Genomic DNA, 144179 nt, shown 5'->3' with positions numbered 1-144179 from the left:
AATCGAGGGTCGGCTCGGTCGCGTTCAACGTCGGATCGGAGCGCAGAGATGGTGCAAAGGAGAAGAAGAGATCGGTAAGAAGGGAAGACATTTCCAGAGGGACATCGACGCGCGTGCAGGTGGTGGTCAATGCGTGTCTAAGGTACGTAGCATGCATCGGGGCCGGCGAAGACGAATCCATTAGCCGTGAGCGCGGATTGAGCAATAAACCAACTGGGAGGTAAGTCGACTCCAACCTCATCCCCGCGTGGCCAGATAGAGAAAGGGAGAGAGGATCGTTCCTCTTCGTTCCTCTAGCGCGGGTTTCGGTTCGCCTGTTATTCCTGTTGGGCCCGCATTCCCATACAAGATGTCGCGCCGATAAAAGTCCCCGAAGACTCGTGGTAGGGCCCACCCCGAGCAATTCATTTAAACATTCCCGGAGGTGGTCGCACGACAAATTACTCTCACGAAACCTTCGCGCGACAGCCAAAAGCTCCGTCGATCCTCGTGGCTCCTATCTCCATTCAGAGATCTCCCACTTTCCGTCTCCATCGTCTGTCTTCTTCCGTCGTCCCTTTTCCACCATTCGCTATTCGCTTCCTCGTTCGTTCTACGTGACTGTCGCGCCCTTCCCTCTTCTCCCTTTCCTTCTTTTCGCCTCTTTTTTCCACCCATTCGACGTTTTTCCTCCTCTCCGCCGCGCCGCAACCGCGACATAAAACCTGGTGACACTTCTCACCCTTCTTAAGGAGCAGCTTCGAGGCACGAGCTGGCAACAACACCGCCAGGAACCAGCCTGCCTTTCCGGATCTTATCGCCTGCCGCTGAACGTCGAATCGCGCTTGCGGAATGGAAGCTTCGATCATTGGAAGGTCTCACTAGCGAGTGGCAACTTTCACTGCTTGACGGATACGTACGATGTCGTTAAAGATTGGAAATGGTAACGAAGCAAATGCGTGACAAGGGACGAGCTTTCTAGCGAGAGATTTTACAAGTGCTAGAATAATTTATGTTAGCTTTTAAGGCTATTGCGAGTCCGTCGAATTTCTTTCGATCGGAACATCGTTTGCGTTCGCTCGACCGTTATCGACTGAATTAACCTTAAACATCTCCAAACGGACGAGTCGCATGGTTCGTCGAAAGGATCGAACCCATCGGCCGACCTCCAACAAAGTCTCGTTCGATCATTCGTCCCTCGATATATTATCCTCGAGGCTACCATCGCGTACACGACTGAAAACATTTAGTTCTCTGGGAAATTAGCTGGATGCTTGGCCAGGCAGACGTTAAACTGGAGCATGTCGCCTGGTAGATCGATATCTGACGACAATTTGGCACAAAGTCTCGTTCTGGTAGGGATCCTATCACCTTGAGAACACGGATCCTCTCTCAGGCGACTCGCAGGACCGTCCAAGGGTACGCGGTGTCGGTACCCATGGGATACGGACAGCTTCCGGAAGCGTGGAGATCCGCCAGGCGAGATTGCAGGGGTGTCGAGCGTCTTCCTCTCCGTTAGACGGAGGGCATCCCCTCGTAAATAAAGTGTCGAGATGCACGAAAGGCGAACGGGGACCGCAGGGTGGCTAATATATCTCACGACTCGGTTAATTGACCCGGCGAAGGCTCTCGCATGCTTCCACTCGTGTATCCAATTCGTCTTGACACCTCCGATTCTTTTTTGGGATTCTTTCCTATAGTCTAAGGCGGCCAGGAATGCGATCTTCCTTCGCGTTATGTGCGATTTCGAGCGGACGACTGATCGCACGGCGAGTACCGTGAGAAATTGCGCACGGAGATACGTGTAAACGAAATCGAGCTCTTTTAGTGGGTCGGAAATTCGACGCGGTTTCTCAATGAAATAAAATTACTCGATCTTTTAGCTGATGCGTCGATGTCGGCACAGCGAGAGTCGAGTGCCGTGATATTCCATTTGCAAAAATTCGCGAGTGAAAGTAACGCGATCGAAACGAGAAGAAGCAAAAATCTTGGGACGCGATTCGGCAGGTTTTCCACGGCGCGCCGACAATGTCGGTAATTTCAGGTGGCGATACGTATTGGCCTCGTGTAGATACCTGAAAGGATACGATTGTATGCGATGTGTTACACAGGCGAATTCACGTAGGTACGTGGGTGCGGCAAGACGTTAATTACGGGGGGACGGCGCGTCCTGTCCCACCTCGAGGAGCACGAAGACGATACCACGAAGACGCCTCCGGCGATGCGAGTTTGTCGCCGGTGTCGCCAACCAACCGGTGCTGCAACTCCTTCGAGACACCCGTTATTATCTCGCGTATATATCGCCGCGTGTGAGCCGGGAATGGGCAAAATAGTGTTTCTAGATATCAGCTTGTAACGAACCAGTCGGTTGACCCGTTTTCTTACGAATTAGAAATCGCACGCTTCGCCGGATAACGTAACACGCGGATCGCTGTTGTGCCAGAGAACGTGAGATAGAGAACATCTTTTCGAATAATCGTCAAGTGCAAATTTTCAACGGGAATTTTAGATTCTGAGGTTGCGTGAGGTGTGTGCGACGACTTGGGCGTTTCACGCCCGGGCGCTTTGACATCATGCAAAGTTTTTTTTGCGCTGGACGATGTTCGCGAAAAAGAATTCAATGAAATTTAAACTAGTGTGGCGAATCCTGATTTTAACGTGATAAATATCGTTTGCAAACGTACGTGTGCGTGGGTATGATATCATTATTTATAGTATTTTTAGCGTATAAGTAAACGAACAGTTCTAGCGTTAAAACAACGATAAAATTTCCGTGCAGCCCACACGGTATCACCCACTTACCCTAGCGTAGCCAGACAAATAAAGCAGCCAACTTAATCATTCAAATTTCCATTTCACGACGCTCGTTACCTCATCCCAAACGTCAGTCTTGCACATACCGCGAACGAGCTAGCCAACCTACATCAAGCATCCCCGTTCGAGCGATGCTGTTGCGGAACAGATTACAGCAGCGTGTTCGCGAGCCACGTATCCTGGCGCGGAACAATTCGCCATTAAGATAAAATCCCGGCAAAATGGCTGGTGGCGCGCGGTCGCTCGAAAGCCTATTCCCGCTATTCGAGCCTAGGCGCCTCGGTCGATCGGTCGGTCGGCCAAAAATCCGCGCCAACTACCGGGGGGAGGAAAGATTCACACACTCGCCCCTGCAACGTTGAAAGCGGGAGGTCGAGGGTCACAGCGTCGAACGGAGAAAAATCTGATTATGCAACGAGTGCTCGTCCGTGCACCGGAACGTTTTCAAGCGGTCAGGCACGAGGAGGATAGCGGAAAATAGAGTGCGAGACGAGGACGAGGATCAAAAGAGAGGCCTAGAAGGTAGACGAAGGGGGCAAAAGGTGATGAAGCTGGCGGGACAGGAGGGGTGGAGGTGGAAAGGGGTCGCCCACGCACGCGTAGGATAATTGCACGCGTGATTCTCCCTCGGTGCGGTGCCTGTCTTCCTCTCTTTTCCTCCTCTTATCCTTTTCTCGTTTCCTCTGTCTCGCTGGCCCGCACTGGATTCCCTGGCCGTGTGTACGCGAGTTAACATCTGCATGCGAGAGAAGCCTCGCATAGGAGAGCCCGAACCAAGCTGTAAGGAGTGGAGGTGCTCGAGCAGGAGGTCAGAGGTCAGCCGCACTCTCGACGAGGCAGACGCGACGCCCACCGAGCGACACCCACGCGAAAATCCTTCTGCTCGAATCTCTCGTCTTTTGCCTACTTCCTCTTCTTCTTCTTCTTCTTCTTCTTCTTCTTCTGCTTCTTCTTCGTCGTCGTCGTCGTCGTCGTTGTCGTCTTTAGTGTCTTCTTCTTGCGCATCGTCTTCTTATTCTTGTTTCCAGCTGGCCCTCGTGTTCGCAGTTCTTGCGCTTTATTTCTGCCGAGGTTTTTCTCTTAATTTTCGGTTTTTTAATCTTTTTCGTACGTCGGCTTGTAGTCTTCAAAGTTAATTTACGCACGATGGGAATTACGAAATTATTTTTGCGTCTTTGGCTTACGCTGGAGGTATTTTCTAATATTAAACGATCCTACTTTCTACGATTTTGATGCATTTATGAGCCGTGCGCAGAGCTTCCGCGATATTAATAAAAGTACCTTTCGAAGGACTCTCGCTTACGAAGGAATAACGGTATAATCGAGATAATGTTTCCGAAGAGGACACTGGGGGCGCGTAACCCGCGATTCAGCCAGCTAGAAACGACGACGGTAAATCAACGAACAGAAATTTATCGCTAATATTTTTCCAGCTGAGCATTTAACTGTCGCCCGGTCGTTAGCGCCGACAAAAGATTTAGAATTTATCGAGTTCCCGGCTTAACCAGCCGGGTCTCGAGCATCTTCCGCCAAACTTTCCATTTACGATCATCATTCACGGATCGTGGAGGCCATTCTTTTGTGCGTGGCGCTCGTGTACACTTCCCGAATTCGATTATCCGCTCGTTTGATCGTGTCCGGCCGCAGCGTTTACAATGCCGTAAGAAAGGCGATTATTAACGATCGAGTGCCACCAGATCGAGAACCCTGCTTCAAAAAAAAAAAAAAGAAAAAAAAGAGGAAAAGCGCCACGCGTTGTCCCGTTAAAACTCGATAAATCCATTGATCGCCTTCTCCTTGTTCGATGACAAAAACTTTTCGCTTTTCATCGGTGAATTTTCCTATTATCGACATTGTACTCCACCTTCGATAATGCTCGACGTGTAATTTTTTATTTCGACGTTTGAAATCGGCTGAAGGGAGCCTATCGTAGAGACGAATCATTGGTTTTAATACTGAGCGTAGTATTACTCTTTAGTGCAAAGAACGTAGCCATTATTCTACATAGGGAGAGAATAAAAGCCGAAATAATGTACACGGTGAACTAATTTACACGGTGTACGATTAATTCCTCCACTTCGTAGAGAGGGTGTCTCGATCTAACAGCTGCCTGTTCGTTGACGCGATCTATCACTCGCGACTTCAACAGCCACCACCCCCAACCGCGCGCATAGAAACATTCGTATCCACGGACACGTAACGTCGGCCATTCGAAGGAGGGATGAGAAGAGAGGTTTCCGGCGAGCATTACGACGGATTACACCGTTAAGCCTCGGCTAACTGGCAGCCTGACGTCATAATCTTAGGAAATATTCGGCCGGTCGTTCGACCGACCCCCTTTCACGCTCCTTCCGTTTAATTTTTCCTTTCATCGTCTATCATCTTCCCAATTGAATCTGTACTATATCACCAGGTAGCTTTGTCGTTGGCTCGAAATCAAATCTACCGATATCAACAGCGACATCCGCTAGTTCGATTCAATTTTTTACCAAAACGTGTTCTAAGACGGTAGAATCGATTTTTTAGCAAAATTCCATGCTTCCAATGGGACGTGCAGAGACTTCAAAGTGTCGTAACGCGATTTGCGAACATTTCTAAATATAATTAGAAATATACGTGTGAAATCGAGAGACGGAACTTTCGGATTAGCCTAATATTATACTCCTGAGAATTCGGGCGAGGGGTAAAGATCGGCAGGACGAAGATCCGGACACGATCTATGGTAAATGCTCGAGCAGATCCTCCAAGTGATCACCAAGATTTTCGAATCGATCAATTAAGCGGCGTGTGGGAACCGTCCGGTCTGTTCTCGTCCATCCGTCCATCCGATCAGCACCAAAAACTCAGATCTTGATCTCTCCGCAAACCTGTAATCCTCGTGGAAGGAGCGCACCAACGACGATCGTGGCCCTCCCTTTTTTTTCCTGTCCGCTCTTTTTTTTCCCCTCTCTGCCATCGGGTGATCCCAACGCACGGGGAAAGACCGGAGACCATGCACCGTCGAGAGAATCGAAAAGAAAGAGGGCGAGAGGGATAGAACGATGGAAGAAGAGAGAAAGGTCGATACGAGACGCGTATTATGTATACTCGATCGAGCCCGATATTCTCTGGTGTCACCCTCGTCAAACGGTGCTTTTTGCAACCGGTCAAGAAGGGAACTCGCTGACGTTTTGTCAGCTCGATCGAGATAACGGTAAGCAAGTCGAGGAATGTATCCGAAGATCGAGAGTGACGCTCGAGGAAAAACTTTTGCTGTTCGACATGTCGGTGATATTCGGATTGCATGCTTTTCGATAAATGGCTGCATTTGTGAGAGAATGTCTAGTTGGATCTGTTTGGATATTTATGACGATTCGTCTTTTTATACACGCTATTGAAGGGACATGATCTGAAAAGAGATTTGTTTTATCCATTAAATGAGCCGTTTAATGCAAAAGTGGTGTAAACTTCTCGTTTATTTGGTTTAACATCGCATCTCGAAAACGCAATCTTCATCCTGTTTTGTGCAAAATTCGTGTAAGTATGTATATCTTCGTTAATTTGTCGGTGAATGGCAGAACACGCGAGAATCGCCCACTCGACCTCTTACGGAATTTCTAATTTATCCCTCGTTGTCCAGTAAACGATCAACTTTTTCGACTTTTTTACCATTTCGACCATTTTAGCAACAAACGGGTCAAATATTATGCCCACCGGTGTAAGGTTCGATCAATTAAATAAAAATAAATATAAAAGACGAGAGAAAGCGATAAAAGGAGAAACCGTTCGATAAACATACACGAAGAAGCAGACGCCAAGAATCAAAAAGCAAAAAGTACATTTTGTTCAAGGAGCTTGTAATCTCGAGTAGCCGTATTAGGAAACAAATTACCATACGCGCCATGTTAATAGGCAAAGATACAAAGACAAAAAGAAGAAAAGAAGGACAACTATCGAAGAACCTTCTCCAACACCTAATAACTTGCTTATCTGCATGGTGACTGGAAACAAGCGAACGATCGAAAGGTTGGCCAGCTTCCTCCCTGAGGATGGTGCGAAAGACGGATTCATGGGAGGCGGAGGATCCAGGCGTGGACGTCTACCATGCCGGTGGAGCGCGAGAGGACGAGATCCGAGAGCCGCTTAATCTCGCGACAACGTGGCGGAGAGGCTAAGCGCAAGAACCTGGATACGACGATCTTAAATTCTCGCGAGGGGCCTACTCGATTACCTGCCCACGCGATTTCTCGAAGCTAACCCGAGCGTCAGGACGAAACACGGGGTAGGAACATCGGAAGAATACGAGATAACACGGTCGGAACAGAGACAGCCGACGACGTACCAGGACGGTGGAACGAAGAGGAACGCGTATCCGTGACAAGAGACTAGATCTACGCCGGTGGGACCACACGTGCGACGACCGGCAGACGAGAGCGGACACGAGACTGTGCTTTCTGGATCTCGCCTGGATTTTCGGCGCTCTCATGGATATCTCGCATCGAGCAACCTCGAGCAACGATTATACGCGGGTACTCGAGATATCAATGGTTGTTTCGGGTTTATTGAGCGTGGAGAGGCTCGTTTTTGTTTTTATTCTTATTTTTATATCGCTTGTTTGCCTTCTTGGATGCTGTAATGGCTGGCGAGAGAAAAGAGGGAAGATAAATTTGGTAGGTGTGTTGGAAGATCGGTTTTGGGTTCTACGCAGAAGGTTTTCGTAGCGAAACGTAGAATAACCAAATAGAATTTCGTTCGATACTACGCGGATTGTCCCTTTTAAAATCGCGAAATTTTCATCGCACGAAACGTTTCTACTTTCGCGTGTTTCTCGTTCGCGGAAAGAAATTACGCGTGGTTGGTGAAGCGTCTGAAAAGAGAACGCGATCCTATGGACGAGAGGGAGAGACGAGAAGGGAGCAGCCAGAACGGTGGTCCCATGCGTCGTCTTTGACGTTTTATTGTTGTGCACCCGATCGGCACGAAAATTTGACGAACTGGTTCCTCGCTCTCTCTTTTTCTCGCTTCGCTAACGGCGAATGCATCTCGCGAGGAATAAATCCGGATAGATGGCTCGGATGTGATGCTCGTATTACGACGACGAATCGAGATCAGCCGCTTTCGAGAGAATCGTGAGAGAATTTGCCACGAACATGCATTTATTAATCTTTTATAATATTTATCAATTATTTATTACTACGAACATGATAGTTTCGTTCGTCTTCGTATATTATTCCATAAATGCGTAGGTAACGCAACGCAATTCCAAGTTTCGGCGACTTAAAAACAACTTTTGAAAAATTCACGCTTGGAAGAAATTCCATAGCCCATGAAATGCATTACGTGGGAAGAACCGTCGTTGCGAAATAGTCGAAGGATTAAGAAATATACGGCTACAATTAATCCATAAAAACTAATCATTAACGTAACAAGTAGAACATTGTGGTGGTAAGAATTCGTCGAATGCGTCTGGAAGGTAGTAAACTAGCTGGAACAACGCGGACGAGAAGCCATTCGAGCCCCGTAAAGCCACGCATAGTACACGATAAATTCGAAAAATGTGCGAATGCCTCTGGTACAACGATAAACGCGAAACACGTTCTCAAGCTATCTTCGACCAAAGAATTTCGCGAAAACAAGAAAGAAAGCAGGGTGTACGAAGCGAAGCGAACGAGAGGAGGATTCACATGGTGTAGTACAAGTTTACGAGTCCTCAGGCGCGGCAATTAAGCCTCGCGATAAGGAATTTAAATTGGCCACGCGAAGGGGTTGAAACCACATTTTAAAGATGCACCCCTCCCACGCGGCGTGAAAGGCTACCTCGGTGACCGGTCGCGGAGTCCACCACGGGAAACGGGATAAAAGGCCGCGGTATAAAACAGCTTTATGGCTCTTAACGGCAACTAAGATCGTAATAAAAAATTTAAACACCGAGACGATGATAAATTCTCGACTTTTATCACGATGATAAATTTCCTGCTTTACGATTCGACCAGAGATCACGCTGCCACGATCTAGTTCCCTCCACGGTGAACGTGCACGCCCATTTATAAGTAACGACACCTGCTGATCTTGTGTGAATCGCGATAATCGATCTAGTTCATAAGGAGGCTGATAATTATCGACGAGATCATTTTCGAATATAAATATAAACGGACTAAACGTCCAGGCGAGATAATAATTCTCGAGAGGCTTATTCGTTTTCCAGTGACTATCCAGGTTTGTTCGACGTTGAAATTAATAAATTGGGAAATTTTGAAATTTTTAGAAAAGTAGATCACTTTCGCCTTTGAACGGTTCATATGCGTCTGCATAAAATAGATCGCGTAAATGCTGGTGGTACTGTCGCTATTGCCCGGTAGTTTTCTCGAAGGAAAATGTGGTGGAACTACCGCGAACCAGCGTGTAGGACGAGAGTAGACGCATAAAAGAGCCGTTTGCTCGGAAACGAGACCTACCGAAGACGCGAACGGACGTCGTTAAGCCGGTCGATGGTTCGGACGCATTTCTGCTGGACAATGAGGCGCGACAGGGACGAAATCGCGAGGGCGAGGAAAGAACGAGAGGAGAAAGAAGCTTGTCGCCGTTCGAGGACCACGCAAGACTCATTCTGGCCCGGGTGGTCGCCCGTCAATCTGCTGCTCATGCCGCTTTCGGCGCAAATATCCTCCAACGATGTACTGGGTCCTCCCTTCCCGCTTCCCTTTTCTTCCTTTCTTTTTCTTTTTTGTTCCTTTTCTTACGTCTTTTTCTCTTCTTTTTCCTTCTCTTTACTTTCTTCTGCGGAGCACCACGCACGTAACGGACGGTCTCTCTTCTGTTCGTCTCTATACACGCGGGATACCAACGCAACGGAGAGAAGAAAAGGCGATGCACACATCGCGGTGAAGGTGAACGAGAAGAAAGGTGGACGCGTTCGACCCGACGTTTCCCAATCTTTACGCCAGGACCACCTCGAAAATTGCTGCCTTTCTTCTTCGACCGAAATAGTTGCCCCTTTCGGTTCTTGTTCCACGCCGTACCGGCGGTCGTCAGCTTCTCAATCGCAACAAGCGACAGCTTCTCGGTGAAGCTGATCTTCGAGCTCATTTTGGTGGTTACAGGTAGCAAAGACTTACTTAAGACTCGACCTTTTGATTTAACTCGTTTCGAACCCACGCTATTACACTGTACCTATATTCTCGGCCACGTTTAGTTCGTACCCTCAGCTCTCTTTTAACGAACAAGTTGTAATTTCATTTTACAATGGATATGTACGTATTTACGTACGTTGAAACTTGTTCGTTAAAAGATAGCTGAGGGTACGAACGAAAGAATAATTCATCGGTCGTAGAGAATGAATTATAGAGATCCGTGAGAATGATATGTAGCAACGACGGCGATAAAACGTTTCGCGCGTTCAATTAGAAATCGTAACTGGTGCAGTAACTCGTGTAACACCATCCGTCCGCTTTCATCTTCTTCTCACTTGTCCTGTTTCTAATTCGCGTAAATTATAAGACAATGGAATCGTGATCAACGACGGGGAGAACGAACAATGAACGCGTTACAAGTTACAACTGCGAAACATCCATAAATCAATTTATCTCTGGCTCTGTCAATTAATTGATACTTAACCGCGTCACTCGCATCTATCAGTGCCTCGCCTACCACCTGTCACCGACTTTAATTACAGCAGAGTAGCGGCGCGACACATTGTACGCGAAACTTGTGAACAAACCTTTTCTCGTACTATCTGATCTCTCGTTTAATTTACTGTGATCTTTATTACATGAAAGTGTAATGCGCTTATGGAACTTTCCATGTATGCACCTACATCTTGTTTTAATACAAAGGAAATAAAAATGACCAGAAAATAAAAAATTATTCGCAACGCGTCATCGCTGTGGAATAAAATTTCTCAAGAGCAGAATGAAATTTTTTTTAGATATTCCAGTGAATTAAAGACGGCATTGAAATTTTAATGCGTTTCTAAGATGGTCATTTTCTCTAACTGCGAGATGAATATTTCTCAGGAATAGTCGGAGAAATTAATTGCAATGTGCAAAAGTTAAACGAGGCGATAGGGGTTGTTCGCGACGAGAATGGAAAAGGAAAGTGAGAGGGTCGCGAGGGATGCATACGTGGTAAGGTCGGCAGAGCGAAGGAAGGAAGGACAAGACCCCGTAAACCAGAAGATTAGGATCTGAGGCGACGGCCACCCACTCTGAAGTTCCTCCACTTTTCTCTCCTTCCCTCGTTCACGTGCATTCTCGTGTCTGTCTGGTCGGTCAGTCACGTGAAACTGTTGGCTCTGCGTGGCGATAATTAACCGTAAAATGTCTACGAACTTATTTATTTCCCCTTTCAAGGTGTACGTGCTCTGTCCGGCCGATCGACCACACGCGGAAGTCGCTGCCGCCAGCGGACTTCCTCTTCAGAGGGTGTTATATTCACCAGTTGTTGATCTACTCAGGTGTTGCGTTTCGATTAGAGTTATGGATAAGCCGATGTTCATATTCGAGTTTCATTAAATTTAGCGACACATTATACGAATGGAGGTGATTACAGTTACGCGTCAAGAAATAGAGAACGTCGCATAAATTAGTGTTCCCTCGGCAAATACTGTCATCTATTATCTATAATTGTATCCTAAAATTGTTAAATATACGTCGAATATTCTATATTTTTACCATACTTTTACAACAAAGTTGCGTTTCTTTCTGTTCGTTACCACGTAATTTTGTCTCATTTTATATTCTGCCCATCTTTTGAATTCTTTTAAACTTTAACGTTATTTCAAGGTTACAAAGTTCGGTAAAAAATACCGGTAAGCTTCTAGCCGGAAATAGAGGCTGATGCGGGAAAGTACCGATATCGTTGGACACAATACACTTTCGACACGTGGAAGTCGTGCCGGCGAGGAAGTTTAAGCTTACAGAGGAGATGTTACGAGCGTGGCTGAGTGTCGGTTTTCATGCCCGTACATTCGTTTATAAACGACAGAACCAGCGGAATTTAGTGGCTTTCCTTTTTCGATGAACTGTGCATACCAAATAGAAATACGACGAAACGCCGTAGTAACGTATCCACTTTGTGCCACGTCGGTTTCCTGTTATTTCGCCGTGAAAACAGAGATGATGACCAGGAAAAAATATTGTGAAACACGGATGAGACGTTTGCGTAATTAACGTGCCCGACGATTTCACGCAGAGTTTTACCGCTCTTTAAATATCGTTTTGTATTAGGATACTTAATGTCCCGGACTTATATATATTCGTAGAAACTCAACCGTTAAAAGACGATGCCATTGGACGCAATATTAATATTACAAAATAATAATACTGGTAAAATAATCAAACTAGTCGTATACCATAAGTCACCGTTAGTCTTTAACGCAATAACGAAAGTATAAGGTATTATCGTGTATCGTAGATCCACTAAGAATCACATTAATGACACGGTTTCAAATACTTTGCTACTATATATAGTGATAATAAAATAGTCATAGTCGAATTTGGGGAAGCAAATTACTTAGATTGACCTGGTTCAAATAACACCACGTATAAATCTATGGCACTTTACCCTATTTGGCGTAGTCTCTAAAACGCAACGAAATAGTTCACAGAACGATGTCGATCCATCAACCATTTTCAATTCCAATCAGTCGACCTTTCAATTTCCATGGTTGACTCTCACCTTTCACCTAATCTATTCGCCTCGAACACAAATCGGATCTGCTACGGTATCGGGAACGAAGAGTCGTTCGTTATTGGCGATACACCGACGGAAGTCCCGGCGAGTATAAACATTTTAAAAGCCTATTACCGTTATCAGCGGCGATCTACAGCCAACAGACGGCCGGTCCGCAGGTAATACAATATTTTCCAAGCTTTCTCGTGCCCGCGGACTCTCTTTCTCTCTCTCTCTTGAAAGAGCAGAAAGGTGTCAGTGGTTGGATCGGTCGCGAGATAACATTTCCCCAAGATCGATCGATCACCGAGAGAAGCTACGTTCGTTGTCTCAATCGGCTCGAGTCCTTAACAGAAATCGTGGTGGAACTGCACCCAGGGGAATCGACCTGGGATGCACAAGATGGCGAGGTGTACCATGGTAAATCGGGCACGTGTGCCGTGACGGGGATCGGGTTGGGGCGAAGAGAAGGGAAGAGGAAAGGGCTGGATGAAAGGACAATGCCTGGCACGGGTCAACATACGTCGCTCTTAGGGAGGGATAAGGGCTTGAGAAACACGGAGAGACAAAGGGGTGCTAGGTCGTACTGTAAAGAAATATCATTGGAGAACACGTAATGCTCGAAGATGTCTGACAGCTATAGAAATGCGCGTTTATCGCTTATGTTTAACTCAGATGTGTCTTAATTTCTTCCGAGGCCAGTGATTTTCAGAACAATGTTAATAAAGAAAAGCTAATGTCAATGCTAATAAAACAGGATAGACGAAGTGATAAAATACCAAAGAAAAAAGAGAGAAATCGAGACACGGTGTGAGCCGACAGGATGATTTTCGAGCGAAGGACAGAGCGGCGATGTCGGCGGGCGAAAGGAGGAAAGCAAGAGGAATACCGAGCCCTTGTAGTTGTAAATAATGCATTATAAATATAGGCACGCAGGTCGCGCGCGCGGGCGCACGCTCACGCAACACAAGGGACGCGTGCTTGGCATAGCTGCGCGCATTGTGGGCTCAGCACGAGATCCTTGTGGGTCCCTATGCGCCCCCATCTCTGTTGGCTACACCGGTATACGGGACGACAGGGCCCCGCTTAGACAACAATCACATTCATCGAGAGACTCACAATGCTAATCGTAAAGACGCCGCCTATTATGGCGGCGTGTCCACGAGGGGGGTTCACCCGCAGTCTCCCTGGAGGCGGGCTTCCCTTTCCTTTTTCTGCCAACAGGACCGCGAGAGCTGAGTTTTTATTTCTTCGGCCGCCTTTGAAGCGCCGTCGAATCGAGACACTCCATCCACCACCGCCTCGCTCTTCTTCTCCCTCTTTCCAATCTCTTTCTCTCTCTCTTTCTCATCCTCGATTTTCTCGTCCTTTATCTCCTCGCCACTCGTCTCCTCTCTTTATTTCTTCATCCACCGTCCCTTCATTTGTTCCTTTCGACCGGCGCGATCCTTCTACCTCGCTTCCTCCCCGTCCTCCTTCAGCGGTGACTTTAGCCACGCCACCAAGAATACGAGTCGGTTTGACGGGGTGGCGACGCGACGTCGATGCCGCTTTGGAAATTCACGAGGAAGCCCCTATGTCGTCGTTCCAGCGTACGTCCGGGGATTACGTAGCTTAATTTCACATTGTGCGAGAGTAGGGTCCTTGTCACAGCTGAATTCGCGACGCCACACTATTCGTGAGACTTTTTTTCGACAGGGTAATGAGATGCTTGTTAAATAACGATTGGTGTCCAACTGGCCGTGTCTGTGCCTGATCGAGCTTGCAGATGTGCGATGTATCTACTTTAACCGTAGTTGCTTCGACGTAAGAATTCTTCGTCGTTTCGCCGACTGTAAACCGTTTCGCGTAAGATGTTAAACTTTCGCGAATAAATTGGAATTTTTATCGATGTGAAAATTCTTTGTTTCGTTGACTGTACTATCGTATGGAGATCTCTTTCTAATCTCCGCTCTGCGTAGTGCACTTTTGTAAATCAAAGTCACGCCATTACTTGGCATGACAAATCTTACGACGACTTAAAGACAAGTCCCAACCTATTTGAAAACCCCAGAAACCTTAACCTACACGACCCGCGTAAACCCCGAATCGGCGGCACATTAAATTTCTATTACCATCGGCCTGTTAGAACGTCTATGGTGCGCTCCTTGACCCTATTCACAGACCGAATGCGATTTTAGAAATTTGTCACGGACGCTGGTAGTCAGACACGGCGTATAGCCTTCGAACGTGGTTAATATTAACGACCTTTTGTGCTGGAATTCTTCCGAAAAACTGGCGATCAAAGGTGGCTACGAAACGGGAGGGCGAGACGATGGACCCCCTGTGGATAAACCGCACGGTAGCTGGGCAAAGTGTCGCCTCCTCGAAGACCACCATTCGCGTTGTCCTTTTTACGAGATTTACCTTTGACGCGGCAGAAGCCTCCAGGCAAATAATGGCCGGAGCAAGTGAAGAATAGGAAAATTTTGTCAATCCAAGGGTGATTCACCCCCTTAAATAAATTATTTATTTTCAACTGCTAGACTAGTAAGAAAAAAATGGTAATACAAACAGCCACAGGTATACGTTAAAGACTCGTAGCTATCTTATCTCGTAGCAATTTTCGTGGAGAACTACAGGTCATTTTGACGTCTGTCGCGCGACACTCGAGATAAGCTGTAGATCATTATTCATCTCAGAAAATGGAAGACGAAAGGCAGGAGCTGTGATGTTTCCATGTTCTTCGGTGACAAACAGTGTCTGACTTTTATCGATTTGTAGTAGCTTCCTGTTTTACGAGAAGCTTTTCACGGGAAACATCAGAGTGATTTGACCGTGCGACGAATCACTTTATACACAGTATTTTCTACTTATAACAGATAGAATAAGAAGGAGAATAAGTCGATTTTTAAACAAATAAGGGTAAATTCAGAAACAATCGTTCCTTGCTTTGGAAGTATTTCACAAATTACGAATGGATGAAAGATTTTCGAACTATGAACATGGTAACACGTAGCGTTACGCAACAATTTCGGATGACCTAATTGCTGCAAAGTTCCGGTGACGAGCTGTTAATTAATTACATTAATTCTACTCATTAAATCCAACTGACACGCATACCAAAATTTGCACAGCTTCGATCGGGAGGGCTTGGCCAACAGAACGAATCGATTGGCCGACTTACGAAGCCGCCTGACATTTCAAGCCTCTGTTAAGACAAGCGTGACAGAATCTAATTAATGAATCATGCAAATCAAGGGAATTGTGAACCAGGTACATCGAGGCGATTCTTCCCATAGCTGTTTCGTTAGTTCGTCGCTACGAATGGTCCAATAAGTCAACACCGCGGTCAAGTATCCGTGTCCTACCTGAATTATGCTCGCCTATTTACCGCTCTCGAGTCTTCGAATCCTTGAAACGAGGACTGCAGAGATCCTCGAGAGGCTATTGTTGCACCAAGTATCAGCTACCTAGCTATCTACCTGTCTACGAGACTCTCGTGCCGATCTGCGCCTATCCAGCGTGAAAAAGAGACCCTTTTCTTCTTCTTCTTCCCTTTGCTTTTTTTTATTCACTAGCCTCTCCTCTTCCTTTCTATTTTGGGAAACGATAATCCTCGACTACCTCGCCTTTTGTCGCTATTGTGCGTTCAAGAGGCTACTAGTCACTTTGTGTCGCTGTTACGGGACAATTTGCGGCTTTCTGTGCCTTCTCTGTATCTACGGTGGTCTTTTCTGTCGCGATCAAAAAGCGGAAAAACACAGGAAGCTTACCACAACTGCGAAAAACTGTCGCTCGACTACGATTCGTTCGCGTCGTTCCAGCGTACCCTCGATGGGTGGTGTCCTTTAGCGTTGTCGTTTCCCATTGAGGGAGTCGAAAAGGAAAGAAGAAGTTTCATCTCGTTTTAATGGAATGTGTCAAACAGGGAAATTCTAACGGAAAATGATATTTTAAAGCACTGGAGACATAAAGGATCAAAGAGGAAGATTCCACGCAACGTCCATGCGAACATCTGCTAATTTTCGCATCGGTTGTATAATCGTACGAGAAAGACTCGTGATTCGAGATAGAAGCCGGTTCGATTTCAATGAATACCGGCTGGGTCGTGTGAGTGAACTGGATTGTCGACTCGGGGTGAGTTCGAGGCGCGTAGAACTTGTGGGAGAGGTCAGAGCTGTCACTCAAACGACCCGATGTGTCTAGCTACCCTCCCATTAGCCCTCCTCCCCCTCGTTAATTGCTAAATTGAAGGCAATTTCGACGGACAGCTAATCGGAATTCGACGCAATATATCGCGCGAATCGAGGCCCTGAAATCAAGAGAGGATTACGTGGGATTTATGGAGGCATCATGCCGCTCGTTCGTTCTACTGCCTTCTTCTCGAGAAATCCTTCGCGGAGTTTTTTCGTTGAACCAATCGAACGATCAACGTATCGTGAATGATAGGCCTGTCGATCTTTCTGTTCACGATATTTCGCCCGCTACCACGAAAGTGTCGCGGATCCAGTTTCGTATCTAGCAATTTTTCGATTGTCGAGGCAAGATTCGCAAATCTGTTGCTTCGCTTCGGATTAACATCTTTTTTATTTTAATACTTTGCAATATTTTTGTTACTCGCTCCCTCTCGTAATGTTCTGCTACGGATCCTACGTTACAGTATGTAGGAAATATTCAAGTAAGAACAGAAGGATAGAAAATGGAGCAGCGAAAGGGTAAGCTGTCTTCCCATCAAGAATCTTCGGACAGCTTCCGCGGAGCGAGGCGTATCGTTCTCGAAAAATGGGCCGGGGCCCGCTCGTAATCCGGCGCCCTGTGTTTACGACCCGACGGGAGCAACGTCTCTAAAAACCAGGTACTCCCAAACGATTCCACCGGTCTGCAGTAACCACATTTCCACCGTACAGAACTCTCCTCGCCTCGGGCCCTCCACCAACGAAACATTCATTCCGTCGCATAAGTTCGCGAGGTACTTTCACACGTTCCACAGCGTTGCTTGAAACGCTATTCTCCACCACCGAGAGGAACAAGGTACGCATCCTTGTTCGATCAGTTTCAGATTAATACAATTCTTGTATTTGGAACTGTTTTTGAAATTTGAAGAATACCCGATGAAACAGCCCTATTATCTATTATCTTCTCAAGCAACTCTACAACGATAATAAAAATTCAAATCTGCTACTACATCGGTACGTATGTAAGTGATGCGGCTCTAAAAAATTCACATTATTTGCAGAATAACCCAAGAATTTAAGACAATTCCCAAAATGATACTTTGAATTCCTAAAAAGAATCTAGGAAAATCTAAGTCATCGTCTAGCAAATCGATTCAACACGTTCCAACATGACAACCGCCTTAATTCGTCAACGTCGAAGACAGACGATCTTTTCGAAGATACGTCAATTTTCCATCCTCGTCATCCTCCCCGAAGATACCCAACAGAAGTTGTTGGAAAAGAGAACAGGCTACGAAATAATAGAAGAAGACAAGCAAAACACAGCTTCGCGGTTTTCGGGGGTAGTCGTAACCGGTCGCAATCGTCGGGTAATTGGCCGTTTCGATTTTTAATTGGCTAGCCCGCGGTCCGAGTACGGTCGTTAGGTGTTATATTGTGTTGCGTTGTAAATTGTTCCGCTGGAATAGTTGGATCGAATATTTTTCGGGAACCACGGCAAGAGAGGTCCCGAAATGGGTCTGTGCCGGCACGGTTCTCGAGCTCTCGAAAACGGAGGCTCTCGCGTTTACGACCGGGGGACTGGGCGGGACCGATCAATGGCCAATTATATACGCGTTCGCAGAGACCCGACGATAATTTCGAAAATTGATCCCTGCGTGTTCAGCCCTTCCTCTTTCTGCCCCCTTGAGTTTCCTCGATACAGCGGGTAGCCGAACGACGACAGCGACGAGATAGGTCGCGGAGGTAGCGTGGAAGGATGATGAAGGGTGACAAATGACTTCCTGATGGTTCCAAGCGTATACTTTCGAGGAATTGTCTCGATTGAATTTAAAACGGCTTTTGGATCCTGCTCTTCTGATTAGCGGTTTTGTTGCTGGAAGCATTTCTGGAGGTGTGCGTAGGGGGGGGGGGCGGTGGAGGGGTTAGGAGAGAGGCGAAGATGAGAACGAGGAGTTCTGCTGGAATTTTTGTTCGATGATGGATTGATACGCTTGGTTTGGTACTTTTCGTGATTGGAGACTTGAATTGGAGAAGTCAGGGGGAATAGAAATGGGCTATTTAATGATACCCATGCGGCCAGTTACTAAATTTATCCTTGTGAGAGACGAAGACTGCATTTCGAAGGTTTTACCTTTAGAATAACGTGGTTTGATACGAAGCTAACGCCAGAACTACCAGAATGCTATGAAATTTGTCATTTTTCATGGCCAGTGGTTTACAACGATGCATTCTTCGGAAGTCTTACAAGCTTGTTTCTCCGTTACGTTGTATAAGCACCTATCCCTACATTTTTTTATCTTGATCCCCTTGATACAAGTTTTATGCTTTAGTCATCTAAGAGGTGCACAACAAAAAACCAACAACTTAAACGAAAACTGCTTGTCTAGAACCGTCTGAAGTCGAGTAGGAATGGGTTAATCACACTTGGGAGAATCGCCGGAATCGTATAATTACATCCTTCGAAAAGACATAAAATCAAAAACGACACGAGCAGATAAAAGGCGGAAAGCCGCGTGGGACCAACTGTGCACAATGTATCTCTTTGTGCTAGATGGAAGCTCGAACGGGATACTTTTTGGGAGATCCTTGGAACATCATCCTCGTTATACGCCGCCTTCTACGGCCTACGTGTTTATGGCCTTTGATCTAGGATAGAACGATCGACGAGCAATTATATACGTGTCCAAAGATTCCTAAAATTCGATCTTGCGACCCACTTTCTTCTTCTATGTAATGGAACATTTCGTGGCAAGAAACGAGTCTTGTGTAAATGGTGCAACAAAACTCCAACATACGAAGACGACCATACGTCAAATTTGACAGAATGATAGATAAAATGTCTTTTAAATTATACAGTTATTTTTTAAAAGAATATTATAATATTCCACAAAAAAATTGATTATTGAAACAAACAAACAATCATTGTTGTGTTTCTAAACTACTCAACAGCCGCTCGTTCATATGCGACTAAACACACCTCTCTAGAGCTTCGATTTTTCCTCGAATGACTGTGTAGACAGGCGAATAGGTTCCAGGGACGGACGAAGAGAGGCGGAGAAGAAAGTAGAAGGGTGAAGATAGGACCGGCGAGGCCTCGACTGGGCCACGCAGTTTCGAAAGTCTAGTGCCTACCATATAATTGTTACGTTATTAAATACCGCTTAAGTTGGACTGTTTCGGAGGAAATTCCAGTATAACACGGGGTCCTCTTAATTAAGGGGCACCGGTGGCTATGCCGCCCTCGTACCATGTCCAGGAAAACGAACTTTTAATAGGCGCCAGGGCACCCGCGAGAAAGGGAATCGCCGCAGATAATTATCCACGGGGATATATAGAGACTTTTTCGGTATTTATGGCGATCAAAGTCCCTGCCTCCGTTGTGACGTAACGAGCTCGTTCCCGTTGATCGACCTTCTCACAAAATGGAGGGATCACGGATGACCGATGAAGAGGTAATCGAAGGTGCGCAGTCTTCTAGTGTATCTGATTAAAATTTTGCAGAGCACATTCTTTCAGAGACACTTCATCATACATATAACATCTCTACGTACAATAATTTTACGTATAATGATACAAATAGTATTATTGAATACAATTCTATATCGAAATTGCTAAGTATTGCTATTTTAAAGGAGATAATATCCGCAAAAAGTTATATTTTCATTATACGAAACAGTTTTTTGCAAATTTCAATAGATAAAGAAGTTCAATAGAATAAAAAAAATTAATGCATAACCTATAAGCTCGGATGTGTAAAATCTACTAGCTTTTATAATAACAATTCACAAAGTGAATGTACGAAGATGATTATCAATTACTTTGAGAAGAGAATGTAATAGCGAGAAATGCAGGGATTGTTTACAAAATAGAAGATTTGTACCGAAATTTGACGATGCAATTAAAATCCTTCAACAAATTTTGGTGTGTGTGCGCGTGCTGATTTAATCGATGCCAGTATGTATTGCTAGCGCAATTTTATTCGATCAAAATTGCCATCAGCAAATACCGGGCGTGGACGTGTATTGTTTTGGTGTTTCGAACGATATTTGCATGCGATGTACGTCAATGGATATGCACCAGGTGTTCAAGGGACGACCGATCAGCGGTCTGCCTTGCTATGCAAATACACGTGCAATAATTTATTCAAATTCAAGGTTGCTGCAGATTTATTGATGTATGCACGTAATAGCTTTAACCTTCCATGTATTAATAATCGATGAAATATGTTTTGCAAATTATAATTGATAGGTGATTTCTTTTTCCACGCGATTATAACTGATTCGCAATTTCTTTCTTTCCTTTTTAAAACGAATCCGATTTCTAAGACACTTACGCTTCAAAGTATCGTAACACTGATAATTCTTCATTGAGTTAGGTAAACATAACCAAACATATTTGATATATTTACGTTACACAATCTTCGTAACTTCATTCACAAAATATCTCTCATTATAAGCAATTGGTTCATTATTATAAGATATATTAGAAGGTACAAATATGTAAGATTTTTGTTGTATAAAGTATATACACGTATAAAGTATCAAACGACGCTTCATAATAGTTGCCAGTGATAACCTAATTCTCCCAAAAATTAGAGCAAATATCGAAATTATCCTAAGACTTGTAAGGGAACGTTTACGTTTTAAATTATACTCGAACGATAAATATTAACTCACCAGAGTCGTTTTCCAATTTCCCCAAATGTTCTCCGCTTACTCCAAACGTGCCACCTTCCACATTTTTCACTTGATAAATATGCACTTCACTTGATAAATTCGCACTAATTAACCTGACAAATTGTGGCACTGCATACACGCGGGATTGCGCATGCGCATTGAATGTATCTGTTCGAGCAAAATGCACGTTCGACGCGTTTACGCGGATGGGAGTGTTCGCGATTGAAATAACATTGTGAGCTATGTAAATGGCCCGGAACACGATTATCGCGTTGGTAGGGAGATAGGAGGCGAGCGGAATCCGTCGAAAATTGAATCCTTGTAGGAGCCGCGAGGGGCGCGTCTTTAAAAACACATAAATTAGAGGCAAACGACCACGCGAGAGGGCAGCATCGACGGTAAATTATGAATCGCTGACGCTGCCGTGTGTACGCTGCCTCTATGCCTCGAATGTCCTCGTCTTTCAACTCAAACACGACGATTCCCGGACCGATCGGAGAAAGTGGCTGAAGAAACCGAATAAAATATACATTTGGCTTCCCGCGATCGACCGGCGGAAACCATCGAAAAAAACGTAAACGAATCGTTATTCTCGCGTTGAATACGATGGCGATCGATCTATCGAATGCGAGTGTGTGAATGTGTAGATGCTGCGTTCAACCGGTCTGCTTCGTTCGTTCTTTTCGATCTCTTTGACAAGAAATGGAATTTCAAAACGGAGAGTGCTAATGGAGGTAAATTTTATACATCTATTATATGTATATACACTACTGTTCAAATGTATCCAGACACTGGTTTACTTTTAACAAGACTTAATTTCATTGAGAGGTTATGAATGAAAAAATATTTGTGGTGCATTTGTTCTTTGTTATTATTACTCCTGTATATAGTAAAACGTACGAAAGAATTCGCCTGTGGAATCAGTTTATTGCTCGAGAAGTTCTCTATCGTCAGGTTGTTTAATTTCCAACCTATATAAGATTTTCTTAAATTGATTAGAAAACTTCCTTCTGATTATTTTTTATAATTTTATTAACTTGTCAATAGTTCTGGATACCGATGATAGTAGAAAATGTTGAAAAAACCTGATATACAAAGTATTTGTTGATGTGCATATTTTTATTTATATTTTAGTTTAACCAAAATATGTAGATACTTATTTCGTACTTTAAATATTAATATGTGCTCATACATGTTGGCGATGTTTTTAATATCGAAATTAATCTTAATTCATAGTGGAATTCATTTTCATCAGCCATCAATTCCATCGTTCATTTACTCGTTTCATTAATTTTTTTGACATTATTTGGATTTTATTTTAAATCAATGAGAAATTTTTCAAAAAATTTACTTAGCAATGTAACTAAAGAAGAATTATGTGTTTAATGAGAATGTACATATGTAACAAGAATGACAAGAAGTCACGTTAGGATCATCGCGAAAACCAGCGGTTCTCAGTATTCAAATGTGACATCGATAAAAATTGAATAGCTATTGTATTTATCTTGTCAGCTCTTTTCTGAAAACATAGGAGACAATAAATAAGTAAACAGCATAGGTTTACAGGGATTCGCTGTGATCCGTAGAAGGAGACGAGTGGCAAAAGTGGGGCCTGATTTATTCGAAATTACGTTAGCCAGCGGCCATCGCGCGTTACCTAATTGAGAAACGCGATGGTCGGTGAGTTATTATCGCGGTGTAGAGCCGCAAATAGTTTTACGACTGTGAGAGAAACCATAAAACTGGGAAACAGGTCGGCAGATTCGAGGAAAACGTGGTAGACGAAACCGTGGTAGTTAGGAAAGGGTTAAGGCCCTGTTCAATTAGCGACAGGATAGCGTCAAGAAAGTTTCGATGCGGAGGGTAATTAATAAGAAACTTGTTTCCTTGCATCTGGACAGACGAAGACAGGGTAATCAGTCGTGATTTATGAAGGTAGAGCATTCTTATGGTATGGAAGGAAGATTTAATACGACGTGAAACAGAGAGTATCATTTTGTAGAGTGATGTAAAGGAGCGCGAGTTCAGTGATTGAATTTTTCGAACATCATGTACATGGAATATAGAGCAAATCGTGCTTTAGGAAATAGTAAGAAATATTTAAAGAAAAGGATTAGCGTTTAATTGGTCCAGGGTCTTCCATAACTGGTGCGTATAATCACGGGAACGAGGAATAACAATTTTTCATAAAAAGTTTCATATTCTAAAAGATTGGCATTAAATATTTTCTTAGCAAATACCTAACTTACGTTGCCTACTTATGTTTACTTATGTCTATTGCATTGGATAATGGAGAACACGCAGTGAAACAGGATATTGCACGATGCGATGAATTTGATTACTTCACATAGAAATTTAATACGAATGCCAGAATCGTGTATTTCACAGAGTAAGAAGCATTTTCAGCAATTTTTAATGCAATAAAATATACCGTATACGAATATCCTGTTTCATTGTTTGTTCTCTAATACGACTAGACAACTAAACTCGAAGGTGAGGAATCCATCCAATAAAGAGAAAAGGGAACAACGGAAGAACATTAGTGAACACTGGTCTCCCTCTTTTTCCTCCTTCTTTCACCGTGGCTTGAAACTTGCTTTTCTCGGTGTCTCCGCAAGTTAAGCGAAGAAAATAAGAAGGGAAGAGAAGACAGGGCTGGAAAGAAGGACGCAGAGAGAGGCGGAGGTCCGTTCCGTCTCTTTCCCTTGTTCCAGCTCTTGTTGGCTCTCCTTGTCGACCGCGACATAACGTGCCGTCGGCCACACGCGTCGACAAGTAGATAAACCGATTGATATACGACCTACATCCTACCTACCTTCTCTCTACCTTCGGCCGTGCGCTTACTCGCGCTCACGTGCACGTCGATTCGACGATCCCTCTTCATTGACCATTGCTTCTTACGATTAGAGTCGTCGTGGACATCGTGTAGAATTAACCCTATTATCGTGGTCGAATTTATACAACACAATCGCGCGACGTTAGGTTAACGTAATCGTTGAAGGAATTAGAGCTACATCATTTATTCTATCTACTTTTATACAAATTTTAGAAAGCGCGAAGATATACAATTCCTTCGTGTACGTTTATTCGCTGTGGAATTTCAGAGAAGTCTATTTTTTGATTAATCGAGTAATTTTGCCCAGAATTTTATTTTCGGGCGAGATCGGCTCTTGTTCGATAATATTTTATAATTATAGCAATGTCTCGTAACCGAGGTGTTGAAAAAACTGCAAGACTGTTCGCTTTAACGGAAAGGGACGTAAATACGATGAGAAAAGTTACAAGTTGGCTTCTCTAATTCCTAATTCAGTCCACAAAATACACATGCTCTTCCATTCTCGTCAAAATCGCGTCTCAATCAAGCGGAGAGGAGAGGAGTTCCAAGCGAATCAACCGGTCTATTAATTTCCTTCAGCGGCATTTATTACCGACTCACATGCTAATGAGCAGAGTGAGTCAGAAGAGACAGCCAGCCTCTAAACTCTCGAGACGAAGCCAGTAAAACCGATCGTGCTTGCTTAGAAGATCCGCGAGGAGGAATTTCCCCGGATGCGGTTGCTCGGACAGGCCAACCGGCATTTATAGTCGTTCGAAAGCGGTTTCTCGGCAAGGATCTCGCGATACGCGGCACGAAGGCGACGATTTGTCCGAGAAATGGTAATCGGAGTCCCGCTGAGCTCGGTAACGAGATTCGAGCGGGCCCGAGGCCCTCGTTTCCCAGGGGGAGGATCGATTTAAACGTTCGCCAAGAAGGTCGAGATTCCTCGGCCCTGAGGAGTCCCGAGAGCGTTCCCGAATTTAGCGAAAGATTGCGACAGCCAGTCGTATATATCCTAGCATGCGCCAAAACGAACACAAGAGGATGCTTTAAGCTCGATGACAGTGCTGTCAACGCCTCTGAAGGAAGTACGTGGCGACAAAAGGAGTGGTTTTGGGAGTGAGGTATTACAATGGATCGTTTCGATCATTCTTTTGTGAAGGCAATCGCTTCCCGGATAAAACTGAGAGGGCAGGATTATTGGACAACGGAATGGAAATTAATTTGGAGAATTAGAATAATTAAAATTCCTGCTACTTAATCGTCGTACCATCTACTAAATTGTCGCTTTCGTAATTTCTCTCACAAGTATCTTCTTCCTCGTTCATTCATATCTCTAACGAGAAGCGCGCATATCCGAAACGAGTCGCGTTACATCATCCCCGATGAATCAACGCGGCGACCGCGGCAAGGTCCAAAGAAGCTGCGAAGCGCGTTCCTAGTGTCAATTTTACTCTGCAATTTCAGTCCATAATTCCAGACGCTTCAAGGCCGCGTGTCGGTGACAGCAGAGTTAAGAACAACGTTCGAAAAGAATACTGGAGAGGACGCGTTAAAAGACGTAGGCTTGCAACACGTTCGGAATCACGCGGCAAACGGACCGCGATGAAAAGAAAGAATAAAAAGAGTCAAGTGTACGGGGAGGAAAGAAAAGGAAGAAAAAGGAAAGAGAAAAAGAGAAACGTTGCGGGCCCGATGCCGGAGGTCGCGTCCATGTCGCGTTGCAAAAGTGTCGGTTCGCGTGCTACATCCGGCATGCAGTTCCATGCACGGTCCAACGCGTGGTCGTAAAGAAAAAAATATGGATGTGTCTCATCCCGGATTCAAATACACACCCTCGGCTCCCGGTGCCACATAAATTTAGTTCAAGCCGGTGTAAAGACAGCGATGCGCCGCATACCAAAACGTTCCTGTTCCGTGTTCTTCATGGTTAACAAAGTAGATCCCCGGGACGGACTGGCGTTTCTCCATCCTTCGTAATCTAGAAGCGTGCATCAAGGATTCGCATTTGAATCTGGAGAACATTCATGACTGACGGGAATTATATTCGGGACCTATCTTTTCGAACATGTTTCTGTTCTGGTCGGTTCTCGATCGTGTCCGTGTAGTGCAGGTTATTTTTCGGCTTTTTTTCAAATCGTTTTGGATATCTTTAGCGGTGATGTCGAAATTTTTCTTCTTGAGCGAGATGCAGGTATTATTTATTTTGTGGTTGCTGGATTGGTTGGATTTGGATTGATTGTCAAGATACCTCTCGTCACAGCTCTCATCGTGCGTTTGATTTCGGTGTACACGAACTTCTACCGTAGCATTCGATCGATACATTTTCATCATCCGCTTCAAGAATCCAATTCCAGACCACGCAGTCACCAGGTGGTACCCACAGGTACCCAACGTTCGAAAGATCCGGAAGGTTTAATTGGTCATTTCCGTTGGTCGATTATCGCCATTCTCCTGCCAGAGATAATAGTAGCGGCGTGGCCACAGTTACCACGATTTTTCGAGTGTTTCATAAAAGCAGCAACAGCCTCTAAACGGCAATAACAGCGAATGAATACGGTTGTTCGGGGACAGAGAGCCGAAGAGAGGAGAGCGAGAATATAAGGCAGTTATTTACGAGACAGCGCCGCGGCGTAACGAGCGTCCACGAGGCCAACGAACGACTAAGCGGCGCGACACCGATCTGTTCTGGCCACATCGTGAAATTTCACGCAACAAACGCGTTTGCGCTTACCCCTTAACCGCCTTAAACCTTTCCCGGATCGCACTCGATGGTTGATCAAATTTTACGTCTATATTCGAGGCTTACTGCTGTTTTATGATCATTCTCAGCTGGCGATTTCGTAAATGACTCGAGATCACTTCGTTAACGAAACACGTATCTTTGTATCCGATACTCTCGTGGAGAACGTAGGTCAGTAATTGTTGACGTTATTAACCAAGTATAGTCGATCTCTTTGTCGATTAGTGAAATAAACCTGCTACGTTTGAGTCTCGAATTCGTGCAAGTTTCGTATCACTCGTTCAACGAGTAGAGACCCGATCGAAATTGATCTGTCTTTACCAACTACTAATTCGGTGATCGTAGAAGGTTTCTAAAAACCCAATAGACAAATCGACACACTGCCGAATATCTCGAAATATCATTCTGCTTCGACCGATTTCTCCGCATAAGCCAAGGTCAGCGGAGAGGGTACCGACTAAAACCCTCGTCGAGAACTATTAACAACACCGGGAGTAAGCTCGAGGTGGGATCCAGACCCGAAAGGACTTTCGAATGTTACACCACTCTCGCTCTCGGATATTTATTATCAGGCGTCGATCGCATGAATCGCCAATCGATATGCCATTCGTGGCCGTCCAAGGAGCGGGACACCCCGCGGACGTTCTTGCGATGCTTGACACGACCTAACAAATGGCTGTTTTACATCGGCCAGAAAATGAAGCGAGCATGACGAGTTGATTTTCGGTCTCGGCGGGAGTGTACACTCCGCGAGGATGATGCCCACGGGAGGACTCTCTCCTGGCAGAGACAGAGGAACAGGACGAGGAACGGGACAAAGACGGAACTCTGGGAGGAAGAGAGAAGGGAAGATGAGTCGTGAGACAGACGTAGAAACGAGCCGGTCGATCAGATCGGCTAGGAGAAATAGAGACGAAGGGAACGAGTTAAAAAGAGAGGATTCCAGGTGAGGACCAATGACTGGAGGGAAAAAGGTCGAGCTGGAGGGGCAAGCAAGAGAGGAGACACTCCTACGGTCGAGAGGAACACGAGCCAAGAGGTGTTACTTGTCAGTCCTCGCCTCGAGGCAATGACAGCCGTAGCCAGGGAATTAGCATGGGATAATGGGACGCGGTTGGCCCGGTACCCCCACGGGGGCCAATGAGCAGCCACAAAACCGTAGCTGGAGCCGGGACGACGCTCGAAACGAGAACGATCGCGCCGAAACACTCGACTGGAAACTCAAATACCTCTGAGTCATACCTACCAAGTGTTTTTCTTCTACTATTTCTTCCCTTTTGTTTCGTGTTCCTGTCGATGACGTTGATGCGCCACGGACTTGATCCGCTAGGACGCAGCGAACCATTTCGGAGGCGTTCGTTTCCCAATTCGAAGGGGTAGCGTGGCGGATTTTACGTTCGGGCAATGTATCTTCTTGGTTGTTTCTGGCCAAACCGAGGCGGTTTGGTAATAAATCGGCTTCCTCGATGAAAAAGGTTGCGAAAATATAGTTTGTTGGAAAAACGACACAAGTACCGAAGAATGAGAATTCCAAAACGAGGAAAATCACACTTTAGAAACTCTTCGGTCTCTGTTTTTCCACGTCGAACAATCGAGAAAATCTTCGACTTTCAGGAACAATTTCTACAACTCAAACTCTTAACGTTTCCACGAAATTTCTAAAATTCGGTCCCCCGATAAATTCCACCTCTTATCGGCATCGTGTCACCGAAGTGCTCGAGCACGATGAACGACGCGTGTCCACCTCTTTCGAGCTAATCTCTCGATATGATAATTGAATTACCTCCCGTGCAGCATCGAATAACGAGAAAAGAGGGGAAGATCGAGTGGAAGCAGAACCAGGGATCGAGCGACAGGCAGCGTGTGACGAACCTCCACGCCCCTTCGTGACACCTCCACGTCGACCGGCTGTCACCGATCTTTTTCTCCGCTCAGAGACGCGGATGATCCCTTTGCGACACTCCCACATTCCCCGATGACGAGGCTAGATCACGTCCCTCGATAACGCTGCATCTGGGCCGCCTCGCCGCTGAATCGTTTGCGTTCTTCGAACCACAAGATGCCTCGTTGAAGACACCTCGTGCCAGGGGTGGAGATCGATTAATCCCTAGAAACTGTGACTCGTAAATCGATTTGGTATTTTTGGTGATCTTTCGCATTTTTGACAGACGCTTTCTATGATCGAAGACCATAGCTTGCACGACGTAAACCAAAATTTTCGTTCTTTACAGGAGTAGTCTTAAATTCCAATAGTTCCATTTTTAACTACGTTTCAAATCTTCGAAAACTTAGTTGCTATTTTATCAATTGGAAAGTTTTATTTTATATAGTTTTAGGCTATTAGTTAGTTATTCGTTTGGGCTATTACGAAGGTTTGCGCACGCTATTTAAAAATAAAGTCTATCAAACCAGAATTCTGAAATGTACGTAGTAAACGATTTCGCGCAGACGTCTGTGTGAAGGAATTTTGAAAAAATATCAATGCATGCAAAAGCTTTTAGAATGTGAATAAATTAGCCAATATCGCGGATACGTTCGCTCCGACATTCGAGAGCGCAACGATCACTCTTGAAGAGACCAGGTTCGATTCGCTTCAAACATTCCCAAGTTATCAGCGTGGGCGGGTTGACAGAGAGAAAGGACGAGAAGGTGAAAGATAGAGAATAGGCTGCGAAAGGACTCGTGTAATATGTTTACGGAGAAACGTGAGTCGAGAAATCTGCTGGCCCGGTTTGGCTCGCGTTTCCGCGGCTATAATTTGCATAAAACATCACGGTCATTCACTGCTTGGTAGCAACAACCATATCTAGACGGAGATTACAACTGCGTCCCGATTGATTTCGTAAATGTAATTAACGGCTATGGCCGACAGGCTGAAGCTACTTCACCTTCTGGCGATTAAATTCTTAAGAAGCAGCGGATGTCGAGGCGATTGCTGCGTTTTCTAACTAATAGGTATCAGGAAAGGTTTACAAGGTACAATAAAATTGCACTGAAAGATAACGTATGAAAGGTCCCATTCGAATATCTTGCATTTTTCAGCTAGATTATATCGATAAATTATTTAAATTGTCTGCAATATGGTTAATATTTTATCCTTCTTTATTTTGCATATCTCTGATTCGAAATAATGTCGCGAGATCTCCGATTATTATTTTCCTCGGTGCGTGAGAGAATAAGGTGTTGTGTCTTTAAATTAATATTCCTCGAAATATTGCAATAAATATTGTTACACGCGGCACATACCTATAATTATCGAACATTCAATGACAAGAATTAAATGATCGCCACTCCTCGATCTGCCGATATAAAATACCTGCGATTGCGCAATCGGCATATCCTCGTATATCGGTATATCGTTGCATATATTTGTAAGTAGTAATTACCAGCGAAAATAAAATTCACAAAAATCTCGTTAATAGTATAAAATCTCATACTGGTCACTGTTCATCCAGTTTGCGGTATGACATAAAAAACGGTCCGCTCTAAAAGGGTTAACACTCTCGCTGAGGCGCGATACAGTCGATAGCAAAGTTCCACTCCGAACGAAACAGTCCGTAAAGCAACTACAACGTGAAACCAACGCAACGAGCTGCGTCAACGGCAAACGCGAAGCCCAATCGTTCCATAATTGTAGCTGTTCAAACCGTAGGCATCGTTCGAGCATCTCGCGTGTCTCGTCACCGGATTCCGGTGCAATTTTCCGCGGGACGACGCGTAAATCACCCTCGGCCGGCTCTCGCGCATTAAATGGACGCTGCACCTCCCAGAATTTCAATTACGAGCTCGCAACTATAAAGTCATTGCTGAATTATTGCCAACGAAGCGGAGTCGTAAGAAGGTTCCGATCCAGCACGTAGAATTAATTTCTCTAAAAGCGGCAATAATTCCTCGGTGAACCGTAGGTCGTACCGATCGGACAAGCGTTGCTTTCACGGTAGGAGAGGGACGTTAAACGTCAACGTCAATGTTCCGCGGGCGTAAATAATCGTTATTGTTAAAGCTCGGACCGGCAGCCAGCGTCTTTGCTCCTCTTTCTTCCTCCCTTTCTAGCCTCTTCTCCTCATTCTGCGTCTTTCAACTCTCGATGTCTCTTCCCTCTCTTCGTTCGTCCCTTCGTTCCTCGTCTCGCATTCTCTACGTTCGTCCTTTGGCTTTGTCTCCTTCTTTTCTTCCCTGGCCTCCGTCCGCGGACACAATGTCCGTTCCTCTTCGTAGCTCTTTCACTCTCTCGTCGTCCCGTGCGAGTTGTGACTGGTGAGTCACAACGAGGGCCCGCTCGCGTCGGCGGAGGTGGCTCTTGTCTCGTAATTTATAGATCGTGGCGAATCGTCGAAGGAAGACGGCGGAAGAGCCGCTGGACTCCTCGCGAGACAGTCTTCTCGATGCTCACCTCGCATATGTGTTTCCCGTCCGCTTCGTTCCATTCCGAGGTGACGATGCTTAACGGCGGCGCGTGAGGTTTATGAATTGAGAAGTTGAAACGAGAAACGATGCGAGTGGCAGAATGCAGGCGATTGGACGTGGTTATCGACGAGCTTGTAATTTTTACGAAAGATCTTCTTCCTTAGGGAAAAAGAAGTAAGTGGAACGCAATTACGTATGCGTGCTGCAATACTATACTATGTAATTTTAACTGCATCATAGAGTAACGTTTACAACGCAGCATAGGCACGGATACAGTGATTATAGCGTGTGTTTGAAACAGTATCACGAAACGATGTACCAACAACGCGAAGGTGGAGAAAACCTGGAACGTAGAATCGTACAAATCTCAAATACTGTTCGTTCTTGGCAGCTGGATAAATTGATAGCTCACAATTATTAATTATAGTCAATTTTTTAATCCGTTTAATTCCTTTTTACTCTCTATACCGATTCGGTTTAATTTATTACCGAGTTATGCTGTTTGAATAATATAGATTTTTCACGCGTGCACTTTACTATGTAGTTAAAAGATTTTGCAAATTCTCTGTGCCGTTTGCTTCGTTCTGTTCACCGCGTTTGATTGATAGCAGGAAATTACATATCGAGATAATAATTAAATTAACATTAGAGTGCATTCATACTTGAATTCTATCAAGATCTGTACCCTCTGTATCATTAAACGATTTTTAACTCCAACTCTTTTTCTTTGCTTCGTGATTTCATTATTTCGAACGAGAGAGAACGAATTTTTCATAGAAATTTTATAACGCGGTTCAAACTTTTTTCATTTCGATCCCTTTGGCACAAACTTTACGCTTTAGTCGGCGGTATACGTTTCATCCACTCGTTTGTATCAAGAACGCTTCTACGTATCACCGTAAGAGCTGACGAGTCTCGCGCTTTCCAGTCGGATCGTCTATCTTCCCAACAGCTCCCTACGCCTGTCTCCCTTAATTAGCACGATGCTCGTATCAGCCTGAAAAAAATCTTGCAATATCGCCGGTTTTCTATGATCGACCTCTGCGGTATACCTAACCCAGGCGCCACGAGCCGGGGAATCATCTCCAGAAGTCGATGGGAACCGTGGTGGCTCGGTCTTCACATATTGTGCCAACAATTAGGTGAAAGGCGCTCCCACAGATCCTAGAAGCGGCGACTCGCGGTGCACCGAGGGAGAAAGAGAGGCCAGAGATCGAGAAAGAGACTTGCAGAAGGGGGGCAGGCGGGGGGGACTGGATCGTTTAATATACTTACCGAGCGACCAACCGACCTACCTACCTACCAACCTACCGGCTGGCGATGTAGTCAGTTACTACGTCGTGTACCGAGAGCAAGCCTGACAGAGACGGAGACGCGGTCGAGCAAAACATACCTCGTGTTCGCCCAAGGGGGACTAATCTAGCTGGTAGTTTGACGTGGCGATGATGCGGTAGTAACCTTTAGGTTACTTCTCCTTCTGCTACTCTTCGACCTGATATCCGCACCCACGGCTCTTCCATTCCTTCCTTTCTCATTCATCGACCTGAATCTTCTTCGTTTATGGATTTCTAGGTTTATTGGGTAGTTGGGTGGATGCGACAAGAGGAAGGATACTCGGTTCGAGAGAAATTTGCCCGTGGTTGCAATAAGAAAGGAAATAATAAGATTTGATTACGCTTAGGAGGATTTGTTAAATTTGATCTTGGAAAGATAACGCAACTGGCTCATAGGACATTTTTTAATAATAAATATAAAAAAGAATTTGATATTTCCATAATGCTGACGTACACGTACCTATATTATAATTCTTGTCAACAGCAAGACGTCATAATCGTAAATTAATGAACAAGATTTAATTAAATATCGCATATTTGCCATTTTTACGCGTATGTTTATTCGTGACTTACAGGTTAATTCAACCATTAATTTTGTCTGGTAAAATAGGACTACCGTGTTTCTTCTTAATGGCCTGTTCTCACGCAGATTAGGATTATGGGTACATGCAGTGGATGTTGTTAGTAGGAGGGAATTTTTCGCATTCTTTCAGCACAAGCCATCAAAACTTCGCTTTCACTTTCGCCCACTGGTGTTTACTTTCCAAAATAATAGTTCGTGTCGACTAGTCACATAAATCTGGATTTATTCCTATCTCTTAAATTGCTTTAAAAAGTTATCTGCGTGCAATGTACGTACACAGAATCGTTACATAGGAAAACTTGTACGCAAGCAGAAACAAAATATTTTACTACAAGTCGTTTTCATTTCGAGCGAATGCCGTGCAGTATAATATCGAGGAACGCGATATCTTCATTGAAAGTTCGTGACGAGGCTATTATCTGAGTGACAATTGCCATTGCAACAGTGGACGAAACGTTGCCTAAATTAATTAACTATGCAACCGTAACCTTTACACGTTTCTTCCTGCATGTTGGCGTCCAAAGCGATTCCTACAGCATCCATATCCAGCTAGTTCTGTTTTCAGTTACCTTTCGACCGTTCGGATCGTTTCTTGATTTGCAGGTTGATTTAGCTATTAACTCCACTTAACGAGGCGCAGCTACCAGACTCATTATTAATAGTACGTTCTCACGCGAATTAACTCCGTAGACTTCTAACGAGAAATACTGATATTATGGTCTGTCTAATTGACAAGGAACGCTTTCCGCGATTGCTTAACAGATGCAGAACACCTGCACGAGGAAAAAGAGATATTTTACTGTTGCGTTCACGCTGTCAGGCTCGATTTCTATTGTAATCGGTTCATGCAAATGAAGAATTTAATTAAATAACTTTCACAGCCGCAAACGGATACTGTGGTACACAGCTTGTCCGTGATAATGTTGATTGGTTCTCGGATGCAATAGGTTAAGAAATGTAATATCTAGTTAATTAAGCGTTTGCTTTTTCTGATATTATAGTCGAGGATATAAAGATTTCACTTTTATTTGAAACAGTTGGCGTAAGTAAATCCTATTATTTAGGTTATCCTGATTAATTAGATTCAATTTTCTATCGCCGTAACTAGCCATTTGTTGAGAACAAGAATCAGCGCGTAGAATACATGCGACCGGTAAATAAATAATATTTCATTAATTTCCCCTTAACTCGTTACCTTTCCCATGCTCCTTTAATCACGGATCAGTTTTTTACACTTGGTAGTTGTGGCGATTAATTTCATAGATCGAATAATTAATTCGTTCGTCAAGGTAGAGCTACCAGTTTCTGTATTTGTGTATACAATCACCTGTTTCGTTATTAATAGGTGGCTCAGGCGGGAATTAATCACAAACGCAAACGTTGCTGCAAGAGTTGCGGTCATTTTTACAATTCCACGCGGCGTGGATGGAAAATATTGCCGCTGCTTTCGTAAAAGGGGCTCTGTAATTAGTCACGAAAGCAATTTCGCGAAACGTACGTTTACTTAGATAATTAACAATTATAAATAATACCGTTCTGATGTCAGTAGCGAATTATTACACTTGTAATTTTCTTCTCGTTATTTATCGTAAGGTATCGAGGTAAAAGAAAACGTAAAAACTTGTAAAGTGTTTTACGATCGAACGGATCGAGTTCTAGGATTGAACGAGAAACGGAGAAAAGTCAAAACGTTATGTTTAAAACAATTATATCTAATATGAAAGAAAATCAGTTGATCGCTCGATTTTAATATACAACACAACATTAATATACAATATACGACATAACGTATCGTACTTTTACCCATACGTGTATGAATCCTTCGCTAAGTGACTCTGTCATAAATGGCTTTTATTCAAGAATATTAATTACCCTTCATCGTAATCGATATTATAGAAATCAACCATCGATCAAACAGCTGTATCGAGACGACAACTATTACTTTCCATAATTATATTTCATTCCATTCGTATATACACAAGCGGTCACGTTCGTGTACAACGTTCCGCGATTATATTACATATCGTTTCACGTATAAGGCTAATTTAATCGCGATTAATAAAATTTCAAAGGAAAGTATTCCTGTTGTTGATCACAATAAGGCAGTTTGAATCCGTATAACCATAATTGTAATTGATAATTGATCGCGTGTCATACGTTGCACTATTATCATTGCGATCATTAATAATACGGTTCACATCAATTGTGATTATTAATAACACAGCCGTGGTGTAACGGGCAATGTAACTGGCGTTCAACTATGGGGTATTAATCTCCCTGTTAGTTTGACGTGACGATGATGCGGTAGTAACCTTTAAGTACTCTGCCTTCTGGCACTATTTAAGACGGTATCCACACCCACGGTTGCCTCTCTCTTTCTTCTCCCTTTCTATAATCCTATTTGGATTTTTTTTCCTTGGCCCTCGGTTCGTTCGTTCGTTCGTTCTCCCCTGAATACCATCACGTTTCAAAAGTTATGTCTTTCTAGAAGTTGAAAATCCGAGTTCGTTGCACCCTCGACTGTGGCATCCGAGCTATCGTTCAATTTGATGGCACATGAAATGCGCACCGGACCAACGATTCTACGCAGAAAATGGTTGTTGGCGTTGTCGTTTATTTCGATTTTCGTTGATTAATATACGCGCTACGTGCTAGCGAGAGCTTACGCGTTGTTACAGATACTCGGAGAAAGGTTCGGTGTAGGTGTTACTAATCGCCGTTTTCGATTAGCCCATTTGGTGAACGTTTAATTTCATTAAAAATATATGCCGTCCATATCGAAATATTCGCTAACGGATCCACAAGGAAACGTGTTAATTAATACATTTATAACGCGTAATACAAATCTCCGACAGAATAAGTCACGATATCCATTCTCTTACCTCTAAGTAATCTATGCAATTCCCACAATCCTGTTTTATCCGCGATAATCTATACTCCTGGCTTAATAAAGTAATTAACGAAGTACATCGCGTAATCGTTGGATACGAGGCAATTATATCGAGCGGCATTGATCGTGTCGGACGATTTTCAAATCGATAGGATCTTGGACACGTAATATGATTAGCTGTAACCCTCGCGTGCGGTCAAGACAAACAGAAACTACAGTGCTGCTTTTCTTTCCGTCCTTCTTCCCTCTCACCGTTTCTTTGACGCGACGATGGTACTGTAGTAATAACCTTTAGAGCAGTTAAGCGTTCACCTTTTGCTACTACAAAACGACGCTCGCTTTCTCACGTAACTCGTCTCTCTTTCTTTTCCTTTCTCTCTCTTTTCCTCTCTTAGCTGATTCCCCTGCAATATTGATGCCCTGCTGTCTTGACGTTTATATTTAATAACCAAGCGTTACACGGGTAGCCCCGATTGCGTGAAACTACGACCTACCGTATTCCATTAATACCTGCTGTTCCGAGTCGGCGTAGACCTGTTCGTTTTTGCTGTTAACGACCTACGATTACCGAGTAAACGCGGTGGTTATGTTCGATGAAGGGATTGACGAGCTATTTCTCGGATTACTCGGATTTCTGGCATCGTAGTCTCGTTCGGTTTCGTTTCTGACAAATCGTGATCGCGGAAGAGATCATTCAGAAACAAATGGGAGATATCGTAGTCCTCGCGTTCTCGATACCGATAAAACTTTGATTATTCGAGCTAGATTCGTGGCACACGCTGTTCCAATGGTCGAATAACTTTGCTTCTGTATGAGAGAAAATCGTTCACTTTCGACTATCTCGCGATAGGGATAAAGACGTAATCATTTCTTTCCATTTCCCCTCAAATTTTCCATTAGAAAGTTCCGCCGTACTAATGCGTTCGTATCTCACTTACCAAAGGTTTCAAATGCAAAACTAGGAATATGTTCGTGTTGGTACAGGTGCATTTCAAAGAGAGTCACGATATTTGCAACTCAAAGAAAGAAGTAACGATCGTTCTCCAAAGTGGACACAGTGAGTCGATAATCAATTTACGAGGCCTGAACGACGAACCTTGCGAACTTCGAGCACGCAAGGTCAGCCGCGTCGCACTAACGTTTCCGCGTTCGAAGAAACTGCGTCTCTGGCGGAGTGAAAGCGGCTCGTGGCATTGGTGCTATTATAGTAGCGATCGTCGAGTCGTTTTTCACCGACCTTTCCCCCCAAAACGGATCGCGGTCACGTCGGCTGCAACGCGAAGTTCACTTTCCGCCCGCGGAGGTGAGAGCTGCATGGGAAGCTTCTGCCCGCTACCTTACCACTTCGCACATGCTCATAACTTGTTCTTAAGTATGTGGAAACGCTCTCGTGCCATGGCAACGGACTTACGCGAGTCGAATTAACGCTGGCCATCGTGTGCCAATCGTTCGAGGTTAAGGGGATGCCGATAAATCTGCCTAATCCGCCGTTCCACGTGTCTAACGCGTTGTGCGCTTCATTTAGTTTTTGGAATGGAAAATTAGTATTCTCGTTGGTTCTGGTGTCAACGATTTTTGAACGGTTCCTGTATTTTCTAACATTCGGTATCTAGATAACCAACGCCATTTAAACGTTGCTTCCTAACCGGAAACCTAAACGCCTTTAGGGAATCGTTCGACGTTTAATTCAATTTCGTTGGAAGAAACGGTTCGCGTATTTACCTCGGGCAGAGCGTGGATCACCGATCGCGAGGCAAAAGTACAAAGTGGCCGTAAAGTGGTCGTAAAACACGGACTCGGTGCCTCGAAGATGGAAGAGGAGGAGGAAGAGGATACTTAGCAGTAATGTTTCGGCTGATAAATTATTCAGAGGCGCATGTTACGTGGAGGTAAAAGAGGAAACCTGGACAAAAATGGGGCTGTAGACATTGTAAAAATATTCCTAAATCCAGGTAAGACGGGAGACACGGAGATGGACGCGGAGGTGGAGAGGCGTGTAACGCTCGTCTCGGAAAGCGCGCATCAACGGGTCGTATTCAATCACCGTGACATTCAGCTCACGACTTTTGCCCCAGGAGGTGAGAGCAGCTTCCAGCAGAAGCATAAAGCGAACAGGATGCACCGTCTGCAATCTTGTACGCCCGCGCCGTGCGCCTCTCCGATCAGGCTTAAAGCCTGTTGCACAATCGCAAAATTCTGCACGAACCACGGACGTTCTATAGAAAAATCAAAGTCTCGCTGACCAAGTGAAAGCGATACGTTTTACACGTATTTCATACTTTACGACCATCTGATTCGAATTTTATCACGTTGCCTGTTCAATGGATCTCCGATGTGTTTCGTACAAGGTCGCAGGCATTGTGAAAAAATCGAATATTAAATGATACCGTGTACATATCCCGTTGAATGCACCTACCTCTCCTTCTTCCTCGATCGATCGATAACTGCAGGATATACGAGTACATTGTCGTCCTTCCGATAGATCTCCCAGGTGTTGTACGTTTTAATGCGCAAAATTCCATATCGCCGGTATAAAGTATCACGTTGTTCGAGGTAAATTTAACGACTATACGCGTTTAAAACGAGGTAAAACCGAGGTAAAACCGAGGTAAAACCGAGGTAAAAACGAGGTAAAAACGAGGTAAAAACGAGGTAAAAACGAGGTAAAAACGAAGCTGTAAAAATGTGCTTAAGAAACTCATCGTGAAACGTGTACCAGGAAGAAATACGTTTAAAAAGGCAGAAACGTATTCGAGCGGAGCATAGCTAATGTTTCAATGTTTGCCGATCCCTCCTGCCCCCTCTAACCGTTCGCCCGCCCAAGAGCCTCTTCCGGTCGCTGATACGTCTCTTTTTCGAATCCGGTAAAGCTAATTGAGTCAAGACGTACTGTTTCTCTACGGACGACGTATTGTGACAGGAATGATAATTTCGTGCAAACACTCGGCTATTTCACGCCTGCGGGAGGCCTGTCTCGATCACGAATACTCTGCTTATCCTTTTCTCCTTTTCTCGCCTCGTTCGTTTCTTCTCGCTTGTTACGATTCGCGTGACGACCATTCCGAAGCGATGCCTGGCTACGACTCATCAGAAACTCGTTTTAAATATACCACGATCTCGAGAACGGGACAATCAGAGACGACTTTAAATGACCCTGCGTTTCCATTTAAATCGCCCGTCCCGACGTGTTGATATTTCACTGTTCGAACATTATCGTCGTTGCCCCGTGATTTCGAACAGCTTCCTTGGCTAAATTGTGCGAGGTTCTGACGTTGAAAGCATCGTCCTGTCTTTCCTGCTTTTCACTTCGCTATTATGGACCTTATTTTTATCTTTTCCTTCTTTTTTTCTTATTACCATCGTACTTTGATTCGGTGTTTTATCAATATAGTTTTATTTATCTCCGACATTGAATTTCGTCGTTACAACGTCGTAGCGCTAGAACTAAACAACCAAAGCACGAAGTTGTAGTCAGCTATAATTTCTCTTCCTTGAAACAAAGAGAAGTTGTAGATAGTCGAGACCTACCTACCTACGATCCGTCAGAGTGTTGTACACCTTCGCAAAATCCTTCCTATTCGACTCGTCCCAGCAAGAAAGAAACGCGACCTGGGCTGCGTAGCGATGCATAGATCACCGTCAAAACCCTCGAACAGATCGAAACGGAAGAGAGAAAGAAAGGAAGCGGAGGTGGAGGCTGCTGGGTCGAAGTCGTCCATCAAAAGACCCTGAGGGGCCCATTAAAATAATTCAATTAAACGGACAACAAATCAGCCTCGGTTCGAGCAGAGATGCGAGGCATCGGGATGAACATGGTCATCCGATAACTTTCATCGGCTGGACTCGTCGGCCATGGAAAAAACGATGGGACGGCGGATTTCGTGAAAATGTGCTCGCTCGCGCTCGCGCGGCCCGCACAGAAGAAGAAGAAGAAGAAGAAGGAGAAGAAGGAAATAAAGGCAAAAAAAAGAGAGAAAAAAGAAGAAAAAAGTGCGGAACAGCGTTTTACGACTTGGCAAAATTTATTGGTAGGCCGGTAGGGTGGGACGTGCCCACAAGTACAATGCGATTCCCCGAAAGCACACGGAGAGGTGTCACGCATACTCGTGTCGTCTTATCTCTCTTCGAGAGAAAAGCAACAGAATCACCTCTCGCTCTCTCTCTCTAGCTCTCATACGTTTTCTCACACTCTTTCACGCACACATACGTTCTGTCTGTTTTTCACATTGTCACCGGGCTGACCGTGCGCCTCGGTTTACTTGTAAAGCTAGCGATACAGGAATATAGATATAGATACACGTTACAATATATAATTATAATAATTATAATATAATATATAATAATATATAATATAAAATATAATAATAACATTATTATCACTTCTATTAATCGGTAAAAACGTGAATACAGCTTCTACGGGGATCGAGAGGCCTATCGATTGGCTACGATGCGCATTGACTAACGACTATTCATTTTTTTAGTTTTCTTCCATAACGTTCGTCCAATAATTAATAATTATATAATAATAATAATAATAATAATAATACGCACGTGATAATCGCGTTGTTCGTAATACGATACAATATTAGAAAATATAGCGATAAATTGTCATTTTCAAGGTATATACAAAGCGCGACTTTGCTTTCTTTCCTTTTTTTTCCAACTTCGTTCCTTTTCTTTCCCTAACTTCCGTTCCGTTCCGGAGAAACAGGTCTCCCGAGAGGATGACAGTCGAATTTAATACAATTTCAATATCTCAAGGGATCGAGTCAAGTTTTTTATAGCTTCCTGTCGATGTGATCGCCGCAGACTTTCGACGCTGACGAACAATTGACCGATCGATCCATCTCGAGCACCCTCGAGACGTCGCAGCTTACGAAAGTCGGAGTCGTTCAAATAATTATTTTTACTTCTCATCCACGCCGTGTGTAAGTGTTTAATTTAGAATGTGGACGCGTTTAAACTAGTCCCGGAAATTTGTCGATCGCGATCGACACGCGACCGTGTCAGAATATATCCCTAAGAAGAAAGAGAAAAAAAAGTAAAAGACAGCTGTGCAGTTCGAGTCGCGTGTAATACATCATCCTTTCAGGGAAGTATGAAATTTAAATTTTACGCAAAGTAATTATATTTTGATCGAACGTCCGGTGACGGAAAAAAGAAATAGTTGTTTCTTCGTCTATGGCGGTCTGGTTAAATACATTGTAAGATGACTGATGATTGTCCTGAATTTTGTACCTTTGATATTTCTTTTTCGTCCATTCGACAAGCACACGATCTTCGTCGGAAACTAATCTTGAAATTAATAGAAAAATATCCTTGAAGTAGAAAGCCAAGAATAAGACCTTGAGACCAAAAATTACCAATGACATCTTCAATGGATTCGAACGTGCCTGACCGGTTTCCGTTTTCTCCCAACGCTTTTCCCAACGCCGATGTTCAGCAACGAAGCCACGAGAAAGGTTACGAAGACGAAAGAACGATACGGTCGCGCCAACGGCCGTCCAGTCTAGGAAACGCTCGATAGCAATCGATCACGCCGTTCTCGATCGAACGGCCGAGGTTTCGTATCCGCGCGAAATCGAAGAGACACTTGCAGAGTCGACGGTTCATCCACTGGAAACCGATTCCAGCTGACTGCTATCTGCGTCAGCGGACTCGCCTTGTTTCACATTTCCAAGGTCGTCTGGTCGCGTCTCCGGCTAGACGTTGCTTCGCTCGCGATTTCGGTTCGCCTTGGTACGCTATGGGACCACCGAGATATCTTGATTCGATTCTTCCCGTTGGATCGCGTTGAATCACGCGGAACCGAGCCCTCGAGACGACTCGGCTGTGATCCTGATGGCCAGATGTTGATGTCGGGCGAAGAACGCGTCGCTCCAGGCTTGGGCGTGGTCCCACGGTAGCATCCGGTCCTCAGCAGCATCTTTGAAGCGGGTTATTACGCGGCCTAATTTGGAACTCTAGCCCGAGGTCCTCGTGTAACACTGTTGACACGGAGCCTTCCTTTTTTCTCCGCTTGTTGCCACCTGCTCGTGAAACGAGCGGATCTTCCAATTCAAATTAGCCGCTTCCGGGCCAACGTGAATCCCAATCGGCGATTCCGAGACCCCTTTGATATTGAAATTCAAATTTTTCGATGCTTCGTTCGCCGGATTCGTGGCCCTCGACAGGCCTTTCTTTCGTGCGATTAATCAATCTGATCTTTTAATTTATTTCTGACCACCTTTCCAAAGATTCTCGTGCGTGTTACAGTTCCTTTAATAGTTTCCGATCGAAAGTTTCGAATTTGGTAAGGCGAGAATGGCAAGCGATGAAATTTCGATCTTACGGACGAAAGCGTGCGATGATTTTCTTCGTACGACCTTGGCCTCGTTGCTCTGTTCCCATGGATGCTCGAACTGAATTACGGCGGCTTTGCTTTCCATGATTAAGATGTTACTTAGCTCGGTCGGGAGAAAGCAGGAACCACGGGCGAGTAGATTTTTCGAGATAACGAAAACTGGTTGGGCATATACTTCGTGTTCTTCGAACGTGTCGCTGATAACGAAGTTAGATTTCCCTGTCTGCCTTTCCACGATCTTATGCAACTCCTGACTATCCTTCACCGGCGGACATTCGTTAAACACGTTCAAGTAGAACGATTTCGTTTGTTATCTCGCACGTTCTTCGAATTGTCGAGAAATTTCGATCGAGGAATGCTTGAAATACTCTCGAAAGATCATAGAGATCCGTTTAACGAATGTGAAACGTGTCGTGATCAGATCTTCGGCATTCTAACCTCCAGCTCTCGTCTTGGTGTGAATTCAACGATTCGATTAATTTGATTTTGCATGGAATCCTCGGGAGCCTCGTGCCGATGAAATTCTAACACGATTGACACCATTGACGTGATTCTTCTTGTTTTGTTTCTGTCTCTCCATGTCTTTTGTCGCGATGAAAAGTCTCGATGACTTGCTGTGGCTGGCGTCTAGGTGTCTAGGCTCGGAATACGGGAAAGTGGCAGAAGCGAAAAAAATAAAAAAAAATAAAAAAAAAAAAAAAGAATAATCGGAGAAGCGGAATGAAGGAGCGAGAAGCGAGGTTCGTAAGACAGGCGAGGAGACGATCAGTAATTACGGAACTGTTTCCCTTGCGACTCAGTAGGCTGACGCGCTGCGTCTTTTCGAGTTGATTAATTAATCGATCGACTCGGAATACCGACAGACGGACAACGAGAAGAATGGACGCGTGATCGGGTCAAAAGATTCTCGGAATTTCGACGTGGATTTTTATTTTCATCGTTGGATCGTTGTCGAGAGCTTTTTTTCTATCGTTTTTCGTGTCACGCTCGTTCTCCTTTCGTTTCTTTCCAACGCAAGGTGTCTGAACATTTACCGAGTTCAGATCTCGTTCTTTCTACTGATTTTTCTTTCGTTTCTTAATTTTTGAATAGAACTGGAAGAAGAATAATTCAACATAATTCACGATCGACTCGATGTGAAGCAAGATTTCCAATTGAAGAGACGTTCCTGTGTTCGATCGTCATTTAAAATTACTATCTAGAAACTAATTCTTTCTGAACAGAACGGCCGACACGTTATTCCGTTTCTACATTTCATTTGCACGCTCGTATGTAGAAAATTCCATCGTCGTACGTTTATGTACATACGTACAGGCTTCGTCGAAATTACAAAAATTTTTTGTTGAACCACGACCAGGCGGCATGAAACTAGCCTAATCAGAAACAGAGAGAAACGCGTCTCTACGGGAGAAGATTTAGGATATTAGTTGGCCGGATGGCTTCTAGTACCTAGAGTAGCTATTCGAATAGCCATTTGAGTAGCCGTTGGAGCCCTTGTAGGGAACAGAGTGTATGCTCCTGGAACAAAGATGGTCGAAATCGGAAGATGAGGAAAATTCTCTTCAAGAAGTTGTCTGCTTCCTCTCCCTCTCCCTCACTTTTTTTTCTTCTCCTAATTAGCAAATCAAATTCCACCGCTTCGCGATTAGCGAGGGGGGCTGTTGTGCGCGCTCGTGTTAGTATCAGTAGAAATTAGAAGGCGATAAATGCGATCGTGGATCGTCGATCGTAGCGGAAACAGCGGAAGAATATCGAAAAAGGTGGATAGCGTTGATAGAAGTGTAGATCTTTTATAGCATGCTGGGTGTGTTATATCCTTCCTTGTTCTTTTTTCTTTATCTCGTGGTGGCGGTAGCAATGCACGGAATGGATGATCGTGCGTTGTTCTCGCGATTGCGACAGGGACATAACGCGGCAAATTTTGAGTGACGAGTACGATAAAAAAGAAATAAAAAGATAATAGAAACAAGAGGGGAAGACTATTTAAGTATATATAAATGTCAAACGATAGAGAAGAACGTAGATTGCAACTTTTTGTTGTTATGGGCTGTTGTTGAGTTGTTAGAATTTCTTTTTGTTGATCATGTTGATATTGTTGTTGTTGCGTGTACATTGTGTGTGTGTCAAGGTGCAGGAGGTTCAGAGCTCCCGCTCACCGCCACCCACATCTACAACAGAACAGAAAACAAGACCACCGCCGTTACATACAAGGTATCCATTAGTATCCACCAGTATCGAAGATTTATTTTATCGCTCGCTCGTTCGAACGTGCGTGCGCACGCTCGCTGGCTCGCACGTTCCATGCGGAGGCAGCATTATTTCAGACTGATTTATGGGTCAGACTGATCTTCAAAGTGCCAAGACGGCGTCATGGGAGGAAGGACGTGAACTTCGCGGATCTACGCGGATTCCCTCTCTACCTTCTTCGTTTTCCTACGCGAAATTACCACGGTGAAGGTGACACGTTACCACTACGCAAGGCCAATATGCCGCGGAAAGGTCACGCGTGAAAATGACCCGGTTCGCTCGATCGTCGACGAAATTCAGATCCAAAGACAATTAGCCGAATTATCAAAAAAGTATTCTCTTCTCGTTGTGTTCAAAATCGATCGAGCAATCAATGATTTTCTAATACAAACTGATTTTCTAAAAAGTTGATTCCTCTGCTCTTCGTCCTTTCACTATTTCGTGCACGAATGCCAAATATCTCTTCTTAAATATTTTAGAACAATATTTTATGTATCCTTTTCTTCATATACCTTTATATACATTGTGTTCCTTCTCCAGCTATTAATTTTTAGAGTTTTGCATTATGTTAGAGCGGAGGTTGCTACTAATTGTTAAGTGATTTACGAAGTTGCGAGACCGGTACACGATACGCCAAATCATTCTCGTTCCTGATAAGTAAATTTCGTTTTTAATGAAGCGATGTCAACCGCCGGAGATATCGACGTTTTTATTAACTCCATGGTATTTCCGTAAAAGCAGTAACTTTTTCGTTTAAATTATACCTTTATATATCATGCATTTTATGCTAGCTCGAGCATTCGAATTACTACGTTTAATATCGAACAAGAAGAATAACAGAAGTTTCGTCTCTCAGAATTGCTTGAAATACTGGTAATTTCAGTCAAATTAAAGTTGTACGTAAATCATGTAATTTTGGGGACTTGATTAAAAATTCCCAGCGATTTTAAATTTCAAATTCTTTTCTTCTTCGTATTAACAAAATCGTTTATTTTCTTTGCAATTAGCGAAACTGCAAGAAATATAATTGTTTATTGTTTATAGGATGGAACTAAAATGAAAAATGTTATCTAACAACACGCGAAGTATATATTTCTTGAAATGGAAAGTGCGATTTCATAAACGAAGAAGTTTCCGCTTTTCGTATCAACGATACAAAATTTTATGGAAATTTGCATTGGCGGAAATATTTGGCTGTCAGTGTGCAAAAAATTACGATTATTAGGGGTGTATTTTATATTCGTTTGACGTTTCATAGCCAATTCATATTTGATTGCCGATTGTCGACGACCGACGGGTCGCGAAGTTACGTCCGGCTGGAGCGAGCGAACTTTCGCTTTTCAATTCTCACGTTTTATCGTAAAAAGCTAGCTATTTTCGCGAATATTTGCTAAAACAATGAAATTCGTTGTGCCAGAACACGTAAATCTAATTGACGAATAAAATTTATCTCGAAATATCTCGTCACTCGTCGAAACACGTTATAATACGTCTTGAAATAGAAAAAACTTCGTTATTTCACAGGATATTGCATAAAATTATCCATCTTCGATATTTTACCGTACTTTTAAAAATTCGCATAGAACGGGACTGCGAAATTTCACGAGGTAAACCTTTTCGCATGGAAAGTGCGGCGAAAGTTTCAAACGTCAAATTCTTAACCATATTTCTCGTTTTATCGAATACGAAAAATATATTTTTATTTTGAACGAACGTGTCTGTGCTTCGTTCGACGACGATTATTCTCAACCGAGTTTCTCGACGCGATTTCGCATTGAAACGACGATGGTTCCGTCATGATGGGAAAGGAAAAAGATTGACGAATCGTCGGTGGGAAATCATCCAGCAGGATGAATCACTAAATGAAGTACTGTCTTCGTTGGATTATACTTTTTCGTCTTACAAAAGGTCCTACTGGTGACCCGACCGGTTTTCGAAGTGGTCCCTATGTTCTTGCTCGCTTGGGTCAATACACAATATGCGCGGCTAGTTCGTTTTAAATCGATAGGTTTCGAACGAATGCACTTTCGTCGTATTTTACCAACTAAACGGGACTGAGAATCGAATGGAACGGAACTACCATCGAAATTTCGGGAAACGACTCGCTTCGAAACGTTATAACGTTGAATTTATTCGTTATTTCTTTGTGGAAATGCAATTTATGTTTCGTTTAAAAAGTTCCTTCGGTAATATTGCCTTGCTTTTATTACCGAAACGTGATTTTTGTTTTACATTTTGAAACAAATGTACGAGAAGAATTTAACGACTGTATTTAAAGAAAATATTCGACGAATAACAATGTTTGACTATGCTAAGGCGATTCGGCAGAAACGTCAACTTCTGTAGCTGAGTTTTTTTTCGCGAGTTTTAACTTTTCCTTCAGATCACAATTTTATCACCGAACCTACGTTTATAGTTATCGGAAACGCGAAGATTCTTCTGATAAATTTTCGAAAAACGATTATGCCTGTTAATTTTTCTTTCACATGACACTTGAATTTTGCAACGTATCGAGGTTAATACTTTAGCGTTAGAAACCATCGAAACCGACGAACAGTTTAACGAAAGGAATCGGAAAAAATTTGTTAAATCACTCCGCTTATCTCTTTGTCATATTTCCACAAAAATTTTTTAACGCGAACACTGCTATACGGCTATCGGCGCAAACATCGCGGAAAAGATATCGATTTTTCATGTTAAAACACAAATTTCAACATTTTCTGACCGGAATTTTATCAAGGTATTCGAGAACATCGATTCGAGTACGCCCGACACGAAAGATATCGATTTATCACTGTTCGAACTTTACGTTACCGCACTTCACGTTCAAGAACATTCGCGACGGAACACGAATCGAGCACAGACACGTCTTTCAGCTACTGTCAATCTTCGAACGAGCCGTAGCGATCGGTTTTTCGGGACCAGCTCCGAGAAAGTGACCGCGCGATCGACACCAGACGTCGAGAAACACGTCAACGAAATTCGTCTTCAGACACCAGGATCACGTCGAACTTCACCACAATCTCTCCTCGAAATGGCCACGAGCTCGTCGAGTCTGTCAGTGTCACGGGCACGGTGCGCGACCTTTTCAGCTCGCACTAGTTCATTCATAATCATCACTCGATGCAACTTGCTATCGCGACACGGCAATCCACGATCAACCACATCACCACGGGACCGAACGAACAAAAAAAAAAAAAAAACATAAGAAAAAGAAGAAAAAGAGCAGAAAACAAAGTATAAGAAAGACTACTGCACTGTTAACCCGTACAGAGACGAAAAATAGCGATCCTGGGTCTGATGGACGTCTGGTCAGCGCGAAAATCAACCACGGAATTAGTCCCGTCGCCGAGCGGCGAATTAGAACAGACTCGATAAAAAAAATGTTCATATGTACGTATATACGTGTCTCTATATATGTATCTACATATACACGGATATATAATAGAGGCATATAACAGACGTATGCACGTACATAGATATTTAAAAGAATATTCCGGGCGAAATGTACCTGTGTTGCTTGAGGTTATCCTGTCGCTTGAAGGACTTTCCGCAGACCTCACAGGTGAAGGTCACGTCGTCCTTATGGCTGCGCTCGTGGATCATGAGGTTGTAGGGCTTCGTGAAGCGCCGCTGGCAGTACTTGCAGACGAACTCTACCGTGCACTTGGCGCGCATCTTCTGCCGGCGGCCGAACTCCCTGCCGTGCCCCTCTGTCTCCATCGGCATTATCGCGAACATCCTTATAAATTCCCACCGCTCCTTCTCTTGGTCGACTCTCTGTCTCCTTTCCCTCTACCTCCTCTCTCGCGGTCCTGCTAACGCCTCGAGTCACTCCCTCCACCAGGTTACAAGCCTATAACGGCGTCTCTGTCCCTCTTGTCCCGACAAGGGGCACGTTTTCTCTCTTTCACCGAGCTTCCTCTCTCCTTTTGGTCCCTCTCTCACGATGCTCTCTCGGTGTCGCTCTTCTCCTCCTGCGCAAACCTAGTCCCGACCGGCTAACTCCTGCGAGTGAGATCACTCGGCCTGTACCTCCTCGCGGGAACACGCTCTCTCTCTCTCTCTTCTTTTTTTTCGTTCTCCTTCTTTTTCTCTCCTAGCTCTCTCTACCTGCGGGAAATAAAGGAGCAATGATTTTCGGATCGATTCCCGGAGACGCGACCGCTCGATCCGCGCTGCATGGCAACGATTAGGTACCGGAATGGTACCTAAAACCCGGCGGGGACAAGCGACGCGACGTCGTTGCGATTTTAAAACGGTGACGCTTTGCGGCTCGGAAAGATCGTATTTTTAATAGTACCACGCAGACGAGCGTGCGATCCCACCGTTGGCAATGCGCAGACGCACGTCGTCACCGCTGCGAAATCGCAATCGCATCGCTCTTTTGTATCGAGGTTTGAGGATTTCTCATAGAAATGCGAAATAGTCGTAACGATCGCGTAGCAGATTCTTCTATGCAACCGATGATTGCTAACGGACGTATACTCGAACGGGGGATATTCCCAATGAAGATTTCGCATTTTTACGTGATTCCAATTTACGGAATTTTGATGTTGCTGATCGTGCAACACAATGGCAGCGAAAGATCGACGGAAGTAAAAAATTCGTAAGATGGAGATTGGTCCACCGAATGCGTTGGTGGTATTGCATCATTAGATATACGAACACGCCAAATTATATCGGTGATGTGGTGCGATTCGACGAGTTTAGCTGTGATGCAAGCGATCGACGCGCCGTCGATTTCGCAGTAGTAACGCTGTATGATTCGACAGGCACATGGGTATTTTCCACGAAGAACGTTAAGAAGAGGTTGCTCGAAGGTACTTTGGCTGGGGTAGGGGCATCTTGAAAGAATCGTGCTTTACCGAGATACGCAGTTTTGCTTGGAATCGTGCTTAGAAAGTTACCTCGAACAAGTAGTGATAGTAAATGATTACTTGTGCAGTCTCCGAGATGAGTCTCGAAGCAATCGAGAAACTTACTAGTATGGGATTAATGGAGCACACGGTGCTATCTCCTTGGACAAGATTCGATCTCGTTGATCCATGAAAATCGTAATTTTGCCTGTGGACTGAATACGAAGATGGTCGAAGAATTAAGCGAAGGGAAATGAACGTAAAGATGTGTCGACTTTCGAACGAACAAGACAGAAACACCACTATCCTCGACGTGCTATCCTTAGAACGCTAACAGCTTTTTGCACGAAAGATTGACACGTAGAAACGCGAATCCTTTTGCGTGAAAACTTGAGAAAGAAGTACTATGTTTCTGAACGTTTCATCCCGTAGAAACTGGTCTTAAAACTTACGAATCGTATAATCAAATCAATCCTGTTGTACAAACTACGGTTTCCAAATAGCTTTATCGCTAGAAACGGCGAGACTGTCAGCGATGCGGGCTGTCCATCGGGTCCTCCGCTCTTCGACGTCTGCTGTCCGACTAGTTACAGAGGAGTGGAAGAAGGGGTGTTCGGAAGTAACGAAGCAAGTTAAAAACGAACGCAACGCCGGAGGAAGCTTATTGCTCGGCGAGTCGTCGAAAAGAGAGGTCCCGCGGAGTGGAGAGGCAGCAATAAAAAAGGCCCCCGGGGTCTGATCGCGGGGTCCGCCGCGGCCATTGTGCAGGAGCCACGTCCGGTGCTACTGGTAGCACAAGGTAAGCACACGGCGCACGCTCGAATAAAGTGGCGTGTCCGAATGAGTAATAAGCGTGGCTGGGCGTATCCCGGTTGGTTAGGCTGCCTAACGGCGGTGGGGCCTAATCGGAGCTGCGTGTTACGCACGAATCTGCTCTACCCGCTTTTTGCTTTCCGCCTCTCCGTTTCGTTTCAGGCGAACCGCCAGATCGGAGCACGCATCCGTGATTCGTCTATTCGAGATTGCGTGTAGGCGAAGAATTCCAATTATTCTCACAAAAATGTCGCCCTTAGCTCAGATATGCTTCGACGTTTCTCTCTTACGATATCTCTCAATATTTCTCTGCCATTTGGAGTTTGAATCAAACGTATTTTACGCCCGGCTTATCGCCAATTCGTAACATCGCTGATTCATGAGTATGACGTGAAATTTACGCGATTCTGAATCGAAAAGGGGAAAGTTTATTCTTGGAATTTACTATTATTTACGCCACCTATTTTTGGTTTGACATCGGTGTTATATAGCAAGGGGTTGATCGTCGGTTCACCGGCTATAAATGCAATTGCGTTATACTTTAGTATATTTTAAACGAATTTTGAAGTTCGATCGAAAATAATGGAGTAGAATGGCAGTCTCGATCGAAGAGGATCTCGTTAAGTAGAATAGTCCGATCGATAGTTCGTTCTCGATTTTTCTGTATAGTCTACCTCGTTCGTCCTTTTCTATCGTCGCTGCTAGATTATCATTCTGAAATTCTACGGTATTCACCTTAACTTCTAACATTCGGAGCAACACAAATTTTTCTTGCACTTGCGGGTTCTTTTAACGTTGATCTTCCGAATTGAAACAATTATACCGATTTTCTTTTTTCTACCTTCCTTCCGAATTCTTCCAATATCTATCGGAAAACGAAGATTCTTATTTTGAAATCTCTAGAAATTTCTATCACGTTACTCGATGTTAATTTTACCAGAAGCAATCATCAGGCACAATGTCGAAGCTCGTGTCAATAGTCAAGTTCGTCCATACGCCTGTCGTAATCAAGAGGTCAAAGCTAATGTATGATAATGTATGATAATAGGATGTATATGGAAGCCCGCAGTTATGATCGCGTAGTACGTCGCAGGTATCTGCGAATGAACATACCCACGCAAATTATGTAGCCATATAGAGGTGAATTTTACGTTATCGACGGACGATCTTCGTTTACCTTGAGAAATACGTAAGAAAAGTGAGCGAAATGCCATTTATTCTTATTCCGTCCGATCTTGCACGTTTTTTCCACTGGCTGTTTCTCTAAATTGGAAAATATCAAGCGTGTACGCTCGAAGGTTAAGAATACCGGTATAGCTTTTATGGACGGGGTCCTTCGCGCGGTCACGACACTGTCATCGTAAAATACGATTTCGATTCATCGTAAGGAATAATGGAGTTGTTTAGGGGGCTGTGAGGAGAATAAAATCATAGCGTTAAACCGGGCAACTGAGATTTCTTAATCCTGTTAGACACGCGTGCTGCAATTCGATCAGGCTGTCGCGTTCTAAGAACACCGATGCTAACGCGTGTTTCACTCGTGAACACGGGCACGTCCCACGAAAGTTAAAGCGTACTTGTCATCCGCCGAAAGTTATCGTTTCGGATCGGTCGTGGAAACGTGGTCGTGATTCGCATGGATATGCGACTGCTTCTTTTCGGCGGGAAAATTACGCTTCTTAGGTAGCCACGAGTCTATCGCGGAGATTTCAAAGTATGCAGTGTTAGATCGTATGGAATGGCCGACTTTTCCACTAAATACTACGCTGTTTAGAAACAATGCCACCGTTTAACCATGCTCTCCCACGATCCAATCTCTCGCCATCGTCTCACAGTCAGAGACTATTCTGAGAACTCGTTCAAATCCTATTCGTCCTACATCTATCTCGGAAGACAGTCGTTTCAATCGACTCTGATAACCATAATCGCTGCTTAACCCCTCTTAATACCGGCACAAACCCTGCAAGTATTTCCCATTGACCGACAGAAGCACCTAATCCGCTTAAAACTCCAATTAGGTCAAGCTGCGCTAATGGCGCGGAATTTTCCACGTCGCTTTCGTAACGAGTCATTGACCTTACAAGAGCAACTGGATTGTCAATCGCAGCTGCGATATTCCAGTTACGAAGATTCATACCGATTAACCCCTCGTCCAAGGGTCAACGTTAAATATTCCACCCCCAAGGAACTGGCAACGTGCTGGAGGGTTGTCGTCGGCTCTGGCGATCTCATTCCTCCGACAGAAGCGTTCTTTCGGAAGGGAAAGGGATTGCCTCGCGACTGTCGACGAAGACAAGAGGTTCCCGCGTTTACGCTCGGTCCCTCGCGAGCAAAAGGACGGAGGGCACGGATGAAGAGGCAGCCAATCAAAGAGAGGACGGAGTGGAGCCAACCAAGAAGCTCGCCTCGACGTGCGTGCACCCGTTCTCGTATGTATAGAGGAATAAAGAAGGGAGCAGTAGCCTTCGTTCGTTCGTCGGTAGCCAACCAAAGAGAAGCTGCTACTGTGCACCGCCCTACCGCCGACTACCGGTTTTCGGCCAGTCGCTACCGAACCTCCAGAGAAATCCACCAAGCGGAACCACACCCTCCTCCTCTGGATCGACGTGGTACCCTGGTACTGGAAAGTAGCGCGGGCTCAACGTGCAAGGGCTTGTTCGTCTTGGAAGGGCGATTCCTTATTACAATTCTTCCCTGGCATCCAATAGGAAGGGAAATGCCGAGACGATCGATGGCGAAGCTTTTGGGACGTTGGATCGATCGAAGGGTCGACCCTTTTGCGGTCAACCGGATCGTACTCAGCGACTTAGCTTTGAAAGTTGTTGGCGCGTTATCGAGTTAGTTGGATATAGTTTGATCAAGGGGGTTGAGAATGTTTGCGAGGGTGAACGATCGAAAGAATGCGAGATGCGAATGTCGGGATTCCTACCGTTGATAGAAATTTTCGATAAAAACTTTGAGAGAAAGGGTTGATTACGAGATTTCCATCGATGAAGTATCGAGAAATTAAGTATTTGGAAAATGTCAAGGATATATACTGGATTAAGACTATCGTCCGGATATTATAATTCGTTCAATCAGAGTACGCGGGACAACGAATTCGAACCTAAGCCACTAGTGGTTACGTTTCGAATCAATCACGTTTCTCCAAACATAAAAAAAAAGCTATTACACCAATGGCACTGGTTTGAGAGCGTTCGACGAATAAAAGATTCGGTACCGCGTAGCCTGGTAGCCAATCAAAATGAACCAGCTACCGTGTACCGCCCTGTGGCACGCTACCGGTTTTGGGCCAGTCACCACGAAGACTCGAGAGACATCAACGAATGTGGACCACACCTTTTCCCGCCCGCGCGTTTCCAAGTGCAATGAAGCGCGAACCAACAGTCGCGAATATTAATTCGATAAGAATGAAAATCGAAACAAATTATACGAGGAAGGGAATTACGGATAGTTAAAAATATTCCAATTTTAGGGCCTGTAGGATAAAAGATATTCTGTAAAAAGACCAAACAGTATCAAACTATTACGGTAAATAATGTAAACAACGAAGATGGAAAGGTGTCATCGGTGAATTTTCATCGTATCGCGCGAGAGCAAACTGTCACGAGCAAGAGGAGGCCGTGACCAAGAAAAAAAGTGACGAAAGACGCACTTACCGGTCGAAGTAGAAAGCACACGCTTCGTAGTTCCCTCTGAGGACGCGATGTTTGCCGGACTTCTGGTCAAATAAACGTCCCTTTGAAATTTCTTTGGAACTGGTCAGCGAATATGCGTGCGTTTGTTATCCGCGTAGGGGAACGAGGGAGTGTGAGAAAGAAAGGGAAGAGAATCCTTGAAAACTGGTTGGAGACGTTGAGATTCTCTATTGGATTCTCTATCGAACGTGTGTCGGGATGCTGTCTTCCGGGCTGACAGGTCTGGACCGTTTGGGTGCGCGGCGTCGACTGAAGCTCCGTTTGCCCGCTCGGTTCGCTGGTAGCCCGAATAGGTAGGCACACCAGAAGACGGTAGGATGCCGTGTGTAACCGCCAAAGGTCTCCTTCGTCGTCGTCGTCTCGCTTCTTCTGGTTGGAGGACCGGGAGACACCTCCCTACCGAACCAACTCACCGATGCCCACCAGTTGTGTCGTTTCGTTCGTGTGAGCCTCTCTTGATTCTACCAGAAACGCTTCAGGATCTTCCTTCCTTGAACAACGTTGCCACTACTAGTAGTAGTAGGACTATAAAAGTAGTAGTAGTAGTAGTAGTAGGAGTAGTAGTAGTAGTAGTAGTAGTAGTAGTAGTAGTAATAGTAGTGGTGGTAGTGAAGAGAAACGTAGAAGAGGAGGTAAGGATCGAAGGATCGCGGAGGAGGAACGGGAGCAGAAGAAGGAAAAGGAAGAGAGGGCTAAACGAAGAGGAAGACGCGTTTCTTATCCTCGGAACTTGTCTCTCTTTCCTTCTGGTGTCCTTGTCTGACCAGTCGCCGAATAGCAGCGTGGTTATTCACAAATCCTTCGACGACGCGGCTTCCTGAGCTCCTGGGATAGTGGTCATCCGCCCTCCCCTTGCTCCAACTGTTCCTCAAGTTGCTCCCTCTCTTCCACGATCCCTTCCACCGGGGTCCGATAGGACCGCCCTCGTAACCGTTGGATCAGAGAGCATCCCTCTTCGCCCACGCGATAGACCCTTTTCGAAACGGTCTTCCCACTCTTCGAAGAATACCGGCCAAGAGTTCTTTCGTTTTCGCCCTCTCTCTGCATGCCTGCCCCCCGCGGGGGCGGTAGCTAGGCCAGAGTACAAAGGAGGTAGCGGTGCTGGCCGAGCCACCGCGACTATTACCCATTTACCGATCTCTCTGATTTTCGTCTCCAACGGCGAAAATTTGTTTGCCGTTTCGGCAAAAAGAATCTAGCCTTAGAAGCTAAGCAAATTCGTCTGGAACGCGGCGTGAAACGTCAAAAGGCAGTACGCCGGTGTACGTGTCACAGCTTTGGACCTGTCGCCTTTGTCGTCGAACAGCCGCCAAAACGAGTTCGCGTCGTGTGTCAATCTGCTCGCCCACGCGAAAAAGCGGATCAGCTGGAATCGGTTCCTGGAAGAGGATCCGCGGCAGCGGTGATCTCTTTGTCTCTATCGAGGCCTCTCTCGAGGCCAGAAAGAGTGACGCTGACGAAGGTGTGGGAGGAAGCGGAGGTGGAAGGAGCGTGCAAGAACGAAGAGCGGGGGCTGACGCGATGCCGCGGGGGTTCCCAGGGCACGTGGGAAATGCACAGTAGTCGATGTCAATCCCCCCACCAGCCGGCGGCCAGCGTGGGTCCTGTCGGTCCCCGTCGGACCCCACTACGGCCCACTGCGGACCCGGAGAGCCATCGCCAGCGTACAGGGTACCGCCCAGCGAGATCTCGCGGTATCGCTTCATTGGACGATTCAATGGGCTATCGCCTCCTTCGCGAGCCACCAGGATGATCGAGTGGTGGAAAAATTCCACGGGAAAGGCTGGCGGATCGCGTGGAAGAAGGAGCGACCGAAGAAGACCAGTGAGCGATCGGCAACAAAGAGAACGCCGACGTACCGCTTGGAATCCGATTGTAGCCACCGGGCAGCGTCTCCACGCCGGTCCGGACCGATCTAGCCGAAGATGAAGACGACAACGATGACGGGGAAAAGACGTTTCCAAGGGCTCTGTCCGACCCAACTTCTTCGCCGCGTCTGATCTCTTCGATAGGAATATTTAGGGAAGCAAAATGAAAACCGGCATCCGCGAGCAAAGGATTAGGTTTCTTCGAGATTTCCCTCGCAGATACGCGTGGAAATCGATGACAGCAATTCCGATGCTGACACAGCTAGAAATTTATGGGAATTTATGACAGCCACTGGGCTACAGCCTTAATGAAAAACGGTGACGAAGGCGATCGCTTCGGCCACTGTTGTTCGCGCGATGGTCATTAATTCCGTCGAGATGGATCCCTCTAGAAATTTGAGACATTCGAATCCTATACCGAATTCCTTTGAAGATCGAGCAGGGTATGTTAGAAAATAGATAAAGCGCGGGTGAATTGATTTTTGCCCGTTATCGCCTGTCATTCCAATTGCCAATCCGTTGGACGTCTCTTTTCATTTCTCTCATTTGAAAATTTCCATAAATCTGCAAGTATTAAATCGCAAATTGCATCGTACGAGTTCTAGGATCGATACGTATCGTCGACATTATATCGTCGATATTGTACAAAGATGCCGAGAACCATGAAATATTGAAAATGTTATCGATTGTCGGAGGGCACTCTTAGATAACAAATTCTGCAATTGTAATCGTTCTCACACAGACTGCTAATTTACGTGGGTCTTTGTAAAATTTGTTGTCGAGCAAAATGCCCGATATTGCGAGTCAAGCTGTAGATATATCGGAGGAATATTTCAGCAACAAAATTGAAAAATTCGACTCAAGATAGACTAAGAGCAGTCGCAGACAGCTTTCCTGAATAGATCTGTTTCCTTTGCAATTAATCTAACGATTAAATGAATGGTGCTTAAATCGAAAAATTCTCTTCCCAAGCGTATACTTACGAGGAGATGGCGAACGAAGTTGACCGAAATATATCTTGCCATTGCTTGTTAATTAACAATCGTATGAGTTACGAAAAGTTAGCAGAACCGAGATAGAACCGGTCGATAAAACTTTAACAGACCGAAGGGTAAAACGGAACTTGTTAATAAAATCCTGGTCGTAACGAAGGGAAGTAATAAATCTTTTAAATCCCATAGAACGAAAACACGTTCAGATAAAAGAATGAAACGAGGAGAATGCGTTGGTCGACAAGATTGACAGGCGACAAACCTGTGATAAGGATGTTTACGGAGGACGTATTACCGAAAACTATGCAAACATCGATCACGAAGATAACGTCTTGGGCTTTTGGTTTCCTGTGCCGAGTTCAAAGAAGTATCCGGAGAAACTGAAAAATTGACCCTATATGTAAAATCGATATATATCAAGTAATCTGATTTTTATTTGACCTTTAACCTTTTATTTAACCTGAACTGTCCTGCGATTAATCGCAATCCGGTAAAGAGTTTTAAAAGCTTCGTAAGCTTGATAAGTATCCGCGATCTAACCTTAATATCAGTAACAAAACTTGGCGAAGCTATCGTCTACCTTTAAGATCTTACATTTTTCGACTTAATAAGTTTCTCTCCTTTCGAATCGTGTCGTATCGTATATTCTTCCGTAACAGCCGCGAACTAACGTAAAATGGGTTTAATAACACGTTGCAATAAATTAGTCTAGAAACACAAATGTAGTTAGAGAAAGTAAAACATATATTAACAACAAGGAATTTGAAGCAACGCGTGAATGATTTCTGCCAGAGGAAAGCGATACGAATAACGAATAATTTCCATGATCGTCGGACGCTGTTTGTTCGAATCTTTTCGCTTGTTTGCGCAACGGTGATCCCTTGTACATTACGTAATGAGAAATTTAGAAAGACGGCGTACGACTTGTGTGTCATTAGCGGCGGGATGACGCGCGTTACGTAAAGTTAAAATCAACTAGACGACTTAGGCTGGGTTATACATGAACTTTACCTGGTTTCAATGGACAGTGGAATAGGCCGCTGATCGGACCAAGCGTAAGTAGAACGAGCATTCGCGATGTACGGCGTAAAGATATAAGAGGAGACAAATATTTTATCGTATCAGGACCTTCGTATTATCGCTTTCGAAGGAATATTTCTCCTGTTACTAGACTTTTGCGCTTAATTTATGTACATGGTAATCCTCGGTACGATAGGCCGAGTAAATCTACTTGCTGCTGCCAAACTAAATGAATCCCGCCTAGTGGTTCGATTTGAACGTCTCTGTCTGATTATTCGTGCCATTTATTAACTCCGCTAAAGGCTAATAGAATCGTCGAATGAATAACAATAAATATATTTCATAAATAATTCCAGCTGGAGGTAAATATAAACTTTCTTCGTGTATCACTTGAATTGCACGATGGTAGACGCATGTCGTAACGATAGTATGGAAGAAAGATCCTGAAAACTGACGGTATCTAACACGTAGCGTAGTAAGAAAGTAAGACAGCAGCTAATGTTACCTCTGGAAGCATATTGTCTCGTATTGCATCGCGTTGTCGTAACAACTGTCGGGACAACTTGGGACAAAAAGGAACGGAATATCGAGCTCGATGAACGTTTCGGAGTAACGCGTATTCGGTAAGCGGGGATAGATCACAGAGAGACCGCCGTGTTGGCGCAGGAAACGGAAACTGGCGGAAACAAAGGCCGGGCAAACAGACGGCATCCCATGGGGAATGTTACCAGGGCAAATAGCGCGCGTCCTCGCTATCGGCCCGGTCCGCGACAAATATTGTCACGTTCTTCTGGCACCAAGGGAAAAAGGTACTACGTGGTACATACCACGGCTCGTTTTCGACCTACGGGTCCCGTAGGCCGATAGATTAGGTCCTAGCCACACGATACCGTGAACGCCATCACCTTCGCCCGTGGGCAGAGATAACGAGGAACGATCGAGACAGGTCCACGTCGAATTAGCAGGTAGGTCCCGAGCTTCAGCATCGACGAGGGTCTGGGGCTGGCTGCTACGCGCCCCAAACCTTTTTTTTTCGGCCCTCCACGGATGTAGATGTTAGTGATAATATATAATCAGAGCGTGCACTTCAGTTTAGCGTATGATTACAGACTAAGCCCAATTAATCTTCCCCGATATTACTCGCTATTGCTTAATGATATCGCTCGCGTCCAAAGTCGAATCGTTCGACAGCCACGTGTGAATTTTTATGCAAAGAGACGAGATCTCGATAGGACTTTCTCCGAGAAGAAGTTTTCGATGCTTTCGAAATCGCTTCGCCCCTGTGAATTTCTTCGAGACTTAAATTGGATCGTATCGAGTCGATGTCCACCCGATGAAACGTCGCTTCTCTTCAGTTTCGATTTCACAGTTCGATATCGCTCGTTAAGTTTCCATCTATTCCAGAGAGTCTTCGTTGGCTTCGATCTTTCTATATCCGCCTATTCGAAGATCGAACAGTCGAAAGATGATTAAGCAAGGAATTGATATTACGTATGCTAGCAACTGCCTGGCAATGTACTAACAGTGGTCGGACGAGTAATTTTTTTAAGTAAAATCCTTCGAAAAGCATCGATCTCGATCGTCGTGAACGAAGAAGGGATCGACCAGCGGAGGATTTTTTAGGCCACCCAGTCCGCGAAGCAGCCCGATATGTCTGAAAACGTTGTCAGACACGACGATAATAAGTGTCTCTCAGAATGGCGGCTACATCAAAGCTCCAGTCGCGTTGTTGGGTCGGCGCGAAGTCGCGAGTCGCAGATACGCAGACGCACCCAATGGCAACGCGTCTGTATGCATACGTCTCTGCTTCGTCTGCCTAATGGTTCTTTCACAATTGGTCGTTTCGCAATCGCGTGAATCCTTTTTACCGCCATGCGATTTCTCGGTGGAAAACTCGCGCGATCCATTTGTACGCGCGTACGAGCCACTCTGCTCGCGATTGATAACGAACAGTGGATGGATTAGGCTCATGGTCGATGCTTTCGTATTCGTATTCTTATTATTTTTTCAAAATAAACGAGAGAACTTGTGATTATTTATACGAGGCATTCGGAACTATCCGGACGGTGGTACCGGATTTTGGTTCGAAGCAAGCGACATTTTAGTCGTTTTCGAGTTAAAGACAGAAATTGTTAGTTGAGTCGTAACACTGAAAATTATCATGTTGTTCGGACTCTCGACCACTTTGCGTATCGTACTCGATCTTCGTCTAAGCGATTCGCCATTTTCTTCGCAACAGTACACGCACATCACGTAAACTTATTATAAAAGTATAAATTTATGCGTTTGTCAATTTTTGTTATTCGACTATTTTGCGTAAAATCAAATAGCAATTTACGCGAGACGCAACGAGATTCAGAATACGATCTTTTACATGCCAATTTGTACTTTAACTTGCTGCGTAAAAAGGAAGACGCGTGGTTTTGCAAAGTGTCGAAAATTGGAAATTTCAAATAGTTCAGAGTAAGAAATATAAATCGTCGAAACCTTTACGAGTTCCAGCGCACGCAAAGTGGAAATTTCATCCTAAATCTATTTAGAAATAGATCGGCGAAATAAAGAAGCTCCGTTCATAGAATTCTGTGTTTTACCAATATCAGTAACGTCGTTCTTCTACACTAGCGCGCGCACACACACACACACACACTCACAGATTATGTACTTTGTATTTTTACTCCACCGTCGGACGTTAACAAAGTACAATTCCATAATTGCGGCACTTTATTGTCCATCGTTATCAGTTGCACTCGTTAACAACTTAGATAAAGAGATTAGTTTCAAAATGCTCGCTGATAATCAAAATAGAACGCAACAGTTGAATCGTGTTGCGTGTTTTATCGAGACTCTATTAAAAGTTCTCAAAAGTAATTTTTACCTCTGCCGTACACACGTTTTCAATTAAACTATATTACTAACGCTAGATAAATGTTAGTTTCTTTATCTTTCAGTTGTAATATCCGCGTAACTCGGACTCGTTGCTCTACTATTTTTCCAGGCTCGAGCTTCTTCGTTCGTATTTTGCGCACGATCTCTATCGATCCTTTAGCCGTTATGCAGAAATCGTCGAATTAAATTATTCCCGAATATCGAAATATCCATCCCAAGACATCGTACGCTGATACGTCTCGCAAACGATAGGGAAATATTTCCGGGGCGTAAAATTTCTCGATCGGTCGCGAAGAACTCGATTTACATCGCTGTGAACGACGCTTAATCGAGAGCCTACGGAAAGGTACCACGAACAGTTCGCTCGCATAATGGGCATAGGGCGAACCCAAGAAGAATCGTGGACCAAAGCCGCACCTTGTGCTGGCCACGTAAGTATGCGACGTGCACACGTTATAATGCTACGGCCGCGAACGTACGAGGGAACTAAGGTTATTGCGACCACCGTGGCGCTCCATAGAGCACCGCTTTCACCTACGATCCTCCTCCACCCTCGTCTCGTTCACCGATTTTATTCCGCAATTCGATCGTTCCGCGAGCCTGTCATCCTTCCTTCGAATTTCGATAACGATAAAGGGGACGCGATGCAGCGATTATTCTTCGCGTTCCATACGTCGCCTCTCTATCGTACGAATAATTCGAATCGATGCTATTCAACGTTTAATTTGTCCATGCCAGTCACATTGTAATACCTATGACCGTAATTGACTGTGAATTGGAACGCGTAGGAGCGTAAAGGCAAGCGTGCGCGTCTTGTGACTTTTCCAACGGAGATTTCACCATGCAAATTTCCCCGAAGCGCTTCGAAGACAGATAAGAAGCCCAGGTGTGTCTTTTGTTTGCCGATCGAAGGAATACTTTTGTCAGGTCGCCAAGATATCGTCCAAGTTTATAACTCGGCTACGCGTCTCTCGACTTTTATTTTCGCTGACCGAAATATTCGTCGAAACACGATCGCTCGTCGATGTATGTCGCATAAATTCTAATTCTTCTTATTAGAAACTAAAATCGATTTACCAAACGACTCGCATCGTTCCAGAGACGATGGCTGTCGTGCGAGAAAAACCAAAGGTTTGACAATGTTGTTTACCTTCGGCGTCCGGCGATGTTTCCCGTTGGCGTGTCACTTTCCCGCAGACGCTAGACGCTGCGTTTGCGTTTCGATATTTGAGCGCGCATCGATCTCTCGGCAAACGCGGTTTCTTCGTGACTTGCTCCGCGAGGTAAATCTGGTTTCCGCGAGAACACGACCGCGCGTTCGATGATTCGCCGACCAGCCACGGTACGCGAGTCCTACGTGACATAATGAAACTTGTCGCGCGAGATTCTTCCGCACGCTCTGCGACAGAGCGTTTATTGGATGCTGGAATGCCAGATACTGCGACTTTTACGTTCTTTACGACGCGCAGCGTGAATACCAGCGAATCGCGTGGACATTATGCGCTAGTTCTAGCATCGTTTGTTACGTAAAAGCAATTTTACGATTCGTCGTATCGCCGATCAATCTGATATTTGCAAAATTATCTTTACGTTTGCAGCTAAATACGCGTTTCTTCGTCCCCTTCGCAGTTTCAAAAGTATCGCTCGTCGTAATATCGCGGCAACGAGAACGTTAAACGTCGCTTGCCGCGATGACTGCTTTTTTGCTTTTCTCAAAACTTAAAAAACGTCTTAGTTCTCGGAAACGGAGGACGTAGAAAAATTTCTTTCGCGTCAACGAAAATCACTTTGATCTACGTCTGTAAGCGAAACTTGCCGTTCGATGGAAAAATTGCGTTACGCAAGGCCCGACAACAAAGATACACATTGAGAGAGGCGATCGAGTACTCGCACCCCGTGTAATCTCCATCCCCAGGTTTCAGATGTGGGTTTACGGCGTTTCGGGAACGAGCCGTTCAATCTTCGCCGCGAACCATAAAACGCGCGGCGCGAGACGTGCGGACGGTAGTGTATATTGCCGTGCATTTAGCTCGTCGCGCGCGCCGCTGACAGAAGAGGGATTTGCCTTCGCCGCTTTACCGGATTTACCGAGACACCTCGTGAAACACGCCCATGTTTGACTTCAGCTTTTGAGCGATGCCGAAATTTTCACAGGAACTCACCGCCATGTGTCACGGGGCAAGAAAAAGAAAGCGAGAGAGAGAGAGAGAAAGGAAGAGAGAGAGAAAGAGGGGAATCTACAGACCCGGCCAACGATGCAAGACTTATCACGCTCCGTAGAACGTGCCGACGCACAGAATAGATTGTTTGTCGATTTTTAGTGACCTCGCGCGCTATAAAGCCGACCGCTCGTAAAACCGAGTTGCGTTTGCCAAGCTTCGTCTCGACGTATGCTTTTTGCTACACGCGCACGGTCATCGCTATCGAGCGCGGTTTTAACCATTTCTTAATCGAGCTGCATTATTTTTTCCAGCCATTGGTGCTTGAATTATCAGAGTGGTTAGACAGTCTCGTAGAAGTTACGTAGATTTACAACGACGCAGCTTTCGCGATCCAACATGATTTCTCGTGAAACGCACGGATGAAAGCTTCGTTTCCTTCTCGTATACTCTTCGGTTTTTCCTTCGTTTCGAATTTTCACGGTATATTTCTATGCTTTGTTCGTCGTTGATTCTTGCGTCGTCGAGCGACGCGTACGAGTAACGCGAAGACGTAGATATTCCCGTTTCCGCTGCGTACAGCTGTATTTGCTTCTCCGAGAGAATTTAAGTCCTTCTTTCGAAAGAGTTCAGATAGAATTTCTTAGAAGCGTGACACGTATGCATCTTGTATCGTACTTTCGGTTAGACGCTGGGATTTTCTATCGGAGTCGCCCGCTTGTGTAACAATACGGCGGAGTTGGGAGATCGTACTTTTATGGCTTACCGCATTCATGTTAGACGCACGAATTTTTAGACGTAGGGTACACCGAAGGTAAGAGAAACAAATGAGGTATACCAAGATGGACTACGGTCGGTAAGGCGAGCGTACGTTGCATAACCTACATTCGATAAAAGGAGCTTTCTTTGTATTATCTACGCGCAAGATGTTAGGGATTAAAGAAGAGACGAGGAACAGGGTAGACTTACTTATCGTCTTCTAGTGAAATACCGATCGCGCGAAAGATCAAAGGTTTCGATATATTTTCTGTAATCGCTCAAGTTGCTAAAGTATAGCAACTTATCTGTTATATCTTCTCTATGGTAGGCCTGTGTAGTTAATGTTTTTTTTTTAATAAAAGATCGCATAAGGTGTACCAGCAGTCGGTCAAGTAGCTTCGGTTGATCAAAAACTGATCGATGGTAATAAAGTTTTTGAATTAGGTCCAGTTTATTCTCCTCGATAAAATTTACTAACAGTCGGTAAGATATCTTCAGTCGGTAAAATATCTTCAGTCGGTCATGAATGGATCAACGGTAATAGTTGTTGTTATTCGATTATTTTCAAAATACGCATTTAATCTTTACAAGCGCGTGTATAATCGGCAACGTCGATAAAAATTACAGTATAGAATACCGTTTTTCCGTGGAATATCTACTCGTTCACCTATCTATCAATCGTCTTTCTTACGTCGTTTAAATTCAGAAGATTCTGAAATACCGCGAAGAAGGATATGCGAGCGAATGTTTTTAATATCTTTTATTTCGTTTTTCTTAATATAATTTACAAACTTACTTAACTCTCGTATAAATCTAAAAATATAGATGCTCGTGCATGGCGTAAATTAATAACATAGAAAATAACAGGAGACTTAAACCATCTGCGAATTTCTAGTTCATTCGGCGGAACAGAGCTCGTTGTACATAGTACATTGTACATTTCCATATATCACTATACAGTAGGTATATTAAAAAATAGTACAAAATATTTTAATTCTTTTGTTTCGCACTTTCTCCCTCTCGCTTTCTCTCGCACACTCATACACAAACGCATTCTTTCCTTTCCCATCACTTTCGCGCTTATACACATAGGCCTAGGAATTTCATTCCTACTTTAACGTGTACTTCGAGATAAAAATTACAACGTTGTATAATGGCTTTCATTTCGTTCTCGTAAAGATATTTCGTTTCGTACGGTTTATATAATTGTCTTCCACTTCTCGACGAGCTGCTTCTTCAGATTTTCAACGATTCCTCAAGAATCGTGCAATTCTCAACTATCGTACAATGCGGCGAAAGTATCGTCAAGTAAATGTCGAAACATTTTCAGGCTTTTTCGTAGGATAAATAATCCGAATCTTTTCAAAGAAATATTTTTAACGCCATCTTCTTTCAAATTCGTCCACCTAATAATTAAAACGAACAACTTCTTTAAAAAAAAAAAAAGGTACACTATCCATTGCAAAGTTCAAATCAGTGTCGTTCCCGTTCTATCGCACAATTTTCATCCGCTCGATAAACAAGTGGCAAGTTAAAAACTGCAAAGATGGCATCGTTCTCGGTGAAATACCGTTCGACTCGAAGAGTTGAACAACGGACAGCGTTAAACGCCGAAGGAAGAAGCGAGCTCGACGAATAAATTCCACAGACGTTTCTTCTAGAAGAGAAACGCGTTTCGACCAGTAGTAAAACCGAAGGGGAGATCATCGTTGCGGTTAGACGGTGCATCCTCGGTCACAAAAGGACCCTTAATGATGCTCTCCGCCGGTAGAATAGGAGAAAAAAAAGGGGGGGGGGAACGGTCTAGGGTCAGAAATATTTTTAGAAGAGAGCAGGTACCACCTAAACCAAGTAGCTTCGACACCCTATTGCACCTGTCACCTGTGGCAACGGTGGCACAGGTTCTTCCTGTGGCCGAAAAATTTGCATTATCCCCTCCTTGAGTCGTTGCAGACAATGAAGGCGTTTTACAATCCTCCCGTTTCGATCTTCGTTTACGGCATCTCCTTTATCGAGAATCTTTCAAGTTCTTTTTCTTTTTCTTCTTTTCTGTTCTTCGCGGAGTCGGCGAGTATCATGGAAGTCATGAGAACGTCGCTTCTTTTTTCTGAACGGGTGTACTCGAAGGCTCGTACTATCGTCGATTTTGAATTTTTCTTCTTCTAGAAAATTTCCCAACGTTACGGAAATATGGATAAATATGCGGATGGAACGTCGATGGAAAAAGTTGTAGAGATTTTTCGAAAAACGTACCGAGGAAGACCGAAAGAATTCTCGACCACTTCATCGCATCTCATCGTCCTTTGTACGATACAAAATAAGGCACATTTTTTGTCGTTGAAAATCGATATCGTAATCGTAAGAAACGTCGATATCGGTTGAATAAATTTTTCTACGACTCGGCGAATAGTCGACAGAATATTCATCCGATATGACCGATAGAAAAAGTACGAAATTTACATTCGCAGCGTATAAAATACGATTAGTCGTTGCAAGATTAACTAGACTTCGTAATTGTATGTACAAACGTCCTCTCAATGCACCAATATGATAAAATTTTGTCAATGTTAACGCTTCCAACCACTCCACGTTGTACTTTTCTTAAGGTTTCTTTGTTTCTTCCTTTTCTTCTCCCTTATCGAATATAAAAATACAGCCATATACGTATATAACTACGGATAAAAACTTCTTTCAATTGCCAACGCGACATAAAATCGTATCGAAGAACGGTAAAAATATTGCCACGATTCGTTATAGTCGCTTTTCGATCATGTATCGAAAAACAGATATTGCCATTTTTCTACAGCGATTGAAGATTCGTATAAAACAGTTTCTTTGCAATTTCTTTATAGTTCATCGTTGAATTAAAGATCAATCACTCGATAAATTTCCAATCTTTTTCTAATATTTTCATATGTACAACAATTATAAATGCTCTTTTTATAAACGCTCTTCGTAACAGTAATATATAATTAACGTTGCGTCTAATTATTATTATATTATCTACGAACTAATCTTTCTCCTAAGAAAAAGATATCGAATACTTAACATTTAACGTTTAACAATTAAAGTAATATAATGTCCATTTAATTTCGTAATAGAAAAAGATTATACAATTTATACATTGTTCGTTTAATGAACTAAAAAATACCACAGTCTGTAGCAATGGTTTTGCAATTGTCGATCAAATCGAAAAAACAATACCATTCGATCGTCGTGACGATATTTCCACCGTTGTAAAACGATCTTCGTCATTTGGCATGTTTCATTCTTTTATACTACACAAAGGCTGGGAATTCAAATTGACGTAAGCTCGCTCGTAAGGAAAGTCTCGTAGCATTTTTTCAAGGACGACGTTTTTCCGTCTTTCTAGAAAAAAACGCCTATTCCCGTCTAGTTTCCGTATCAAGCAGCATCGGTGGAAATCCACGCGTAAGAAACGTTAAAATAGTAACCTGATATCTGTCGGAACATTCCACGGAATATACTCGCTCCATGTATCGCGATAAAATCACCGCGATCACCCGAAACGAAATTAAATTATCGACGTACGAGCCTACGCCACTTGGACCACCCATGTAAAAGTCCTAACACGCAACATCCTCTTCCGCCGTACTCTCTACCATCCAGATACAAATGTATCGCTTACAAAATACTCCATCACTCGGATCATATCCGAACGACGTCCACGACGATTCCATTCGTTTGCACCAATTAGTCCCCTTCTTCGAAATCCAATTTCACAGCAGACGATCATTTGGTATTCTCCGTTGCGACATTGTCCCTTCTACCGACGCATTATATCCGCTATAGTGAACCCCTGCCTGGCTGGGGCGGGTCTGGGTGGAGGTGGCGGCTGAGGGGTGGGTGCCCTGGGTGGTCGTGACACCTCTTCCTCTCGTTCTCTGTCGCGTTCTCTTTCTCTACTCTGTTCCATCTCTCGTTCTCGTTCCCTCTCGCGTTCCTGCAGCTCCAGCAGCACCCTCGACGGTCCGGGTGATCCGATTCTTCGTCTGTACGAGGTCAGAATCAATGGCGGTGGGGGTGGGAGCGCACCAGGAGGATTCTGTGTGACAGAGTGTCCGCCAGTTGCGCTGCTGGTTACCGTGGAGGACGGCTTTACGGCCGGAAGCAGGTCTCTTCTGATCTGGAGATGAGGTCTCTGTGGAAGGGTGGACGAGGAAGCTGGCGCCGGAGGCGGTTGCGGCGGTCCGGACGAGCTCTGAGAGGGATAGGAAGCGTTCGTCGCGGAAGCTGGCAAGGAGGAGTTGGTCGTGGACGCGGACGACGACGAGCCGGCATCCTGGCAGTCCTCTTCCGGGCTGTCGTCGTCCCTGAGAGCCTCCTCCAACGCTTCGGGAGGCACGTCGCCTACCGCGTGCGTCAACGCGTGCCTCCTCAGGTCGCAGTTTCTGCGAAACACCTTGCCGCACGAGGTACACTCGTAAGGTTTGTGATCCGTGTGAGTGAGGAGGTGGGTTTTCAGGTTGCTGCGTTGGTTGAAGCTTCGAGCGCAGACCGGGCATTTGTGAGGAGATTCTTCCATGTGAAGGATTTTGTGCACGGCTAGGGTACGGCTTTGGCAGAAACCTTTGCCGCACTCGCCGCACTTGAACGGCTTCTCCTTGCTGTGAATATACCTGCAATGTACATAGGGCCGGGTTTAGTTTGGTCTGATAACGACGCATTCGTGCAACAGCGAGATAGCAGAGGCGTTGCAGTTCCCAGCGTAGCCTGGCTCGTCACGTCGAATCGAATTCTCGCCTTCGCACAATTTCACAGATTTGATAATAAAAAACGAAATTACCTATGATCTCGAAGGTGATCCTGCCTCCTGAACGCTTTGCCGCAGATATCGCACGAGTACGGCCGCTCGTCCGTGTGCGTCCGTTCGTGAATCAACAAATTGTACGACTTTGTAAACTGTCGATTACAGAATTTACAGATAAACTGTTTCTTAGGCCTGGACGCCCTTCCCGGTGCCCTTAGGAGCCTCCTATCCAAATGTTGATGCGCCAAGGGTCCACCAGGCGGATAGAGCGCCGCCGAACCACCCGGGAAGGGACCTGCGAATACCGGGTAACCGGGCGGTGGTTCGAGAAGAGGCGGCGGAGGAAGCAGAAGAGCCCTCGCGGCTAATTCCTTCCTCTTGTCCGCCATCATAGCCATAATCTCGTAACTGGACGAGGATTTTCTCGCGACGGACGACTCCGCGCCGACCTCGTGATCCGGATTCGACGCGTTCGACGAGGAAGGTGGTGGCCCGGTTAAGTGAGGGTGCAGGTCGGCCGGATAGGGCGCCAAGTGCAGCCTCGAAGGCACCACGGGCACGAACGCGGACGATTCGCGGTGATGATGGTGACCCAAGCCGGCTACCAAGCCGTGTCGATGGTGATGATAGGCAGCCAGGGCGCTAGACGGGTCGAAGCCCCTGGAAGTCGACTGTGCCGCTGATCCTGAGGACGATGCGCCCGCTGAAGTCGGTGCCGTCCTTGGTGACGGCCCAAGGCCCAGGTCCCGACCTCTGCTCGTCTCCTCCGAGACCGTAGCCGAGGCCGAGGCCGACGACGCCACGATGTCCGTCGGCATACCGATGACACCTGCAATTTCAATCAACCTCGCTGCTGATCGATGCCCCTCTTGTTGTCGGTAATCGTACAAAAGATATCGTATCGTATAGGTTTCCTCGGAGGGTACAAGGGGAATTTACACGCGAATTGGGCTGAATTTCAGCTCCGCGTGAAAAAGATACCCGACGACTGGAAATATAGGATGTGTGGAAGTAGTGGAAATAGAAAACGTAATTTACAAATGCGAGTTCCACCGTTCGGATAAGTTCTTTATCGCGTGATTTTTCTTACGTTAAAGTTATTATTCGAGTTTTGGGTAAAATATTCTTTCCGACGTAAATCGTTACGACGCATATATTTTTCGTACCGCGACGGTGTTGTTATAAATCGACAGACTGGATAGATGCAAGCGAGAAACGATACGTTTGTTCGGATAACTTTCGTTTAGAGGGAAGATTTAATCGACGATCGACGCGTAAACGTTCCATTGGTATTAAATTACTGGATACTTGTTCCCAAAGACGACACTTCTCAGCTATTATTTATTTTTATTCGTTGGAAAAGCCGAACCGAATTAAAATAATAAAATCGGGGAATATATGTAACGCTACCTTTCACGATAACCGATAAAACCATATATTTTCGCTTCCGCTCTACCTTCGTGATAAGATAAAACTTTTACCATGTACGGCATTTACCCCGAAACAAATGATTTGGACTTCTGAGAAAGGAAAAAAATTCTAGATAAACAATACTACTACTTGGAAGCAAGAAGTTGTAAAGCGACTTTCACACCGTTGCAAAATGGTAACGTATACTCCGATTACGAAATGCCATGGAAATGCGATTCAAGGACTTTGGCTACGTTCGTAACGTTTGTTTCTCCGAACTTCCTATGATCTGTAGTTTATCGCGCGATAAAAAAAAAAAAAAAAGAAGGAAGAGCGGATCGACGAGAACGAATCTACGAACGCCGAATACATCAGCGACTTGTGCGAAAATCATCATGGATAATCGATCTTTTGAAATTAAGTCGAGGAATCCACGTGACAAGGTTAAGTGTAAACCACGTTAAACATATCCGCCATCTTGCTATTCGTCTGTGACTTCCATTAAACATCGATACGAATTGAATTCACAGTCCGAGAGATATCGTTTGCTCGTGATATTTTGCTCCATTATCGTAATCGATCGTTAATTAACAAGATCCTTTATACGATACGTTCCGTACGGCGAAGAAATTCTCTTACTATCGTCCTACGAACTAAACTCTATTTAAACATCTCTGTTCGAAAAGCGTTCTTCCATCGGACCTTACTCACGATTCTACGCGAATAAAGCGATCGAGCGATAAGAAAAGCGGAATCCCCCGAGCAACGCGGGTCTCGTTCGCGATAAATTCAACGAACAACGCTATTTAACAGCGTGAAACGAAGCGCGGTTTCGACCTAAAGCCATGACTAATTGCTCGTCTAATGAATCAAAAGAACACGACTTTATCGCGTATCGCGTTTCCCAGACAATTGTGCGATAATGCGTGGAACCCGCTCCCGTTTTGCCAGCCGCGTGCGTTCCACGAACGTGAACTGGTTATCTCGAGCCGAGCACACCTGCCAACATGGCTTCCGCGGACCCAGCGGTCACGGCTAGTCCTAGCGGCCATGTTGGAATCGCCAATGCCCAGAAGAACGCAACGAGCGCGGACCACCTTGTTCCCTCTTTACCTCCGTATCGATCGAAATGTTCGACGCCTGTACGATCCTAGACAGGGGCTCACCAGGGAAACGTCGGCCGTCGAGAACGCTTCTCGATCTCGCGTTTACTCTCCGCCGATATCGGTCCACCGTCGCATCTCCGCCCGAGACGTGTGATCCTGTACAGCGATCGCTGGCGGGAGCATTCGTCGCGATACCAGGATCGGCTACATCGAGTCGCTGCCACCAACGATTCTGCTGTTCGTTCCTCGGCTGCTTTATCGTGAAACCATCCGCGAGCACCCACGTAAGCACACATACACGGATCCGCACTAGCGACACACTGTGAATCGTACAATCAAGTTGGTAGGGGCACACGATTTCGGCCACGAAACTCGCACACTCGCCGCGCACCTCCTCCAACCTCCTCGATACCGCTCGATCGTGGATCGCTTCTCCTCTTCCGGAAGCTTGGATCACCGCGAAGTCGCGATCGGAGAGGGAGATAGATAGATGGACAAAGAGAGAGAGAAAGAGAGAGAGAGAGAGAGGAAAAAAAAGGAACGTAAGGAAAAGGAAGAAAACCGCGTAATCGTCGCGGACGTAGCACCGTACCTACGTTTCTCGATCGTAGACACGAAGGAGCGCGCGGTTTACTGCGTGTTGGACGCCGCCAGGTAGGCTACCTCGGCGCACACCCACGCAGCCGAGGCACACGCATGGTCCACACGCACGCGGACACACAGGTAACAGACCACGACTTGCCTGGGAGTCTTTCCGTTCGGCTGCCGCTAGTAGCGCTGCTGCTGGATGCTGTGCTCCGACTGCCTCGCTTCTGGCCGACGACGGTGCGACAGAGTCCGATGGAACCGGCCAATGGGAGTCCAACCGAGACGCAGCAGAACCTGGAGCAGGCCCTAGCAATGGGACCGAGACCCTTCCGCGTTCAGCATCCTGCTCGAACAATTGCCCAGCTGCCGCGTAGGGAACGAGCGCCGAGAACTTTGTTTATTCGAAGAAAATTTTTGTCCACCTGTACGTACACGATAATGGGTCAAACAGGTTAATCGTCTCGTGGAATTGAGCGTAATTTTAATTCGATATGAAAGTCAGAAAGTTTCGGCAATCGTAGCGTGTTCGGGGTGACGTTAACGTTCGGATTAATTCAAACGAGAAGGAAGCGCGGCGGCAGAAATACGGGAGTAATTTTACTGCAACGTGCATGGACACGCGAGAATCTATTTGCATAGTCTATGTACGGATCGAATTTAATTTGCATGAAAATTTAAATTATACATGCAAATAAGAGTCAGAGAGACGTAGAAGTTTAACGGGAGATCGAAGAAACGAGACAACAGTGGTCGTATTAACGCTTACGGCTCGCTGCAACGAGACATCGTTAATGCGTTACGATAAAATCAGATAACCAAAGGGAACATCGAAGATAACGATTGACTAAATTGTCGAATATGTAACCGCCCGTAAGGTTTGCGCTATTTCGAAACTATAATGCGAGATAGATAATATCTATTTGAAGCGCGATGCAAAATTCATGAAATGACTTTGAGATTAGATTGCTGGCTATTCAACGATAGAGGAAACGTATTTAAAGGTAATTTTTCACGCGAACGTTCTTCCGTGTTACTCGTTCAGTTGCTCCATAGACATTCGACGGATTGAGGAGGCACGTCTCCGTTTGATAAACGATTTGAGGCTTCCCTTGAACTATACCGATATATACCGTCAGTATTTCAAGATTCTCGACTAGAAGGGTCGGTATATATCGTCGATACGATATTGCGAATATTTATCGATAAGCCGCACCTCCGTCCAGACCCTTGAAACATCGACGATATTATTGATCGTCCGAGGACACCCTATGAAATAATTCTTCTTGCAGCGCTGGAAATCCCACGGACGATCGTTCATACATAGCTATACGTACCGATACGATGTTCCAAACTATCGAACTATACAGCTTTATTTATTTATATGTATCCATGACCTGGAACTACTATTACTACTACCGTACTTACTTGCTACTACTACGTTATGTTTTGGGTTACAAGGTCTAGGAACGAGAGAATTAATAAACAGATTTCTATTTACGTTCCCTGTAGCCTCTAGCCAAAGCTACAACTCGACTTATTTTGGTAATGTCCTTTTGCTATAAATATACGAACGTATCCCCTATCGTTCCATTGTCTAGTAACACTAGACACAAGAGAGTAAGGATCTGAATCGGCGTAAACTTATGCGTTATACTTGTACTTATACCATTAATTATTTCAATATACTTTTCTATTACAAATTCATTCACTCGTTCTTCGATCAGTCAACCTCGACGTCGACGCAAACATTTCTCCGGTCGTTGCAAGATCAAGCCTTTCTACCCTTATTTTCTACCCCGCATGGGTACGATCGACGTTCCAGCAACGTTTGCTCCAACTGAAAAACTCCATTCCGCGTCAAAGCCATCGCTAACGGAGACGCAGAGCAAAGGGGACCAGGAACGAGGGAGGGAGATCCACGGGTATCCTATCTACCAGTGCCTACGACGCGGTGCCGCGCAGGTTGAACGCAGGAGGTTTAGGTAGAGACATGGTATGAGGAACAGGTGCGTAATACCAAGGTTCGGTGCCCCCCTGATCGATAAACATATCCATCTCCTTCGAATCTTATATTCTCTATCTACAGAGCCGGTATAAACATCCATCTCGAATCCTCCTTCGAAATGCAGCGCGCAAACGCGTTGCATCTTCGCCACCGGACTATTACCAATTTGCCAAAAGAACCCGTTCATTTACGTGCATTTACATACCTGATCGATCCTTCCGAAAGTCAATGGACCGTGCAGCAACTCGAAGACTCCTTGTTCGTCTTAGATCTCAAGCACCTGTACATAAGAGGAAAGTCGAATTCCAGGAGGAGGTAACAGCCGGTCGAAGCATTATTTACTAGAAACAAAGATGAAGGTAGATCGCGTCACGTTCGAAAGGCGAAGTTCGGGCGAACGGGTAACGGAAGGTAAAAAATCGTGGGGCAGGTTGTAAGTCCACCTGTAGGAAACTCGTACGGCGCCGGCACTGAAGAAGGAGATCGGTCGATGGTGGGCGGGAAGGGGAGAGACCAGCGGCCAGAGGCACTCAGAGAGATCGAGCCTCGATCTTTCTCCTTACTTCTTCTCTTCTCTTGCTTCTTCTTCCCGGGCCAGTCGACATCCAGTCCATCCCTCTCCCTCGTGGGCAGAGCACGCGGTTCTTTTTCTTTCTTTCCGTCTCTTTTCTGCTGGCAGCAGCCGCCGCCGCCGACGCCCAGCCGGTTTTACACCGGCGAACCGATCCAATCGAGTGTCTCGGAAGAACGAGGCTGGTTCTAGTTCATGGATCGTGGATTTCGCTCCACTTGCCTAGAACAACCGGCGTAATTGTTCGTCCGTGCGATCCAGAGGGATTTGCTCGCGCCACGATCGCCACGCCACGCTTCCTCGCGGAGCAACGTCGAACTCGCAGCAATCCAGCTATTGGAATTACGAAAAACTGCGGAGATTCGCGCGTTCGTCAGACCGAGCCGAGACCCGTTTCTCCGTTTCGGTTTGGCTTACCTTCGTCTCCTCGCGGTGGCCACGAGCAACTGCTCCGGATTCCTTCCGAGTCCAGTCGCTTCGCAACCGAACGCTTCCTGGCTGTGTCCTTCCGCCAGAGACGATTTTTACGGCAACAGGAGGTGGAATATAGTTTACGCGTTCGCTGCTACCGATGCACGTGTCGCGTCTATTCCATTGTTTACGTATGTAGCACTGCCGACGTAGCTGCTACATTTTACTCTCTGTACGTTTCGACGAAATAATCTGGAAAGAGAAACGAAGCGGTATATCGAAACGAGTAGTATCGCTTAAAATAAGACGTTTCTAGCGAAAAAGCAGAGGTACTGGTCGATATATTCATCGAATAGCGACACAGCTACTGCAATCTCGCTAAATGTCCGTAATGTCCAAGATTATCCGGTTAAAATATTCATTTTACTCGTTACGCAAGGAGAATTTCCAATCGGACACGGTTTCAGCGTTATTTATGCAGCGGTCAACTCGATACGGTTCGTATTCTGGCTATTATTGGGGTTCCCTATTCACCTTGCTTTCTACTCTTTGGTAAAAATCGGTCACGAAATCGGCTGGCGAACGCGAGCATTCGCCGGTGGCTGATAGACGAGGTTCGAACGGTCGATCGATAGATCGGCGATCGAGACGACCTCCTGGCACGAATATTAAGACGAATTTCTCGAATATCGGCCTTCTCAGATCGTTTTCTCCGCAGCAACGCCGGAACAAACCTCCCATTGATGATCCATCGACGTTCATCGACTATTTTAATGTCCCGTGAATTTCTGTTCCGCGTCACGAGAAAACGTACTGTCGTCCATAAAAACCGATTTCTCATCGCCACTGCTATCGTTCGATCGATGTTCTTTCCAGTCGGAATAGAAGGAACGACTCGTTCGAATTCGCTTTTTATTAAATACGAAAGAATTTCCAATAATAAAAATCAATGCAGAAAGAATTTGCTCGTATTTCTTTAGACAGAGATAAACCTCCTGAGTAAAAAGGAATCGTTGATGCGGTAGTTCGGGAGAATCAAAGTCGACGTTTGGGAGCTTAACCTCGCGCGTAACGAATAAGCATCGAGCATCGGACCCAAGCTCGTCGAAAAAGACGATCGAGGCAGAAGCTGTCGTCGATCATCGATCGTGGCTACTTTTCACCGTAAGCGGCTATGAATTTTTCCGTCTTTCGTGCGCTATTGTGCGTAGGTCAACGTCTACCTGCAGGTGCATTTGTATTCACGAGCCGGCGACACGCTGTCGGGTGTAGCGTCGTGTAAACGCTGCAGGTACCTGCCAATGTGGACGAATCAGCTGCGGAGGAACGTTTTTATGCAGCATCTCGGAGAGATAATGTAGTCGGTCTTTTTACTGGCCTTCTATATCGCTCAATGTACCGACAAAGAACCTCCATGGACGCTTTTGACAAGTTTTTTCTTCGCATATTCCATTGCTTTTGTACTCGCGAGGTAGCCCGAGATCGAATTAAAATCTGATTAAGCAAGCATGGCAGGATATATGGTAATTAACGGCGTAAATTGTCTCTGATCTTTTTACAGTAATCTTTAGAAGACCAGTTTCTTGCTAAAAGAATCGTTCGAATAATTTAAGTCGATGAAATTTATTTAAAAAATGATCTATCGATATATTCTTTCTAAAAATACGTTAAAGATCATTGTTATTAGATTTCTTACAAATTTAAACGATTTACGCGAAGAGTAATGAGTTGTAAATGCAAAACGCTAAAGGGTTCGGTGACGAAACATTGACGAATTACTGGAGGAGGCTACGGTAACGGTATGCGGTGACGAACCTTTTCCCTAAAAGGCTCAGATGCTAGGGAGAAGGTCAACATGGTTCCTTTACGTGAGAAAAAAAATGGGTCTCCGACGACAGGTATTTTACATTTAAATATCGGAGAGGCTCGCGGTACTCAGATGCAAAATACAACGTTGTACGTGATCTCACGTGTGAGAACGAGGATCGACGCTAACGATAAAGTTACAGAACAGTTTCGTATTAGAATTTAAATTTGCATTTAAACGTTTAACAGCTCAATGGTTTCAGTGGCGATATATTCGTTTGTACTTTACGCGCTAAATCCCTGTCTCCTCGATTCTAGACCGAAGTATAACAGTTGGAAGAGTTTTATAATAATTTTTAAACCAATAGTCTAAACCTCGATACTCTCTTCCCGAGGAACGAAACAATCTACTGTTACCGCGTGCAAAAGACAAGACGAAGTTGCACCAAATTCCCGTTAAAATCGTACGAGAAGAATTTTTGGCTCTGCTTCGCACATCGTAAGTCATCGGAGAGTGCGAGAAAGCCACGCACCGATTAAAACGCGAATGGTAGGTTTCGGGGGGTCAGAGGACTCGATCCGTACAAGCTTTTAGGCAAGGCGACAGCACGCGAGGCGTTGCTACAGCGTGCAACTGCCTCTCCCGTCGTTTTGTTCACTGAACTAGTTCCCTCTCCTCTTTCCGCCCCCGACCACATGCAGCCACTACCACCGACGCTATCTCACCACCACCACCAACCACCATCGCCACCACCACCATCACATCCACGCCGGGAAGTTATCAAGATCACCACCGTGCTGGAAGTTGGAAGAAGACTGGGCGAGCGACTCCTTGCTTCCAAGAGGAAGAGAAACGACGAGCAGTCCAACTCTGTTGGCTGAATTTCCACCAAGATTTCATCGAATTTGATCTAATTGAAGAATTTAAGGGAAACATGGAGAGGAAATCCGCGTCGAATCGGTCCTGTCAAAGCTTTCGTCGAAGTTATGGACGAATTTCCTTTGTTCACGGTTTATTAAACCGTTACCTGTTACGGATCTCGTTCAGTAACTCTAGAAAAGATTCGTTTCAATTTGGAGGTCTTATAGCGTCGATAAAAGTTAGAAAGTGCTACATCTGCGAATAATTAACAAAATTGTACTCCTAAGAAACGTTGACGATCTGAAAACTAAATGTAACTTCTGTATCTCTGTTCATCGAGTGGTGTTAAAAAATACGTATACAGGGTGTTCAGTGATCTCTGGTACCCAGCGTTTTTCTCGTAAATGGCGAATACCGGCGAAAGATGCTAGAGAGAAAAGTTTTTCCATTAAAGCCAAAGATCAGCCTGGTACGAGTGTGTGACGAATTTTCAAGTTTATTTTCCTCGGAGGCAAAGCGTTCTCCGAACAAATTTTATTCCACATTTTCGACTTTTTCTCGCACGTAGAACAACGTTCTGCCGTTTATTTTTGCTGGCGTCCACTCCAGAATTATACACGTTCGAGTATGCTTGAAAACAGATTTTCAAACTCGATTTTCTCAAAAATGAAACATTATACGAACGTTATTCTTCCTCTTATTTTTCCATAAAGAATCGCCCTGTATCCACTTGTTCGTATCGTTCGGTCGCATTCTGTACAGTGCCGATATCGAAACGATTCTTAAACACTTTTGCACGATATCGTATTCGGAGGGAGGTAACAATGTCGCGTGTGGATCTACCTTAAAACACGGAATACCATGCGTCGAATTTTGATGCATCGAACGCGAACAAAAGTCGGTGGTTACAGGCGAGGGCGTTCACATTGCACGCGGTGCGTGTGTTGCCGGCGAGCGTCTGCTTACGGTACCGCTTCATTTGCGACTAGCGCGCTCGATGTGCACGCGCCCCATGCGTAACGCGTGCTTGTTCGCAAATTTTCAGATGCGAATCGATTCTAGTCGAGTAACTGCCCCTATTTCCGCCCCAGTTGCGTAGAAATTGCATCCGCTCGATGAATAAATGGAAATACGAGCGTGAAACGATAATCGCGAGACATTATGTATGAAACTGCAGGTACGGTGTTATCGTTAATGTATGGAGTTTTGATGCGCGATCAGATAGAGTTATGTTACTCGTAGACAGCTTTAATTACGGTGTCTGTGATCGATGCGCCGTGGTACGTGGTACGGAATAAACGGCTTATTACGTTCTTGCGAATAATCGGACAGCAGCGAGTTTAATTAAAAAAAATGATGGAAAATGGTTTTGCGTCGCTGATGCTTCTTCTTTCGTCGAGAGAGTTAATATCCGATATCGCGAGAAATATATTATGAACGAAGCTTTAGTCGTATCGCGCAGAAATGATAGAAAAACACGACAGGTAAGAAGGAATTGCCAGGAGAAGAAGGATAGAGAAACGGAGCAGGAAGAAACTGTACAAAGAGTAAAAACGCATCCCTGCCAAACGAAGTCTCCCTAAAGTATATGCATACTTTTTGCCTTGGTATTTCCATTCGAGCAGCGTTCAAGAAGATGACGAAGATTGGGGAACAAGATGAAGATTAAAGACGCACTGTAGGCAACAAAAAGATGACGGCGACGTAATTAAGGAAGTAATATCGTAAAATTTAAGCAGTATAGTAATGATTGGTTTGCGAACGTACTTATATTTTAGTCCAAATAAACTTCAAGGGAAACGAAAAACCGTGGTGAAGTGTATACCCAGCAGAGTGGAAATTAATATTCCTTTGACCATGATTAAGGCGTGTGTTGTTGCTGGGTGTATATTCGTTTCGGGTTATAAAATAGGAAGAAAAATACTGAAAAGCAACGGATAGGGATAATTAAGATTCAATGTATAAAATGGGAAGCAAACAGTGTAGTAATAATAATCATTGTTCTTCTTAAGAAGGTACCTAACGATGCAAAATTCGAAAGAACGATATAACGTAACAGCGATAATTCACCGAACGAAAAGATCGCAAATGCCACTATAACGTACATTAATCGAGAGAACGCTGAAACGAACAAGGTAAAGGAAAATAGGAGATATAAAACGGTGTAACCAAGAGGAAGAGGAGAATTCTGGGGCGGTCATAGAATGGTAAAATGACGCTATAAGCGTTTTGCGGATCCGCAGTTTCTCTCAATGGAACCCGAGAGAAAAGAAAAGAACGCGACACGGGAACCGGAGGAAGAAACGGATGGCCTCGCAAAACTAAAAGGAAGCGGGAAGATTAAAAAGAGGAGCGAGAGACTTCTCGCGAAACTTTAAGATAAATACGTGCCTGTTAAAGGAATCTCAAAAGGACAAACTCGACCGGGAACGAATTAAAAATAAGCCGGCAGAAATGCCAGGGTCGAGGACCTCCGTAGTCGCATCTTTCCAAAAATTCGGACGTCACGGTTGCTTTTCGCTCCCGTCTTCTCTTTATCGTTCCGAAGAAGCTTCAAATGAGACGAAGAAAACCGGCGAATAACTTATGCAAAAGGAACAAACTCGTCGAGAGAAGGGGGGGGGGGGGCGGGAAGGGACGAACAGAAGAAAGAAATCGAATGAGATTTCCACACTGGTCGGGGACAAACGAATGTTCGAACGAATGACAGAAAAATGGTTCCACCGGGAGCATAAGCTACTAGGAATATCTCGAGTTTCGTGAAAAACGAAAGCGTGGATCAAGGATAGGGAAAAATGTAACGCTGGAAGATCGAATCTGTAACTCATACCCGACCAACCACGTGGTCAGTGTGAACGAAGCCTGAATCCTGATCCAAGGAGCACCGTAGAAAAGGATAAAGAGGGCAAGAAGGAGACGATGAAGAAAGACCGCGCGTCAGCAGAAGGAGAGGAAACGTGGTCTCGCACCGCGCACGGATCTCGAAGCATGGAGAACACGAACTGGTCGCCGCATACCTACACGACGCGTAATGAGAACATACCAGCGTCGTTCGGCCTGCTATCTGCTATCAAACGGATACCACCGGTTCAACCGCGGATAAACCGTGTACCGGGCCCTCGGCAAACTCAAATTCGTTTTACATCCAGTCTATATGCCGATAAATTTATCGAAACAACGTCGTATCGGAAGAGCCGTTTCACCAAAGGATCTCGCATGCCACCACCTTACACGTTACATTCTCCCCATAGAAATCTCTGATTTTGAACGAAAAATTCCCGCCGGTTGCCGAGAAATTCGTGCTAAACGTTTCTCGAGAATGTGTCGTAACAGGGGAATTGTTTCACGCAGGATGTTCCTGCGTCACCTATTCGCCGGTTATATTTTCCTGATCCGAAGCCTGAAATTTTTCCCGAGAACTTTATTTGTTCTTGTTCTTAACTTACCTTAACTTACCTGTAAACTTACCTTATCTACCGATCCTTTGTACGACCTATATACCGATTTGGATCACCGTGTTGCAAACATTGCGAATAATTTTTAGAAATTCTTTTAAGTCTATAGGGTCATACAGAGATACCTTTGAATCATTTTATTTCATTAGTTTAGAGCGTGGGATTATTGAACTAGGACGTGGAAGTGACGAGATGCGAGACACAGGATAAAGGGTGCTGATTGCGAGGAATGGAGCAATGATAAGGGGTAGGGAATATTGGGTGTGAGATATCAGTATCGAATTGTAGGTATTAGATACGAGGCAGAGAACGTAAGATTTAGAAAATAAAACGAGGAATAGAAAGTGCGAGACGCGGAAATATGTGTAAATTCTTCAACGTAAAGTTCTAAAGTCAACGCAGTCTTAACGGTCAAACGATGATTTACTAAAAAGATCAAACAGCGTACAAAATCATTGACAAACAACTCGAATACTTCGTTTTCAATTGCACATGCATCAAATTAACATTCTATTCTCCATGTGGCGATGCTCTTTGTATCACTGGTCGCTTAAAAAGTTGTACAAAAATTATAGCGCGTATAGTGCCTCGGTATCCTTAGGACTTTTCCGGCGGTTACTTATCTGCGTAGAAGGCTAGCACATTGCAATTACCCTTTGATAGTCGTGGTATAGACATTATTAGGCATTCCCTCGTTCTAAAGCGATAAACGCGGCGAAAGTCTCAAATCTAAAATTAATGTAAATTATACGGCGTGAACGTCAATAATTTAACAATAATTACCATTTATAGGAATTAATAGGTAATATCATGGGTATAGCGTAACGTATCGGTATAGGATTACGCTTGGAGTTCGAAAACCAACTAATAATCTTTGAAGCCTTTCGAATTCTATTGCGAAATTATACGTCTCGATATTGGGAGTTAGTTTCACGAATACTTGGAAATAGCGGCTACGTAATTATTATCAATTCGAAACCATGGGAACATAGCTGCGAAAAACTACCATTGACATTGCAGAATCGCATTGAATTAGAATGAAATTTATCCTATACCTCTTTAACGTTTATTTGTTATTTTACTGGTAGAGCTTTTTGTTGTATTCTATATTCGAGGGAAAATATACTTTTTGTTCCGTTTCCAATTTAAGCTATCGTTCCTTCGTTTGTACTACCGATAAAATTGATAGAAAGGTGAACGATAGGGTCTTATAGTATGTGTAATATACGATGACACGTAGTTCATTTAGAAACGCATTTTATAGAAAATAGGACAAGTCATTTAAATTAAAAGGAAAAATATGTAATACATAATGGGTGAATATTCCAGCCAGACTGTGTTAATCAATTAAGATATAATCGAGGTATTTGTACAGGTGATTTATATCTACCGACAGATAGTTAGCGAGTGGACAGGAAAATAAAGCTGATACTACACGTACTACTTTGTATTAAAAAAAATTCCGCCGTCGATTATCGGTTTTTAAATATTTCACTGTTTGAAAAATTTCTTTGCCACTTGTCGGGCACCTTTTTCCATTGAAACAAAGATTAATTTTCTCTTCGTTAATGACTGCATAAAAATTATAGAAATACATGTTACTTTCGTGATTATTATTTTTATATAGCATCTTTATCAAACATAATATCGTAAAAGAAAAAGATATGGGTATGTTTGTACAAAGCTATTTTGAAATACACGAAGACAGAACGTTAATAGATAAAACATTATCGACGAGAAGGAGCGCGTGTTTTAAACATTTTGCTTAAAGGAAATCTACTTTGCGTTTTCGTAACATCAATTGACCAATCTTAGCGACCGTCCAGGTAGAAAGTTCTTACAGCTTTCGAATCTCGCCACGACATGGCGTCTGAAAGCAATTTATCGGATAATATGCGTATGATTGATTTTATTTCTACGAAGTATTTACGTGTTTATTTTATCTGAAAACCTAATGCCGAAGTATCTTTGACATTTGAGTCGAAACTGTTTTATTTTTATTTAAGGATAAAAGCAATTTAATTTATCAGAGAAAGTATGCAAAAAAGATGTTGAAAATATTCCTTTAGATTCTGATCTTTTTTATAATGAGAATTTTGAAAAATGTCTAATTGGAATTGTTAATAAATATAGAGATAGAAACGTGGCGTGATTATTAAACGCTATTGTATTATAAATGTAATGAAGAAATGCGTATATATAATTTTCTCTCAACGACATTTATTACAATCTCGGTTGGTTCAATTAATTAATTTTAGTTTTGGCACTAGAAAGACGGACACGGTTACATTTGACCCTTTGTACTTTTACAATCACACTGATTCTACTTTATTACAATAATATTACGCAATCTTTTCTTTCGTCACACGCTTTATAAAAATTCTTATTCTTAAAGCTTAAAAAATGTCAACAAACGAATCAGTTAACTTAGAATCAAAAAATGTTGTGATTTGATTTTGATAGAAACGAAGAAATGCTATCTTTTACGCAAGATATATTATCACGTAATCGCTAATATCTTTATTTTTTTTTCACGTATTTGCGAATTTTCTAGACCTTAACCGATATCGTATGTTTCTTCGATAAATTGACAAATTTGAATTTGTGCGCTTTTTCTTTTTACTTTGCACAGAGTTCTCTAATATACAGAGTGAATCATATATTTGGATATATTCGTACTATACGGATCAAGCAACTTTGTAAAATTACTCACTGTTCGAATACGCCGAAGTAACAAAATCCCGAAGCTTCCATCCGCTAAAAAAAATCTGTCAAGTTTAATAAATCGAAAGTTCTAAGCCTTGTTTCTTCTTCTTCTTCTTTCACAACCAGTTCCAATTACATGACTCATTCTCTAATATCATTCAACATTTAATCAAATCACGTACGGAATATACTCTACAATTACTTCGTCAACGATGAAGACATCGTAATTGTCGTCATATTTATTCATACTCCAATCAATTATAGACACATACATCTACTAACAACCCAAACAGTACACCTCTACCGACGGAATATACCTAAAGTCAACCATTCTTTCAGTAGACCAGAAAAAACGTAAAAATTCTACACGAATAACTTACCAACTCATTGTCAAGTACGAACGTAATTGAAACGTGAATCCAAAAGTGAAACAACAAACGTGGTACTACGGTAGCGAATGTTTCTGGAAATTATTTGGCCATACACCAACGAAAGATTGTCCACTGGTCAAGCAAAGCGACCGCTGTCCGGCTTTCTCGGCGGTAAGAGGATTCTCCTACCATGAAAAAAACACTGCATCATCTAAACAGCGATAAAACCAACGTCCTTCAAACCAGCTCGAAGGGTGACAGGTAAATAATTGACGCACTTCATTCTACAATTGTATTAAACCTCCTATTTTATTATCTGTGCATTTTTTGAGCGGTCTGTCGTTCAATTTTTGCTGGCTTCTCTCGCCTTACGAATCACGACTCTTCGACTTGTCCTTCGTTCCTCCTTGTTCCTCTTCCGTTCTCCAGCCCTCGGAGCCCACTATTATCGATTTCTGTCGCGATCAACTCGATCGTTCTTCGTTTCTTCGTTCGAAATACTCTTCGTTCTCGTTGCTCGAAATTATTTTTCGCTCTTCGCTGTTTCGAAAGAAATCATTCTTTGCTCCTCCGTTTGTGTTCACGATTCGCGTGGTTTCTCGATATCGATAAAAATATTAGCGGTAAGAATAGCGATGCGATGGCGGCAATTCCATGTACGCACGAGGGCGTGCGATGTTAGTTGTCGAATCGTTCGTATGCTCACGCAACAAGCACGCGCAAGAAAGCATTCACTCGGCCAACAAGTTTTCCTCGCTTATGGAAAACTTTTGCGACGTCACACTTTTGATTTTTTCCTTGCCATTTTTTTCTTTTTTTTTTTTTGGCCTCTTGGTACGTTTGAAGATCAGTCGGATAAGTAAGCCTTTGATATTACTCTCGCAACTTTATGATTCTTATAATGCCGATAATTATTCGAGTGACTCTTTTCGACCGGTCACGCGAGCAAACGATTATCGCTCGAACGAAGGTTTTATCCATTGCGAATAAAAATTTCATTCGTTCAATTGCATCTTATTTATCTGACTGTGATCGACGAATGCTGCTAACATTTCACAATTCTTACGCGTTAAACGATATTTTTCGCTCGAGTCTGTAGACATAAATATGCTTACTTAAATTTATAAAACAAGTACAGCTCGAACGACAGAACAAACTGATTCTGTACATATTTCCAGCTGTCTTTCGTTATCGTTCGTCGTGGTAGCGTGTGTTGCGTTTAATAAACGTTACAACAACGTCCAAGTGTTTGCTGGTCAATGCTGGACATTGGGTATATTTTCTCGCGAGGATGTTTCGATTCTATGCTGTTCGAGCTTTCGTGAGCAGTTCTCAATGGAAATTCGTGTGTAACGCGATGGACGACAGTTTAAACCCTCTTAAAAGCTAAAAATCGAATTCTAATTCTGTAAGAGAAAAATCGGTTGGAATCGTTCTAATTAATACAAGACACAATCGGTGAATAAACGATTCTTTCGTTCCTTTGCATGTCCTGTTCTTTTTCTGCAAGTGTTCCATGCTTATCGTGTGTGATTTCAATTCCTGTGTATCGGTAAAGTATGCAACGTTTGTATATATAAAAACGGAATCCAAAAGCTGATTTTAACAATACAAAAATCTGCTAAATCACGAGCACGAGTCCTGAATCACGAAGATTACGAGTACTTACGGCAGAACTCCATTTATCGGAACACATCGATGATAGTAAATTCCGTATCACTACCATATTCCGAAATGGAAAATTAATTCTTTTAAGCGTTTTTAATAAATACGACCGACCTTTCATATTCTGTATTACAAAATCCATTGTTATATGTTTCATTCAATATTTGTTCACAACTGTGTAACGAAGCGTTTACTCTAAATTTCATATAATATTTTTTGCTCCCTTTCATTCGTATATTATGCTTCCGCAGTTTGTCCAAATAGCAATTTCAACGAATCGACTTCAATATCCACTAGCGATTCGAATAAATGGAGTTTCACTGCGTGAAAATTTGTCTGACTCGATACTGGGACTATTTACTTGAAACAGTATTTCTCAAGCCTTATTCACCATTTTTGCACGATAAGAGCTACTGTTCTCTAACTTTCTTGCGATATTTTTCAAGTCTTTGATATATTCTTAGTGAGTTATTATTGAAAAAGTAACGATTATACAAACGGTAAAAATTGTGCGTCGTATATTGTAGGAAAATGAAAGGGATTCCGAAACAGATTTGTTTTATTCGTTTCATGATCGTTCGTGATACTAGTTGCAGGAACTACGCTAGATCATCTTAATTATCTTAATGACATTGAAAGTGAGTTGTTGCTTCTTTTTTTCTTTTAAATAAACATCTATCAGAAATATAATATAAATGTCTAAAAGAAATGAAATCTAATTGTATCTTATAGCTTACATATGTTACTTAAAGAGAAACTTCGTGTTTATATACATTTAACATGACTCTAGAAATATACTGTTCAATTAATTAACAATTTACGATTCTTTTTCAGGAACGAAAAAAATCTATTCGATCGAGATTCTTTTGTTACTGAGCACTTTAACGATTAATCAAACTCGTTTGAACTGACGATTCTTTCGATCACTTTGAACGGTATACGGATCGTACAACGCAAACATCCTTTACAGCTCGAATAAAACGACTAGCGTAACATTAACTATTTTAATTGTAACACCTTGAGAAACAGTGTTTCAAGTATCGATTGCGCTATGTTAACTTTCGATAAATACACTGCCACTGACAATCAGCAATTATTACAAAATGGTGTTTATGACACTAAGAAACTGGCGAAGTGAATCGAGCATCGGTATCAGTTGGAAACAACGAGATCGACGAAATTCGTGAGAATCAGAAATAGCACAAACAGCTAGAAGAGTGTGGCAAAACTCGGAGTAGTATCACTGAAATTTATAAGATAACGGATAACTTACAGAACGTTTGTAGAAAATTGAAATCGTCAAGAGGCGCCTGACAATGAATTCTTGACAAAGTTTCGCGTAATCTGATATTGTTCGACAGTTAGCGATTAAACAGCAATTAGACATTGGCTTACGTTTGAAAAAATTTGCAATTAGACGGTAATATCTCTAATAGCAAAAAATATGGCAGATTTCAAAGAATATTATCGTTAATCCTAGTTAATTAATCGACTGAACTAGTGAAAACAAATCGATGGATCTTCATCGATGATTTCGAAAAATGGAGCGAGCGAGAGAGAGAGAGAGAAAGAGAGAGAGATACGAAGCCTTTTAAGCGATAGTAAATAACGCTAATGAAATTTCTGGAGAATCGCGAATTTGAAGAGTATTTGCGACATGATCCACGCGATGAATTTGCGAACGAGAATCGAGACGATAATGGCGACGGTGATAGATGAATTTGTGATTTTCGACAATGTTCGTTAGGAACCGGAAACAGGAAGAGGCGAAGGACATCTCAGAGGATCTTCGCTGCTTCGACTTCTTTGCTTCTTTGTACGGTAGGTCGGCCTTTGTCAACCAATCTTTATCCATCGATCGATCGAATATTCGAGCGCCGCGAGCCACCTGCAAATAAACGTAGTTGCCTCTTTGACATAAAATTCGTTCTAACTCCAAATCGATTCTCATTGATTACGAAGGAGATTAGATAATTATTTTCAAATGTTAATAAATACGCGACCTTGACACCATAATTCAAGACCATCGACATCGATGTGGCACGTCTCCTTGTAAATAATTTACCACAAACGTGCCGGTGATTATAAAAGTGAAGCGGATAAAAGCGGAAAGAATTTCAGCCGCCTGTTCACGTTACAATAATCCAAAACCATGTTTGCAAAGTAACAGAGATCGAACCATTGGATCGAGTCGGTAGATGCGCCGTTAAACAGAATTCAGTTCATGCGTCAAACGCCAATGATATCTCGAAACGAAAATATATGACGCAGGCCACTTTCATAATCGCCGGCATAAATTGCGTACAGCAAATTCTTCGACTTAACGAAACAATCGTTCGAAAGAATATGGTAGAATCGATAAAGGGGACTAAACAGGTTACCGTTTCTTGTCCATTTCTGATTCGGTGGCGAAGATGTAACTTCTCTGCGTGGGGTCCGGTGGTTGCAGCTCGAACGCGTGTTTCCTGCCACCGGAAGTGGGCGCGCTGCTATGCACCCTGAACCCATGCAGGCAGGCGACACCGAACGCCTTCTCCGCATTAGCGTCGTCGTAGAAATACAATGCAGCGTCCTTTAGTACGCAATATCGCCTGGACCAACCGGTTGGTGACGACGTTTTTCTGGCGTGTTCTTGCTGCTTGCTCAGGTATCCGAAGCAATCTGGTCTGTGAATGGCGCATGCTGCTATTTCACGCATTCTCAGCGACGATTCCAACCAGGTGTCAACCTGTAAAAACGTCAACGGGAATCTATAGGATATACAGGAAAAACGGAGAATTTCCGTCTTTAGCGATTTTCTATTATCTTCTCAGGGCTTCCATTTCTCTTCTATCACCTCGAGTAACTTCTCACGAAAAGATTTAGTTACTTTTGTGACGCGTTTTCCAAGTTGAACTAATTACTTCGTACATTCGCGTTTCACGATAAATCTCGTACAAGTGCAAAGACTATTAAGGTAGGTGCGCAATAAGGCATATTAGTAGAACTGTACGATTCTCCAGAGCGCTGCCAGACACTTGCAGCGTCTAATCCAACTATTCAAGAAACTCCAGCAGGCGTATAGCCGAACTTGCAGAATTTAAAGCGAATCTCATTTTCTTCAACTTACGAGAACGCGGACTTCCATCGTTTCGCAAAGTTTTTGAAGCTTCTTTTGCCTAGATAACGATGCAAGAGTATCTCCAAAGATACATACATACAGCATATGCTGTTAATTGTTCAACTTGTAGCATCCATCTTTCTTTCTGTTGGACGAATGTAACGAAAATATTCTTTTCGAAATTTTTGATTTAATTTTCTTTTATTTCCGAATATACCATCGCAAGCGAAAGACCGCGTAGAAGGAAATACATTATATACGCGTGTCGGTTACCGCACCAATTAAAGATTAAATCGCATTCTGACCAAGAAGATCCGAATGTTCGCGCGAGGTACTCGTACACAATGTAAACTTCGTTTACTCTTCGAGCATGATCCGGAAATAGACGTCGAGAGTAACTTGGCGAGCGACTCGTAACATTTACCTGGTCGTTTCTTTCGATCGCTTCCTTGATGACCGTCGTCCATCGAGCGGCAGCTTCCTCGGTGTCCGCCGCGAGCCGAAGCGTCGGTGCGCCCTGTTTTTTGATCGCGAAGCTGTGTAACCTCAGCTCGGGCGTTTGCTCCACGTCGTACTTTATCAGCATCACCGCCCCCACTGGCTGTGAATCCTACGGGAAACGAAATGGTCCACTGGTGTACCATTTTTCCAACAAAACGATCCCGTGCAAACACTCGTCGCGTCGATGGCCTCGATTAACCGAAAGGAATGCCGGTTAAATAGGTTTCGAGGGGACGCCAAGCGTGGCTGGATGACATCTCTTTAAACTAACGACGAGCATGCAAAGTTCGGAACCTTTGTGCATAGCTTGGATGACTGAACTTTCTAACTTTGTTTATTTTACAGCAGCGTTACTTGCTCTGCCAATTTTCTCCGAATACAAAGTACCCGATCGTGTTAGATATTCTCTATATTTTGTGTCAAATTACGCGAGTTGTATTAGGCGAGTAAAACCAACTTCGTACACCAAACGATTAAGACCGACGCTGTAAAATAAGCTTCGACATTTGAGAATAGAGAATACGCTGATATTAATTTTATCTTTGCGTATTAATCGTATCTTATGGCGTCTAAGTATTTGAAAATACAATTTCATGTTTTTTTTTTTCGAAACTACATCCTATAGATTTGCGCGCGCTAATCGACACAGTTTTCCATTCTACGAAGAATGGACATTGAGAAGGGAAAGAGAAGAGGGGATATTCGTACTAACCGCGTCAGTCTTGTAATAATAGAGGCAGTTGTCGCGGCGCAGGGCGAACCATCTTCGCACCCACTTGTCCGTGTTGGTCGAGGTCGCGGATTTCCTCCATAGGTATCCGGTGCAGAGCGGCGCCTCGTCGCTTCCTTCCTTGGTACCAGGTCTGGCCACCCGCGGTGCCAGTACGTTGCACGTTCTCGCCACTTCGAGTTCAAGGACGTCGGTGCCAGAATGCGCGAGCCTCACGACTTCCGAATGCGTCGCGTCCATCACGTTCTTCCCGTTCACCGCCATTATAATGTCGCCAACTTCCAGGCCAGAGCTCTCCGCGGGCGTGTCGGGCTCGATAGCTGAGACGACCACGGGTTTCGAGCCGTGAATACGGAAACCGAACTCACCTCCGGCTTCTCGTTTCACCACCACCCTTTTGTCGCTTTCTGTAACCATCACCACCGCCTTCGTTATTTGGCGTCTGCGGCAGTCCTATTCGAGCCTCATCGAGCGGCAAACGCGAAGTCGTTCGCGCCAAATCCCACGATCCAAGATCCGAAATCCGAGATTTCAAGAGCCGCGATCACAGCGGATTTGCCGCGTGATAATGCAGTACGAGCAGGAATTGATATGGATCCTGCGGATGATGGATAGCGAATATCGGTAGGAGCGGAATTGAGCGTATTAGGAGGATAGAATTCCGGGTATTACAGTCGGTTCGGATCTATTTTAGCGAGCAAGGATTCGATAGAGGCGTTGAGCAGATTCGAACGTTTTTGGATAGTTTGTATCCTGTCAGGGGAATGGCTGAAAGGAATGCGTAGTAGAAATCGCGAGCGGATAAATCCTATGGAGATTACGTTAATCACTGCTGCGAGGGAAATGTGATTCGAGACTTTACAACCCTGGAAAATGAAGCTCTGCACGAAAAAAAAAAAAAAGAAAAAAACGTCAGTCTACGTTTTCGACCTATTTTTCCGCGCAGATTCACCTCCTTTCGGCTTTTACCGTCAGTTGAACGGCAGCCGGTATAAGTCTTGCATGGTTATTAATTTAAGTGATTAATGTGTTTCGGAGGCAAATATTTTTCTCATTGATCGACGTTAACGTTATTATACCGTTGAAAGGAGCTATCATCGGTTCAAATACTATCAATCTACCGGCGTTTTCCTATGTAAACAGGTTTAGCAAACAGCAAAACCGACGAATAGTAATGATACTCGAAGTTCGGTTGCCGTTTGCTCTTTCACGCTTCGAAACCGTGAACAAACAGCACATACGAATACAGAGAAAGTCATAGAATTGTACGCAAATCGTCGTTTCATATTCCGGTTGCATAGATTACACAGTATTTTATTTTTAACTTAAATCGACGACACGGTTCGGTGGAATGGTTAGTTCCGTATTTATCACGAACTTGCACCGCGCGATACACGATACGTTTCTAGTTTGGTATCATCCATCTTATTTATCAAGCATCGAAGCACGCAATATCGATTGCGCGTGATCGATTATGGGCGGAAATCCGAGAGTACAACAGACGGTTCCGAATAAATTATCCTGCAAGTGTTACTACTGCCAAAATGACGAAGCTGTTCGTCTTTCGCAATAACGGGAAATATAACGCCGTTGTTAATGATAAATCGTGCAATCTCTAGAATTTATTGCGACTCGGGTTACGAGAAGGAAATATTTACTTGGGTAATATTAGGCTGTTTTATAATAAATAATAATTGTTCGGAAGTTTGAGTGACCGTCCGTTTATGGCACGGGCAGGCACATTCCCTTCTTTGGGAAAATCCGAATTACATGTCCTCCCCGAGCTGTAAACCTAACGACTCCGAGGTCAGGTAAAAGCCCCGGGGAAAAGTCCAGCCGGAAGGGCACGATGGACACAGGAAACCCAACGGCTGGTAGGGAGAATCAGCAGCGTAGGAGGATAGTTCATCGACGGACATCGTACCGTGCGGATGAAATACTTCACTGCCAACGAGATCTTACCACCGCCGTGTTCATAACATCGCACTTTACGTTTATACAAGTGGAAATACAGTGCTCCATTACTCTAACACTCGATCTATTAAACCTCCTCCACCTTGAACGTTAATTCATTCGAGGTACGCGATATCGACCGATCGGTTTGACCTGACCGGTTGCTCTTTAGTCGAGAATTCGCAACAATGATAAATATCGAGGAGACGAGGAAATTCCTCTTTCTAATTGCGCCGTTTTTTCTAGTTGCAGTTTTTATTAACCGGAAAATCGCCGATGATCCTAAACGCATCAGAAGGAATTACAGAACCGTTTTTGTTCCTCTTAAACATCGTCGTGAATTAGGAAGCACGCGACGAAGAAACCTGGAATCGGCCCGTAGGAAGAAAGAGCATTGTCATCGTCGATAAGCTTCTCTTCTCACTGCCTCGTTTTCGATGCTTTCTTAGCCGGATATTTTTATTTGCGATTACGCTTCGAGCGAGATAACCAACGATTTACTTCGTTCGAACTGTCAACTACAATTTCATGGATACTTTGGGAACGCGCAGTCACGCAATAAATCATCCCCCGCGGTGGAAATTTATACGAGAAGATTTCAGTGAGGATTAAGGGTTGCTCCAATTCCTCAACCTTGTTTCCATAGCTATGCGAGTATCGTTTCCTATTCCGTACTGTTACGTATTCATCAAACGGGATGGCTTTTGTACATTATCTCGAATCGTGCGATACGCATTAACCCTGGAAACCCGAGAATTCTACTTTACGATGCTTCTTGTATTAGGCGAATATAAAATGTCTCTATAAATAAAATTCTAACTACACGTACATTAAAGATGTAAACGTATCCGCACATTTGCTTATTTTTAACTTAGCGAGTCTTTCTGCAGGCCCTTTAATCTTTAAATTATGAGTGAGACAGTAATTATATTCAGATGGTTGAAAAAAGAGAGAAAGAGAGAGAGAGAGATAATTTTAGCAAGATTCTGAATATGAATCGTGCTTTTTGAAAAAGAACTTTAATTTTCTGCTGGCACTGCAGCCTCATTAAGTATCCAAGAATTCTCTGATAATTACGCACGGCTGATTCCGATGTTGGTCGATTCTTTAAAATTTGGAATAAAAGTTACGGCGCCAGGGATAATATTAATTTTTAGTGCGGATAGCGGAAAAAATATATTTCTATTTATAGCTACTTCGCCAATTGGTTATTTCGCGAACTGCAGCTTTTTCGTTATAAACACATTGATAACGCGTATATCCAGAGCTGAAATAACGTTTCTTTAATTATAAAATTGATGGAACATAAACGTGGTATTTTTAAGATTTAAAAGCGTCACTGTTAATTATATATTTCATGAAAATATTCAGCGATTATACGTTATTCGTCTCTTAAAATCGAATTTATCGTTCTAACGAACAGGAATCTCGAAATATCCATGCTCATTTATTATTTGCATTTCGCGATTATTTATCGAAGAATATTTCAGAATCTTATATCTATTTAGGTTATCGTTTGCGTCGGATTATTCATTTATTCAATCGCTCTTCCATTTCTACCGATCCTGCGGCTCATTTCTAGGCATTTCATATAATTGAGAAATCTCATCGGTATATTTGAAATTGCTAATTAGTCGTATTAAATTAATGTCGGTCTCGCTGCCCAATTAATTGTTTCCAATTTCCTGCGAAAAAGTGACAGGAAATTCGAATTTACACGCGTACACGATTCCATTTGTTCATGAATTTACATGTTGACGTGACTGTTCTGTGAATACGCATTGCTACATTTTCCCTATATCTGCGAGAAATTCCGATTCGCTTTCCGTATGAACGATCTTTGAATAGCACAACGATATTTTTCGCATTAACATTAATTATAATAGTATATTTTACAGGATTTGTATTCTTGCCAAGGAACGCGTGCGACGAATATTGAAAAAATTTTCCTAACAAAAACACGACGGATACTTTTGTGAAAAAGCAACGAATGAGCATAGAATCGCAAACGTTTCAATCGTTTTCGTTCTCATAGATAAAAAATTTCCGCAACTCGCGACGTTTATCTTGCAGATTTGAAGAGAGAGAGAGAGAGAGAGAGAGAGAGAGAGAGAGAGAGAGAGAGAGAGAGAGAGAGAGGGAGGAGAGCACTATGCACGTCCCAAAGCAGGCGCATAAATAGAAAGGAATACTGGGTAAAAATAAAATGAAAGCGGGACGGTCTACGTCGTCGTAGCTACATAAATAAATGCATTTTTAGTTCAGTATTTGTTTTGTACGTTTTTTCTCGGCATTAATATTTGCAAAGTTATATCTAAAAATTGTAAAACAAGAAATGACGTAACGCGAAGCGAAGTTAAAAATACGTAACTGAAACTCTTACATTATATATTACATTTCTGAAAGAAAATTCCGTTTCTTTTCCTTTCGTATGAAACGATATTCGCTTATAAATATCGGAAAACACACGCTTAATATGCCTCGTTCGAATAGTCGCACGAACGCCATAGCATCGTAAAGAGTCGTGGTAGAATTCAGTTTGCGAACCGTTCCATTCAGAGATACGAATTGGATAAATGGTACCGAACGTAGGAGATGTCTATATAAATCAACAGAAATTTCTTTCGTTTCTACGTGAAACGATATATATTCGGTTACAAATATTGAAAGCAGCCATACGAGATATCCTGTTTGAAGGGACGAAATAAAAATTAATTCACGCGACGTAAAATGTTTAATAGTATCAAATGTAGAGCGTTACGTTCTAAAAGCAACAAAGTTTCGTCTTTTTCTTGATAAGTTTACTACGCGAGAATTAAATTGCTTTGTAAAGCTCGGAATTTTGAAGAAGTAGAACGCTCGTATGCACTGTACGATGCTCTTTTTCGTAAAGATACAATGTCAATGTTTTCTGAAGTTTACGTCGCTCGATGTTCGTGTGACGGAGCAAGAGGGAAGTGCACGTGACTTGGTTAATACGAAAATGAAAGTTGTTAGTGATACGTAGTACGATAGAAGCTATAGTCTCTTCGAACGTTCGCCACGTCGGTGATACGATGACGCAAGCAATTATTTTTGTAGGACGTTGCACTCGTGGGCGACGCACAGATTCTGTCTTATTTTAATTTCGTCTACCGTTCGATCTCAATTCAGTTCACGATTACGCGAACGCTTAACAAGTAGCGTGCGTGTAAACAGAGACGCGTGCGACACGCTGTTGCTATACCGTTGTTTTGTTCTAACTGGAAATGCGAATCAACCCTTTTAAAAGAAGCTCGTTCGCGACACAATTAAATCAGAGAAGTTGAGATAGAGTGCGAAAAATATGAATTTTCGCTTGGGAATCGCCACGTTTGAACGGTCATCTTACTAAAAAGGAAGTCAAAAAATGGAATATTTCAAAAAATGTTCACAGTTCCTAATCTTTTATCTTTCCGTGTTATAGCAATCGTTGTTGATATTATTTCGCAATAGTTGGATTAGCTTGGCGTAGAGCGCATTCGAATTCTCCAATAATTAAACTTGCCCTTAAACTGCAAGAGCTCGTCTTACGCGAAATCGATTATCGAGTACCCATCACGGCTTCGTCAGACAATATCTTCATCAAATGTTCCATGGATGTAAGTAATTGCTTACAAACACTTACGAAGAGACGCGATCAATTAAATTAGTGGAGCAAAGGGAACTCGATACGCATTCGTTTTAATTAGCATGTTGTTCATTAACGTTTGCACATTTCGATTTTCATATTACTTCTAACAACGACAGAGGCAATTTTACGAACGAAACGATTTAATTCCACGATAATTTCCACCTATTTTTCGTCGCGGTTTAATTTTAAAATGCACGATACACGCAGACACGAACTTCCTCGTAAACAGAAATGTAATATGGTAATTCCGGCACGCGTTACATTCCATCGTGAGCTTTAGAAATTAATATTTCTTGCTCTACTTAATTCTAAAATGCAGTTACTAAATTCTCCCCTTTGTGTTACGATGAAACAACAACCAGCGGTGCTTCGTTGTTATTTTTACTTCGGTGCAATTAATTAACGTTGAGATTGCGTTTAGCGTTAATTGCATATTTCGAACGACGATTCGTATTGTCGCGATATAATGCTCGTAAATGAAATATAGCGGGATAGGAATGGCGGAATAGAAGTGGTACAAAAATTCGCGTTCGAAAGAGTTAAGGTACTTGTGTATATGTACAGCTGTGTAAATCAAGAGAAAGCGAGAGGGAAAGATAACGCAACAACAGGTAAACGATCGAAACGCGTCGAAGCATGGTCGAAAATGTCGAAATCCAGGTCGAAGGAAAACAGGTCGAGACGAGATTATCAAGAAACACATCATGCCATAAAAATAATCAAGTCCTTGCGTCATCAGGCGTCGAACGTAATCGATAGTGCTCGAGCTTATAGCCTTTTTGTCTCATCATCGTTGCACCGTCGATGAGAGACGATGAGACGGAGGGCTTCCTTTTATTTCTGCGATAAAGATGGCACACGCAACTCCCGCCCAACCCCTTTCGCAGCTGGTGTGTCAGAAATAGCGAAGATCGCTTTGTCGTCTTTTTCCTGATGGCGGAAATTCTCGCACGTGCGACATGCACAAGCATTCCAAGGTTGTTGCGTCTCACAGGGGGGAGAGCCGACGTTGTTATGGATTTTAATAGGGAGCGTGAACGACACGCTCAGGGGTAGGTAAATATCTCGCTTGTCTCGCTTTCGCTCGCTTCGACTAAAGTGAAAATACGAATTCGTAGGATGCCATTTACTAAGGGCGCTATTGTATTCGAGAGGTACGAATTGGAAATTGGTGGTGAGTTTGTTGGTGGATTGCTGAAGCGATTCAATGGAACCACGGTGGCTTCGAGGCAGCGCGAAATTCATTTCTTTTATGATAGGTTGTCGCCAGCAGACGCAATATTACCGTATTACAGTTACAGTCACAGACGATATTCGCCAAGTATTATACATGACGTGGCGTGAAAAGATTTAGGCTTCCTTTCGAAACTTCAAATTACACCTACTTTGATTAATTTCTTCTGTAGAAATATACATCTGTGTGTATAATCGACAAATTTGTTAACTGACGCTGCTAGCGAAAACGATGTACAAACGATGTTGTTTTAAGCAGAAGCGAACGTAATTAGAGAGAACGAAGACAAACTAATCGAAATATCCATCTACGTAAAGATGTATCAATTTTCTTTGGAAATTTCTAACGTAGAAAATGCGTACGTAAAGAATCCAAAAAATCGATTTTTTTTTTTAGAGATAAAGCCATTCTGCAAGCACGTCTTTAGTTTCATGACCCTGATCGCGATAAAGGCACGATTGACAGTGGCACGTATTGTTCGATTAATGACAACCAAACCATGCCGTGCCATCGACTTGGCACACTTCCGATTTTATTGTCCCTACGACAATCGCGTTTCTCTATAAATTTCTGAATATCGGAATTGGCATTGTTCCGGTACCTGGTAGTTGCTACTTTGTACTACTCGCCGCATGGCGTTACTATATTTTCGATGTTTCATCAGCTCTCGCGTTATACCGAATTCTTCAAAATTATCTTCGTAGTGTCATTTCTAATGTCATTTTGTGAAACTAGAAGGACACCCATTATCGGTGTAAATCTCCTTTCAGAGTAAGAACGTGAAGATTCCGTACAACACACATCGTTCAAAACACATCGTTCCGATGCACTTGAGGAAATTAGCTGCTACTATCAATAGTTAATTATGCGGGTCGTGTTCGTAAGATCGTACACAGTAAACTAACTACAGGTAAGCCGTAATCACCTTTGATGTGGAAATTTAATTTTATTGTCATTAGATTAGTACACGCCACGGACGAATTTGGACGAAACAAGCAAACTAATGGCCACCTTGTTCGATGTCGTAGCGGCTTCGATAAATCGGTTACAAGACGAAAATCGTATCTTGATTTTCAATGTGGATATTTTCGAGCCGTTGCATCAGGGTCAGGCAGAGAATAATTATCGGTGATGACCGTGACTTCTTTCGACCAAAGATTCGAGGATCGAGTTTTACGAAAATGATGGCGAAGGGGATAGAAATTTTTATTGCCTGAAAAGAATATTGGTTTTCATATTTTTTTACATTCTCCTTACGAACGAATCGTATTCGATCAATTATTTAATCGAATTATTCAATCGTTATGAAAACAAATTATTTCGTAAGTTCGAACAAATGACTAAAAAATATTGCGGATGAATATGAAGTGATTACTTAAATTTTCTAGAGGAGAAGTGTAGTGAAACGAGTTCTGTGGAAAAATGTTCATTCGATAATTTTAATCAGACGGAATAATCGTATTTACGTATTAACAACTCGATAAAACAGCGATTAATGGTCGTTGCATAATCGCTGTTCACGTTTTCATTACACGTGTTATCGAAAACCTCTGTGCCGCTGTATGAGTCGCGTTTAAGCTATGTTAACTAGCGCATTGAAACAACATTAAAATAAAAAGCTCTAACGAACGAAGAAGAAAATTATGTTCAAAGATCGTTGAAAAATAATTTCAGTTGGATATCAATCTCGTGCGACAGAATATTGAAAACGATCTCCATTTCTAATCTCGGATTACACGATAAAGAACGACGCCACATTTAAATTCGGATACGATTAGTTTAGTTCTTTTCTTACGGTAAAAGAATTTATTAGAAAACTTTGGAAAACAATTTTGAAAGAAGGAAACCCGGTTTTAAAGAAAATTTATGGTTCTCCGTAAAAGTCTTTGCAAAAACGGCTTCACCAGGGAATTTGGAAGGCGAACCAGTAGCGTTATACGTACAAGTTTCGAAGCCAAAGAGTAGAAAAGTGAACCGCTTTGGGATACGTTTCATAACATAAACTTTGACGCCACGGAGGATTTCCTTTTGACCTGGCAAACATTCGGGAGGGTACCAATTTAATTATTCACTTAGGAAACTTCTCCGGTTTTTGATTCAGCCTGTCTCGGTCCGTGAAAGCGAGCCGTTCAATATTTACAAGCACATATCACGCACAATGCAGAATCGATCGCCGATAAAGAAATTAATGAAATTTCACTTTGCAAACTACGATAGCCAATTCGCCGTTCTTTCCAGAGTTAAAAGCTTTTTTGTATTTTTCTATTTGTATGAGATCGAATCTTTGTTTACGATACTTACGAGCATCGATCTCGAATTTCTCTATTGCGATGAAATAGAATATGATTTTTGAAAAAACGTTGTACACGAGTAAATTATTGCGTGTAAAATGGAAAAATATTTACCTTTTGTAATGTCTCTTTTTCCAATGTATCTTTTTTCTCCATTTTTTTTTTTTTTTTTTTTTTTTTTTTAGTGGATGGACGAAAAGGAACAAAAATTTGCACGTTATTTGGAACTTGTTAAACTGTAAATGTTTCTTCCCGTTTAATTAAAACCACTGGCAACGTTATCTGTTATTCCATTCAACCGGTTCAATTTTTCGCTGAATAAATATTAAATATTGGAAAATGTCATGTAACTGGGAATACAATGGGGAAAGGGCAAACAGAAATCGAATTCCTCTAGATACAGGCAAGTGGGACGAAATAATTCACGGAGGAATCGATAACTTTCTGTATCGGAAGAAACGTGATCTTTGTGCGAGATTTTGTCTCTTAAAAAGCGTCGAATAGAATAATTAATTTACCATGGACGTCCGCGCCGAGCCTCGTAAGGGCTCGACCCTCCGTGCACCAAACTCTGAGCATGCACTTCAGCAGCTCCTCCAAGGCCCTCTTCAAGGACGCGTCCTCTCCAAGCTCCGTGGAACATTCGGAGGCCGCGCAATCGCACACCATCTCGCGTGTTGATGCGTGTCCGGCCACGTGACGCGTTCCAAGTGCTACGCGACTTTCTCGTAGCCTATTCGAACTTCCGGCGTACTCTTCGGTGAACAACGTGTCCACCGGGTTGCCCGGCGATCGAAAAATCACCGCGCTATCGTCTATTCGCCTCCTCGTTCCCTATCACTCTCGAATGCTTCAACGATACGGTTTCGATCATGGATTGTGACACGACGAAGAAGCGGAGGACTTCCGGTGTACACCGTACACCGTCTTTTCCACGCGGTCGCCGTCCTTTCTTTTTCTACCGTAAAATGTCGCGTTAAGTCCACGCCTCGATTTGTCCACGAACGAGATACGAAAGCAGGATGCACACGCGTCGCGGAACGCGTCAGACGCAGAGGAAAGCTCTGTTCTTCCGAAGAGGATGCCTTCGGCCAGCTCGTGGAATGCGACTCGCCGCCCTGACCCACTGACTGCCAGCCAAAAGCTTCTTCCACGCCACCCTCCCTGCCTTCCTCTCTCTCTCTTTCTTCCTCTCTCCTTCGCGCCTCACTCCACTTCGGTTTAACTTCGGCGGGAATATTCAGACGGCCGCGAATCAAGCTTCCACGTATAGAATCAACTCCTCCCTCTCCCTCTTTCTTTCTCTTCCTCTCAGCGCGCTCGAAATTGTATCTCGATGATACCCGATCGATGCTTCCGGTGTGTTCTAGCGAGACAAGGACCGGGGAAGGGGATCTCGATGCGGTTTTCGATTGTTGTCTCGAAATGGAACTATAGAAGAATGGAGGAGTGAGATCGACGAGGGGAGTCGTTCTTTCGACCGACTGGAGGAAGCGTGCAGCAACCACACTTGGATGTTTTCGGAATATCTGGAATAACGCTACTTTACTAGGATAAAATTATTTTTCGAGTTTGTTCGACAACTAATTTTGCTTTCAGATATACGAGACATTCGCGTATTTTTTTAGTATCGATTTTCTTCGATGGATACGTTTCGTAGCGATTTGTGATATCGTCTTTGATGATAACCTACTACCTAATGTGACAGAGTTTCTTCTGTGCAACTCCTTTACTGGTATTTCCTTCGCGAGAATCATCTAAGAGAATATTTAACAACGTCCTATTATGGAAGCGGAGAGTATAACGTCTGGAATATTTGCCATTACTGGCACTTGTAGTACATACCGGCGTGTATACATAATTACTCGTGAAAATCGCTTACAAGAGCACTCTAAAAACTTCAGAACGAAACAAGCCTAAGGTATGCTTAAATAATGTAATTCTTCGACCTTGCATCGTGTAATCGGACAAAGAAACGAATCGGCAATTATCCGAAAGTCGTTAGTTATTCCAAATATTTGCAGAGTAAACAACGATGCTGACCTATGAATAAACGTTCAGAATGCATTGCTAACTTCAAACATGGATATACGTACTGTCAACAATCTGCTGTTTTCATTCATACTCTTGCCAACTAATATATCCTGTATAGTTATATTTCCACGTAATTGTTAGAATATTGCGACAAAGACGCAGTTTAACGCGTTCGCTTTACGCGTATACGACTTTTCTTATGAAACCACTTACGAAGAGAAAGGGACGATGAGAAATAAAGCATCGACACTCTGTATATCAAAATTTACAGCTTGAAATCCTAGTTAACCGGGCAATCGTAACACCGAACAATATTTATCCGTTCTCGAAATACTGCGAATGCCTAAATATAGTACAGCCTGATACGATTTATCCGCAACTCTATAATCGTAAATTATCAAATGAAATTCATTTTCCACTAAGTTTAATAGAGGTCGTTATAATATTCTGACAATGGCTAGAACCAGGGAAGCGGTTGTATTCGAGGATTCGCCTATTCTAATCAAGTAACGACCTATTCGTCACATGTGCCTAGCTGACGCACAAGCATCGTGGAAGCGTCGTAGCAGCCGACGACGCTCGGCGTCCTTCTCTCAAGCTACGCCGTTTCGATTATATTTAGCCAGAGTATTACGCGGTGCTTATTTAAAGAAACGGGAAGAACGATTCCCTCTTTTTTCTCCTCTATCTTCCCTCTCGCTCTCTCTCGGTCGTCTCTTTTCCGCCCTCCATTTTCAGCACATTTTCCACTCTTCCACATCCACGAAAGCCATCTGCTACCGTTCACTTTCTCTCTTCCACCCACGTCCCGGCGTTCGATATGGCAACGATTTCTTTGTCCGATCTCCTTCTGTACCAGGGCATTCTTCAGCGATGCGTTGCCTCATAGCGAAGTAAATTTTAGTTACAGTAACCTCTCCCTCTTTTGCTCGCACTCTATCTCTGTCGTCAATGGAATTTCTACATTTCGACGTATACATTTTGTACGCTTTGGATAGATCTAAGCGACGTCTACTTTGCCGTGTTAATTCAAATAGGCCTATTTGATTCTACGTCAGGAGGTGTTTCCGAGAAAAATGGCTTTTAGTATTTAACATCCAGGCATCGACTTCGCATACGTCCGAAATATACACCGTTACATCCTCCAGTCTCAATGGAAATACGGCTTTCTTATTCAATAGACAAATTATTTTTGTGCTGCCCGGCTGCAATGACTCGATTTTAAGCGAAATTTTGCGAATACGCTCTTTTCACTTAAGAGTACTTGCTAGTTTCATACGAGTTTACTGCTAATCTAATTTTTATTCTAATATCAGATCGATGGACCTAATGGAACAATTTCATTTACGAAATTTTCAGTATTGATCTTTTTAGAAATTGTAAAATGCTAAAATTTCAATTATTTCGATGTTACACGAAGCTTGCTTCGGTGTCCATTTTCACCATCTGTTTCCCATCAGACGTTCGATCTCATTTCCATTAACTTGCGTAAAAATTTTAATTTCAACTGCCTGCATGCTTGGTCTCTGTCAAGTGTCTAGATTTAAATATAACGTTCGAAGATGTAATTTAAATTGCTTTCCAACAGAAATAATACACTCGAATACAAATTTGCCGTGTTATGTCAAGAGGGTGCATCTGCAACTTTTGCTTAAACCGAGACATTGCTGCCAGGTAAGACGAAAATAGTTTATCTGTAGGTACATTAAGTAAGAAGGCTGTGTCTGCATTGAAACTGAAGATTATCATTGACATCGAACGTGCGTATGTGAAATCGATGTCTGCTCGTTAAATACTAAAACCAAAGGTCATTTTTCTCAAAACCAATCTTTCCACGCCGGTGTCGGTTACTCGTTGCAAACTAGGAAAATAGGAATACTTGAAATTTCAATTGCATTCCTTCCAATCGCAAAAATTACCCTATATCCGTACCTGACGCTTCTATATTAGTTCCCCCTTCGAACATCCCACTTTACCTTCGTCTCTCTTCGTATTTCGCATACTTATACATAGTTTACCTTATGAATTTCGAAAGTATGCAGCAATTGTTTTTGCCGTGCGTTACATACTTAATTCTTTATAGGTCTGTCACATTGTCTAAATTCCCTGTATCATACCAAAATAGTTGAAGGGAACTCTTCCGTACGAAAGAATGTTTCTTTGTGGATGAAAGAGATAATTTACTTGTAACACTTTAAATATATATTACATGCATTGTGTCATAGAACGATGCAAACACGAGCACAAAGTTCACCGTAAATCTACCTCCGGTATATTCGTGTACCCATGCATCGTCTCCAGTCTCCTATTACGCGAAAAATTTCGATTTATTCGTGTGACGTATCGTGTATAATTTCTCTTTTCTGTCATAACTATCTCGAGGAGCGTGTCTACACTCGGCATATAACGTATGTATAACATGTAACATCTTTGGAGGATGGTAAATGATCCTCGGAATGTCCACGGCCGAGGGCATAAATTTAGTGACAGCGTTAAGGTGTTGTGCATTGTAAGATGAATTTGGCAAATATTTACGCAAACATAACGTTAGATCTATCATAGGTGTCGCGGGGAATTTTGAACTCGCCAACAATTATTCGCTCGTTTCATTAGAAACTTCGTGTCTCTTTATCGATATTCCATACAAACCATAGATTACCAATGACGAGCGGTGGCAAATATTTTCCTATCAAAATGTAACAGCCATCGTTTTAATCGTCGTTGAGGAACAAGCACAATTCCGAGTAAAGAGCAATCAGTTTTGTGTAAACTACTCTCGAGACCAATTGCGAACGTCACCGTTAAATATAGTGCGCTAAGTGGAATTTATTTAAAACGATGATTCTTATTTTGGAGTAATCGACATATCGCTGAACCAGCATCAGATTTATTTTAAAAACCAAGTCTTTAGCGCTTTTAACGCTCGTCAGGATTAAAATTGATTATGGAAAGGTTGCTCGTCGTTCGTAAGTAGCTTCGACGAGTAGTTATAAACGGCTGTCAAAACTAATCTCCATATTATTATCTTTCTGACAATTTATTTCCTCTCCGTATTGTATTCCTACCGTTGAAATATTTGGATCGCAGGTAAAATAACAGAACCTAAAGTTTGATATTTACTTTTATAATCTATCTATATGTATATATATATCGTTGAAATTACACTGCAGATCTCTATAAACAAGCAGCAACGAGCAAGCTGCGTTATAAATCGATCGATTTTAGCCTTGATTAAAACCTTCATTTTAAATATTCCTGTATATTTAGAAGAATAACCTTTATGTTGAAATTTATCCACATAGTCCGAGGAGTCAGATTCCGTGCAAATCGAGGGCATTCTATTCAGCAGATTGATTACAGATTGATATTAATAAATACAGGAAATTTATAGACACGAAGACACCACATGATGTAACTTAACTTCATTGTGACCGAGTAAACATTTGCCAATAATTCCCATGCATTTGCTACTATGTGCTGCAAAGTACGAAACCAGAAGCAGGGAATTTCTTCGCAGCACTTAATAAAAGAAGTTCGGCTATTCCGTTGAAGGCGAAATAATAAGAAAACGCAGTCCAACAACTCACCGAAACACTTGGTCTGTATCCTTTTATACATTTCCCCGCTTATCTTTCGGTGTACTATCCTCTGCGTCGTCGCCTGATACTTTTTCCTAAAGTTTCTTTCGCTCTCCGTCGATTCCTGAGAGCCCCTTCTCTCTTTAGCGACACTTTCCGCAACTTCGTCGTCGCCGTCTCTGCTGTCTGGCCTTTTCCACACGTGACTCTCCTCGAGATCGCCGATGTAAATCCATTCGCTGCTCGTGTACGGTTCCACGTACGTGTCTTCGTCCTCCCGACCTGATATTAGACGCAAGAACAACAACTTTTAGACAGAAAACTGCGGACACAATAAATTTCGAACGAGAACATCGTCCTTTCTTTTTTACCAGAGATGATACTTTCCTCGATGGATATGGAATAGAATTACTCTTTCTGGCAAATATTCGAGGGACGAAGGGGAAAAAGGACGATAAGATCGTCGTAAAACAACTTCTTCCAGAAGATCTAACTCGAATATTTCAAGTGTAACGATAAAGAAATTATGAATTCAATCATGTTGTTCATAATACGAAGCTTATACTTTTATTAAGCGTTGGAGAATCTAATTTTTCTTGTCGTTATCTTTAATACTGTATTTAGAATAGCCTGGAATTTTCTATAATCGTATGAAATTTAACAGTCGCGCAGCTACGTGCGACTATCCTTCGTAATTTTAAATTCAATTTTGTTAATCTCCTGTTTTTGAATTCTACCTTATAAAATGTATTATATTCCATTATTACGTAATGGTAAAATTAGGCGAATAAAACAGACCTATTAAGAAAATTAACACTTTATTCCTTCGGATCTTGGTGAAATTTATTGGATCTTGACAAACAGCGGAACAACTAATCACCTTCAAGGAAGATATACGGTACGAGAGAATCGGGGCGAACTTTTTTAATTAATGAGCGCTGTGTTCGCTAAATTTTTGTTTTAAATCGCGTTTCATTACGTAACTTTTTACAAGCGCGTTACCTGTCTGCTTTTATTATGCTCGTTTCGCAAATACTCGCTACGTCCATTTACCCGTATAACGCGTTCCCCAGTAGATGTGGGAGCAGTTAATAGAGTTCTCACATCGGAACTTTTTCACACGCTTTTTTACGACACCGTCAAGGGAATATCTTAATAAAACATACGTAAATACGTAATAATCAGAGTCAACGTAGCAATTTTTGCCGATTGTTACAATCTAAATATGGATGTTTATGTATTTATGGGAAATTTAGTAAACTGCTTGTTATCACATTTGGTTTTACAATTTAAAAAACTTTTTCGTCTTATTCGAATCAAAGATATTTTTACAAATAGAAATAATCGAAATGTAACAACCAACCAGAGTACAAGTCGTAAAATCTTTCTCAGAGGTGGTAAGTTTTGAAATCGTTGCCTCGCCTTCGACTTCTTTCCCATTACTCTCATAGCGCGATATATTGGCGAAACCCTAAACTTCATACAATCCTAGATCCAGGCTATCTTTTCTTAGAATCTACCCCTTTATCTCCTACACCACCAATGCTTTACGATACTTCGAGAGTATACTCCAAAAGATAAGCCAGATACGCACAGGATGCTCTAGAAGCCACGACAAAACAAAGAAAAAGAGGATTGCTTGTGCAAGATAAATATTACGAAGTATCATTTACGAGAAAATTCATTCCTCTTATAAATTTTAACACACAAAGATAGGTGTTCAAGCTAGCCTAGATATCTCGCAAACGAAACACCGTGCAATTGCTATGTAAAGTATCTTTTGGTAGACCACATGTCGGCATGAATGGAAAGTTCGTTCCATTTTTACGGCTAAACCAAAGGATGCGTTTTCTCCTTTACGTGCGTCCTTTTGGATCACAATGTGACCATTCCTTTCGACGTCCTTCCGCCATTCGTGTCAGGCCAACAAATATCAAGTACTTGTTACGTAAAAATGCTTGTTTTGCGCTCTACAGTCGATCGTTAACTAATCGATAATGGTCGGTTAGTCGGAGAAGAGCTAGATCCATCTCGTTACAAAAAATGAAACGAACTTTCTGTTCACCGAATAATTTAGAAGCGAATCAAGACGGACAGGTTACGCGACTCATGCTGTACGATAGACATTCTTTGCAACGTCAATTCTGTACATCGTACTAACCGGTAAGTATCTCCAAACTGACGTCGGTGCTCCTCGCGTGAAGCCTTTTTCTGCCAGCGGCGGTATCGTCGATAGATCCTCTGCTTCCTCGTCTCGAGGCCACCCTTTCTTCCGATTTCGCCCGGACGTCCGATCTACCTGCGCTGCTGCGACGGTGCCTTCTGTCTCCTCGATCCTCCGATCGATACCTTTTGTCGAACTTCTTGTACAGCCGATGGCCGGGTACGTGCTTCGGCGTGGAGGACCTGTGTCCTTCCGGGGAGTCCGCGAAACCTGCCGGCGGTCGAACGATCTCTTCCGAGACCTCGAGGTGGAGCAACACGACGGCACGCACGATAGAGAAAAGAGGTAGATAGACCGACAGATAGAGAGACAGATCGATTCGAGATTGTTTTTTTTTTTTTTTTTTTGATAGTTTGCTGGAGGTTAATTTTTAATCGAACTAAGTCGAATTTAAGCTAAAGCTGATATTTCAGCGAATTTGTGATTCTCTGACCTGTTAACTCGGAGTGAGAAAATCAAAGATTCTTTGTCTTTCAACGCCAGAACCGCCAATCCAAATTCAAAGTTTGGTCATTTTAGCGTTACTGTATTATTATGTTTCGTGAAAATTAAAACAGATCTGCATAGAGATGATTAATTTTCGTATATGTTTAATTACGCCTGAGAGAGCAAGTTAACAGGTTAAGGGCTGGTTCGTTAGAAACGAGTAGGAAGAAAGGAAGAAATTCAAGACTCAAGCAACGACTAAACTACGCTATACACTACAGGCTTCGTCTATTTATAGTTAAATATACTAAAAAAAGTACCTTCAAATCCACCATCAACTAACAAAAGAAGGAAGAATATCGTTTGAAACCTCCTACAAATGTTCTATCGCCCCTATCGTATCATGCCTTCGAACTTCCTTCCTTTCATAGGAGGAACTTTACTAAACACGGTGAATAATTTACCTCTCTTCCACAATGGTGACAATGGGGAGCGTCGAGGGCGCTGGCGGTCAAGCACTGATCCGCGCCCTCGCTGTAGAAGACGCTGTCGCTCCCTGGGCTCACGGATCTCAACGATTCCGCTGAAAGAGCCCTTAATCTAGCCTCTGGGCTCTGCGACTCAACGATCATCGCCCGTTGTCCGTTGTGTCCTGGACTGCGTTGATAACGACCCGGACTCAGCCTCGAACACATTATGTCGTCCGCTGCGCGCGATCTTCTTCGTGGAAGGCTGCCTGTTATGGCAGCGTTCTTGTCCTAAATGGAAACGATGGAAATGGGGTAGAAAGTTGTTTCACTATGCCAATATTACAGGTTGGTTTCGCGGTGTTTTCAGTTACGAGACTTGTCAAAACACGTGTGCATGGAATATTAAAACTTGCGTTTGGATTGGAGGTTTCGGTTTTAACTCTCGAGCGAGTGCTGCTCGACGTTATCTCAATTTCTGAAATTATTTTTCTATGGGATACATCTCGTAAAACTTTACGAGATATAAGGATTAGCATTTTTTAAACGTTTTATCGTGCAACTTAGGAAGGGACACGAAGGACGAAACTTCCAGTATCCAATACCCGTAGAAGGGAACTTTTTTTACAAGGATTATTTCACGTTTTATATGCGAGTTACGTACGATAATAAAGAATCAAAAGGTAACACTGTGCAGGAACTTGGATAACGTGGAAAGTGATTATATCAAAGTTCACATATAACATTCAGGACTAATGTTTTAATACGTAAAAGAGTGAAATGTCTTACGCTAAAAATCCACTGGTAGCCAAAAGATAATTTTTAGCAGATAATTTCAATACGAATCAAACTAAGTTTATGTAAAATAAGTAGAAATAGAATTATTCTCTCTCGCAGAATTATATTCGTAGTAATGTCCTCGAAATTTCCCACTGCGCATATATGAATTTGAAAATACACATATCCGACGTAATCTAATATTTTTCACATGCAAATTAGAATTTTCCGATAGTATATTTTTCGTATTCAGTCGAGAAAAATCGGTCAACGTGACGTCTGATTGCTGCTTTAAAAATAATAGAATATGCGTCTCTCAAATTTTTTCCTTCTCTTCGACTAACGTTTCTCCAACAATGGCTTACCTCGTTGCTCCTTCTCCTAACAGAAACGTAGCCAGCGGTCTTCCTCCTGGGACTCTCCCTCGTCCTCCTGTGCCTTCCATCAGCGCTTTCGCGATGCATATGATGATGATGATGATGATGCATATGATAGTGATGACTGCAGCTAGAATCGTCCGAAGTAGGAACATGGCCGCCATCCTCAGCTTGTTCCACGCGCCAATCCTCTTTCTGAGGGCTCCTGGTAATCTGTTGTTGCTGCGACTGCTGCACCTGAACCGTTTGCTGCACAGTTTCGCGCTTTCTGTTGTTCTTGTGTGGACTTCTGGCGCTCGTTGATTTTCCTCTCGGCCTATGACGATGACTCGGCGTCGGGCTAACATCGACGTTGTCTCCGTACAATTCTGCGCTGCGTTCAATGCCCGATGAGCTTGCAAGGAAGTCGAGGGTGAAGGTTTTCCTTCGTCTGCGACGCTCTTCTTCGGTCCAGCCGCGTAAATCTGGCGGAGACTCGGCGTAGCCACCGGAAGAGGAGCGGTGACCTTCCTGGAAGCGAGTGGTAATGAAAGGAGCGTAATCGATGTTTTAATCCCTAATTGGGTATCTTAGATGAATGGTAATTATTGATCTTACCAGCGATTTATTCGTTTGACCATTGAAGCAAGCAATGTGACGTACGAAACGTGTAAAATGTAACGGAGCAACGTATGGATTCGATTATTTGTAACCAAATAGGGAGAAAGAAATCCAGTGCGTAAAATATGTTCGAACGATCGATTACATTATCACCAGGTACGGAACCAAGACCGTGTAAAATCGAAATGGTATACGATACGATCCCAGCTGAGATTCGCATTTAATCTTCCAGAGATCGTACCTTAACTGGAGCGAGACTAATTCGACGCCATTAACGAAGTTCGGAATTACTAAATCCTTGACGACTCTCTAATACTCCCTTCGACAAAAGGAAATAGCAAAAATTCTCATTACTTATATAGGATTTATAAGACGCCCCTGTATCTAGTTATTTTAGGCAAGAATATCCAGGAATATCAGGTTTTCTCTTGTAGAACTATCGCGTTCTCCGGTCGGACGAGAATAAAAATTTGCGAGTCGTAAGGCGAGACACGATCGACAGATCGATAGGAATTAGCTTGATTATGTTCTTACGTCACGATCCAGTTCCGTCTCCGAGGTGTGTCCGCTCGGCGGTGCCGTCTGCTGCTCGAGTTCCTGACCTGGATCTGTCATCGCATCTTTCAGGTCGTAACTGCCCGAACTACTGCTGCTCGTGGACCTAGCTGGTGACGGGGGTACCTCCAATCCGAATGGACTTTCCGTCTCCTCCAATATCGGTGGTGGGCTGCATGGCTCTTCAACGACGGCCTGACGCGACACACCACGGAATTTCAATTTCGCATTCCGCGGTACTTAATACCTCGTCCTACGATTTCTTCGCTAGGTACCTACTCAAACACTTATTTCGTAGATAAAAACAAAAAAAAAAAAAAAAGAAGAAAATTATACGAATTCGAATTTCCCTAACGAGCTTCTGGCCATTGAAACGAATGTTCTATTTCCATGTAGAAATGCAAACAACGCAGATGGATATAAATGCAAAGAAATTAATACAAAAGTTGTGGAGAGATTGTCGAAAACTGACTGTTCTCGGTGCAATCAAATCGGGCATGGAAATAGCAGCAATAAGTCGTGACAGCGATTGAGAAGAAATAGGGTACGAAGCAGACTTCCGGCTAGTCGTCTGTTCAACTTCTTCCCGAACTTCTCAACAAAAGGTCGTCGAGAGAAAGAACGGCGAAGCTTACCTCGCTGCGGGCTAGGCTATAAATCGAGCTGGCGCTCTCGAAAGAGCTTCCTTCCGCGGCAGTGGCTGTCGCCGAGGCCGAGGCCGCGGCGCTCGATGTTTGCGGGGGCTTCGACCAGGAACTGGTCGTTGCGGAAGTGCCTGTAGTGGTCCCAGTCTCGGTGGAGGTGTTGGCAGTGACATAGTCCTCGGTGGTCGAGGTTTCGGACAGGTCTGTGTTGGTTCGACCGCCCGAGTCCGTTCTGGTGAGGCTCAGGCCGAATTCGCTCGACGATTGCGATTGTGGCTGCGACAACGGCGGACCGGGACTCGGGCGACGGAATCCGCTTCTCGGTCTGCCGTTCAACGGCAACGCCACGGATGATTCGACGCTGAGAAGTAATTGCCTTTAAAAATCGCTTCAAATTTTACACGAGGTGTCTCTAGCACGGGCCGACGTTCGATGGGTGAAGAGATCGAACGATGAGGTGCTGCGGGTGATCTCGTGCTTTTACTTGGCGCCGGGATAGAATGCTCTTTGTGGCTTGTTTCGATGTTTTGTATTATAGTTGAAACGAAAATTATGCCTTTGATTTCTATGAAATTCGAAATGCGTTGAAAAATAAGATCTACGATACGTTACCTTGGTGTCAAGGGTTGAATAGGTGTCGTCGGTTCCAGGCGTATCCTCGGACTCGATGGACGTGACTCCATCGTCTCTTCGATATCCAACGCTTCGGTATCCATCGAGGAACGTTGCTGGTGCTGGAGAAGCAGAAGGTGCCTTCTCCTCGAGGACGGTGTCAAAAGAGCCAACGAGTCAGCCTGCAGAACCGTCGCCTGTGACTCGTTCCAAATTCCGTCGCTGTGGTCCCTCGTGACGTCGTTCGTTAACGAATCGCTCGATGCGAACGGAGATGTGAGCATGCCGGTGATACTAGTTCCAGGGCCGAAGAGTAGCGGGCAAAAGCTGCTTTGACGTAGTGGCCGTGTCGGCGACACGTAGTCCTTGGGACTCTGTAAAGTCCTTCGTGGCGCTGCAATTTTAAGCGTAATCAAGTGTCAATCGTGAGTACAAGAAGATACAAGTTTCGATTGAAAATGTTACTTAGTCCGAGTTTATTAACGTAAAGTGTGTAATAAATTTTCATTACTTCGATCGTTTTAAAATTCATCGAATACGGCCATTTAATAAGACTTCGAAGAAATCGGGTCTGAATATTTTAAGAAGAAATAAAATCGATCAAAGGCACTGTTGCATCAGGATTTGTATCCTTTATTTGCTGCACGATTTGTTCTGCCAGCCAACTCGCTGACCCATAATTTCATCTTAAACCCGATATTCCAACTGGCTACCTCTCACACTGCAAATTGCTTGAAAAATTCGACGGCTTTCGAACGTAGGTACGTAAAACTCATAGCTTGAAATTGGTCGAAGGTAACACAAGCGTAAAGGCAGAAAGAGCGACTTAATTTTTGGAAAATCTCCCCAAACAACGAACAGACGAAGAGAATAAACTACGCAGGAGTAGGTAGATATGGGGTTGAAGTCGATCTATCCGTACATCTGATCAAAAATTTGCATTTTCGCATTCCTGATCCTTCGCACATTTTTATAAGTCAGTCTATTACGTTCGGTCTATTACGATATTGTTCTGGTTCGTTCCTTTCATACAGATTTTACTTCAACAGTCATAGAATTTTCAAAATATGTTACATAATTCAAAGAATTTTCGTTTGCAAACGTCACACGGTGCAATTTCTTCGAAACTCCTCGCGAGTGCATACATAATAAAAACATAGATCACATTTCGTACCTGATACTGCAGTCGGCGAAGTGGGAGACGTGGGAAGCGACCTCGGTAGCATAAAATCATCCGACGCCAAGCCTTGCACGCCATCCTCCAATGACACGCTTCTCTTACGGAACAGCCCTCGCCGGATAAGATTTTCATGAAATTCCTAAAATAATATGCGTCGTACATTTGTACGTGCGACGTACATATCGAGAAAGAACATCGCGGTGACGCTACGTGAAGTGGTTTTTCCACTGAACACCGACATTCCCATTTGTTTATTCTTTTCCACTTTTCCGACTCTGGCAAACAGGAGAAAAATACAAGTTCGTTCGACGACTATCGATTTCTAGTCTCTTCGAGTTTCCAAGCTTTAAAGTCTTTGAGTAAGGTCGATGATGGGAGCCTGAGTAGCCCTCCGGCGTCCAAACTGGGAAATTTGCTAGAATTTTTGACGTCAGGATGATCGAAACTGTCGAGGACCGAATAAATATGATATTTTTCAAGAGCTTTACATGCCGCGTTGACAGAAAGTGTTTCGTTATTTTTTGAAGGAAATTGAAGCGTTTTTTTTTTTTTTTTTTTAATATGTAGATATTTTTGGAAAAATTAATACCGATCTTCGTTAAGACGAATATCATCGGTGTCACGCGCGATAACGTATACCCAATCGTAAGACTGTGGGTGTTAAAATCGACAAGATCGTCGAGAAGTAATCGAGATCTTGCTATTATTTCTAAGGAGGCGATCAGACTTTTTATCTTCGCTTTAAAAAGTGGCTGTATATGTTCGAATGGGAAAAAAGTTACCGTTTCGTTCAATTAAAATAACTTTTCTCCGGGCTTGTTGAACCGTGATCGATTAGAATTCAAGCACCTTGCACAAAGCAGCGAATTCTTAAAGAACTTTTAATTAGTTCTACGATCTTTCAACGAAGGAAAAAGATACATTCAGTGGAAATATTACGAAAATTTACCCTTAGAAATATAACCGAGGATTAAAGAGTGTTACGTGAAGTTAGCGAGTAAAATATTCCTCGAGAAGAAGTACGTTTACCTCGATGGCAAAGAACAAAAACGACAGTCTCGTTTCATAGACTGCAATTGCAGTTGGATAAATTTTAAGAGCTTCGGTTTAGTTTTAGATAATCGGCAAAGTTTCCTTAATGGTTTCGAAAATTTACGCCCGACCGACGTTTGTTGATAGGAAAAAAGGGAACTAATTAATTAGGATAACAAAGGAACAACGATCTCAATTTTCTAATAAAAAGCTTTTTTAATAAAGTGGATCAAGGGTGGCTAAAAAAAAAAAAAAAAATCGAGAAGCAAATGAATTATTCAAACGAAGAGGTAGAGCCGAGTAGACGATCATTATCCAGGCGAAAATTTTTTTTAAATTCAAGCAATTAAGGCGGAGAAAAGTTTCGAAAGTGCTTAAATTCAGGATGCACTGCACACGTTATTAACTTTAAACTTCGATTTAGCTCCGAGGAAAGGGATCAGAAAAATTCAAGCTTTCGGTATTGAAATTTAGTTGGACTTGGAGTTCGTCGAACTTTTCGCCTCCTCGTTGACTTCGCTAATGTCTTCCTATCGAGAATCGAATATTTGTCCTCTTGACTCGAGTTTCAGTATCCTGCTTCGAAATTAGACGTGGGTAATATAAAATTACAATTTTTACGTTTGGAGGACTAATTTTTGAAACAAAAATAGCCCGAGCAAATTGATAGTAGGATAATGTGGTATTACGCGTCGGTTTCAAGGAGGTCATGCGAAAAATTCGATAAATAGAGAGATTGGAAGATTTCGACGTAGCAGGAATAGAAATTGCACTGGCTCGGAGATTCAAAATGCTTCTGTAGCAGTTATCTCGGTGTTCCATACTGCGTTGTGCTTCCATACAACGGTAGACGAAAGAATATTGAAAGAATTGCGTTCGATACGTGATCGTTGATAACAATTCTTTAACGTGGCTCTATCCAGCTTTCTCAAACTTTACTATCGGAGACATTGCATTTCGATAGCGATAGTACTTGGAATACCGTGCGACGTAAATTTATCTGCATGAGAAGCAAAACCATATTTATTTCAACCGAGACCATCGGGAATTCCGTGCATTACGACTTAATGTCAACCGAATATAAGAAATAGAAGAATCGAGAGGATACTTACCTCTTCGGGATGATCCTCTTGGGGCGAAGCGACCCTGAGCAGGGACAGATCCTCGGGCGTCGAGGAGAATTGGACGGTTGCTCTGACGGTCCTGCCCCACGAGTCCTGATGATTCCTCCTGCACGTATGAGGGTAACTTGGCTCGCCGGCTTCGCCGATCAGCTCGCGTCTCTCCACGCGAATTTCACCGTCTGAAAGAGTCTTCTGTAAGGGCAGGAACCTTCGTGTCGTCTGGGACATACGATTGAGAAGGGCGCGAGCGTCCGGCGAGACAGGCGCCGGCTTAAAGTCTATTAGGATCTCCTGGTCGTCCAAATCGACGGATCTTCGATGACTCAAGGACTGTAAAACGAAAGAGAGAACATGACATTTTACCAAGAGAGTGATTAACGTGGATTCTATTCGGTCGTCCTGGAACTTTTATTGTTTTTTTTTTTTTTTTTTTTTTTTTTATCAAACTCGAGCCAGTAAAACGTTCATAAACGTATTGTCAGCCTTATGACGCACGACACGTCGAAAATAATTAGATCGTGTACCTTCTTCCGGCGAGTCTGTCCATGCCAGTATATTAATTAAAATCATATCGTCAAAGAGCGACGAAACACGAAATAACGAACAAACTGGAGGACGCGCACGCATTGGTGGTGAAACGGTTCGAAACGTATAATGTCATAAAACGATGAAACATCGATCAATAAGTTAATATCCGTAACGACGTTGTGTGTTCTTTAATTACACTCCACTGACAAGCTTTCGCTCTTTCACAACGTTTATTTTATTAATCAGACGGTAATTCGATCACACTACCATTATAATTCATTATAATCTACTATAAATAGCGTTAAAATTTGATCCTTGCCCGACCTTCTGATTAATATAGCGTAAACGCCTGTCCACAGAAACTATTCGGATGATTTATGCGGGAAAAGCCTCGAAAATAAATTAGTTAATCCCGTGCTACTTTATCTAACGCGTTAATTGCAATTTTTATTCGTTCGCATGCGTGAACGGGATGGCCCGCTAATCAGCGATTTTTATCCGAATAGCAAATTGAAAAAAATTGCAGTGCAAATTAAACGTTACGCAAAAACTACGAAGGCAATGATTGCATAGACGTTAAACATTTATCTTGTATATGTTGCACGGAAATTCCACATGACAAATGGAAAATTTGTACAGAATCAAATTTTACTATGATAATCGTAAAATAACCTAAAACTCTATCGAAGTACGTGATTATACGTTTTGCTGTGGCACGCTGTGGGATACATAATTCTCTCGTAATTGAAGAATTTATGGTGCACACGCACACTGCAGGTTCTCGTGCATAAATTCGTCATTGATTGCAGTCGATAAATCGTTGATAGTTAGATATAATTTCGTTGAATTCGCAACGAAGGATGTATAATAACGTGTGGCAAAATTGCTAACGTTATTTTATTAATTGTTTTTATTCGCTTGCAGTTTCCACGTTATTCTCGAATATTACGATAAAATCGAACGGGATTCTCTCTTTTTCAATCGTCACGGCTTTTGAACGGCTCGGGTAACTTTAGTGTAGCCTCGCACGCGAATCCTATACGATTTACACTGTTCGAAATGTGAGCTTAAACTCGGTGAAAAAGCTGGATACACGTAAATCGGTATACTCGAGGATGGTCAGGTTACGTAGGAGACCGGCCGGAAAACCGAATCGTTGGCCGCCTAATCGATATCTAGTCTCGCTACTATCACAGCGGTGAGATTTCATACGTGAAATTGAATCGGATGGAACGTCGCCGAGAGAGACGTTTGATGCTACACAGAAGCAAGCAGGATCGGCGAATAATTCGGCAGATTTTCGAACCGGTTGCTTAACCACCGTTCGAAATTGGAATCTGTAATATCTTCGCTCTCTCTGAATCGAGAGTGGCGTCAAGTAGTACCCTACAGCGATTCGAGCATCACGAGCCGAGGCCGAGTCCTTTCAACCGATTCTGCTGCTCTCCAAGTAGCAGAATCAATGCGATTCGAGTCGAATAGCGCACACAGAGTGTACCGGCAATATTCCAACGCGAATCTAGTCAACAGCTGCCTGTATGATTGCTTCGCTATCAAAGGAATTTCCTGTCGGGCACTTTGCCTGTCGAGCATCGATCAATCCACGAGGACAAGTGGCGCAACACAGGACGAAAGTCGTTGCTCGAGAAAAATTCAATTTGCCACAGAGGCGGATCGAGGATCCCGTGTCCTCTTTGTCGTGGTTATATCTGTAAAGAAAAGATCGTAGGACGCCTTGCGAGTGTACTTTTCCCGGGCTGTTGGTTTAGACGTCACGTTTAAGGGAAAGTTTTCCTTTTTTTCTATGTAACTCGAAGCGATTTTGAAGCAAACTTCCCATGTATTTTGATACGTCGAGAAAAGCGTCCGCTAGCTTTTATAAAGACGCGCGAAGAAAATATCTAAACGAGTTATTTTTATCGTCGAAGTTAGGAAATACGTATTGCGAAAATAAAATGCTTCGAATGTTGCGATGATTATCTCTCGAAGTACCATTTTTTTTTCTTCTCTCTTTTCTCGCCTCTCTTGCTACATCAATTAACTTTTACGAGACATCGCACGAGCTTATAAAAGCTTCGTATCTCTTCCGTTAAATCGCGAGTTCTGTTTAAAAAACCGTACCGTGGCACGACCTAATATTTCGCACGTTATTCGTTTGTGAAATATTCACGAGGCAGGCTGCAAAGAGCTGCGCAAAGTACCGTAACGCAGTAAGTGCAACCATAAAAAAGATCTTTGAAAGAAAATAGTTACTTGTAAACGAACATGGAGTATAGCTTGTAATGCGTTTAATCTAAGAACTGTAGAGAAATATCAGATCGTTATCCGAGTTTAAAACGCAACGCTATAAATCAGATTGCAAAGTTCTGCGAGCAAAGTTTCGACTAACGAACAAAGAAATAGTGGAGAGAAATTAAGTTATACAGTAGGCGGAGGAAATAACCAGGACGATCGAGTTATACAGTACATCCTGCGTTACAAGTCCGCGTCACATCTGTTTCTCGCCGAAGCTTAGGACACATTGTGCTGACGCGCTGCGAGCATTTAACTGGTTTATCGAATCATGATGACCTATCCAATCAATAGAATTCAAAGCGGGATTAACCGTGACACCGATTAATCGCCAAAATTTCACGTTACTAATTTCTGAAAATTTCCAAAAAACAATACCTCGACTAACTCTTTTGCCAGTTTTTCATTTAGGTCCCTGCAAAAAAAGGAAAAATGAAATTACACTGAAAAATATTCCAGAATTAACAAAGAACAAAGAGAATGTATAACCGTGACGACAAACAAAGTGACAAGCGGAAATAATACAACGAATTGCATCAATAGAAAGAACAATTTGAAGGGTGATAATTATATTTTAGTCGATAGCGATATTTCACTCAATTTTTTCTTTTTTTTATCGCGATCAATGTCTGTCGTATATCGCGGACAAATTCGATGTACTTAAGGCACCCTTTAACGTTCCACATTTTTCCACGACCCTTTAAATCCTCTTTCTCCCTTCCGCCTCGAGAATTACCAGAATTCACGTATGACGAAATCTCCTGTGGGATTCGCCGGTTTAAAAGACCAAGCAAATTCCATGGTAACCATTAAAACTTATAATGTATCGGGCTGTTACTCCATTTCTCATTTAGAAGAAGGTCGATATTAGATTCACGGCTCGATACACGTACTAAATTATCAAGTTAAAACTAATAATTCATTTCGCGAATGAATAATTTCCATTTCCTGACTATAATTATACTACTATTAAATTCTGCGGTGCGCTGGTTAAGCTACGTGATAAATAAATAATTTGTGCGATGAATAATACAAATAATAATGAACAGTTAAACCTAGTTATATCTAATATCTCTCTGGTTCTACTCGTGTTACGTGAATTATAAACTTGTTCTCTATTTAAAATTTTCAAATTGGCCTCAAAGACAACATGAAAATCATCGTGATATTCTTGAAAGTCCGCAAGCGTATAAATATAGAAGCAATAAAAATTTATCGTCGAACGTACATAGCAAAAATTCTCCTTAGAAATCTCTGCAGCTGATGTGCAGTAATAAACGCAAATGAGTTGACGTGTACGTCAACGTTCGTATGCCATTCGTAAAGTGGCTGACCACGAGTGTATCGCCCTCTTCGGACATTCCCACTCTCAAAGTTTATTTATTAAAATCAGGAGTACCTTGGTTACAAATTCTAGCGAATCGTTTAAAGTCAGGAACTGTAGTTTGGACACTGCTCGCTTTTATGAAGTTGTGATACAGGAAAAGAAAATTTGTAGATTCCTTTACGAGATTGGATAGAAAAGTAGTTAATTTTCCTAGAACTGATAACGTAAGTCTTAGGTTTAGAGTCGATCGAGCAACGAACCCTTATATTTCACAAATTCAATTGCATCGTTGTGACTACAATAGGATCTCTATTATTCCACGTCTATTATCCAAATGTGCTACTATTCGAATCTTCCATTATCCGAATGCTGCATTATTCCAACTGCATATTTCCTTCACTGCTATGATATGAAATTACTATTGCGCACTTCTCCCTAAAGAGAAACGTATCGTATTAGCTGTTGATACAAAACGAGGGACAAAGCTAGAGTAGAGAGCGAGTTTCGGCTCTTAACTTACTTATTTGCAATTAATCGCGTCGTGAATTGACGTTGATTGACGAAAGATTGACGTTGTGCTTTCTGAAACACTATCAGGCCGTGAAGATACAGAATATGGTAAGCTACAAGTGACAAAACTCGCATTTGGAATGGATAATGGCATTACCATCGCTTGTTTTTCCGCTCACCGTTTACAAATGTTGGACAAAATTTTATTTACCTATTAGATAATAAATTACAAATTAAAATAGTATTTCAATTGCTAATAAGAATTAAATTTCTTATTTAAATTAAACTCGTCTAAACGACGCCAGAAATATTATTGAATAATCATCGCCAAACATTGCCGCTTACCGTTTTATATAGATAATCTTTGTATCTTCACGGCTTTAAACTATCTTTTTCCGTTCTCAAAATTCAATCTGAACAATTTCTCAAACGAAACCACATCGCAACAACGTTGCCAAAGACTCACATGGCTCATGATAGGTTCGGAGATATCCCCGTTGGTCAATGGCTCTTCTCCGAGTCCCTGAGGGGGTGGCGTATCGACGAGAAAGGGTGACCTCGGCGGTTCCTCGCTCTGCGTTCTGTGAAGAGGCTCGTGGTGCTCCGTTTCATCCTTTCCGTTTGCACCAGCCTGACCTCCGCCCAACGGTGTACCCAGTTGACCAGCCTCCGAGTAGCTCTTTGTCAGCTTCCTACCGTTGAACAGACCGTTCGTTTGCGCCCCTTGCGAGACCATCTTCACCCGGTGTATCGTCCTGGGGCTGAGGGTAACGGGGACTCGACCCCGGAACACGGCTGGAATCTCCGTCTGGGTCGCCTGGGTTTTCATCGTACCGCGCTTCGGTGGCTTCTCTGAAGCGAAATTCAAACTTAAGGTCATTTGTATTATCCGCACAGACACGTATATAGATATACACAGTGAAAGGTCGATTATCCGACGTGATGTAGTCCGGACCTCTCTCAGATAATACGGAAATCGTACGATCAAATCATAGAAAACATTTTCATGGTATAATATTCCGTAATATTCTATCGTATTTAGATTTAATTCGTCATGCGATCGATTGAAACTTTGATTAACTGCTTTTTTAACACCTCGTTATTTACACTTTCGTAGTCTTCGTATTAAAAATTGGGAAAAGATAAAGCTATGGTAAAATTCAAAGCACGGATAATTCAGATAATGCGGAACGTTGGTTAAACAGGACTCGAAAAAACGAGACTGCACAGTACTTAAATGAGAAAACATTTTCATTCGATATTACATGCTTTTACGAATCGCCTTCTCTTGACTGACTGATCGAATGCCGATGTATATGTAACATGGATACTAGCGTCTGTGTCGGAATAATGCTACTGTGAGCAGCGATACCGAACCGTTCCATGTCGGGTACGATGAATATAAATCAACCTTAAATCGGCGAAATCGAAGGCTAACGAGTGCTCCAGTCCACGGAAAAGACGGTTCGGTCTTGACGGTCTCTGGAGGAGCGAAGGGAGAAAGAAAAGTGGAAAAGGGTGGAAGGAATAACGAGAAGCAAGGGACGTGAACGGGAGGTGGTAGACGCGACAGAAAGAAAGGTGGCGTTGCTGGAAAAGAGCTTTGGCACAGAAGGTAAATTTCTTTAGCTCCGTTCGACTTTGCTGCTACTACGTTTTTGTCAGCCCGAAGAGAGACTGGTCTGGAGATGTTGTTCGAAAGATATGGTCTGCTTGTTGTTTCAGATGTGGTTTGGGGAATTGTAAATGTTTTTGGTAGAGTTTAGTTTCAATGCACCTTTGTTATGGAGGACGAGAAACTCGTGCTACATCCGAAATAGGTATAATAATTCATCTATTAAGCGTAGAAGAGGATTACGTGCTTTCGATAATTATGTCTATTACTTATTTCGTTATTTTAAATTCGAGCATAAAATGCAAGAAGCGATATCATTTAATTAATTGGAATGGGAGATCGTATAGTGGCGGATATTAACGAGAAGTTGAATGGAAATCACAAAATTATTTTGCCAGTAACACGTAACGGAATTTTCTTGGAATATTTCATTTTCCATGTTCATTAAATGTTCAAACATTATTTAATTAAACTAGTCGATTTTTTAATCGGTCGGTGGAGAATAAATAGAGATAATCGAGCAAAAATACCCTGCGTATTTTTAATATCGTCCTTTTTTCCTTCGAGAGTCAGTAAGTAAATTAACATAATATAAGGACACTGGGTCGCGTCGTTCAGATTACAAATCAAGCAATTTCAACGTGCTTCGCGTATCTCGTTCCCAGACGTAACATATTCTTGCGAAAGTCGTCACGCGGAGACGAATAAGAAACGGATATCCTTCGTCGTGGAAATTACCCTAGCAATATAATTTACATGAACGCTGTAATTGGACGTTCATTAGGAATTAATCGAGGAAGCGAAATTAACGCTTTCACCTATCTTGGCTCCGTGTAACTCACGAATCGAATCTAATGTCAATGCGACGAGACTACTCGAAGCCGTTATCATTTCCTACGAGAGTTCAATATCGAGTCTCATTCGACCGACTATATTGGCAATTTGTTGGCTAATATTGGACTAACAGCCGGATCGAGGGCAACAAGTTAATACCTCGTAAGAGTTTCAAGGTCCTCCAGTTTACCCTGTTATTCGAATATTTTGATTGAGGATAAGGGATTGATTGCGAAGTAGGTTTGGTTATTATCGCAACAAAATATTTTCAAAACGATTGCCTAATTTATCCGGTTAAATGTTATATTAAAATAATTATAAACTGTTTCATTTGAATAAATAAATGATTTTTTTCTTAATTATTCTACCATCGAACTATCAACTTTTACTATTTAATTAGCAAATAATTTAAATCTCTATCGTTAAATAACTAAGAATTTGTTTGTTTAATCTTGATCCAAATTTCGCACGGTCTCTCTTATGCGTATGTTCCGAAGTAGATATTTATTACGGATATCAAATCTTAGAAATTTTATCGGAACATCTTCACGGTAATATCGAATAAAGCTTCCCCTTCAAAAATTCAATTCCCGATCATTAGAGTACACGATGGAAATATATAACAGTCGGCTGAGAAATAAACTCAATCTATTTCCCGTAATACAGGCTAAAATATGGATGATCGCCTATTTGTAGATACCCCGTTCACGTCCATCTTTTTTTATTCGTCGTTTTATAGGAGAAAAATTGAATTTACGGTATTCTCTCGTACCTCTCGTAGTTCCGATCATGTCCTCAACATGCAGTATGTGTGTAACTATATTGCATTACTGTAGGAAAGAGAGCAACACCTCCCTGTTAACTTCTTCCATCGCAGAATTTCCATATCGTTTTACGATTTTTTGTTCCGAGAGGATAAAAACGTAGCATTGTCTCTTCGCTGTTAATGACGATGTATGCGAAATATTATTTTTCTCTCCGCGACATTATTACGTAGAGAATATAATTTTACGACATCTATTTTCCACGGCTTTCACTGCTTTATATCGCAGTTCGTGCTAGAACAATAGAACTATTTCACTTTGATAAGCTGTTTCTTAATCACGAATGATTGGTGAAGTGTCATCAAGGTGTCCGACTTTCTCAAGATTTCCGTTCCAACACGAGAATTTCCGTTCGTTCGAGAACAAAACTTGTGCTCACGTTATCGTACATTGGGTTTCTCATAATCATTAATAAACGAAAGGCAAGCTCCTCCATTCTTAAAAACCTTTACAACATTGAAGACTCAAAGTTCTACGTGTCAGTTTTATTCTGAATTATGGCGAAGCCAGAGAATAAACGAGAAGAAGAGTTTCGTGCTGCTACTTGCGAAACGGAGAAGCGATATAGAATGAAATTTCATCGTTTAATTAATTTCATAATTAATTTAGATTCAAAATTAATGAATGATGGGAAAATATATATATGTATATAAAGCTTCAACACGAGTTAATAACGTTATTCAATAACAGAAAATTAGTTCGTTAAACTATCCTTGTGCATTTATGCTAGCACGCTACGCAATACATCAATATTTTCATAAAGTGCATTTATTAGCAATGAAATAATAGACATATATTGTCTCGTACATGGACATATTAACTAAATATTACATTTTATTGGAAATTGGACACTTTAGTTGTCACTCAAATATGATATTAATATCGGTAATAATATATAAATATGCGTATAATATAATAAGTATCGAATATAAAATGGAGATTTTTGATCCAGATGCAGAGGTGTTAATTAATAATTAAATTTCATATCAAAGAGAAAGAGGAAGAGCTTTATTAAACTCTTCCTCGAAAATTTCAGCTACGGACAACTATTATTATTAATTCTGCTTCCTTAATTATACGAGTTCTAAATTTCATGGAACTTTTCGCTCGATGGTCCAGATGCGCTTGATTTCAGGGTAGAAAGATTTCAAACAAGCCGCATCCTATTGAAACGTTTTCTCTAAAGGGTGCTATTGTTCCAATCTACAGCCTTAGCTTTAAGTTACATCGTAGTGCCTATTTCGTTACATGGGGTAAACGTGTATGTGCTTCTGAAGGACCATCAAGCTTGCACAGTTCGCGAGAAAAGCGAGATGCGAGTAAGCCGTAAAAAAGTATGAAAGCGTGAAAATTGACCTCCAAGGTGCTGTGCCGAGACTTGTAAAAAGTACGAGAATTTTCAATGAGACATTTTTATAGCACCGAATGCTACGTATTATACGATAAATCATCTTTTATACCATCCCATGACAAGCCACTCGATCCTAGTTTTGGTTTATTTCAATCACAATTACCAAACGCTCGAATTATTTCAATTAAAAGTTCGAAATGGAATAAACGAAAGTTTATAACGAGTGTTTGGGCATGGAAGCGCTCTTCCGAAAATTTCAACTACCATCAAATTTTCCAATCTAAAATTATTCTATCGCATAAAAAATAGCGCATCCTGATCTTGTACTATTGGACAAATTATATTACTTTGATTAATTAACTTTACGTACGGTAAATACGCGTATAGCGAGTTACGTTACGCGCAATTACTGCAGGCCACAGCGTTAATTGCTGTATTTGCATGAGGGAAAAGGGACTCACCAAGGACGATAACTCGGGTCTCGTTGGCTGCATACGGGTGCATCAAGGGTAAGGCCGAAGGAAGCATTGCGTTCTGTATCGTTGGCTGCGAATCTATAAGACGTTCCTGGTTTTGCGGCCTCGGAGGGCTTCTGCTCCTTGGAACGTCAAACGACGTAAGAGTGTGCGATCTCGCGAAACTCACGTGCTTCGTTTTTGGTACTTGCGTGGTGGGTGGCGGGGGTGCTGGGGGCAATACAGGTCGAGGACCCTCCAATTTCGTCGATTCTTCGTCCTCTGGAAGCCATGTGTACCTATAACGGAGAACACTTTCAGAAGTTCGCTTCTCTAACGAAATAAAATTATTCGCGTATTATAAATATTCCCATATTTTTGTATCGTCTCTTTTCTTCCTTTTTTTTTTTTTTTTTGATAATTGTTCCGATTCCGAATATTCAAAAGTTTCATATTCGTAAAAACGCGCGTTGTTTATTTATTGCCCGAATCTACGTAAAACCGCATTCACGGGAAAATTTTATTCACATTATTGCAAATGTATACTACGATGTATACGATTCTCGTTGGAAACGAACGGATTGTTCGATTCATTTGAATAAAATGATAGGATACATAAAAGAATACAGAAAATCAGAAATTTCGTAATTAAACGATAAAGGGAAGAGCGAAATGTATCCGATTATTCGAAATGACAGAAAAGTATATTACGTAATAGTTTGGTTAGTGTATAGAACGCTGTTGCAATGGAACACAGAAATACCATTCGAGGTTTGCATTGTAATAACGAAACCGAATTTACGTCGGGGTGTGAGCGAAGTAAAGCGCGAGTCCGTGATAAAACGAACGAATCCATAACCGAAACATAATCAGATTAGTCTCGTGTTATTTGTTCGCGATCTTTACAAAGAGTAGTCGTCAAACACAACGCGATATTTTTTCCCAATTATACGAATTAGGGGGATGCCTCGTCTTGTAACAAAACTAAAAGCAGCAGCAAATGACATTACACACGCGCGTACGATGATCCAACAGGTGTCGCGGAAGAACGTTTCATAATCGCGAGACAAAGGATGGGGCGCTAACGATCTAAAGAAAGCACGTCGCGCTTTTTCCACCGGATGACATTAGGATAAAAGCACGCCGTTAGCACGGGCAGAACTTCCTTGCCGTGGATACAAGGCTTAATTAACCGGTTAGTCGATAGACATTTATTTCTGCCCGGGGACATCAAGCTTTTTATTTAACACGCGAGGGAGAACGCCATGCCACGGAGATATTGCCACGCACGCTGGTTACATTCTCATTTCCATTGTGTCGGCCAGAAGCCGATCCTCGCGTGTGACAGGTATTATCTTGGGGGAAAAGTGGGTGACGCCAACGTTGCTTCTGCGACACTGCAACAACGACCTAAATAAATTGCATTTAGACTGCAGCATGATGATCTCAAGGATGCGTAGTAATCTTGCTCCGTTCTTCTTTTCGCTCGGATTTTAATAAAATAAATCTCGTTTCCACTTATTCCCTGTTCTTCTGAGAACCGTGTAATTTTATCTGACATGTTATATATCGCTTTCACGGTGTCGAGTGATATTCAAATTTACTGGCAACTTTCTTCGATACGCTGTCACAGTATTTCAACGCTATCTATCATTTGTTGCAAACCAAAGGTATTTGCGAGCACGCTTCGTGTATCGAAGTTGGAGGATTTTAAGTCCAGCGATCGAGTTGTCAATCAAAATGAGATGGAGCACCATCGTGCACGAGCCATACACGATCCACGATTTCGAGTGGCACGCGTTCTAACGATAGCTCCAATTGTCGAAGAAAAAACAGGCGTGCACTTTCTGCGAATGCTAACTATAACGCGTCGATACGTTTCCCTGCCATTAAGTTCCGTAATAATTTCTAAAATCGATCGGAGTCACGTGTCCACATTTATTTCCGCTTATCTTCGCATCGACGCGTAACTAAAGTCTAAATACGGTAGCGTGTACATCAGGGAACATAATTTTTCATCGATCGGTGACGGCCTTGAAGCAACGCCGGCGAAGGCTGCTCTCTGTACGCGGCAGCAATCAGAAATAAACCAAACCCCTTGAACACGCCATCAAACCCGTAATCACTTGCCTTTCCCTTGCAACAATAACCTCGTTGGTAACGAGGTTTCGCGAAAGTGTCGCGTTAGAAGGCTCGTTACGAACTTCCAAACATCTTCTTAAGATTCTATCGGAGTCTCCGTGTATTTTATGCGCAGATTCCGAGTGGTTAATTTCTCTCGGTGCCACTTCCGAATATTTACGCCGACGAATCACGGCACCGTGAACGATGAGATATTTCATCGGTGTGGTAAACCTCTTTTACGCCCTGAGAATATCATCGATGTTAAATTTCGTCGTACGACTCGATATCAACGAGTTACGACACGACGGACACGTTCTTTCTCCTCCTCTTGCTTTTGTCGGAATTTATCACAAGTACACGAGTAGATGCTCCGAAGATTTTGTACGAACAACGGTTTACGATTGCCACGCAAGAGATATCTATTTTTTTATATTTTTATTTATATTTTCCTGGTTTGCATTCCGGATGGCTCGTGTCGGATTTCGTTCTTTTTATAAAATGTCCAGCGCAAATGAAAATTAACGAAGGTATTCCGACAAAAAGCGATACAGATAAACCGAAGCGTGTAACTTGCATTTAGACATCGTTTCGTTATCGAATCAGAGGTGTATCAAGATCGATATTCGCGATAATTCAAGCTCTGACGCGCATAGCGCTTACGAGAATCGAAAAACATGTAAGTGACAAATTCATTATTCTTGTAAAACACGATTATGCTAAAATCTCTCCAGATCTCATTTTCCACCGGTTCTTGATTTTCAATTTTCTTCTGTTCGGCACCATCGTCTCATCCGTATAAAACGTAATATGAACGACGTCGTACCACGATGTATCTCAGCCGTAATATCCCGCGAACCGAAATTGCATCCTGAAATATCTCGTCCGCGAATATCAAATGTTTAGAAACTCACCTTTTTGGATCGGGGACGGTGCAGAAGGACCTGGGTCTGCGCCGGAAGTAGGAACTCTCGATCCAGTCGGCCTCGTCCTCGAAATCGTAACGAGACAAACCCCTCGAGTAGGTCGGATAAGGTTGACGGTACATAATCTGCAGGGATCGTCGGGGGTAAGGGGCGTCGCAGAGGTTCTCATCGCTGGGCACGCTTCTCACGCAGGCGGAGAGAATCGAGGTCCTCGCGGAGGCGCAAGGTGACGGGCCCCTGGTCGACAGGCATCCGAAGAACCCACCACCCGATTTCTCCACCGCGTCCAATTGCCGGCTGGTTATGCAATACTGCTCTTTAATGTCCTCGCGTGAATAAAGCGGGGTCGCCCTGCGATCCCAGTCGATGCTGATGCTGCCAGCAGGCGCCCCGAAACCACCGTGTAGATCCACCTGGGTCGAGACGTCCACCTGTCACCCACACAACGTTCGCTCTGATTAGTGGAAAATCGATGGAGGATACCGGCTTCGATTCAAAGTGTCGGACCACGATTCGAACTAAGGTTAATTCGATACTGTAGCGCTAGTTTAACGCGTTTGACGCTGTCGACGCATATGGTGCGTCTGTTCAATTACAATGGCTACAAAGAGTATTTGCAGGTGGCCTTATTTTTCAACGAAACGTTCCTTTGTCGAGTCGTACGTTTCACGATAAACGTAACGTTACGTAAATATGTACTCTTTATAGTCGCTGTATTTAAATATCGATCCTTACGTACTCGTCCACGCGTTTATACTTTTTTGGTAGATAAGAAACTAGCCATCGACGAGTAAAATAGCTACACCTTGCGACTGTCGTAGACGAGCGTTAAAGGATTAGCGGTCGTGCTGCACATCTCTACGTAGGATGCCGACGCGAACGTGATATCCTTCGAATAACAAGCTTCGATAAAAGCAATTTCAAGAAGTGATCGAAAAAGAACACAAACAAAAAAACGTTAAACGTCCCTCTTTCCATTTCATTGGGATCCGATTTCAGTCATTAAAACAGAGATCAATTAACAACTGACAATATCGATATTCAACTGACACCTCGGCAGTATTGCTCGTCCAGATTTATGAGCCCCATTTACGCCATCGCGAATTGCGAATCCTGTTAATTTGTCAAATCGATAAAACATCCCAGTTAACCACCAATTACGGTTCTTCTCTTCGTGTAAAAAGAGAGATATTTTTTTGGCAGGAGAAATTTCGTTTCTCATTCAGAATGCGTTCTACCTGTTTGCGCTTCTCATCTCTCGATGAAATTCACGATATCGCGTCGAGCTTCCGGAAGCCTGCACATGCCGATATTCGATAGATCACCGATACTCGTCAATTTATAATTGGCTTCGCAAAATTCCGCCTTGCAGTTGCGTCGTGATTTTATTTCAATTCGAATCGACAGCGTTGCAAATAACACAGAGATTGATTTCTACATGAAAGTTTGTTTGCCGCTCTATATCGTACGTCGATTTCATTTTGATTTCCTTAAATCAAACTGTATGCTCTGTACGGCCGCTGGTGCTTTCAGTGTTGCACTCGTAGGTTTCTAACGTCATTATCGAATTCCAAGCTAATCGCTATCATCCCACGTATCTCGAACGAGCGCCGATACTCGTTAATTTTTAATCGTTCTCGTGGAAAATGGAAAGGAGCAAAAACGGAAAAGAAGAGGAGAACGTTCTTCTATCGCGCGTGTTAACGCGTCTGTTCCAATTCGTCTCATCTGAGCGTTCTATCGATTTTCCGGATAGATCGATACCATGCGTGGAACAGAAACTGTAACGCTATTAGCGTCACATGGAATATTGATACAGAGAGCGTACGACTTAAAAGGACCGAGCGCGTGTTTCAAACGGCCGATGCGTCGATGTACCAGTGGCCATTCGAATAGGACATTTATATCGTTAGCGTGTCGACCCGAACACACCATGTAACCTCACTCACTCTCTCTCTCTCTCTCTCTCGATCTCTCTGTATTTTCAACGGCTGATTAAATTGCGAAACGGGCACGATGCGAGTCGGCTAATAGAGTACCTACACCACTGCAAACGTTGAAGGTGGCCCGAGTGAAACTCGGTATGGAAATTGTATGGAAAAGTTTGATAAAAGAGTTATAGAGATTTTGCATAGTTCTCATTCCATTGTTTTATCTTATTATTGTATTATTGCTATATTATTTTACCTCGAACTTTCTATTTCACGCCAATATCCTTTGAAATTTAAACCGATCGTACTTTACGTACTACTTTGAGAAACATTCTACGTAATAAAAATACCTATTCTTCGACATTTTCTTGTTTCTGTGTATAAGCATAATGTATTTGCAAAATGTTTCAAGCATAATTTTACCAAGTACAAAGATTGGAACAAATACGGTGTTGGAAACTCGTTCAGAACGTAGCCAATACCTCCGAAGCTTGCGTTTAATAATACAAAACGCGAAGCGATCTAAACTGTGCTGAAAGAGTTGCTAGCTCGAAGCTTACCCGTAACTCAGTGAAATGACGGGAGAAAAAGTAATAACGGTTAGGAAAGTTTAAACAAGTAGACGGTTGCTATCGTTCCTTTTACGAATTCATTATTTTAATAAAAATACGAGAAGAATTAGCCGCGACTTAAGCTAATTATAGCAGCAAATTATAAACAAAAAAATTGAAGTCTCGTGTTCACCGATATTACGAATATCTAAAAACGTAGCGAGTTTAAAGTTAAATAAAATAAATTGCAGATACAATTATACGAGTAGAATTAGCTCTACTTTTGTTTTAAAACAAACACCCTGTATATCGTAAATCAGTAACACACACGTAACATTTTACCTTTAACGAACTTCACGGGAAGCCGAGCGTCGTGCAAACTTACAAACCAACCAATTCTCCATCACTAAAGATCAATTTCCCATACCATTGGCCAGATTCCGCAAGATTAACGCAAATTGCAAACACGGAACGAGATTAACAGTAGCGTTTACCAGGGACCGATTGATCAAAGGTTAACAAGTTGATTGCCACTCGAACGACGAAATTCGATGCAATGGATTCCATTTTGCTCGAACGTTGCCACGCTAAATGGCCGGGACAAAATCACCAAACAGAAATAGCGAGCGTTGGCGTACCACGAAAATGACTACGTAGGGCGATAAAATGGATTTTCTCAGCGGTTTTCCAGTATCCGCTTATGGTCGATCGAAGGAAATTCGCTTCGCCGCGAGCGTCTTCAAAGTCTCTTTGTTCAAATGTCACAAAGGTCCCATTATTGCGGGCCGAAAGAACGTTGCTTATCACGTTCAATGTCGGTGCATGTACGAACACGGCTACACACAGGATACCTCGGGGCAGATGGTCATTTTATTAGGTCGTTTTGTAAGTTTCGTCATCTTTGTTTTGATACTAAATTGTAAAGAAGAATTATAAGCTCGATATTCTTTCTCGTTTTCTATCGCACACCTTTCATTTAGGAAATATTTTTTTTTGTAACCCAACTTAAGAAATCTTCGCGATTTTACTTTGATCGGATAGATCTTAGACAAAATTCTTCCGAACTTCGACAATCGATCTTTGACATTTTCTTACGTCTAAACTTCGTGTATAAATTGAACTGGCATTTTCCAAATTTCTTTAATTTGCAACTAGCAACGATTCGTGCTTATCGAATGGCATTAGGATTGTTTGAGAGTTCGGAAGGTTGCGGGGGAATAGGGCAGTTCGGAAAGTGCATTTAAGAAGCTCGGGATGAGAATGCGGGAAAAAAAAGCGAATGAGAAACGGGAGAAGGCAGAAGTGGAGGAACTGAGGAGGACGGTGACCGATAAGAAACTTCTATATCGAATGAAGAAGTTAGAGTTCCTGGAAACAATAAAATTTTGAGCAAAGTTTATGAAAATTAAGGAATCGCAAGGGAGAAGCGAATCGACAAGTTTTATGTTATAACGTGGATACAAATTTTTGTAAAGTCGAATGGTAACCGATAAGAGTCCAAAAGTACGTTCAATGCATTTCGAGATAAAACGGTTTTTCAGCTACGCTGTTCTATAAGATTCAAGCGTCTAACGCGTTTCTTGCGTTTAACATTAAGTCGCCTCTTTACGAAATATCTACAACTTGTATATACTAAAATGATGTACAGCGTCCGTAGAACGATACTTTACCGTTGACTCAACTTTGACCAAAACGTGCTATAGATCCTTACTCCCGGTTCCCGCATTCCCCGGTTCCCCAGCAAACGTAAATTTAGAACGTTTTGTTGTAAGAAACACGACATTATGCAGCTCGTATGTACCGAACATTCCGTGCAAGAAAGGGTACAAAAGCGACGACAGTAAGGCAAGAGAAATTACGCAAGTCTAATGCCGTCTCTGTTGTCGATTTCCGATAGGGCAACTGATCATAATGAGCTAAATACGACAGCAGACTGTTTTGCATTTACGAACTTCGCACGTATTAACTGGTTGGTACTAATAATGGCGAACAAATATTCGAAAAAAGAAATTATCGAGGCAAAACGGCATTTGTACTTGGGATATGTGTTACTTGAACGATTTGCGAGTAATTAATTCAGGGGAAAAGATTATACGTAATTCGTAAAAATTGCATTTCAATGCCTTTGAAAATGTGTAATGAAATTGCTTCGAGCGAAATTGGCGTTGAACGTCATCTCTGATGGTAGTTTAGGTGCACGACTTTTAACAGAATCGGAACGAGAGATCTAGAAGTTCGTTTTCAGTCAATGACGTTCGCCGTGTCGGGATTCAATTTTCTCGAAAATGCACAGAGAAAAGAGGCAACGAAGATGAGGACGGCGCGGCCCCTTAGCTGAAGATGTTACGAGTATACGATGCAAAATTGAAGCTTCGCGTTAATTCTTAATCCGCGCTCCTTTACTATCTCGTGCGCTCGTCAGATGAAGAGAAACGAGATTGTTGGAAAGGATATACGACGAATTAATACGCAGCTAAAGGCTGTCGAACTTTCTCACGGATTAATTCGTTCGATTTAACGAAAGATATCGAGCTGTGAAATAATCATTGGAAATAAACGATAAATATTTTTCCTGAACAAACGATATCGGCTATTTATCATAAATTTCAGTTTTCAGATACCGTGTAGCTACTCTAAAACCAGAGACAACGTTATCCGCTTGCGTCAACGAACATCGAAGAACGACAACTAAATGACACAAACAGCCACACAGCCAGGGCACGATGCAGGAAATTAAAATCGAGATACTGTATATGTCGATGTGTATTTCACAGCTGCAATACGATGCCATTGCGTACGCACGGACAGCCACGTTCCGCAGGACATTTTCATTTCGCGCGAGACGCGTCGAAAAAACGATAATTGATCGTTAGGGACTAATTAAGAGTTTCTGCTTTGGTGGGTGGGACATACGAGTGGTCATGTTCGTTCCAATTACACCAACGCCTCGATCTTTCATTTTCGACACCCGTGAAAACTGCGCACCGATATCGCGCGAAATAACGATCGCGATATTCCGGGCAAACGACCATGCGATGATAATGGTCCCGCGTTGCAGAAACCTGGCCTGTTTTTAGGTGCGTGAAAAATTCACACCTTCCGGTGACGTACGCTGATAATGCATCCAGCTGGAGATTCCGCGCGATTAATACGCGAATTATCGAGCGATTATCGAATGAAATTAACGTTCAAAGAGAATTTGGTTTTCGAAAATAGCGGAGTATAAGGAGGGAAAAATGATGGCGCGAAAATGGACCTACTGGTCTGCTGGTAAATACATTCGGATTTAACACTGTTGCGATTCTTTGACTTATTTTCAATTTTGTAGTCCTCTTTTTATACGTAAAGATTTGGCAAGTTCGTGGAAAATACAAAAGCATGGCACGTTATATCTTCGCTTGAAAATCGTGTTTTGATCGACTCTTTAACTAATTGCAACAATATAATTTACAATACATCTTAAATGGTTGAAATTAGCTGAGACAAGATTCTGCAAGAATAAATTATTAAGCTTCTATTCTCTGCATAATAATTGGCACGGTTCCACGGTAATTATCCTAAATGCTGTTGTCTTAAGTAAATGAATTGTTAATCGATTTTAGGTGCGTTTGTTACCAGCGCGTCATAATATCTCTAGTATCTCTCGAAATACAATGAAACAAATTTCGTGGTGCGGGCGTAAAATGTTTTCCGGTGAAAAAGTTACTATCGTTTCGACTGTAAAATCATGTACAGTTAATTACTTTCTGGGAAAAACCGTCCTTATTTCGCCTTGAAGGGAAGGATATGATACTGGTTTAAGAATCGAAAATGGCAAAATCGCTTTTGTCGTTTCCATTCGTTGGAAACAGCGTACGGACTTATTATTCTCTTTAAAATCGTTCCTTTGCTTTTGTTTCACAAAGACCAGACGCCGTGCTTCTACTCCAATAATTCTCTTTGTTGTTATACCACAAAAAGGTGAACAAAAATGTTCCCTAACGAAGATCGATAATGCGATGTGAGGTTCTTACGTGCACACCAAAGAAATTCTTTATCAACAAACGCGCCGCATTGTGCAATAGATAATATATGGCACGCGTGATTTCTAAATCACGGGACCCATTTTTTCGTCGAAAAGTTCAGAATGAAATAAAACAATATCGCGCTGAACGCTACTTTCGCATATCTCCCAGACGAATTTTTCATTCAGAATGTTTTAAATCTTTGGAAATCTTATTTTTAATATATTTCACTCGCTTATACGCTTCCATGCGATACACAGCGTGTTAAAATTTCACTGCCTTTAATTAAATAACGAAATATAAATAGGGTTGTGCTTGAAGATTGTTCGAGAGAAACGTGATAAGTTCGTTTCAATGTATTCCCCGAGTTTGATGCTCTTTTCGTAGCTGAGACGGAAAACTTCGTTAAAGAAGCATTTAAGAATTAGACTAATGCAGCCGATTATGATTTTACGCTGTACTGCATCTGTCTGTCTATACATATAATATCAGATTTTCACAAGACCGAAGACAGTGCGATAAAAATGTCTACATTTCTCTTCGTACGTTTCCTCGATCTTTTAACTGTCCGGAAGAAAAATACACGCAAAACTCTAGATTTGCAGTTACGCGACGAAGGTTGTCAAGCGAGGAAAACTGTTTATATAAATGGACATTTTAAAAGTTACGAGTGCCCGTCGCATATGGTCCTCGAGAACACGCGACATCTTGCGAACATATACTTCCCCTCGTGACAGTAAAGCAACGTGCTGTTATGTGACGCAGTAAATCTTTGCCTTTTATAAAATATTTCACCTGTGAGAAAGGACATGACAATTTCAATCTGCATAAATATTTTCTCAGCTAGAGAAATTACGCTGCACAACGTTGTTATGCAAAATTTACGAATAAACAGAATCGATCGCTTGCATGTATGCTCGGTCGTTTTAAAAGCATCGATAAATAAATCGCAGAAATCTTCGACTCTTCTAATTCCAAGTACATAGAATGGTGGTGGGAATCGACGCAAAGTCATTGCTGATGTTTCATTAGTGAATCGATGATAAATTCTGTTCCCGGATAGCGACACCGTTTTATTGAAATCCGGCCGCTGAAGATATCATCGATAAACGATGTTCTCTATAACAATACCGAGCATAATCTCGCGGCGGAGAAATTTTCTAATCCGCGGAAGATGCTGAAAATTCCTCGCCGCGTAATTCCATTTATTGGAATTCGAGCGTGAAAAGATCAACAAAAAGGAACCCTCGATGAGAAAATGGAACAGACCTCTCTCTCTCTCTCTCACACACACACACACAAACATACACTTTATCGTACGTTCGTCTGCCGCTCGCTCTCGATAAAACTGACCCACATTCGATCGGCGGGAAACGAGTCTTCGAGTGCATCATTGAGGCGTACCGTGCACTTATTCGAAAGACGAGAGGATGACACGAGGATGAGTTGCGAGTTTCGATTTGAGGTCATGCACTTTCCTATTCGTTGGGGGGTGAGTGGGCAAAGAGAAAGGAAGGGGGAAAAAAGAGAAAGAAGGAAGAGGAGGAGGAGAAAAGAGAGAGAGAGAGTAGGTGGGCGAAGGCAGATGGCAGGGGTGAAAAGAAGAAACGAGAACTCCTCGAGCAGTAATCACGATTAATTAAAGGCTTTAAGCTAACTCGAGTTCTTACGCTTTCTAGGCCTTTTATGACACTTTCAATGGTTGGCTCGCCTTAAGGCTGCCTTTCCAGAGATTCCTTGTGAATTACGCGGTATCATTGTTTATCGAATTTCCAGCGATAATTATCGATCGAGGTCGCACAGACCTTATTAACGAACAATCCTCTACCGAGTTGGACTCGTCTCTACTGCGAGATTCCTGCTTGCAATTAATACTTACCGGAGGTTTTTAACGCGTTTGAATCTGTTGGGAAGTCGCTCGAAGGACTCATTGCGACCAGGATATATCTTAATTAAATGGTAATAGATGATTTTCTCTATGCCCCAAACGCGATTCAAACTGAAAAATAATTTTTCGCGAAATTTTCGATTTTATCCTTTTGTATTTTCCAATAGTTTTAGAAGCTACGTATATTCCGTCACTTTCTTCCGAATTCGAAAAATCTCCTAAAACGTTACACCAAATTTATCGTTGATAAACACGTAGAATTGATAGTTTTATGTGTTGTACATATAGAAAGAAAAAAGAATAAATTCAACTGCTGTCGAATGAAATCCGAATTCGTTTATACACACACACACATCGGTTTTCATTAAGCTGCTTCCACAATTTCAGCACGCTGAACGAAATTTCACATTTTTTTCCACAATTGAACGTCGAAATGGTTTCGAGAAACAGCCTGCGGATATCAAAAATCCAATATTATTGGATTTTCTTGGAAATAATCGAAGTAAGCTTCGTTGTTTATCGAAAATGTTAAATGCATAAAAGGATACACGACTATAGCAATCGAAGTAATTTAACGACGAATTGGAATTGGTTGAGCATTTCGACCAGGTAAATTTAACGTTTAACAAATGTAAAACGTTCTACTGATAATTATGGACAAAGAAAACTGTTCGAAAAAGAAGAAGAATAAAGTTAAGTATCGTGAGAAATTAATTAGGAAAATTAATCGCACAGAGCAAAACCGTTTACGCTCTCGATAGCTAATATCGCGTATGTAGTTACAGTAACTGAGACAAATTAATCGTTTCTCACACTCTCCAGCCTCTGTGTATATATTGTAGTATAGCAGAACTCTGGTTATCGAGATAGCTTGCAGCTGAAAATGTCTGGACAGCGTTATGAACTTTCTGGATAAATATTTCCACTCTTGATCTTGAGAATGCACGGTTTAATGTATAGACCACTTGCAAGTGATACAGACAGAAAACAGGTCGTTCCTCGTGAACGTAAAAGCCAGGTACATAAAGCATCTCGTTTGTGATTCATTATCTTTAATGAAATTTATCTTCGAAGATTCCTTTGCTATAAGTAAGATGTACTATGACGGTCTCTATAGATGATTATTTATTCGTTCAAAGTCTAAATAACATTCATCAAGAGTTTGAGGTCATTAACAATATTATCGATGAGAATCAAGAACGCGTATCGAGTACGCTATTATCGTAATTTGAATTTCCAACTCTTTGTGCGCGCTTGGATAATACTTCCCCTAATTATAAGGGGCTCTCGGTATTTTTACCAAGGGGAACAATATTTTTAGTGACACGTAGCTACATCTACATGCGTACGGTATTAGGTCGAAACATAATAGATATCTCCAGTGATATTCATTGAACCGAATTTTAGTCAAGCACATGTATTTCACGTATTCGGAAAATCGATCTTCTCGAGAATAAAGGCTAATAAATATACGTACGATCTTATTCTATTTTTCCTTTCCGTCTAATTGCTACAGAAACGAGTTAGTAATAGTAAATAGTAATAGTAATAGTAAATAGTAATAGTAATAGTAAATAGTAATAGTAATAGTAAATAGTAAATAGTAAATAGTAATAGTAATAGTAATAGTAATAGTAATAGTAATAGTAATAGTAAATGGTTAGTAATTAGAAATAACCGCACAGTTCTGTACTAATATTTATATAACTGTTGCATAAATGCATACATTTATCGTAATATGATAACGATAAGCTATCGTAAGCTTGTTGTACCGTAGTCCTCGAAATTACTTTTATCTATGGTGTACGAAAGATTTATAAATAAAATAACAGCGTAAACGGTGTAACTTGAAAGAATAAATTACCTGATCTACGTGTAATTGACCTGATTACACGTGGATGGATATTTAAATGACGCGATTAATTCGCAATTTAAAATTTGCCTAAAGTTACACTGTTACACCGTACTATCTTTCGATCTTATCATGGACAAGAAAATGTATCATAGCGAAAGTTTAGTTTCTTTAAAAACTTATTCGTTTAGTTGTGGGACGAGTCGAAAGCTATTCAACTTGTCTTGCATTTTCACTAAAGATTTTATAATGAAATCCACGCGTTGAATATTTAAAGCATGATTTAATTAATTCCCTGGTATTTTATTATCTTCGACGCTGTATTCTATTTGACAGAGAACATAATGGAATTAAATTTCCTAAAATTCTATTACGACGATAATTTAAATATCTTAAATGGCTAACCCTGTTTTACCGTAATTCTCTCGAACGTTTAATTTATTTTGCACAAATTACATTTGCATACCGTCAAGTTCAATTCTTCTCGTAATAAAGATCATTGTTGCATTCTCGTTTCGTGGCAATCTAACAGAATTTTTTATTTTTCTCGCTCATTTCGAATTCCGCTCAACGTTCGTTCGCATTTTCAACATCGATCGAAAGAAGGAAATACAAGGAATTAATCAGATTAATAGTCATCGATGAGTGAATTGCGAAGCGGAAATTGCAACATCGAGAGAAGCGCAAACTGGCTCGTTTATGATCCGCTTGATGGCGATAATATTGAATTACATCGATGAAAAGAAGAAGAAGAAAAAATGAAATAAGAGTATGAAACGAGAGGTCGAATAAATCAATGGATTTAGAAGATTACGAGTTTCTTAGAAAGGATCGCGGCATCCATTCATTCATGAATCCGCCCGCACGTTTTTCGAACAGCCCGCCGGCCCGACCTAATATCTCTTCGCTGAATTTAACAATAATTTATTTGCGACATCGAAAGCCTCTGGAGATCATTGAATTGCAAACGTTACGACGACAAAGGTGTGAAATGAAGAGCGACGAGGTAGGAGTTGTCGCTGTAAAGATCAAACGAGATTCTGCAAGAAATAAAGGAATAGGGTCGGCGGAGGCAATGCTCCGGAGAAATTCAGATCGAGCAATTTCGAAATCGCGCTACAACGCTCGACACCGAGCAAGAAATTGAATGGACGTTTGAAAGATTCAGCCGGATGAAAAAATATCGAAGATGCGTTAAATAGGACTCGAAGTAGCACAGAAAGTTTAAAAAATCGAATCGGACAATACAAAAGGAAAAAAAAAGAAGGAAAGGGATTTTCGATACGAAAAATGGGGTTTGATCGCAACGAAGAGATAAATTTTTAGCAGTTTGAATTTTTATCGGTAGGTACGTAAATTTCGGTCAAAACGCATAGCGCGACAGTTTTTTGAAAAAGGATATTTTCCTGTAATTTTCAAAAATTATTGTGTATGTAATCAGAGTAATTCATCGATAGGAAAGCTAATACAATTATTAGAATTAAATATTAAATTAATAGAAAAGTAATTAATTCCACTTTTATCTTTTTTATATCAATATAAGTATATATAAAATTATTATTATTATGCGTATAAATCAAATAAAGGAAAGTCAAATTCCGCAAATTTTGATAATTAGAAAACAGTTAAAAATGTTATCCGGAAAAGCACCAGATATATGAAAGTTGGCTGAATTCTAGAGGGAAATTTTGAAGATTCAAACAACATCTGGCAGCTGTTACTCTGTTTGAAAGACGCTCGCTACTTAATAGGCTTCGACTGATCTAATTATCTCCGCAATAAAGCATCGTAGTTAATGACGACGTAACCAGAGTCGACACTGATTAAACACGTAAACATGAAAAATTGAACGAGACAAACACGAAAAAAGTTCTGATACTGCCCTAATAATCGCAGAATTATGACAAATATTTGTCAAAAATAACTCTCCTGGTTCATTAACCGCAGTGAGAGAAAGGACAAAGCAAAAAAGAGGGTGACAATCGATCGACTGTTAACCATCATTACGCGTGTAATTTAAATATTCATCGTTTAATAAATTGAAACTCACAATTACTGATCGAATAATCTAAAACAGAGAGATGGGAGTACAGCTGATAATAACAAAGGAAATAAAAGATTATACAGAGAGACCGATTCTATACGGCAAAAGATAAGAATGAAAGTAATAGAAATAAAAGGTAAAGAAAGTAAATGAATAAATGGAGTAAAAGCATCGTCCTTTAAAATCTTTACTTTCGTAAACTTGGCAATCATTAAGTCGCGGAATTCACCAATCAACGATAAAAGTAAATCTACGGAAATAGTTCTTAAAGGATTATATCGTACAATCTTCTATAGATCGAAACGTGACAGTAATTAAACCCGAGAAAAGGGAGACAAACATTCGACACGATCGACTCTCCTTTGAAACTCAATTTGTTCTTAATCAACGACCACGAAAAACAGCGTTCAAGCTCAGCTGGAAACGCGATTGAAAAAAGCCGAAAATTTGAGTCGACAAAAAGGGAGATTCGCACTAGACGCATTGGCGGGGATACGATTCTCAGCGCGAAGGGAAATTGCCGTCGCAATCCCGACCCATTCACCACACTCGGTCAAATTGTCTTCCTGTCGCGATACAGCAGAAAACGATCGAAACAAGCTTCGATCAAAGAACCTAACTTACATCGATATCGAAACAAGAATCAAATAAACCAAACGAATCGAGCAGCACATCGTTCAGCTCAACAGTTCGCGGAACATTATCAAAAGCATCCTGTCAGAAAAAAAAAAGAAAAAAAAACAAGGAAAGGAATCGCAAAACGTTAATATACCTGAGAATGATATATTGAGGTGGTCTTGCCATCTGTTCGGATGCTGGGAGGTGTAGTGATGTTCGCGGTCGGCAGATTCCTCGGATTCATCGCGATTTCGGGGCCAGGGTGAATCTTCCTGATCCCCTGGGGACCGGCGGAGGGACCCATGGTCGGGGCTTTCACCATCGTTGGCCGCACCCCGTGTGCTTGGTCCTCGCTGGCCCACGGAACGAAATCCACGCAAGGAAAAGGAAAGCAGGCAGGCAAGCACGCACGCACCGAGGGCTAAGCAGAGGCGAGCAAGCAAAAGCACACTGGCCGCCCGCTACCGCCGGTTCTATCGATCTGTCCTTTCTCTCTTGTTGTTTTCCCCGTTTCACGGTGGCAAAACGCGTGTCAAACAGAAGGAGAACCGAGAAATTGTCCCTGGTCCTGACGGTTGGACCCGAGGAGGACCCGTAACGGTGGCACTCACCACCCAGCGTCCTCGTCGACTATCACCACGGTCCGTTCCCTCCCTCGAACGTACATCGTCTCGTTTTGCCGACCTACCCCGGCCTCCTTGCCCGACGCTAGCGCCAACATGGTACGTTCACGAAACTAGGCTAGATTCTCCGTCGACGAGAGAGGTCTCACCGCGAGCGGTGGCGAGTTCGGGGGCGGGCTGTAACGTCGGCCGGAGACAATTTCATTCCCTCGTTTAATGAATGATGCGTGAATGTTATCAATAATTCCGTTGTGTGACGAAAGATGGCCATCCCCGTGTAGACGTGTCTAATCTTTTGTTTACGCTTTTACACCGCTTGTTTCGGCCTGCTGAATATCGTGAAGATTTAACTACTTTAGCGGCAGAATCTTTTAATCTCTGTACGTAAACGTTTGTAATTTTTACGGGCCGACACGAAGCTTTCTTCTCTGTTGCAGATGGACTTCTTGAACTTCTTCTTTCCTAACTTCTTCCGTTCCAACTTACGTTAACCGGAAGGTGAAGTTCTCAAGCCTGCCGCAGCTCCTATATCTTCAAATTTCTTAAGTTTAAGAAACATACGAAAGAATCGCAACTAGCTGTCGTTCGTTTTCCTTATTGGCTTCTTCGTAGAGTGTACTTTTGCACTGCTCATTTTTGCAATTTGCGGAGATGAAGAGAGCGTAGGAGTTTGCTGGTTAAACGGATGTCAGAATTTATAGGTTTTCGAATATGGGTGCGAAGAATTGATTGAGAAGGAAATTGTACAATTACACGTGACGGCATGTGCGGAGTTACGCGAGACTCACGATCAGTTTGGAAATTGTTTCCCTTGCTTAAAATTTTATCCACCTTCGCATCCAGTTTCAACCAAATTATTATTACTTTATCGGAATTATAGTATAGATATCGAAAAGGTCGATAAAAACGTGCTGAAAAATAGAACAAAAATATACAAAGCGTTGAAGTACGTATAAGAAAGAATTGATCAAGTACATATTTACCTTTGCTCCAAACAAATGAATAAAACATTAACCTATGAAGTTGCTATATTTTTATTCATCATTCACTATCGCCCCCTTGCTATTGCCACTTTTTTTTCAATATTACTTGCTTTTATACGCGTTCTTTTATATAATATACATATTAGGTTTTCAGATATTTCCTTATCTAACTTCCGCGTATCCCTTCACCTGTATCAATTTTTCCTAATCAAAATATTTTCAGAAGATGGGAAATTTAATACGCTCGAACGTTAAACCGCGTAAATATTAAAACGGACGAGCGATTCCAACAACAAATATGTGAAGTATAATAAACGCGAAGGAAATATCTGAAAATTCATTTCTAAACGACGTCACGCGGAGATATTTCCCAAAAGTATGATTGGTAATCATTGTGAGATCACTATCGCGGATGCGCTGGAACTTTTGCATAACTATATGTACGGACAGGTCGATTCTCTCAAATATTCCACTGTATAACGATGAATTTTACCCCGTGGCGACTCGCTGCTTCTTCCTTCTCGACGAAGGTCGTGGGATGAAAAGGAAACGGAAAAGACCGAAAGAGAGAGAGAGAGAGAGAGAGAGATAAAAGCTTGAAGACTGATCGTCGCGGCGAGGGTGAACGCCACGTTCGTCCAGGGGAGAGTATCAGAATTAGGGAAGGGATGAATGGATGACGGAGATGGCAGTGGTTGCATGGAAGAAATTGAGACAGGGTATCGCGATGGCCGTTACCCGCCGACGGATTCACAGGGGTGGAAGTCGAGCACGGGCTTCTCCGATTGCCTGTTTGCCTTTCTTTCGCGCTCACACACCCCGAATCGTTTACGCTGCTAACATTTTCGTAGTCTTCAGTTAGTGATAGAAGCTCGGAGGAAAAGTCTAAGGTTCGCAAGTTCCGAGCGTATTTAAGCCTCATCTAGCATCTTGATCTAACAGAGGGTGCAAATGGAGCGCGAGTCGATATCATGCTTCGAGTACACGCTGCAATTATCGTGAACGCGAACTTTCTCGGAATAAGCATTCGCGAGATCAACTATACTGTGCATAGATTTCAACCCGATTGAAAAGTTTTAAACGCATCGCGAGCAAAGAGGATAAGGTAGAAACAATATTTTTAAATAATTTCGGAGTTAGACGAGATAGGTTCGAACGCTTTCTAGATATTCTGAGACATGGGACAACTACAACCAAAGTGACCAGGATGCAAGTGACATTTTTCTGATATCAAGGAAATCGAGTATTAAATTTCAACGTGTTTTAAACATTTCAGGTAATATTTTCATAAAAATTGAGCTACATTCTATAGAAAATAGATATAAAGAATACAGAAAATAGAACGAAGAATTGTGATACGAAGTAATGAAGCGAAACTTCTATATCTGAATTGATTTCGATTCCAGAGTACAAATATTACAATTAATTCCATCCTTATTTCCTAGTTGACTGTTTCCAATGTGTAATAGGGTAATTAGGGAATATTGGAACGGGTACTTTCTTGGGGAATGTGAAATTAACGAGAATCCGATTGATGAAGGAATTATACGAGATATTGATTGCCCCAACAAGTATAGTATGCTTCTTAACACGTTCGCGCTGTTTTGCATTCAAGATAACACATACACTTTCATGGTATGCATATTATATAGACTCAAATATGCGGGACAAATTAACAATCTCAAAATTTTGAAGGCGGAACAGAAGATCCATAATATCATGATTTAATTGGATACAGTATTATTATAGATAACATTCACAGTGATAATAAATGAAATCTATGGAATAAAAATTGTCTGGAAGAAAATGATAAATCTTTCGATTCATCTAATGTCTATATTGACAAATTGCGCATATCAAAGTAGAGAAAAAGTAGAGAAAAGATGCGCTATCGTGGACTATACGCGACAATAATATCTGATAGACCCAACAAACACGAGCGAGAAGTGCAAAAACCATTTGACTAGCGAACATCCGCCGTCCCATAAAAATCTATACAATAATTCTCTTCTACTACTATTCTCCAAACGAAACCTTTCCAAATATCCGACGAACGACAAAGAAAGAGTAAAGGCAACTTGTGTCAAAACCTACATATACCTACACAACGATCGTTCGTCGCGATTGATTCGGCTTGCATCAAAGAAAGGAAAGTTTCTCGCTAACGACAACGTATCAACGTCATCGTTTCCCCACAAAAAGTACAGTAGGTACATATCACGGGCCGCCTACGAGCTGACGGATTGCCAATCTGGAAAAAAAACCGTATCAGTCGAAAGATATTACGAGGGAAGGGGGAGAAAAAAAGAGAAAAGAGGAAAAAACGAAGAAGAAGAAAGGATCGCGTTTTACGTCATCCAGCATCCGGAGGCAACGACGCCCACGCGG

General features: G+C 42.6%; 3 protein-coding genes across 6 annotated transcripts; all 3 read right to left on the bottom strand.

The window, feature by feature from the left end:
* Positions 1–40050: 40050 nt before the first annotated feature.
* Positions 40051–62165, bottom strand: LOC117213498 (protein drumstick). Of its 3 annotated transcripts, none has more exons than XM_033458880.1 (3): positions 61929–62165; positions 48154–48755; positions 40051–44563 (listed from the first exon to the last, which is right to left on the bottom strand). In XM_033458880.1, exons 2-3 carry the CDS (start codon positions 48381–48383, stop codon positions 44548–44550), a joined length of 246 nt encoding a protein of 81 aa, XP_033314771.1. In that variant the 5' UTR covers positions 48384–48755; positions 61929–62165; the 3' UTR covers positions 40051–44547. The 3 variants fall into 3 exon arrangements, with proteins under 3 accessions (XP_033314771.1, XP_033314772.1, XP_033314770.1); XM_033458881.1 differs by lacking the exon at positions 61929–62165 and adding an exon at positions 53974–54540 and having other exon boundaries at positions 40051–43913; XM_033458879.1 differs by lacking the exon at positions 61929–62165 and adding an exon at positions 53974–54530.
* Positions 62166–64617: 2452 nt separating this feature from the next.
* LOC117213494 (protein bowel) lies at positions 64618–71944 on the bottom strand. The gene is made up of 3 exons (XM_033458873.1): positions 71044–71944; positions 68504–69296; positions 64618–68336 (listed from the first exon to the last, which is right to left on the bottom strand). The coding sequence occupies exons 2-3, from the start codon at positions 69283–69285 to the stop codon at positions 67484–67486; spliced, it is 1635 nt and encodes a 544-aa protein (XP_033314764.1). The 5' UTR covers positions 69286–69296; positions 71044–71944; the 3' UTR covers positions 64618–67483.
* A 10937-nt stretch (positions 71945–82881) lies between these two features.
* On the bottom strand, positions 82882–140878 carry LOC117213465. Of its 2 annotated transcripts, XM_033458812.1 has the most exons (18): positions 140340–140878; positions 127286–127728; positions 124257–124549; positions 119638–120023; positions 114503–114844; positions 112353–112497; positions 111179–111572; positions 110558–110942; positions 109902–110117; positions 108756–109277; positions 108403–108414; positions 107611–107904; positions 106658–106961; positions 104506–104778; positions 89737–90161; positions 88948–89133; positions 87805–88151; positions 82882–87311 (listed from the first exon to the last, which is right to left on the bottom strand). In XM_033458812.1, the coding sequence occupies exons 1-18, from the start codon at positions 140505–140507 to the stop codon at positions 87260–87262; spliced, it is 5187 nt and encodes a 1728-aa protein (XP_033314703.1). In that variant the 5' UTR covers positions 140508–140878; the 3' UTR covers positions 82882–87259. The 2 variants fall into 2 exon arrangements, with proteins under 2 accessions (XP_033314703.1, XP_033314704.1); XM_033458813.1 differs by lacking the exon at positions 108403–108414.
* Positions 140879–144179: the final 3301 nt, after the last annotated feature.

Source organism: Bombus bifarius, unplaced genomic scaffold (genome assembly GCF_011952205.1).
Source record: "Bombus bifarius isolate JDL3187 unplaced genomic scaffold, Bbif_JDL3187 scf7180000009111, whole genome shotgun sequence".
NCBI classification, from domain to species: domain Eukaryota; kingdom Metazoa; phylum Arthropoda; class Insecta; order Hymenoptera; family Apidae; genus Bombus; species Bombus bifarius.
The sequence above is the reverse complement of the archived record's forward strand: the minus strand, read 5'-3'. Positions and strand labels throughout refer to the sequence as shown.

Excerpts from the sequence above, each read along its gene's own strand:
- LOC117213498 (XM_033458881.1), bottom strand. The coding sequence starts at position 48,383 with ATGTTCGCGATAATGCCGATGGAGACAGAGGGGCACGGCAGGGAGTTC. Across the intron at positions 43,914-48,153 it reads GATAACCTCAAGCAACACAG|GAGCATACACTCTGTTCCCT; the intron begins GTACATTTCGCC and ends TCTTTGTTCCAG.
- LOC117213494 (XM_033458873.1), bottom strand. The coding sequence starts at position 69,285 with ATGCCGACGGACATCGTGGCGTCGTCGGCCTCGGCCTCGGCTACGGTC. Across the intron at positions 68,337-68,503 it reads GATCACCTTCGAGATCATAG|GTATATTCACAGCAAGGAGA; the intron begins GTAATTTCGTTT and ends TGTACATTGCAG.
- LOC117213465 (XM_033458812.1), bottom strand. The coding sequence starts at position 140,507 with ATGGTGAAAGCCCCGACCATGGGTCCCTCCGCCGGTCCCCAGGGGATC. Across the intron at positions 120,024-124,256 it reads GACCCGAGTTATCGTCCTTG|AGAAGCCACCGAAGCGCGGT; the intron begins GTGAGTCCCTTT and ends ATTTCGCTTCAG. Across the intron at positions 110,943-111,178 it reads ATTCAACCCTTGACACCAAG|GCAATTACTTCTCAGCGTCG; the intron begins GTAACGTATCGT and ends CGATTTTTAAAG.